General features: G+C 38.0%; 2 protein-coding genes, 1 long non-coding RNA gene and 1 pseudogene across 13 annotated transcripts; 2 read left to right on the top strand and 2 right to left on the bottom strand.

Annotated features, from left to right (window-relative positions):
* Nucleotides 1-2,157: 2,157 nt before the first annotated feature.
* On the bottom strand, nt 2,158-12,722 carry LOC307099373. Of its 2 annotated transcripts, XR_013813521.1 has the most exons (5): nt 12,190-12,722; nt 10,539-10,850; nt 5,817-5,881; nt 5,476-5,674; nt 2,158-4,587 (listed from the first exon to the last, which is right to left on the bottom strand). It is a non-coding gene; the product is annotated as an uncharacterized lncRNA (long non-coding RNA). The 2 variants fall into 2 exon arrangements; XR_013813522.1 differs by lacking the exon at nt 12,190-12,722 and having other exon boundaries at nt 10,539-11,263.
* A 14,018-nt stretch (nt 12,723-26,740) lies between these two features.
* Nucleotides 26,741-70,642, bottom strand: FBXO8 (F-box protein 8). Of its 3 annotated transcripts, XM_079772947.1 has the most exons (7): nt 70,177-70,309; nt 66,708-66,756; nt 55,085-55,421; nt 51,979-52,105; nt 35,059-35,177; nt 30,959-31,155; nt 26,741-29,643 (listed from the first exon to the last, which is right to left on the bottom strand). In XM_079772947.1, the coding sequence occupies exons 3-7, from the start codon at nt 55,411-55,413 to the stop codon at nt 29,456-29,458; spliced, it is 960 nt and encodes a 319-aa protein (XP_079629073.1). In that variant the 5' UTR covers nt 55,414-55,421; nt 66,708-66,756; nt 70,177-70,309; the 3' UTR covers nt 26,741-29,455. The 3 variants fall into 3 exon arrangements, with proteins under 3 accessions (XP_079629073.1, XP_079629072.1, XP_079629071.1); XM_079772946.1 differs by lacking the exon at nt 66,708-66,756; XM_079772945.1 differs by lacking the exons at nt 66,708-66,756; nt 70,177-70,309 and adding an exon at nt 70,395-70,642 and having other exon boundaries at nt 26,742-29,643.
* Nucleotides 70,643-70,787: 145 nt separating this feature from the next.
* On the top strand, nt 70,788-96,918 carry CEP44 (centrosomal protein 44). 7 transcript variants are annotated; one of them, XM_079772940.1, is made up of 12 exons: nt 71,960-72,147; nt 72,418-72,526; nt 77,101-77,239; nt 81,321-81,468; nt 84,648-84,794; nt 85,169-85,291; nt 86,332-86,502; nt 87,842-88,048; nt 88,795-88,870; nt 92,744-92,865; nt 93,124-93,161; nt 93,888-96,918. In XM_079772940.1, exons 3-12 carry the CDS (start codon nt 77,151-77,153, stop codon nt 93,934-93,936), a joined length of 1,170 nt encoding a protein of 389 aa, XP_079629066.1. In that variant the 5' UTR covers nt 71,960-72,147; nt 72,418-72,526; nt 77,101-77,150; the 3' UTR covers nt 93,937-96,918. The 7 variants fall into 7 exon arrangements, with proteins under 7 accessions (XP_079629067.1, XP_079629068.1, XP_079629064.1 ...); XM_079772941.1 differs by lacking the exons at nt 71,960-72,147; nt 72,418-72,526 and adding an exon at nt 70,788-70,923; XM_079772942.1 differs by lacking the exons at nt 71,960-72,147; nt 72,418-72,526 and adding an exon at nt 70,930-71,230 and having other exon boundaries at nt 86,335-86,502.
* Nucleotides 96,919-116,665: 19,747 nt separating this feature from the next.
* LOC307099026 (large ribosomal subunit protein P1-like) lies at nt 116,666-118,289 on the top strand (annotated as a pseudogene). Its single transcript has 2 exons — nt 116,666-116,845; nt 117,860-118,289. The product of its transcript is annotated as a large ribosomal subunit protein P1-like (transcript).
* The last annotated feature ends 25,890 nt before the right edge of the window (nt 118,290-144,179 follow it).

Raw genomic sequence — 144,179 nt, 5'->3', positions numbered from 1 at the left:
AAAGGTCAAACACTGGAATCAAAATAAGTTTCATTCAAAGTTAAACATTGGACCTAGCCATACTAACTTAAATTGTTACTCAATGCATAATGAATTATATATTTGTAATAAAATGGTTTATTTGGTCAATAGAGAATCAAAGCTGATAAGCTAGAACCCCTCAAAATTCATTAAAGTGTCTTCAACTATCAGACTGGCTATTTTCAATAGATCAAAATTATTACATAGGTGCCAGATATTCTCTTAACTTCATACTATACAAAACAGCAACTTAATGTATACTCCATACATGACCCTTGAATTCTTTCTGATTAATCTTATATTTAAGTCAATATCCAGGGTTTAAATATTAATTATAAAGTCCCAATTTTTATTAGGAAAAAAAGTATCTTGAACCAATAAATAAAATTCCATGTTCAAAAAGTTAGTCTAGATTATTTTTATCTATACCAGCACTAATACTTTTAAAAAATTATTTTTTTTTTCTTAGAACACAATAGAAAGTACTAGCATTGTAGGCTTAAGAATTATAGTAACTCATTAAATCACCTGGTTTATGCTATTTTCCTTAATGGCATATTTCCTTTCCAACTAAACACAAACACACACACAAACAATATTTTCAAAAGTTTACTTTTATTCCGAAGGGCACTTCACCTAGAATAGTCTCATAAATACAAAATTCATGGTAAATTATAAAATATGCAGGTGTGAGTGAGATCAAGTGGGCTTCAATAATTCTGATCCATCACAAAGATTGGGTTTCTTTACTGTCCTCCACTTTGATAAACTTTGTTTGGGGTTTTATTTCAAACTTTGGGTCTATATTATCAGCTAATATATTTAAATATTTACCAGCTAAGAAATTAAGTAACAGTTAACAGTTAAACATATTGCTCAAGTGAGATGGTATGACACTGTTAAGGCAGGTTGGAAGCACTTAGTTTTGAAAGGCATGATATATAGCTAGGGAAGTGAGTGTACCCAAATAATTACTCTGTCTTTGAAAGAGTGGCCTATTTATAAGTGAATAGCCAATGAGATTGAGGTAGTAGTTGTCAAATTTACAGGAAGTAATTAAAGGAGCAGAGATTCTCTTCTTTTACTGGTTGTTTCTGGATTCCATAGAGATTATGAAGAGAGACAAGAAAAATGACAGAGCAAGCCTGAACAGCCCATCAAACTTTCTACTAAGAAAATTGTTTTCCTCCATGGATAAACTTTCCAGTTAACAAACACTTGCTGCTTTTATGTTATACTGTATTGATTGTGATTTTGCACACAAAAATGTTTGATTTCTACATCTTAATGAAAACACGGGGATGTTTTTCCCCAAGAGACTCGTTCCCTATTTCACCAGCATTTTGTAATCCTCTCCGTCTTCAGCTCCTTTGGTTTGCTGCCATCTGGCCTTGTGCCTTTGATTTTGTGAATAAGGTCCCCAATTGTTTCTGCAGCTGTTATCAGTGCAGTCTGCCCTGTTGCAAATGGAGGAAACAGAAAGAAAAAAAAAAAATCTCCACAACTTACACAACATTTTATTCCTGTGGCTCTCTTCCCAGGCCCCGATTGTGATTATCTAGTGTACATTCCTCAACACAGATGCTGACATTACTACACCCTTGGTTCAAGGAAGATATAAAAGTGAACCCTTTCCAGTAATCATTATTTATAAGCGTATTCATTAATCTATGAATGTGACATCTAATAATTCTATTCACATTACATACTAGTATATGTATGATTGTTTTCATTCATGGTCATGATAATGCTTCTAATTATACAATTTCTCTCTTGTTCCAACTAGTTGTTTCCTATGTCCACAATGATGTCTATATCTTCATATTGACCTCCTGCAAAATCCTAATGTTCAAATTGTACTCCCAAGAGCCCAGAGGGAAGAAGTAAAGATGTTGAGGGTGGTGAGCTGCTGCTGGCCAGTTCTCCGTTATAGACCCATCACCCTCTTTCAACCAGGGCAATTCTTTCTTCGTTCACTTCGTGATTGGGCTTCCAGGTGAAATTGCATTTGAAATACAAGTTTCACTGTAAATTTTTTAAAATATATTTTTATTGATTTCAGAGAGGAAGGGAGAGGGGGGGAGAGAGAGAGATAGAAACACCAATAATGAGAGAGAATCATTGATCTGCTGCCTCCTGCACGCCCTCCACTTGGAGTCGAGCCCGCAGCCCTAGCATGTGCCTTTGACCAGAATCAAACCCGGGACCCTTCAGTCCGCAGGCTGATGCTCTAACCACTGAGCCAAACCAGTTAGGGTTCACTATAAATTTTGAGGATAACTGAATTCACTCACTATTGTGGAAAGGGGCAGGTTACTTCAGACAATAGATAAGATAGTATTGTAGTTGAAAAGGCCTTTATTAGAAACTTCCCCCGAAATATCTGCCCTTGTGGCAAAGCCACCTAGAATTTCCATTCCCAGTCCCACCTCTTTTTAAGCATTGAAAACATTAATTTCAGGGGAATTATAATAGGTTGGACAGGAGAACACATTAAGCCATCCATCAGCACTTCCATATGAATAAGTTTATGTACTGACTCTTGGGCCTGGAGGAAAAAAACTGGTTAAGTTTTTTTTGCAGGTGGAGTTGGGGATAGAGAAATGTTTTCTAGGTCACCACTTCAGGGAACTGTAAGTTACTCTGTCATTGGGAAGTGAAGGGGACAAAAAGCTATGGAACCCTGAGCAGTAGAGGGCAGTGATAAGAAACCTAGGCTCTGAAAGCTGAGCCATGACAGCCAAGGGCTGATGCCCAGAAAAGGGTGGGGGCAGTTCTCATCTGACCCTCCCCTTGGGCATAGAGCTCCTACCTCCAAATCCAGAGATTTTCTTTTCTGACATGGCTACTTTATTCTTCTGATTGTGTCAACTATAAATACTTTTGTCTTAATTGAATTTTACTCTAAAAGGATTCCGTTGTCACCAATACCAATAACAGTGCCTAACATAGATCCATCCTGAGTTCTGTCTCTTTCATAAAACAGGTCCATTCTTCCCCAATTCAGGCAAGAACGTTCTCAAATCTACGCCCACAATTCGTTATACACATTGACATGCAGCGCCCCTGTGTTTTACGTAGGAAGTTATTCCTCTAGGATACAAAGGTAAAATGTAATACCATAAATTCCCCAAGGTATGCACAGTGTATTTAACTCCCACAATTGGTCAAATGAACGGGCAAATGGCCTTCTGGGTCTAGTTTTTACATTACATCAAGGTGATAAGTAAAATTGAGTTAGAGCAATGACTCGGTATGTGTAAATTATTATTCCACACCCCCAGGCCTGCACTGGAGGAAGTTTCCTTTAAGCATACCTCCGTACACACACAAAATCACTAACTGAGGGTGAGCCCTGGCTCATTCTAAAGCCAAGTCTGCAGGACTTACGAAGGAAGGAGGCAGCAAAGACCGGATTTTAGAAACACTGTATAAAGTTCCAACAGAGGTTACCTTCAGATGAGAGTGACAGCTGAAGGAGAGGTGGCAGGGAGGGTTAATAAAATGCCACCAGAAACTCTCCCAAGAGTGTTCTTACCAGCCGTCCCCACATTTGTCTATGAAATTTGCAAATACACACAGTAGACTTGCTACCATTCTATACATAGTAGAGCTCACATGCATTTTCCCTGTCCTGCGGGCTGTGACCCCTGAACACTCTGGGACCCAACAGAGAGTCAGCCAGGATGCTACTTAAGGCTGGAGAAAAGCCGGCTGGACCCCAATGCTTTTTAGGCTCCTCTGGGAAGGGACCCTGTGAGGTCTCACAACTGTGCCCGTGTTGGCGCGCACTTTGTGTCCGGTTCACAGTTCGCGTAGCCTGGTCCAGACACCGGAGTTGGATGTTCCCGCAGGTGAGAGCTCTCTCTCCTGCATTGACCTTGTGTGCCTTGTTCTGTAGAAGCTAGCCCGAAGCGCAAACACCTTTCTAAAGTCGTGCGCACTAGCCAGGGTGCAGACACGAATGCCTTGCTGATTTAGCCATTCCTTTGATGATCAAATAAAATCAAGCCTGCTCCCCGCTCTTTGATGTGCGGCTTCGTCCAGGTTCTTAGGGCTGCCGGCCTGAGGCATCCCGATGACTTACTGCCCGCGTCCCAGTCCCCGCGCGTCCCCCAAGGTACCTATGGTCGCGGCAGCCTTTGCCTGCGCGTTCCACGTTTCTTTTGTTAAGGCTCCATTTACACAAATTACTTCTTCCTTTCATTAAGTAACCAGGATTTATTTTCTTTACTCTCTGTATCAACCAGGCACACATCCACTGCTGTGGAACCAGTCAACGTTTTGTGTTCTTATTTATTTTTATTTCTGACGGAGGTAGGTTCAAATCAAATGGCAAAGGCAGAGAAAATAATCAAACAGCTCGCGGTGGGCTCCTTGCTTTTGTTTTCATCCCAGTTTTCCTTTGCGGATCTTTTTCATTCTCTTCTTTATCAAGGGCCAATGAAATCCTTGTGAGCAGCGAGTGCAGGCGGTGGCAAGGAGGCTGGGCGAAGTCTCTCAGGCCCTGAGACTTCCTTGCCCGGCTGTGAAATGGGCAACTTCCCTTCCCACTGAGAAGGCTTTCTCGAGAGAGAGAGAGAGAGAGAGAGAGAGAGAGAGAGAGAGAGAGAGAGAGAGAGATTGAGACAGCTTCCAGCAAAGTAAGTCAATGCTTGGAGAAACCCGGCCAGTCCTGATGGCCATTGAAGAGCTGCTAATTCTTCCCCAACCAACACCTGTGTCCCCTGGGCGCAGGCGCAGAGTGCATCCCAGGTGGGTAGAAGATCCAAGCACAGCCCTGGTGGAGACAGAAAACCCTCTCTCACTGAGGAACGTGACCTTGACCTGCTTTTTGTTTTGAAGTTGGCCTGGTGTCACGGAAGATCTATGGAGCCAAGATTCCTTAGAGGCTACTAAACGGACTGAATTGATCACTCCAGGAGTTGAATAACGACCAACACGAGCTGGAGTGGCATGAAGTGCCCTTCTCCCCAAGGCCATCCAGATGAAAATGGGCTTCTAAGGGGAGAGAGGAGGAGGGTGTGGTTACCTGCTATACAGGGCAGCGTGCAGAGCAGCGGGTACACTGTGGGGAGCCTCGGAAAGGAAGGCAGGTGACTTAAACTGCACATAATAAAGAAACCACTGAGGTGACAGAGAGGTTTCAACCAGGTGCCTCTATTAAAACCACATCCGCTCAGTGCCCCGCCCAAGGTGAGTCTGAAACATATCAACCTGATCCTCCCCGCTGGAGCGGAAGCTCTAGGAAAGATTTGGTGTAGGTTTTTTTTTTGTTTGTTTTGTTTTTTAATGCTGTGTCCCCAACCCCTAGACCAGTAGGCATTAAATAAATATTTAATTGAATGGTAGAGCATTAAAAGTCACCCCCTGCCCCTCCCCCCCCTACCATGAAGCAATGGGATTTACAAACCAACACCAGTGACAGAAGACAGAGAGAGGTTCTCTACTCACAGTTCTGGTAAGATCTGGCCACCCAGGAAAATTAATTCTGACTCAACAACATCTTCATCGCCTCTTTACAATAAAGGGAAGCCAAGTCACACGTGGATGGGGGTGGGGTGGGGGGAAGGCCTGGGTGGGGGAGGGGAGGGAGTGCTCCTAAGGACTCTTCCTCGGTTTCCTGGACAGAAGAGATCCAGAGATCCGGGAACTGTGGGCACAGAGAGAAGCAACACAAACATTAGCATTATAAGCGCAAACTACAGAACCTTCACACTATTGTCTAAGTAAAAGAAGTGCATTCATGCAAAATACAAACTGTTAAATGGATTTTTTCGGGGGAAAGGCTCTACCTGGCAAGAGAATGTTGATCTGGGTCCTTAGGGCTGAGACTCAGGAGGCTGCCCTGCTCTGGCTCCTGTGGAAAGAGACTGTGGTTCTCGGGGCGCTCAGAGACTAGCCTAGAGGGTGGACACCCTCAAAGCAACACCTAGGAGTGGCCGCCGTGTTCGGTTCTGGGGCCCCCGCTGGTCCCGGGTGGCCTTCGTCTCACACCCTGCCCGAAGCCCTTTGCCTCTGAGGCCATCGCGAGCAGAAAAGAACCTCCCCCCGACCTGGGTTCCCCGGGCTGGGTTCCCCGGGCTGGGTTTCCCAGCGTGCGGCCTGGCCAAAGGGAAGCTTTTGGCTCTTCCGCAGGCCGGGCCTCTTTCGGAACCAGGACCATTCACACTTCCCCTGGGTTCCGTCCTGCCCCTGAGGGCTGAAGGGGCCGGTCGGGCCGGATTAGGAGCTGTTGCCGACCCCAGCTCCGGCCTGCCACCGGATGCAGGGTCCCTGTGGGTGTGCCCAGCTCCAAGCGCAGGGCGCCCAGGCGCCGGGGTCGCCATCCTCGCTTTTTTTTTTTTTTTTTGATGCCAAGAAAAAAAAGCACCTTTGGAATTCATCCTTCCGCCGGTGGGCAGAGGAGCGTGTGGGGAGAGCCGGAGTCCAGGGTGGGGGGCTGCGGGGGAGAGGACCTGGAAAAGGGGAAACGCGCCGTCTGCTGACCTGGGGTGACTTGGCTTTGATTTTCAAAGGCAGCGAGATGGGGTGGTCTCGGTCCCCCCTAGTCAGTGGCTCAGATTGATCCTGGAGCTAGTTACGGGTGTTAAACTGGTACGCGGGTGGGGCAATTCATTAGGCAAGAAATGGATTAGTTGTTTATTATCTATAAACATTCCGACCACAGCGACCAATCATAAAACCGCGGAAGGGCCTATAAAATAAAGCGGCAGCGAAGCCTCCGTGTGGGCAGTGCGGGCTTAGCAATTGTTCTCGGCGAGAAAGGGTCCATCCGAGCGAGAAAGGGAAAGGGGTGGGAGGCCACAGGAAAGCGACTTGTCGGAAAATAACTTCGATTTCTCTAAGTTGAACGGGGAGGGGGGAAAATTGAGGTGAGTTGGCAAAGGATGAAGAGAGAAAGGAAGAAATGAGGGGCGGGTCATTAGGGAGGTTGGTACCAGCAATAAAAGCTATTGATTAAACGGAAGAGCAATTTAGTCTTCGGTTCTTGATGAAATACCAAGTCACTAAACCCTGAATGCAGCCTAATACTATTTTATGGAGGGAAAACAAGTTTAAAAATGGCCTCTCTCTAGGATTAGAAATTCACTTTGGAGCATGGCTTTAAATTCTTTTTAAAATTCTCATTTGGGATACAACATTTCCTAATAGGAGCTAGTATCAAACAATTAAGTGCTGTTTAAAAGTATAAAGTCTGATGGTTGGGTTTTTTTTTCCCCACTAAAATAGCTATTTTGCTTCGTTAGGTATTACTTAAGACAAGCTTTAAACTCTCATTGCTTATTTGATATTTTAATGTACTAGAAACAGTGGTCAAATACTGATGCTGATTTCCTAATTACTAATTCAAGAATATTGTCAATTTGATTCAGAACCTAATATTTAGAAATCAAGTTTTGGGTAAAATGCTTAAATACAGTTTAACAAATGTATTGGTTTGGAAACGTATGATAAATAAATTTTAGAATCTTGTTACATACACACACATCAGAGATTTTCTGTTTCTTAGATTTTAAAAACTTTTTTATTGAAGTATAACAATCCAAAAAGAGACAAAAATCATAAGTGAATGCTTGATAAAGAATTTAAAATAATACTTCTCATCTAACTACCTAAAGAAAAGAGCATTACAACACCCCGGACTAGCCCCTCATTTAAAAAATATATATACATTTATTAGATTTTTGTTTGGGAGTGTTTTGTTTTCTTAAAAAATAAGTTGCCCATCAAGTGCTCAGATTTCTTTTCAATGCCAGTATGGAGGACTTTTCGCCCCTGAGGATTATCTTCAAGAAAATAAAAATGAAATGCTTTGAGCTCTCCTGTGTTGAGGGGGGAACAAGAACGGGCTCGGGGTCTTTTTCCCCCTCCCTCTGGTAACACGCACCCTCCCCCCAGCTTTCCCTACTCCGCTTGGAGAGACATAACAAACAAACGATTACATGTTGAAAAACACATCTGAAAACAGAAAGGTCACGTTACTACCGAGTCCTGGGAAACATTAATCTGGTGTTTGGAAAACAGTTGACAGTTGAAGGTTGGGGTTTCTTTTCTATTCTTGGAGGGATTGAGAGGGAGGGAGGAAGGGAGGTGGGGGGGAGAGGGAGAGAGAGAGAGAGAGAGAGAGAGAGAGAGAGAGAGATCATTTGAATGAGAATGAAAAGGTAGAGAGCAATAAATACTTTGTGGCCTCTTCTGAAATAAAGGCTTGGGGGGAGGCGGGAGCACTACCAACTCTCTAACAAAAAACAAACAAACAAAAAACAAAAACAAATAAAGGAAACTACAGGGACAAAGAGACTCTGAGGAGGCTCGAGTTCGCCCAAGAGTGGAGGTGTGTGAGTGTCTTTTCCTAAAGCAACGAATGTGAATAGTGAGAAATCATCGCGATAACGTCAAGCCCTGAACGCCCGAGGGGAGAGTCCACTGGACGAAAACCAGTCCCTTTTCTAATAGCAGCCTCTGAGAAGGTGAAAGTTGATTGCCTGACCGCTCGCCTCTCTGTGGCGTTTCGCTAAGCCCGCGCGCACCCCACCCCCTCCTCCCCCAGGTCCCCCAGTCGCCAGCTCCGCGCGCGCGGAATTCCTTTCCCTGCCCTTGGACGGGCGTCTGGAACCCAGCGCCCAGCGGCCTAAGCGCCTGGGAGGTGAGCTGGGTGTCTCGCACCCTGACGTCGGTCTGCGATGCCTCCTCTCTGGATGTGTGGGGTAGAATGGGAAAGAAGACCTGGGGTGCGTTCCTGGGGCCAGTAACTGGAAATACCACCTTGAAACCTAGACCGAAAAACTGCTGTGACAGCAAAGAGTTAACCCTTCTTTACAGGCATCCTCAGATCCGACCTCAGGAACCCAGAACGGATCGGAGAGGCGGGATGGTGGAGGGGGCAGGCAGGGAGAGCGGGGATCCAGAGGCACGGGATCCAGCGGCAGTGTTCCCTGGGGCTTTCTGTGACCGTGAGAATGCCGCTCTGATCGGGACGGGCTCAGGGGTCCCTATCACTAAATGAAATCCGGTGATGCGCGCTCTTACATGCTCTGACTGATGGACACTAATCTGGCCAGGGCGAGCCGAACCTTCTGCCCCAGCCCCCTTGGCGTGACTGTTCCAAGTGCAAATGCGTATTTGGAGCCAAAGGAGACTCTCCTGCAAAGATTCCGAGCGAATCCCTCCGTCCAGGTCGGGAAATTTCGCGCCGAGCCGGGGCAGGTAGGGATCCCGCCTGGGGCCGCGGCGGCCAGGGCGCGCGGGATCGCTCTGCCCCTGCCGGCTCGGCCGACAGTGATTTATGCGCTGGTGACACAAGTCGGCGGTCAACCTGGACGGCTAGCCCGTCTTGGGGAGCTGCGGCGGAGGGAACGCAGGACTGCTCAGCCCAGAGGACGCTTCCGTCCTGCACGCGGAGCCCCAGCCTCCCCACCCGGCGCTCCAGGGCGCGGAGTTTCCAGCTTTCCCTGCTTCGGTGGATGCTACTTGAATTCAAACCCCTTGATGAACGGAACCCCCATGTCCACGCTTGGATCCGTCTGGCCGAGTCTGGTGTGGGTCCTGGCGGCCGCGGGCTGCTCCGGGTGCGAGCTGCTGCGAGGCCACCGCGCGCCGAGGCCCGGCGAGCGGACGGTGGGAACGAGCCGCCCTAGAGTTCAACGCGAACCGCCTAGGAATCGGTGGAGGGAGGAGGGCCAGGCCGTTTGCCTCGGGAATGCATTATCCTTGATCATTTATTTTAAGACGTGAACTCCTCCAGAACCCGGCAGCTGCTGTGGCCGTAGCCCCCACTCCAGGCAAGCGGCCAAACTGTGCTCTCTATGAAAGATCGAGACTGGTTCCATCCGGTTACAAACACACTTATTATTTTTTTTTTCCCCCTAGCCAGCCGGTGAAGCGCGCCTCTCGCCATTCACAATTCTCAGCACCGAAGCGTGCGCACCCTCCCCAGACGTCGCCCAGCGCACGCCTCCTCCCGGCAGGTCTCGGGTGGGACCTTCCAGGTCCTTTCCCAGCTCCTTTCTCCACGCAGCAGATGAATACACTTTATAAGTATTTCCGAACCAAAGCAGACGACTAAGAAAGACTGCAAAGAATTGAACTGGAGTCGTCCGGCAGCAATGGTTTGGAGGAATTGTCCCTGGAGACTGAGAGAGGGAAGGGGCTTATCCCCCCGCCCCGTACAATTCACTCTACTTCTCCCAACTTTGTGGTCCACCTGGTTCCAGAGAGCGAGGCGGACACGGTCTGGAAACGGAATGGGGCGGAACGTGCCGCTCCTCTCCCGCCCTCCAGAGCTAGGTCCCCCAACGCCACCTCCGCCACCGGCCCCGCCGCGGACACCCAGCCCGGGATCTCGGGGCGCCAGGCCCTGCAGAAGAGAGACAGAGATAAAGGATGCGATAGAGGGGCCTGGAGGGCTCCGCGGAGATAAGGTCCGGGAATCTAGCAGGAATTCCGCCCGCTTCCCGGCTTTGCCTCTGTTTATACCACACCGTCCCGCCCCCACACCCCCTCCCAACACACACCTGGAGGCCGAGGAAGCGCCCGCGGGAGACAGTCGGGGCGGACTCTCCATCCCCCCCCCCCCCCCAACTCCCAGGCGATCGGAACCGCTTACAGTCACTCCATTTGCTAAGTTTTGGTGGAAGATGCGGATGAGACCGTCATTAATATTGCGCATCAAAGCTCAGAAGGACGTAACCCTCCCTTATTCATAAATATTACTCCGAATATGTTAAGGACGTTAAGTGACTTTTCTTCCTTTTTGGAATCTCCCGGGGTACACCTACGACGCTGAAGGAGATCGGGGTGGTTGGTGCTAGTCACGTGCCAGAACACTGTTAAAGTGAAAGGGAAAAAAGGAACGAGGAGTTTTTTTTAAAAGAACACAACAAAACGCTCACAGAATTTTATGGGAACAGTTACAATGAAGAAACTGCTTTTCCAATTTAATAAAAATGTAGTTCTTTTCGTCGTTTGCACAGCTTTTCTCAGTTGATGACGTTTGGTTGTAAAACTTAACTTTCCAGAAAAAAAAAGATTGCTCCCCTAATCAAATTATAACGCCAGGGCAACAAATAGTATATTTGGCTTTTAAACACACGCAGTTATTTTTAAACAAAATGTTTTTAACTACCTGGGACATATACAAAACACTGAACATGGTTTTATTTTAGAAATTATCATAATACACCCCCTTCTAAGAAATAGGAATTTACCCCCACTTGAACCAAGAAAGAACAACTAACTCTTTGGGATAAATATTTTTTTCTTAATTCCTAGATGTGGATTGGAAAGTAATAAAATGAATATTTGCAAGAAATCATTAAATGTCAAGATTAAAATGCTGTATAATTTTCCTAGTAAAACATAACTTACATTTCATAACATGTGAAACTCATTTATAAATTTTACACTTAGGAAACATAATTCACTTATGTCATATATATTTTGTAGCAAAATGGAAGTCTTAGTGTTTAAGCACATATTGTAATGTCACTTACTTTGATTTATTTTGTATCTTTTAAAAACCCTTCTTCCAAATGAAAGATCTTTTTCTTTAAATAGCAAATTATATAAAAGTATAAAATCTGGAGGAATTAGCTATTTGAAAATCTTTTGACAACTTTAGAGATTATGTTTGTTGTTTTTTTCTCTTTCTAACTTACATAACTTACATATTTGAATATATATTTGTGTGACCACATAAGTCATGCATATTAGGCAGGAAAAATTAATTTTGAAACTCATTTATTTTAAAAATGTTACACATAGTTTGAGATGAGTAAACTAAATTTAGATTTTTTTTGTCACAATGATAGAACAAATATTAGTACTATATTGTTGATATTAAAAGGCAAAACCTTTTAGCCTGTGAAAATCACCCACCTACTTTCTTTTGATTTAAAAAAAAGTATATTGAATTCTTTGGTCAGGCTCTATAAAACCAGTGTCCTCGGTAGCCTTTTATTATAAATATTAATATTCAGATTATAGAACTAGCTTTATTCCATTTAAGGAGAACTTTTGAGAAACACAAGCATTGAAGTGAAAAGACAGTTTCCCCACATATTCACACTCTAAACTTCCTATCCTCAGGGCAGCAGAAATAATCCTTTTATTCCATTAAAATGGTCACTAACCTTATAAAGATAAAAGAATGTTTTAATCTCTTACCTGAAGGAGTCTTGTCAATGTAGCAGGAACTGAAATTGGGACTGTTCTGTGTTGTCCATTACAGTACAGGGCTCTGTGCTGTTTTGCCTTTGTGAAGGCTGAAGTAACAATGTATGACTATTGCCTCCTGGGACCCTTAGGAAAATGAAATAGATAGCTGGTTCAAATAAATGCTCTAGACCTTCACCCAGGGATATTGTAGAGAAAAACAAATGATTTCACAAACACTAAAAAATAATTGAAAAGTTGTTCTGTAATTTGTTTTTCTTGTGTATGTTATTTTGTATGTACCTATGAATGCTATGTTCAATCAATAGATATATAAGAAATGACTTTTAAAATGTTATTTAAACCTCTATTTTTTTTTCAGAGCAGCAAAAATCACCTTAGAAGCAACTTCTACTTTTGAAGTCATTGGAATGTGTATATTTTAATTCATAATGCAACTTTCTCATCCTAAAAAATTTTAGGCTTCTTAAAAACTGGCATTTTAAATTTTTCTGTTGTTTAGTAAGTTATGTATGTAAGGTTGGATTTCCTATAGATTCTGTCAAAATAAAGTCACTGTTTGGGATTTAATATTTATTTAGATGTGTATGTATATTTGTTTAAAACTATGAACTCTGAAGAGAGTTTTAATTCTATGCAACATAAATGAGTTTTATTAACATATATATATAGTTTCAGCTTAAAAGAACCAAGATTGTATATTAACAATGTATTATCAAAACCTATAAGGATATTGCCAATCTAATATCAGCTTGATTTGCAAACATACCAATTAAGTTCTTTCAATTAACCATAGGTATACTGTTATATGTTGTCTGTATACATATTTTGCTGATTTTAGAATAGAAAATAATCCTCCCAAGAAATTTGAGGTGGATTACCTAATTATTTTTTTCCAGCCCAAATTTTAAGGTGCTAAAACATAAGCATATGTTTTGTTTTTTAAAATATTTCCAAAAGAAAGTCTCAGAAATCAAAAAGACATTAGAGAAATGCTTTATCTAAAAATTATGATCATTATTTTGCTTTATGAAATCACCAATCTATAGGAGAAATATGTTTAGAAGTCATTAACACTGTTGGTTCTCTGAGTAGAATCATGGAATGCTATTTTGAAAAAGAATAATACATATTCATACATATGCACACACACTCCCTTTTTTTTATAAAAAAAAAGGGGGCTTCATAATTTTTGGCAGCAGAAAAAGGGAATAGCAAGCATCAAAGCCTGAAGTAAGAAGAAAGCTAGTCATGGTTTTCAGGCAAAGGAGAAAGGACATTTCCCAGGGTATCTTTAATTTTATTTGGAGCAGTTGGAGTGAGGAGCGTTAGGTTCTCACTAAACTACCTGCATTATCTGTTTACACTGAGCAATAACATGTTCCTAATGAGCTATGTAGACATAGTTCTAACCCCATAATATAGACCCCACCACCACTTACTTTTTTTTTTCACCACTTACTTTTGAAATAATTTGTAACATTCATTTCAGTTAGGAAACACATTTCCTCAACACCATATTTCCAATTACATTCTCCATAGGACAGTCTTTAAATGGAGTATGAACCCATCATTCATTTAACAACTATTTTTATCTACTAAGTGTCAGGCACTATTCTAGGAGCACCGATGAAGAAAAGAAACAATATCCTTGCCCTGGGTTAGAGCAATTCTTTCTGAAAGTATGGAACTACAGGGGTGGAGTGGGCGGGGAGGGGGGGGGGAGGGGGAATAAAATAAAATCCTGTAGTTTTCCAGTTTTCCACCAGGTGGCGAAATGTGCACAACTGATAGCTTAATATGGATCAAAATTTGGTGCAAAGAATAGAGTATTTCTATGAAAATTTCCACCATATTTTGTTTAAAATGTCTCTTTTGTAACACTACAGTTAATAGCTCATGGTTATAATGCATCTTGTGTTCAGTTTCCTAAAGCATTCCTTGCGAGGGACTCACCCCTTCAAGGAGAGAAGAGTCAGCTGCATTTGACAGAGGCCTCTCTGAAAGATCCCAAGCTTATCTTAAGACATTTTGCTTTTACCCTCCCATTTTTCTCTGTCCCCAGATGTGGGGATTATAGAAATCTGCCTAAAGGACTGAACATCTGGCTTTGCATGGGCCTCCATGAAGCCTTGAGTCTACTGTATTCAAATTCATGTAGAGACACTTAGGTATCACACTGCGATTTGCTTGTATTGTCCCAAACATTAACATCTTAGAATAACATCCATGCTGAAAAGTAGCCAAACATATATGACAATGTATACATACATACAATCATATCTATATTTTGTTTCCAGACTCTCCTTAAGTGTGACCTCTCATTTACATTGAAGGAATAAAATTATTTATTCAGATCTCTTTGGAATAGAATATATTCTAAAATAAAATTAGACCTTTCTTCACCTTCAGACTCCCAAAGAGGTAAAAAAACAAAACAAAAAACTTCCATTCTTAGAAAATGGTTTATATAGGATGTAGAAATACTTTTAGAGTGGTTTAAATGTAGAGTTTGAGATTTTTCCTAATTTCTTACTACCACCACCAGGCCCTTCAAGATATGACCTCTGCCTTCTTCTCTAAAACTTACCTTCCATGGGTTTCCTCATTCATTCATTCATGCATTCCTCAAATATTGACTGACTTTTTCTTGTTGCAATGGCTCTTTTAAGGTACTTGGAATAGAGAAGTAAATAAGACAGTGTATTCCTTCATGAAGCTTACACTCTATTGTACATGGACCGACTTTGTTTTTGTCTCACGGCCTTTACATTTGCTGCTTCCCTTGCTTTGAAACACTCTGACCCATATCTTCTCAGTGATGGATACATTTAGATACATGCATATATCAGGACTCACTAGCCTGTGACCCCTAAACAAAGTCACTTTTATCTCCTCCGAGTGTACTTGTGAAGACTAAATGAGTTAAGGAATACAAAGCCTTTAGCAGAGTAAGCTCAATAGCAGAGTAAGATAAATGTTATCTATTATTTTGATGTCATTATTTATTGCCAATGAAATAGTTCCACGATCTTTCCAGAGATTTCTGAGACTCAGTTCCTTGTCATATTGACCAAACTACAAAATGAGAATTCTAACTTACAGAATCTATTTCCAAGATGCTGAAAGATTATTTCCTGCCAGGGCCAGAGCTCTGCTGTGCAGCGTGACACAAATATCCCTGGCTTAACAGTATGGTTTTTATCATGGATGCTAATTGGAAAATAATTTAGAGATGCTTTTGATTGGAACCAAATTTTGACCCTTTGCTGCATTTACATTCCCACTGCAAAGTGTTTAAACTTTTATTATTGCATTTATCACATTGTATTATAGTCATGGGTAGGGCGACCACACTTCCTAGTTTATGCCTGTTGTCTTGAAGTACCATCTGGTTTTGCATTTTAGCACTTTCAGAAGTGTCCTGGTGTAGACAATAAACTCTGTAGTCCCCCAAGTTATGGGGCAGGTGCCTGGCTGGAGAGGCTGAGGAGCACTGGGGTGGTCCTAAGTCCGGTGTGGGCCTTTGTGAGGAATTGGTGAGTCTGGTTACTCCGAGCTGTCTGGCTGATTTGCATGCAGAGAAGGGCTTTGAGGGGAAACTTAGGCCCTGAAAGCTAAAGGCAGAATCAGTGGAGGAAAGTCAGGAGGGCCTCAGAGACGATGGCGAGGCCCCGAAAGAGAGGGTTCCTCTTCCCACTTCTGTTGAGAAAACATGTGCCTGGACAGGGAGACTTACAGAGAACAGCACCACTTTGGCTCATGTAGAGCTTGTAGTTGTAATAAGTATATTAGGGGATAGCATCCTAGTCAAGGCAATGGGATCTAACCCTGAAGATGCTTTGCAACCCTAAACCTCAGTGAGACGTGAAGACAACTAAACTGGAGTGCCTAAGGACTCAGACATATTCAGGTGGGGGCGAGGGCTGATTCACATGTATCTTAATCAGTGCAAGGTTTAATTTGGTTTGGTATAATTTTAGTTTTGGATACTTCGATTATAGAGTCAATTACAGTCTACCCATTTAAAAAATATTGGATAGGTAGGATGCCTCATGTCCTGGCAAGAGGATTCTTTTCTAAACAGAGTTATTATGAAAGATTCTTTAAATTGAAACATGGTATTTTTTTTATATCTAAGGCATGTTACTAAAGGACTTTAAAATTTTTTTGAATATTTGGTTTGAGAACCCTTGTTAATCAATCTGTTAATTCAACAAATACTTAATTTAGACTTCACTATTTGATGTGCACTGTGCTATTTGAAGTGATCATGACATTGTCAATATACATAGCTATTCCTGTGGCTTAGTCTATCATTTTTATACTGAGGACTCTACCAAAATGTTAGCTTTTATCACCAATCTCTGCTCTATACTACATTTTCTAACTGACTAACTAACTGCTGAATATCACATGATTGTCCTATTTGTACTTTAAATTTAACTGACCAGAGGGGAATTCATTCTCTCCCACTCAAATCCTCTTTCTTGTCACGTTATTCCCAACCCAAGCAAACTTGTCTTTCACTGTGTTCCCTCTCTCTGTGATGGCACCCTCTTCAGACTATTTAGAGTAATTTTTAACTCTTTAATCTTTATGTCCAACAGCCAGTACTTTGCCAAGATGGTTTACCTCCAAAATGTCTCTCACATCTTCCTTATATCATTTCCATTCCCAATAACAATGCTAACGTTCAAGATTTCGATCATTTTTCACTTGCATAATCACAGTAGCCTCTTCAGTGATTTCTTTATACTACATTCTGTTGCATTTCTACTTCATATCTTAGATTGGCTTTAGAAAGATCTTCCTAAATCACAGATCAGAAACAATGCCTTTCTCCGTGACAGTCTCCAATTGCCTACAAAATTAAAGTACCAACTCTCCATGTTAGCAGATTCTTGCTCCAACCTATATTTTTCAGTCTTTTTTCCCCACTAAATGATTGCTCAGACCTTACCCTTGAACTCCAGAAGATCAGTCACTATTCTATGACCCTCATCCACTTTTCTGTTTCCTTGCCGTTGATCAGGCTATTCTCCCACCAAGTAATACCCCTATTAAAATAACATTCATCCTTTCACACTCAGCTAGCCAGTATAAATTGCTCATTCTCTTATTTCTAAAACACTTTCTAAAAAGATCTCTTAACACATTTTCTTCTGCTGTTCATTAAGGTTAGTGATATATAAAATGTACTTGGGGCTCTGCCTCTCTTAATCTCTATAAGTGGTCATGTGACCAAGACACATCCCTTCTCCAGACCTTTGCGACGTTGTGGTGATATATAGAGAGCATTATAGAACTGTATGTGATTATGGTTGCCCTCCTCCCACTGAAGCCCTTGACGACAGGGAGCAGTTTGCTTTATTTTTGTCTCTTTCACAGCACCTAGTTAATTCTCTCCTTGCATAAAATGAGACATTTTTTTTTTTTTAATATAGGACACTTCACAAATTTGGGTGTCATCTTGTGCAGGGGCCATGCTAATATCTGTATCGTTCCAATTTTAGTATATGTGCTGCCCAAGCAAGTACAAAATGAGCCATCTTTAAATGTTTGTTTGCATATTTAAAAAAATATATGTTTTTATTGACTTTTTTAATTTTATTTTTTATAGAGGGAGAGGGAGAGGGAGAGAGATAGGAACACCTGTGAGAGAGAAACATCAATTGGCTGCCTCCTGCATGCTTCTTACTGGGGATCAAGCCCCCAACATGGGCAAGTGTCCTGACTGAGAACTGAATCTGTGACCTCTTGGGTGCATAGGTCGATGCTCAAACACTGAGTCAAACCTGAATAGCCAGGCTGAATATTTAAATTAAAACTTCACCATAATGTAAAATACTGCTCTAAATTCAGGTCATGTTATTTGGTGGCTATCATGAACTTGATTATGTAAGAAGTGAGATTTTCCTTAAACGGTGAGAAAAGCACAAAATTCATCAGAATTATTTTAGGAGAGCAGGCCATGCTTGTAATGTGATAGGCTACATAAAGGTTTTAAATTCATCAATGTAATAATAATTGAAAATATTAGAAACATTCTGAGTCAATGAAAATGGGAGGCAACTGGTGAGGGGCAGAGCAAACATTGTTCAACTTAACAGTATAAAATAAAGAGAAACACGGAAGCAAATACTGGCAAAACTTACTAAAAAGTGACGTTAGCTATCACATTTTAAATATGCAAAGTCATCTCTATTGAGACAAAGATGCATTTGGTTCTTTCAGTCTGAGGCAAAGCATAGCATTTGATTCAGGCAACTTCCCTTGCTTTGATTTCAAAATCATTAGTCAACTTTCTGTAGGCTGCTGAAGAGAGTGAATGATCACATTTGTAAATTATTGCTGTAAGATTTCCTTTAGTTCTGGATTTAAAAAAAATCAATGCTATGAAAAATACATTTGCTTGAAGTGTGTTGACAAAACCAGGTTTCTGAGACTAATAAGACCCAGAACCAACACAACTTCAGCATTCAATAAAGGCTCCTCCCCTAGGAGAGCTGTTACAGGGCCTGGGAGTTCACCTAATCCAACAGGAGCTGAGCCTCGTTCAAGAATTTTTTTCTCTTGCTTATTAATGACAATGGCCATAATCTTCGTGAGATGGCATTTTGGAAAATACTATGTATTATTTTCTTTGTTCCCAGGTTAAGGGACAGAAATCTCCAAAGTGAAATAAAATTAACGGTGAATTCCTTCATGAACACAATTTCCTTCATTACATTTTTAGGGTGGGGGGGGTATGTATTGCAGCACCTAAATTGTAATCATGTGAAAATTCATACACATTGAAAACAGTCTACATAATTTCTCAGAATTTTAGAAATACAATATACTATTTGAAGGCTTCAGGATTGAAAAAGACATTCGCTTTGGAAGAAACTCACAACAGGGCTATGTCATGGGGACAGTCGTGCTGGTATATAGACAGCTGCTTTATTTTCCTCCTTTTATTCTCCTCTCAGTAAGAGCAGCAGCTTTGGTCAACTTTTCTAGGCCCCTTCACTTCTCTGTGCTCCTCAGGCTGCTAATCATATCATTGATTATTTTTAAACATAAGTACATGAGTAAGTAAAAAGGGGGTATATTAAATCAGTTCAGAAACTTTAGCTTAATCTGAAAATTGATTATAAAAGTAGGTCATGCTAATGGTTCAAAAAGCCTTTTCAAAAGTGAAAAATGATTTCATTTTTTAAGAAAAGCTTCATCTTAATTCTTTAAGTAAGAAAAAAAAAACAAAACCAGAAAGCAATTTGAGATCCTAACGTTACTTTGTTTAATTTTTAAAATAAATTAGGGAGGAGGGACTTTGTAAAGATTTTGTCTTTAGTTCCCTTTGGAAAAACATCAACAACTTAAATAATCCAAAAGTGGTTAACCACTTGTAAAGAGACCGAACACAATATGCTAGGTATGTGTGTCCCCCAAAACTACATATTTCTGATCCAGACTTTTAAGCTGTCAATATCCCAAAGACAATGCCATTGACATGTACCTGGCACTAGTTCTGCCAGTTAATTTTTTCCCTGGAGAGTGGTTTGGGGCGACAGAGTGGCGTCCGGGTTCCCCAGGTTGCTGCACTGACAAACTGCAGTGGTAGTCAAGTCAAGGAGCCTGACAAAATCTCATTAATCATTCTAAATTAAATCCAACCTTCCTGTCCAACCATGCCAAGAAGAAAGCCATTCTTTTCTTTTTAACAAATGAAAATTTCCTCAGCAAAGATTTGGTATCTTTCTCCTGTGGGCCTTTAATTCGATTAGACAAAAATAAAATAAAGCAATCCACTCTTCTGAGCCTGCAAACAAAACATTTGTCCAGATATGATTTAACAGATCAACCAAGTGTCTTTTAAAAAGAAAACAAATTTTGAATAAAAATACATGGAAACGTTTTGAGGGGAAACTATATTAGTTAAATTAAGGACACCATTTACCTTTCAATGAATTTATTTTATTCTACCTAAAATATATGATCCTTAATAATAGCTGAAAGAAGAAATAAGAAAAAAAATTAATTATCCACAATATTTTGGCACGTTTTATTCCAACCTCTTCTTTCCAGTCATAGGTTTTCACTGTTTTACATAGTAATTGTAATATGTGTCTATGTGTATAATTTACTATCCTTTTAAATATTTACCAGTTTTTATACTGTTTTTCCATATTCTTTATAAACATCAAGGCTTCATAGTAATACATCATGAGGATGTATTTTGCTGTACTTCACCAGTGCTTAGCATAGTGTCTGGTATATAGTATGTTCTCAACTATGTGTTGGTTGTTACAAAAGACCCAAGGTCTGGACTTTCCAGGTGTTTCCACCTTTTCTTCTTTAATTAAAAACAATGATGTAATTAAGGTGTATATCCTACCTTTTCTCTATTTTGGACTATTTCCATAGAATGGCTCCCCAAAGAGGACATACTCACAGATGCTTGAAAAGAAGCTGTAGGCAGTATGTTATTAATAGTGATCTCTAAGACAAAGTTCACTTTAAGCACAGGAAAACAGACTCCAGTTAGAACAGGTTATTATTTTAAATATTAAGGCTTCTGAACAAGTTTACTCTTATTGAACACCATATTAGTAATGTAAAAAATGTAAAATATTAATTTAGAGAAGTAACAAGATCAATGATTTAAATTCTTCAAATTAAAAAAACAAAAACAAAACAGCCCTGGCTGGTGTGGCTCAGTTGGTTGAGTGTTGTCCCATGCACCGAAAGGTCGCTGGCTCAATTCCCGGTCAGGGCAATGTCCAGGCTGCAGATTCGATCCCTGATTGAGGTGCAACCGATCAATGTTTCTCTCTCCCTCTCCCTTCCTCTCTCCCTAAAACCAATAAAAACATATTTAAAAAATAAAACAATATTAAAGCAGTCACTTATCCAAATATTAAAGTTAGAATCCTAGAGATGAATTTACATCTAGAATAATACATAGATTAAATCTGTATTAATATAAAAAAAAAACTAATGTATTCTGATTTGTAACTTCGTACACCTGAAAGATCTGGGTGTATTTTTTTAAAAATGCAAATAGTAAAGCACTTTTCTATATGCTTATGTAGAAACTGAACCAAGGCTGAAATAACTCAATTGCATTTATTGAGAAACTGCTCGTGGCCAAGGTGTGTGTTAGGTACTGGGGGAGAGAGAATGACTCAAAATTTTCACCTGCAAGAATTAGGAAAGTTGCACTGGAGGGAAAAGCATCTGAGAAGACTTGGAAGGACAAATAGGTAAATCTGGGGGAGGGAATACAAGTTGTCCAGATGGGAAAGCAGGACAAATGAGATTAGAGAGTGTTAGTTTTAACAGAATGTAATAGGAAATATCCTGTTGATAAATTTGGAGGACTGAAAATTTTAAAGCATTTTTCCATTTACCTTTTCTTTTCTTAAAAAAAAAAATCTGTATCTTAGAAAATATAGGTGTTGGTTGTGTATAGGATGGATGTACTAGCAGTACCCAGTTGTATGGTGTGTTCTGAGCTTGGAACAGCACAGCCCTTGGTAGGGAAGGAAGGTGTAGACAGGACTGAATTGCAATGCACCATAAATACTCCTGTGGGTTTCAGCAGAGCTCAGATTACACACTGAGTAAGGGAATAGTTGGTCAGAGACAATATAAAAGCCACTAGCATTACCGTGACTTTCTAGCCTCAAAGAACTCAAGTGGAAAAGGTAAATTTCAAAAAAGCCCGAGTGTAGATAGAAAAAAACTAGTTTCTTGGGCTGCATCATATGCAAAGCTCAACATCCTTCCCGAAACCCTCCTTCCCTAGATCTTGGGATACTATTCTTCTCTGGCCTGTCTCGTTTTATTTTATTTATTTACTAGTAGCCCTGCGCATGAATCCATGCGCCAGTAGGTCGCTGCCACTATCCTGTAGCTGTCCCCTTCCCCTCCCCCCATAGCTTGCTGCCCTGCCCCATCCTGTAGCTCTCAGCCGCCTGCTTGTAGTGGGCTGCCCCACCCTCCTGCAGATTCATGATCTGGTCATTATGCCCTGAGGCCTAACGGATAATTAGCATATTCCTCTCTTATTATATAGGATTTAATTAATTTATTTATTTTCTTTATTGATTAAGGTATTACATTTGTGTACTTATCCCCCCATTGCCTCCTCCCCACTCATACCCTCACCCCCCTGGTGTCTGTGTCCATTGGTTAGGCTTATATGCAAGCATACAAGTCCTTTGGTTGATCTCTCCCCCTTACTCCCACCCTCTCCTACCTTCCCTCTGAGGTTTGACAGTCTGATCGATGCTTCTCTGTCTCTGGATCTATTTTTGTTCATCAGTTTATGTTGTTCATTATATTCCACAAATGAGTGACGTCATATGATATTTATCTTTCTCTAACTGGCTTATTTCACTTAGCATAATGCTCTCCAGTTCCATCCATGCTGTTGCAAATGGTAAGAATTCCTTCTTTTTTACCGCAGCATAGTATTCCATTGTGTAGATGTACCACAGTTTTTTAATCCACTCATCTGCTGATGGGCACTTAGGCTGTTTCCAAATCTTAGCTATGGTGAATTGTGCCGCTATGAACATAGGAGTGCATATATCCTTTTTGATTGGTGTTTCTAGTTTCTTGGGATATATCCCTAGAAGTGGGATCACTGGGTCAAATGGGAGTTCCATTTTCAGTTTTTTGAGGAAACTCCATACTGTTCTCCACAGTGGCTGCACCAGTCTGCATTCCCACCAGCAGTGCATGAGGGTTCCTTTTTCTCCGCATCCTCTCCAGCACTTGTCATTTGTTGACTTGTTGATGATAGCCATTCTGACATGTGTGAGATGGTACCACATTGTCATTTTGATTTGCATCTCTTGGATGAGTAGTGACTTTGAGCATGTTTTCATATGTCTCTTGGCCTTCTGTCTTCTTTCAAAAAGTATCTATTTAGGTTTGTTGCCCATTTTTTTGATTGGGTAGTTTATTTTCCTTTTGATAAGTTGTCTGAGTTCCCTGTAAATGTTGGAGATTAAACCTTTATCAGTGATAACATTGGCAAATATGTTCTCCCATGCAGTGGGCTCTCTTGTGGTTTTGTTGATGGCTTCTTTTGCTGTACAGAAGCTTTTTATTTTTATTTAAAAATATATATTTTATTGATTTTTTACAGGGAGGAAGGGAGAGGGATAGAGAGTTAGAAACATCGATGAGAGAGTAACATTGATCAGCTGCCTCCTGCACACCTCCTACTGGGGATGTGCCCGCAACCAAGGTACATGCCCTTGACCGGAATCGAACCCGGGACCTTTCAGTCTGCAGGCCAACGCTCTATCCACTGAGCCAAACAGGTTAAAGCCAGAAGCTTTTTATTTTGATGTAGTCCCATTTGTTTATTTTCTCTTTAGTTTCCATTGCCCAGGAGCTGTATCGGTGAAGATATTGCTTCGGCATATGTCTGAGATTTTGCTGCCTGTGGATTCCTCTATTTTTATGGTTTCCCATCTTATGTTTAAGTCCTTTATCCATTTTGAATTTATTTTTGTGTATGGTGTAAGTTGGTGGTCTAGTTTCATTTTTTTGCATGCATCTGTCCAATTTTCCCAACACCATTTATTGAAGAGACTGTCTTGACTCAATTGTCTGTCTCCAGTTTTAATAAATCCTCCTTTTCTGACTTCTTTTTCTCTATCAAAACTTAAAATGCTGTGTTTCCCAAGTCTCTCTTTTAACTCAACTTGTTCCTTAGAACAGCGGTCGCCAACCTTTCGGACCTCACGGACCATCAGTGGTCCATGGACCACCAGTTGGTGACTGCTGCCCTAGAAGAGTTGTTTTTTCCCATGCTTCACTTCATATAACTTTATAGGATACCCTAATCTTACATGTTCAGCCCCAATTGTTTTTGAACTCTAGTCTCATTCTCCAACTGCAGTCAAGCAATGTTCTATTGATACTTTCAAATTTAAAAATTGGGATCATTACCTTTTCCATTTCTCCATTGGTTGCTTCCTAGTACTTACCTTTGATAATAAGACAGATTATCCTATATAATAAAAGCCTAATATGCAAATTGTCTCCTTGACCGGGGAGTTTGCCTGGGAGTTCAACTGCTCGGTATGATGTGCGCTGACCACCAGGGGGTGGCGTGGAACATTGTGGGCGTCAGCTACATGGTGCTGGCAGCGGGTGGCAGTGGAGGTGCTGCCGGCCCCAATGGGCTCCAATGAGAGCGGACTGCGATGGGATGGTGGAGCAGGTGAGTGGGTGGTGCCAGGTCAAGGCGGGTGCCAGTGGGACCTGATCGCCCCGCTGATCACCCTGCAGACAGCGACCAGCAGCAGCAGGGGGCGGGGCTGCCGCCTGGCTCCCAGGTGCTGAGGGAGCAGGGCGGGGGCTGATGACTCAAGTGGAGGGGGGGGGGGCGGGGGCCTGGGGTTCCAGATGCTGCCCAGGGCCCAGAGGTCAGCTGGGACCTGCCCTTCCATGCCAGACATTGGTGTTTCGATTGCCAGCCAGGCCTAGGCACCACACCTGTGCGGGAATTTCATGTACCAGCCTCTAGTCTTTGATAGTAAGACAATCGGATCCTCATGTTAGAAAACTTTATCTAAAATCCCTAAATCTTACAGATTTTCAGTTATTTAAATTTTGTTTTTCATTTATCCTCTCCAATTCCTCTGCACTTGCCTAGTTTAGTTCTTATAATGAAATCTGACAGGTTGGGAGCAATCCTTGACCTCCTAAGAATACCATATTCTGATAATGGAGTTGGAGATGTAGAAGGTTAGAGTATAATTATAATAATATATTTACAAAGTGCTATGGTTCACAAAGAAAGAAGCAATTAACACAGTGGTAGTATGATAAAGACAGTCTTTGATAGCTCTGAGGAAGAAAATGTACTTGGAGTGCATCTTCGATTATGAGAACTTTAGATACAAAAGGGAGAGAAGGATATCACAGAAAGAACAGCTTATAAAAGGCAAAGATAGACCAGACACTACAGTGAAGGAGATGAGGCTTTAACGAAAAGCTGAGGCTAGATTATGAAGGGTCTTATATGCCATGCTAAGGAGGCTTTACTTAATTTTGTAGAGAGACGGGAGGCATTAAAAGCCTTTAAATAATGGTATCAGAAGTTTGTACTTTAGAAAGACAAGTTTGTTGTATCTGAAGGAAGTTCCAGTAGTCCCCAACTTTAGGGGATATGCCTCCCCAGCAGGTATCTGGAAACTGGGACATTATTTGTATGTCACAATGACAGGGATGCCACTGGCATCTAGTAGGAAAAATCCAAGCATGTCATGGCCTACACTGCATGAAGCAGTCTCCTATAATGAACAGCCTTCCCCAAAAGCCAGGGCAGTGGGACCTCCACTGTGAAACAATGAATTGCTAATTTAGCAAATGTTTAGTAAAAACTTATTAAGGTTTTTCATAGACAGGACATTTTAAAAATTCTACTCACCTAATTTTAAAAATAACTAAGAGCAAATCCTTATTAGTATAGGAAGTAGTAAAAAGAATACTGTCCAATTGGAGAGGGTTCCATTTCAAGTAATGGCCAGATAAAGTTGGTCTTTCTGATCACAAACTCAGTACAAAAAATGTCAACTACCTCAAAGTAATGGAAAGCAAGCTAAAATAGGCTGATGGCCCTAGCCAGTTTGGCTTAGTGGACAGAGCTTGGGCCAGTGGACTGAAGGGTCCCGGGTTCAATTATGGTAAAGGGCACATACCTTGTGCAGGCTTGATCCCCTGCCTGTGGGAGGCAACCAATCAATGTATCTCTCTCACATAGATTACATCGATGTTTCTCTCTCTCTGCTCTCTGTCTCTCCTCCTCCTGTCCACTCTCTCTCTAAAAAAAAAAAAAAAAGGCAATGGAATATTCAGGTGAGGATTAACAACAAAAATAAATTAATTAAAATAGGCTGATGCAACAGAGAACACTTGGAAGAAAATAGCAGTGAGTGACTTTCCCAATACTTACAGCTCTCAGCCTGAGGGCAGTCCCCATTCTGTACCACAGGAGCCTATAGCTTTTCTGACTTGAAGAACCATAGGACAGAGTTGGGGCAATGGCTGCTGCTGAAAAATGAAGGAAGAAATAATGGCAAGGAAAGAACCAGAGAAAAAGCCTAAAGTCCATGTATAAACTCTGCCCCAAACTCTTGGCTGGTCTCTGAAGCATGCATGCACAGGAGAGATTCCAAGTACAGCAGCTAGGTTAAAGAACTAAACTGAGATTTGAGCTGCCACCAACTGCAAGGGAGCAAGAACTTACAACAGAAATTCAGCCAAATTAACTGCCAACATAGTTAAAAAGAAGTCTTTGGAGAAACATATCAGAATCCAGGGTTTCTGCATTTTATTCACCATGTTCAGGACAAAATCTAAAGTACTAACCTATGAAGAAACAGGAAAATATAATCTATTCATAAAAGAAAAGACAATCAAGGAAGACTGTCACTGAGATGATCTCATATTGAAATAAACAGAAAAAGGTGTTAAAGCAGCTATTATAACTATGTTCAAGATTGTAAGAGAAAATGTGCTTGTAATGAATGAAAAGGTAGGAATTAGCACAGAAGTATAAATTATAAAAACCAAATGAAATTTCTAGAACTAAATAATATAGTAATTGAAAGAATAAAAGCTCATTGAATGGGCTTAAAATAATGATTACCAGAGAGTAAGTGAACTGGAATATAGATCAAGAGAAACAATCCAATTGGGGGGGAAAAAGGGGAAAAAGTCTACAGAACACCACAAATATATGAGACATCAAAAGGTCTAGCATATGTATAAAGAAGGAAAGAGAAATTAGGCTGAAAAACTATTTTACAAAATAAAGCAATTAGAGGAAAATGACATTATTATGCACAGGGGGAGAACAATTTAAGTACTACTGACTTCTTATTAGAAACAAAGGGGGGTGGGCAGGACAATGAACCAGTCTTTAAAGTGCCAAAGAGTGTGGGGGAGGGGAAGTGTTGACACAGAAATATATTCAGCAAAAGTATTCTTCAAAAAGAAAAACAAAATAAAGACATTTTTATATATAAAAGAAAATGATGACACTTAACTGCCAGAAGACCTGAAATATAACAGACATTAAAGTTTTTCAGGTTGAAATGACTGATACTACTGAAGAGAAAGGAATAAGAGCATTAGAAATGATGATGTGGGTAAAAATAAGAGTATTTTTTCTTAATTTATTTAAAATATATATGACTGTACAAAGCAAACTATAAACTCCACAATAAAATGATATAACATGCTATTTGTAAGACATGACAACTATAAAATAACAGGGTAATGAGGTAAACACACACCTATGTGGTTACAAAGGTTTTATGTGTAGTGGTACAATAGTAATTGTAAATAGGCTTTGTAGAGTTACATCTTACCATGGGTTTGTTTTACATAGGTGTGTGCATTTGTGAAGACTCATTAATTAGTATATTTAAGATTTATGCATTTTATTAAATGTCAATTTTACCTAAAAAGAAAAAAAAAAGCCTAAAAAATTGATCTTTAGCATATGATATTCAAGTCGAAATCTTCAGGAATGAAGTGTACTGATGTCTGAAACTTATGATGACCTGCATCCAAAACATTAAGACAGGCTGGCGGATGGAAGAGATGGATAACTATGTGGTGAAGTGAATGCAGTAAAATCTAAATTGCAGAATCTAGATAGGAGTACACAGAAAGACAGAAGGAGATAAATAGAGAGGGCAAAGTGCCATGCACTGGAAAATAGAAACGATAATAAATGTTAGCACTACTCATTATTTGAAAATTTCATATGATAGTTTTGAAGTTAACTAATTAGTTCTGAAGTTAAAGATTAGTATTATTTTGTCATGGAATTCAAAATTATGTACCTGTGAAACTTATTAAGGTATTTGCTTCACAATCTTAGAAAGTGCTTACTTATTACCAGTCGAAAACTCCCTTTGACTTTCAAAAGTTGATTACCTTATGATTTGTCCTTGAAAATTCTTAGTACATCATTCAGTTGTAATATTGACTTAGGGCCAGATCTGGAAGAAAACTCAGATTCCACACCTCTAGTTATGAGTTTCTACTCCTCCAGTTCTCTCCCCATAAACTAGCGGCTCTATCCATCACATGTATCATTCCAAAGCTGATGCTTTTTACTTAGAGGTATTTCCACGGAACTTTTGACTTACTATATAAATATACTGTTCTTTATCATTCCAATGTTAAGTGTTTTAATTACTAAATAATTGTTAATTAAGATGTACTTCATACATTTGCTCTCCATTAAGCAGTATTTTTCTTCTCATTACCCAACCAGGTAACATTTGTGAAGGCAGAGCCCATGTCTAGGTTTCACGAGTACCTACCACAGTGCTTAGCATGTGGAAGACCCTTAGTACATATTTACTGAATGAAAGAATAAAGAATATTTACTATCATTCACAATATCCCTTTCTCAACGGATACTGAATAGAAATCATCAACATTAGGACAATAGTAAAGTTTGACTAATTACTTCAAATATAAGTTATAATAATATTTTGTTCTTATATATGTAAATCTTCTTTTTTAAAAAAACATATTTTGCTATCCTAAATGGTTTAAAGGTTATTGTGACTTGACTAACCCAGAAGTTTCAAAAATTAAAAGTCAAGTGATAAATTTATATTATAAAAATAAGTGCCTATTTTGCATACTAACAAATCAATACTCTTTTCAAAGTTCAAAGGGAAGAGAAGCTGGTACTGATTTGTATCAAAGTAAGATTCAATTTTTATAAAGACTAATAATCTCATATCAGAATCAAATAAATTTCAGAACTCAGTTTGAGAGAAAAAGAAAAGGTTTTAGTTAAAATCTTTACAATAAAATAATTATGATTATAAATCTCTAGTTAAATATGTACACATTACATGGTATTTTAAAAAAGAATGGAAGTGAATAAAGTTTTTCAGGCAAATCTAATACACAAATATATCATCTTTTAGAGTATAATGTCAGTTTAACATTCTTAAACAGCTGTGTCAGACAATGGCTCTGCTTTGTGCAAAACATGATAAGCAAAATTAAGAAAAATTCTGCAAAATTCTTTAGTTCCTCAAGAAAATGACTAAAAAAGAAAACAGAAAAGAAAACAAGATTGTACACTCAAGCTTGATTGTATACAGAGGCTAGAAAGACTGGCACTAATGTAACCCCCATATCTGCTAAATAGTCCTTGGGTAGCTTTAGTTTGAAGTTAAAAGTTAAAGTCCTAGCAACTGTGCTTTTATGCAGCCACATGGCCAATAAGGTAGATGTTGTCATAAAGGTGCCCTACAAAATCTTCACTAATATTTTGAGCAGCCCGACGAGTATTTCGAATAAATTCTCGTTTTGACATTTTATTCTTCACGTGAGGGCTAGTGAGGTCAATGGAAAGTAGAATCAAAGAGTAGCACAGTACATAGACAGCATCTGGAAGGAAAAAGAAGCATTTCAAAATGTGGTTCCAAAGGCATTATATCATGCAAAAATGTTCATAATTTCAAGAGATCAAGATTAGATTCTAACGATAGGATTACCAATTATCCCAGTTTGCCTGGGCCTTTTCCAATTTTAGTATTGAAAATTCTGTGTTCTGGGAAACTCCCCAGTTCTGGACAAACAGGGATGGTTGCTTATCCTAACTGAATACCAATTCAGCACTTTCTTCAATTCAAAAGAACTTCAGAATAGTTTAAGATTTAATCGTGAAAACTCTAAATTTTAAAATTTCATGATTGGCTTTATTTTCATCTTGCTTTCAAATGTGATATTACCATTCAACTCACCATAAAATATTTGTACTGTCAGTATATTTATCTTCCCATTAAAAAGAAGTCACATATTTATTTACATATACTTTTATAAAACTGTAATTGGAAAGCATCTTTAATGACAAAAAATGTATTAACTTAGTACTAGAAAATAAAATTTAAACAACTCATAAGATTAGTAAAATAATATTATTCGAGATAGGCATTTTAAGGGTCTATAGAATTTTCATATTAATCTCAAAAGTAAATATTTAGGGAAGATTTGCTAAATCTGAGCACCATGCAACAAAAAACTTTTCTTCTTTATATATATATATATATACACACACACACACACTTAGGGCAATAGTTGATGTTTACTATTAAAATAGTAAGTAACAAAGTTCATGATACTTGCTACTACTACTTGCTACTACTGTGGTGTTTATATTTCAGAATCCTGCAGTCTTAACAAAGCTAATTAAATATTATGTCTTATAAGAGAATGTTCAAAAATTTCATATGACAGGTATTTTGTGATCTCTTCTTAGTAAGGTAAGCACAATAAAACTTTTGATATGAAGAGATAAGTAAAGCTATATCGCATGAAAAAATATGTAAGTGATTCAGGCTATATTATGCACACACAAAAATAATGAACACTAGTTGTATGAAAAACATTTTATTAGAAAAATCCTAGGTTTTACCTATGTAATATGTAAATTATTAAAAGTGTTACAAATAATTTCTCAAGGTTTTAATTAGACTAGTAAAAATACCAATTAAACAAGAATAATAGCTAAGTGTAACTTTCCTCTTAAGACAGCATATTAACTATATGTAAATGATAGCTATGGCAAACTAAAGTAGTCACTGCTATAATCAGTAAAATAAGTATTTGTAATTTTTCCCTATAGTGAGAAAAATGTCGCATAAACTACAGTTTTTACCTGAAAGAGGGAGTGGGAGAAGGAATTCACTATATATATTCTTACCAGGACTAAGGCCAAGTTCTCTCATTAAATCAGGGTTACAAGCACAGAATCTATGTGAGAACTTTGTTATAAGAGTTTCAAGATATTCCCCACGCTCTTCAGGGGCATGGATGTGACGAAAAAATTCTCTCAGTGCATTGGGCAAGAATTGATTTCTAAAATTATGCAGTGTTACAAGGTCATCCAAGACATCTCTCCTAAAAGAAAAAGACAGAGCTTTAGTAAACTTTTCTCTATTAATCATAATTTTTTAATAAAAATACTTTATTTATTGAGTACCAGATCAGCTAATCCTATAAAGTATATATAATTCTTAAAATTAAAAAAACTGCAATTATTTAAGGAATTAAAAATATATTAAGAATTTAAAAATATATTTATTTACATATAAATATATGTAAATATATTTACATGTAAATAGAATAACAAAACAAGGTAAAACTAGTATTTCTAATTATAAAATGAAAAACTAAAATTTTCAATATTATAAAGGACAGTTACTTTTCAAGTGTCTTCTTGGCTAAGTCCAAATGAGCAACATAATTCTTTAATTTTTAATTATGAAAATAAGGAGTATTCACCTTCCATATCAATCTACATCACCGGAGCTAACAACTGTTTATGCACACTTTTTTAAATGTCTACATATACTATCTATTGTTCTAGAATTTTATTTTGCTTATTTTACATAGTATATTGTGAACAGCTTTCTGTCTTAAAATTTTATTTGTTGCTTTTAGAGAGAAAGGAGAGAGAGAGAGAGAGAGAGAGAGAGAGAGAGAGAGAGAGAGAAACATTGAGTTGTTGCTCCATTTATTTATGCATTCACTGGTTGATTATTGTATGTACCCTGACCAGGATCAAACTCACAACCTTGGTGTATCGGGACAATGTTCTAACCAACTGATCTACCTAGCCAGGGCTCTGTCTTTATACATAAATCTAACTCTCCTTTTTAATGGCTTCACAGTATCCCATCTTATGAATGTAACAATTCTAATGATATACATTTAGGGCACTTACAATTATATAAATATATATACACTGAGTGGCCAGATTATTATGATCTCTGAATGCATAATAATCTGGCCACTCAGTATATATCCTATATAATAAGAAGCTAATATGCAAATTGTCCCCTCGACCAGGAGCTCGACGACCAGGCAGGCTGGCCAACAGCCAATGTCCCATCCCCCTGGCCAGGCTGGCAGGACCCCACCCATGCACGAATTCTTGCACCAGGCCTCTAATATATATATATATATATATATATATATACACACACACACACACACACACACACACACACATACATACACTGAGTGGCCAGATTATTATGCGTTCAGAGATCATAATAATCTGGCCACTCAGTGTATGTGTGTATATATATAATTACTAGAGGCCTGGTGCACGAATTCATGCACGGATGGGGTCCCTCGGCCTGGCCGGTGATCGAGGCCTACTGGGGGTCCAGCAAGCCGGGGGGAGGGACCCTGGGAGGTTGGCCGGCTGGCCCCCCAATCAGGGCCTATCAGGGGGGCTAGCTGGCCAGGGGGAGGGACCATGGGAGGTTAGTCAGACAGGGGGAGGAGCCGCGGGAGGTTGGCTGGCTGGGGGGGTGGGGGGGAAGGGGCCGTGGAAGGTTGGCTGTGGGAGCGCACTGACCACCAGGGGGCAGCTCCTGCATTGAGTGTCTGCCCCCTGGTGGTCAGTGCGCGTCATAGTGACTGGTTGACCAGTCGTTCCGGTTGTTCAGTTGTAATGGTCGCTTAGGCTTTTATATATATACACACATATATAGATTTTTTATCAATACTATTCTAATAAATAGACAAAAAATGCTTCAATCCTTACTCAACTAAACCATGATTATATGATCACTAGTGGCCTGGTACATGAAATTCATGCATGGGGGGGGTGTTCCTCAGCCCGGCCTGCACCCTCTCCAATCTGGGACCACTCAGGGATGTCCGACTGCTGGTTTAGGCCCGATCAGAGAGCGGGCCTAAACCAGCAGTCGGACATCCCTCTCGCAATCCAGGACCACTGGCTCCTAACCGCTCACCTGCCTGCTGGCCTGTTCGCCCCCAACTGCCCCCGCTGGCCTTCTCGCCCCCAACTGCTCCCCCCCCCCCTCCGCTGGCCTTCTCGCTCCCAACTGGCCCCCCTGCCAGCCTGCTTGCCCCCACCTAGCCCACCCTGCCAGCCTGATCGCTCCCAACTGCCGGCCTGCTCACCCTTAACTGCCCTCCCCTCCTGGCCTGATCGCCCCTAACCGCCTCTGCCTCAGCCCCGCCACTATGGCTTTGTCTGGAAGGACGTCCGGAAGGTGTCCCAGTCTAATTAGCATATTATCTTTTATTAGTATAGATAATCTTTAATATCTACCAGTTGCTTATGGCAGGGATAGGCAAATATGGCCACTGCCTGGTTTTATAAATAAAGTTTTATTAGAACACAGCTACACTCATTTGTTTGTGTACTTTTTATATCTACTTTCTTGACACAATGGTGGAGTTATAAGTAGCTGTGACAGAGATCATATGGTTTGTCAAACCTAAAATATTTACAAAAAGATCAGGTTCTTTAGAGAAAAGCTGCTGATCCATAGGTTCCTAGCATTTAAAGTTGAAAAGAGTTAATGACACTTGCTTTATGTAAGATATTTCTTTCAATGACCAGTACTTTTATGCTGGACTATAAACTCTTCAAAGACAGAGATTATATTTTAATCAACTGCATAACCCTACTTTCTTGCAAAGTTTCTAGAATATGATGAATGCAAATTGCTGTTAAAAAATCCTGAGAAATAAAAAACTCTGAAAATTACAATAAAAAGGTAAATACATTTTGAACCATTCATTAGATTAGTATGAGACCTTTAATTTAAAAAATGGTAGTGCAGTGATATTACATTAAATGTCAACCCAGTATTTTTTTTTCAAATAGCATAAGTTCTTTTTCTTACTTTATTTTTATTGATTTTTTACAGAGAGGAAGGGAGAGGGATAGTTAGAAACATCGATGAGAGAGAATCATCAATCAGCTGCCTCCTGCACACCCCCTACTGCGGATGTGCCCACAACCAAGACTGGAATCGAACCTGGGACCCTTTAGTCTGCAGGCTGACCCTCTATCCACTGAGCCAAATTGGTCAGGGCTCATCTCAGTATTTTTTACGTCCACTGATAACCATAATTTAGAGCAGCGGTCGCCAACCTTTCGGACCTCCCGGACCACCAGTGGTTGACGACCACTGCTCCAAAGGTTTCCTTAAACCTGCGGTCGACAACCTTTCAGACCTCACGGACCACAAGTGGTCCACGGACCACCAGTTGGCGACCGCTGATTTAGAGCACAAATTAATGACTATCAAGTCGACCAGCTATTCAGCATCATTTCTATCTGTGTGTAACATACTGTTAAATGACACATTTTCAGGATTTTCAAGTTGTCCATGACACTTCTGTGCAGTATTGATCTGAAAACATACATATATTTCCATCACTAGGATTTGTGAGTTTATGATTACAATGTCTATTTGATTTTTATATTGGCAATTTTAGAATTCAGAACTTTTAGTTACCTAAACACTTAGGTTTTATGGCTAGTTATTAAAAAAATAAAAAAGAACTACAGCAATTCAAAAATACTTGGTTTTGGTTTACTATTACAAAGATGATGGGCTACCATTTTGCATGTATGAGTGGGATTTTTTTTTTTTTTGCTTTCTTTATAGGCAAGTTAAAGCTCACAAATGACTTGTAAATTATAAAAATCTTTTCCCTATCTTTACTCTATTATTTTTAAATATTTTTATTGATTTCAGAGAGTAAGGAAGAGGGAGAAAGATAAGAAACATCAATGATGAGAATCATTGATGGGCTGCCTCCTGCACACCCCACACTGGGGATCGAGCCCACAACCTTGGCATGTACCTTGACCCGGGAATTGAATCGTGACCTCCTGATTCATAGGTCAATGCTTAAATCACTAAGCCATGTTGGCCAGGCTTGTCGTATAGTTTTTAAAGTAAAACAACTCATAAAAAATATTACTGAACTCATTTCTGATGAAAACTTTATTATTATTTTTTTTACCTTTCATCAAGATAGATTCTCAGCTTTTTCCAATTTAGTGTTCTTGTACAGAAGATAAACTTTGCTATTTCCTTTGGTGAATCATCTAGGATACCCTTGGACATAAAGTAGTTCACTCCCTAAGGCAGAAATACAAATCTCATAAATAAAATCAGTCTTTATTTATAAATTTAACAATTAGACAATAGCAGAACAATAGCTATAAATTCCTTCTAGCATTAATAGACTTTGTATAGCTTTAACATGCAAAATACAAGCTAGAACTTGAACTGAAACTATTACTTGTGGCTGACAGTTTACATGCAATGAAAAGTAGGAAATTCAAAGTTAAGACTCCTAAAGAAATCCTAATTAAATTTTCTGGCTCATGTCAGTTAAAACTAACTATATAGAAATACAGCCTAAATTAGAGGAGGGTGTTGAAGAGGGGAGGGAAAAACTACTATATAGACTTCAAAAAAAGCCTTATCACAAACACTTTTGCTGTCTAGTAAAAAAAACAACGATTTCTTGAAACTTAGATACATGTTCTAATACACTTTTCAAGGAAATAGGTTCTTGAGAAGATTCTCCAAATGAAAGACTAACAACTTGATTCTGGAAAGAAAAATAATTAAATTATTTAACTTAAAGCAAAGTGGGCACAATTCCCGGGCAGTTTATGGGTTGTTCACTTTGGCTTTAAGCATTGCTATATTCTTCAAGAATTTAGCTCCAATACACACTGATGCAAAACATAAAACAAAGCAATTTATGTTTTCATAGGATTTATCTTTGAATTTCCTTTTCTCTGCATGCAAAGTTTTCCAGAGAAGCATTACCCATAATTTTGTACCTACTTTAGGTTTAAAACAATGACAAAACATCAACATAAAATCAAATGGTAAAACCAATCAATGTTCTCTCATGTATATGGAAGTCACATTCAAATAATTGCCTTATGTGGATTTGAATGTGCAATTATTGAAATAAAAGGCAGGTGTGTTTATTTCAACTCACAGTTATTCAGATACTTGCATTACCACGAATGCTTATGTCTGGATAATAGCACATTATGTGTTGTTAATTGACAGAGAAAATGACATAGTATATACACCCAACATATTGTTTTCACACATAAATTCCTTCAGCATTTCTTTCCTTTATAAACACATATTACTCAGCAATATTAGACACATTAAGAAATCAAAAGTTGTAAGATTTTTATAAAAGACTCTTAAAACCCTCTCATAAAAATTTTTGTAACTTGGTACCATGAGGTAATGCTTTTGAAAGGTTATAATTATCTATAAATTATAATTCAAAGATAAGGTTTTTATATAAAACTAATTGTATGAGGCATCAGATAACACCCTAATGAGTATTTTAATAGTATAAAAACAATCTTAAAGCACTGATTTAAAAAATGTATATAAAAAACAATGTGATATCATGAAACTTTGTCAACTCGATGGTAAGCTGTATTTCAGACTGCATCCTAGATACAAGGCTAGAGAATGTCACATGATCAAGATGGAAAGCCAAATAATTTGAATAATTTGTTTGAAATGAGGCTTTCAGAAATTGTCTGAGGGGGCAGGACTAGAGAAACAGTAATGCTTGTTCCATCCTTTCCTCCATTAGTTTGAATAATAGAGAGTTGACTGTATATTTAATTGATCCACCCAGCAAAAATTGTGAGCATTTTAAATAAAATTCCTACATTTAAAAGAATAACAATATATCAGAAATTCTTAATTTTAACCCAAGTGATTCAAAGATGAAGTGTCAATTAAATATTATATAATAGGTTATTTATTCATACCTACTTATAAATCAATATTTAAGACATATAAAACTAATTCTAATCTACTTTAAAAATTTACATAAAATATAAAAAACACTAATATGATTCATTAAATAGTACATAAATCTCTAATTACATGATAAATACCATTTTAATATCATTTGATGCTCCTTAGTTATAAATTAACATTGGTATCTACCTCAAGTATGTATTATAAAAGTACACTGCTGGTCATTTCCTTTTTTATGGATTACATGTTTTGAGACTTTAATATCTAACCTAACTTGTCCAGGCTTGAACATGTGCAAAAACAATAGAAATGCAAAGGAAATCTTTTAAAAAACATGAAAAAGAAACTCATATTCTTCCAATCCAGAGGATAAGCGAATGTTAAAGACAAAGATAACTGATGTTTCTGGCTTAGTTGCAGAGAGAAATGACTGACAGAAAAAAATAACTGATAGCAAAAATCCCATAGGTTTTAGAGGGCATTGAGTTTACGGAAACAGTGATGTTTGGTCTTAGAAATATTGACAGATACAACTAGAAAGGTACAGTAGGCAGTTGGCAATTTAATAAGATACAAAGAATAAAAATGAGAGTTGAAGGTACAGACTAAGGATCTTCAATAAGAAAACTCAGTAAGAGAACAGGTAATGAAGAGAGCAGGGATAGAATAATGCCACAGAGGGTAAGGGTCTTGGAAATGAAAAGTATATAATGCAATGACATAGTATAGTTAAAGGACCATAGTATTCAGAAGAGGGAACAAATTTTGGCTCTTCCACTTAATGATTATGTTAACACTAGAGGCCCGATGCACGAAGATTCGTGCAAGAATGGGCCTTCTTTCCCCTGGCTGCCGGCAACACTTTTGCTCCAGCTAGAGCCGCCTTTCTGCCTTCCCATGCTGCCCAGAGGCCCGGAGCGGCCAGGGGCGAGGCGGAATGCCTCCGTTGTCGCCATGGTGACGACACAAGGGTCCTGCCCCACCCCGGGTCACTCGGCACCTGTGTATGCAAACTAACCTGCCATCTTCGTTGGGTTAATTTGCATACTCACTCCTGATTGGCTGGTGGGCATAGTGAAGGTATGGTCAATTTGCATCTTACTCATTAGTGTGGATAAATAGTTTACCCAGGAGCCTCGGTTTCCTAATCAATAAAAATTAAAAGGCTATTGTGAGAATATGAAAGTGCCTAGCATAGAACATGGCTAGTTTCTTTTGCCTTTTATTTTATTTTATTTATTTTTAAAAATATATTTTATTGATTTTTTACAGAGAGGAAGAGAGAGGGATAGAGAGTTAGAAACATCGATGGTAGAGAGACATCGATCAGCTGCCTCTTGCACAACCCCTACTGGGGATGTGCCCGCAACCAAGGTACATGCCCCTGACCGGAACCGAACCTGGGACCCTTCAGTCCGCAGGCCGACGCTCTATCCACTGAGCCAAACCGGTTTCGGCTCTTTTGCCTTTTAGATAGCCCAAGGAGACAAAAATGGGAAAGAGGGCATGGATTTGGTGACTGAGAGAAAATAAAGTAGTGACTTTCAAGATCTCTTTCTAAAAAGTAATGGGGACTCTCAAGTCCAAGTAGAAAGCTTAGATGCAGAGAGAGTATAGTATTCCACTAAAATTTGTTATGCAAATGTAGCACCAAGACTTACACAATAAAATTAGGGTGGTGAGCTGTTTTGAAGTCATTTGTTAGGTGGCAAAAACCAAATAATTCAAGAAAACATAAACAAGTCACTAAAACCAATATTAAGAAGTAATTTAGAATGAAGAAAAGATGTGTTGGAGCTAGTCACCTACATAGTGCATCTCTCCATTTTCTTCTTACTGTGAGAATGGCTCTCCATATAATAATTCATGTTTTAAGATATAGCTACTTTTTTTTCTTCTATTACATAAATACTCTTATGTTCTCTCACCTTTTAAAAAAGCCAATTAAAAAAATCAAATGACTATATCCACAGTTGTGCTTCACAATCAAAATCTACCATATATATGTTTAGAACTAAAAATATATATTTAGGAACAGAGAGAATTCTAAAAAACTAGGCATGCAAAGCCAAATAGGAAAGTACTGGCTTTTGTTGTAAACTTATAACTACTCTTAAAAATAAAAATCTTAATTTAAAAAAAGTACTGTTGGAATTCAAAATACTGGCTATCGGCACAAGCACTTGGCAGAAACACTGTGTAACAGTTGGTCAATAAAGGAAACCATTAATAAAATAACACTGTAGCATACCAGGGAGTACCCTTAATTTATTTTCCTAAAAGACAGCTTAGGATATACAATTAGATTTAGCTAGTTTTGTTCAAATCTGCCATTGTATACAATGTGAAAAACCAGTACCTTGGCTACTACATTTTAGGCAATAAACCTGTACTTAGAGCATTACATAATAAAAAAAAAGCAAACTGGACAGTGTATTTAATTTTCTTTAAAAAAAACCTGAAGACTAAAAATAACAATCCTAAAATTTTAACAATATTTATAAAATAAAAACAGTTCAATCTAGATTTCTAATGTTTTTTTTTCAATATGACACTAATATATTAATATTCAAGTATACATTTTAACCATGGTGAAATAAAAATATTGAAATGCAGTATTTTCACATCAAACGCAATGATATGAAAATTAGGAGATACAATATATGTTATGAAAACTTTTATTTTCTTAATTACTTCTAAAAAATAATTAGCACATCAGAGGACAGCCCTCTATTGGTCAAATAGTATTCCCATTGTCTTGTTTGAAAATAACAGCATCAATAATTAAGATGACTTCTAATACCATTTCTTCTTTTTCATAGTGCTTTCAGAATTACTAAGAAAAATGTTAAATCTATTAATTTTTATTCGGTCCAGCAGTTCTCATTTTCCCTATTTAATCATATAACACGTTCTATCGTTAAGGGGGGAAAACCCACACACAGAATTTGCATAGGTAAAATTCACCTAGGGCAGTGGTTGGCAAACTCATTAGTCAACAGAGCCAAATATCAACAGTACAGCGATTGAAATTTATTTTGAGAGCCAAATTTTTTAAACTTAAACTTCTTCTAACACCACTTCTTCAAAATAGACTTGCCCAGGCCGTGGTATTTTGTGGAAGAGCCACACTCAAGGGGCCAAAGAGCCGCATGTGGCTCGCGAGCCGCAGTTTGCCGACCACAAACCTAGGGATATGTAGTCTGCAAATAAATATCAACATCTTGCTTTAGAGTTGAAGTAAAATAAATGCAGAAGATTACAATATGGGCAAGTTTAAGACTAGTTATCTGTTTTTTGTCCTGTCATTCCAGTTCATTCTACCCACTAATTTTTGCCTTGTTTTCTCCCTTCTGTAAGTTTCCATGACATCTCCTATGTGTAACACTGACCTTAGTACATACTTTAGAAATGTCACACAATGCTTTTACTCATGGTAATCCAACCTTCTCCTACATGTAATGATTGCTATTCTCAATCCAGTCACTAGATTCAAAGGTAACAGAAAAAACTATGCCCAAGTTTTTAAAGTGGTCTTATGTAGAAAGATTGCTTTATAAGAGTAATGTTTTCCTCTTACTGAGGTACCCATAATTAGGCTACTCACCACAAGGCTCTGTGTGATTTATAACTCAAAGGAAAGGAGGCACTGGAAATTGGAAAATAAATGTAAAGATAATTTTGATGTTAGTTTGAAATCTGAGCTGCAGATTAAGTTTTGTCTCTTCCCTAGGAAGAAGAGAGAGCACACACTGTCCATACTCCCCCAATCTTAATAGAGAAGTGACAGTGTGGAGAGAAAAGAGAGTGCCAATATCCTGTAGCCAATTCCTGAAATTGGTCAGAACTTCACATTTTATCTGGAGGATAAGGAAGGTCATACTGTTCAGTTTTCAGTACGGAATATGGAATGAAATCAGTTTATTTATGTACTTGATTGAAATGACAAGGATTTCATCTTCCAAGAACAACTTATGAATGACTTTTCAGTACATTAAAATGCACAATGCTCAGGAATTGCCTAGAATAGTCACACATACACCCTAAATTATTTGTAGCCAGAAGAAGTTATTAGGAAATCTCATATTAAGGAGGAATAGTTCAAAGAAAATTAAAAGAAAAATGGGAAATCCCCTCTAAGGGAGTCCAGGGAAGATGGAAGAAAGGTGGATCGATCTTTCTAATTCTGTTTCACAGAGAGAAAGCAATGGTATTAGACATAATAACATGAACCTCAGTATCTAAGGTTTTAGATAACAACAAAAAAGTCCATATTAATTAGTCCTAGTAGCCTCAAACAGAAAAAGAGCCACATGTGTGAGTTCTAATAGTCTTCAAAAGAGTCACACCCATGACTGGGATAGAGCAATAAGATGATAAGTATGAAATTACTTCCTAATTGATAAATTACTACTAACAAATATAGCAATCATTATATTGACAAAGTTGTTGGTAGTTGAGATAAGCTTCTTGAAAATGTCCCTTTTATCTCTAATATGTCTGAAAATTAGCAAAAGAAAACATTTTTATAAAACTCGAGATAAAACTCTATTAGGTGAAGGCATGATTAATAACAATTCAAACTAATGAGAAAATGACACAATTGAACACCAATGTTAACAAATTTAAAAATTGCATTTGCAATGTGCATGTGTATTGATTTAAATGACTAACTCTACAATTTTATCATATTACCCACATTCTAAGATGTACATTCATAGAAATATTTTAACAGCTCTTAAACAATTTCAAAATAGCATTAAAAAACAACAAATATTAATAGTAGAAAAGAATGGAAGCAAGTTGGGATTTAAGTGGTAGTTCACTGCCAGCAAATGTATGTACTTATTCATGTAATTAAAGTATCTGTCCATCCAAGACACATGTTTACTTTGAACATAATTTTGGATGCCCAATTACTGCTTAAAATGTCCTCAAAGAGACTAAACTAAGTAGCACCACTGAAACAAACAGTTACTATGTAATATTTGCAAAAAACTGCTTATCAGATGTCAGGAAATGAAAAGAAAGGCAAAGAGTATCACCATCGAAAGCTAGGAGATGTTGCTGTGACCAATGCATACTTCAAGGACCAGCATCAGGTGTCAATATTTATCTACTAGATAAAAAAGCTCCAAAAGAGGAAAAAACCCACAGCCTTGAGCTGTGCCTGCCTCTTGGTAGTGTAAGTTGTAGTTGGACCTGTAGTATAAATTTAAAGCTACATTCTGGTGAGCACTCAGAAGTACTAAGCTCTTAGTAGCACTAAACATACATTACTTCATTTAATCTTCAGAACACCATAATGATATAGGAACTATTGTTTCCCCATTTTACAGATGGTGAAACTGAAGCACAGAGTTTAAATAATTTGCCCCAGGTGCAAGTCATATAACTAGTAAGTGGAGAGATACTTAATAAATATTTGTTGAATGAACATGAGTATATCTGTAAAAGATTCCAGGTGACTTTTAAGAAAAGCTGTAAATTTAAGGACTATCTCATTCAACTAAGGGGAAAAAAAGAAAAACAATTAACAACAACAAAAACATATAAATTATACCAAAACTCCAGTATGCTATGAAATTATAAACTCTCAAAGTTCTGAATCACCAGTCCAAATAATAAAAACCAATATGTCATTTTGACAATACAGTTAACTGCTAATGGCCAAAATTGGTTCACGAGGATCTAAAACTTTGATTACTCGGAAGGAATCTCTAAACATTATAATAACATATAGGAAAATCATATATCTTATGTATAGGTGTACACTACAATTAGCGAACTAAAAAGTCACATTTAATGTAGTGTTTCCTTCAAACCCCCATATTTCAAAAGCTACAATTAAACTGAAGGATGCTGTATAATTGGTGACATCCAAGAATTGAGAAAATAATTTTCTTTTTTTTAAAACACTTATATTTTTGTGACATCTGTGATATTGGTAGTGGCAATTGCCAGATTCAGGAAGTCATAGGAGAGACAACTACCTTGGACACTAAAGCTGAGAACAAAAATCTAGAAACTGATGTCAATGAGATATTTTGATGTCAAGTTTCATTAAAACAGTGGTCACATGAGATAATAAAGAACATTTCAGAGGTCTCACGGTGGTCAGATAGGGTATGAAAGGAAATAAAAGACAAATAAATTTTTATTTGAAACTAGCTGTACCCAGCCATGCATTGCTGTGGCTCAGTCTGGTTAAATAGAAAAGAAAGAAAAGAGAAAGTGCATGTTTCTAATATGTTTAATTTCACAATGCTTGTGGGTATACAGTATTTTTTGTTGTTCCATTGTCTGTGCAGATATAGAGATTGCCTGGTTTGCCGACTCTAGAACAGGCAAAATATAATTGTCCATGTGAGAAGCAATCCGTGTCTAGATCTAAACTGCACAATTCTAAACATTGGCCCTGAGCTTTGTTGATGGTGATTGCAAACGCCAATCGAATTGGGAATTGCAATCTCTTAAATTGAAATGGCATATCCATTGGAATCATAGGAATGCGAGAAATGAGGACATCTTCACCTTTGAAAGGTCCTGTCAAGATTGTTGCTTCTACGACGTTGCTCATTAATTTTTTTACTGCAAGCCGCGTGCCGTTGCAAAGCTTTGGCTGGTTGATATTTCACAACATGATAATTGGCACGCCAATTTTCAATTGCAGTACGTGCGGTGGCATCCCTGGCAGATCGAATGAATTCAAAAATTCTGTTGGATAATTAACCACTTCATCTACTTCCACAACAGTGTCGACGGACTTGTATGTGACTGCCTCGCTTTGAATGTTAGACTGAATAATATTGTTAAGTTTGTAGACGTCTTTGTTCTTGGCCGCAAGAATAGCTCATTCATTCAGCCAATCGTGATTCTTATAATTGGTTTGAATATTGGGAAATACTTTTTCAACCAATTCTTCTTTTGATGTCACTAAACTGCAGAAGTTATGAGGCAATGAAATTCGTCCTGAGGTCAGATCAACCGGCACCTTTCCATTCCCAATTTCCAGCAAATGATGTGAGAATATCTCAGCTGATCGATCATTTTGCAGCTGGACACGCATATTTGTAGTTAATTTTAACATCTTTACATGTTGCCACAAAGTAGAGTATTTCAGGCAAGCATTTATTTCGTCCGCTGGTGTCGATCGAGGAATTACAGGTAATGTTTGCCTGAATCTCCTGCAAGCAATATTAATGCGTTCCCAAATGGTCTGATGTTTCCACGCAAATCTTGCAATAATCGATCAAGAGCCTAGAGCGATTTTTTGTGCACCATTGTGCATTCATCCCAAACAATAATATTGCATTTCTGCAATACTTTTGCCATGACGGATGCTTTGGAAATGTACGTGGGAGTTTCAATGAATTGCATGTTCAATGGCAATTTTAAAGTGGAATGAGCAGTTCTTCCAGCTGGTAGCAATGTCGCAGCTATTCCGGATGACGCAAGAGCTAAGGCTATGTCATTTTGGGATCGAATTGCTGCCAGAATCAATCTAATTAGGAACGTTTTACCAGTTCCTCCTGGCACATCTAAGAAGAAGATTTCTCCAACCCCGTTATTGACAGTTTGCATTATTTGATCGTAAATTCCATTTTTCTCAAGCGTTAGCTTAGGAATATTTGATTGCACATACGACAAAAGATCACCCGTGTTGTAATTTTGTTCACGACGCAATTCTACATCGAATGAAGCAGCAGCAGATCGATTTGGTGATGGCATTCCCAATTGATTGAGAACTTTGTTCACGATTTCTAAGCACAAATCTTCAATCATTATCAACATTGCAATGGAATCATAAAATATTTAGTATAGCGTGTGTTGCTTTTACGTCCAATAGATGGCGCTGTTTTTCAAAAAAGCATGTTTTTACCTGTCACAGGTGTGACATCTATATAATAGTAGGTATAAGGTATATAAAAACATGTGCGTATTCGAATGCAACACTGTGTCAAAATTTCAAAGCAATCGGTGAAGAACTTTTGGAGATTATGATTTTGAACAAACGAACATTTACATTTTTATTTATATAAGATGTACTTAAAATATTAATACAATATTGCAAATGTCTAGGTATATCTATCTAAATTGGTAACAAAATTCAAACAAAGTAAAAAATATTGCTCATTTTAGCACTTCACACTTTAAAATTTGTAATATAGGTCCTGTGGTGTTAAAATATTCTAATTTGATTCTCTCCTGTAGTTCAAAGTCGTGGATTAATATATTGTCTCCTAATGTCAGTTTACTTTTACCCCACACAGTCCACACTAAATGAGGTAAGAAGTTAGTATCTCCCAAAGCATACTGAAAAAAACAAAAGAAAAATTCATCAAGTGGTTCAACTGAAGAATAAACTATGGAGAACTATAGGCTTAAATCTCTTTTTCAATTAGAATACGGCTATAAAACAGCCTGGAAAATCTGATTCCCATTTAAGCTTCTAAAAAGATGAGTCTACAAACATCCTTCAGTGAACTGATCCTAAACCACATGCTAGAATGACTCTTAGAGACGAGAGAGGGCGAGAGAGGGTGGCCATGATATATCATGGTCAGGGCAGAGCGTAGAATAAAGTTAAATAAAGAATGAAATAAATCTTTATACTAAATAGACATAGGATAAAGTTGCCTTCTTAACCATAAAATCAACACATACAAGTTAGATTAAAAAGAAGTAGACAGATATATACCCATACACACATCACGTTGCCCTTGAAAGAGTAAATGGCCTGCAGTTTAGTATGACTTGACTAGTTGTAACCAGATTGAAAGTATTAATGTATCTAGATAGAGGATAATATTTAGTGCCTGAGAGGCACAGTTTTTCACTTTGACTCTCATGCCAATCCAAGGGAAGGGACATTGCCAATGATCTTGAGCATTTTGGCTCTTCTGGGTAAGCAATTCTTAGAGAGCAGAAGCTATATTTGGTGAAAGACTCTTTTCACTGTCAACTAGCTCCTTTTGCTCTGGTTAAATTCTCATCAGCAAATCTGGGGATAAAATTAATTTGCTAATGAGAAACAGCAATGCTTATTTTTATAAAAATGTGTTTGGTATTACATATCAGACTCCTGTAAGTTTAGGTAATAGCAGTAATAGTGATGAGGATGATGATTAGGCAGTACTCGGATGTGCTTGACTACAAACAACAGGAATCTAAATTCAAAAAAAGTAAAGGAATTTATTGCCTTGCATAACAAGAATTTGCAAACTAATATGTTTCCAGGGTTGTGAGGCTCACACATAGTATCAAGGACCTCCATTCTTTCTTTCTAATGTGCCATTCTCAGTATGTTGTTAACACTTTCATGCTGGTGTTCCTATCATTACATCCTCATATACTAATGTCCAGATTGTGCATGTACATACGTGTACACACACACACACTTCTCTTTGTCTCTTTTTAAAACATAAAAAATCTTTCTCCATACCATCTTCTTCAATCTCACAGGTCAGAATGGATTAAATGGATGTCATGGAAGCTAAGGGGAATAGAATGAACATAATTAGCTTGGAATAACCTATATTTGACGCTTAAGGCTGGGGCTGGTTTATAGTGAGAGGTCTAAATAATGGGATTTCACTGCTGCCTATATAAGGCTACTGTGATTTTTTAGAAGAAATTACTTTTACCATAGGATATAGTGGTATTAGAAGGAACTCTAAGATATCTCCTGGTTTCTGCCTCTTGTTTTCCCCCCAGTGTGCCAGTAACTATTCCTTGTGGTAATTAGGCCTCATCACCTCAACCACAGCATCATTACCTACCCTCACAGCCTTTTTGTTTGTTTGGTTTTGTTTTGGCTTGTTTGCTCAGTGGCAGAAGGACCTAATATGGCCAGAAGGTAGTTTCAGCAACCAATTGGAATTGTACCTCTGTTGCAATATTTCCCCCTTTGGGTATTAAGGCCTCTAAACCAGCAGAGTCCAGAAATAAGGGAAGCAGAATTACGAATTTTCCAAGTGGCTCACTAGTAAAAAATAGTGCTGCAGATGCCTGGATGCCTGCCCAAAGGCCATTTCACTCTTTTCATTGCTTCTAGCATCTCAGTCGCAGTTACTAAATCATGTTAAGTTTAGTCAGTCATGTAATCCTTTCTATTCTGTTCTCTGTTGTTCTAGGGGTGTACATTTGATTCAGTTGTATTCATAAGAAATGAGCACAAGTACAGTGGAGGCTCCTGAAAAAGACCCCCTTTCGCCAATAAGCAGAAGGAATTTGAGAAGTTCTTTGACTGCCTTCTTTGTGCTGAGGGTATTTTCACATGAGAATGAAATATTTTGAGCAGCAGTAGCCATCTTGTTACCAAGAAAGGGCAAAAGTCAACACACTGAGAGTCCCGAAATAACTCTGGGATACCCATCTCTGGGTGTCAATGAAGTAAATAAATGTATATGGCTTAAGCCATTATTAGTTAGGTACTCTGGTCCTTCAAGCCCCAAACACCCTAGCTCAGTGGTTCTCAACCTTTTTAATGCCGCGACCCTTTAATACAGTTCCTCATGTTGTGGTGACCCCCAACCATAAAATTATTTTCGTTGCTACTTCATAACTGTAATTTTTGCTACTGTTAATGAATCATTATGTAAATATCTGTGTTTTCCGATGGTCTTAGGCGACCCTGCTAGTGGTTCTCATGATTCATTAACAGTAGCAAAATTACAGTTATGAAGTAGCAACGAAAATAATTTTATGGTTGGGGGTCACCACAACATGAGGAACTGTATTAAAGGGTCACGGCATTAAAAAGGTTGAGAACCACTGCCCTAGCTGGTACATACAGTGAAAAGTGGGTACTGTAGGTAGCAGATCATAAAATGTGACATAGGCTGAGTAGAGCAACAAAGTGAAGAGCACTGGGGATAAATTATTCCTAAATATATTTCCATTTATAACATAAGCTAAGAATTTAGGAAGTTTAGTTTACATTTCTTTCTTTATGCTACCAGACATTGTGCAAAGTATACCTTAACTTACGGCCAAAGAATACATGCTTATCTGTAAATTCTGATACCAAATCAAGATTTTCTATCTCTAGCAATAAAAATAAAAGTCTTTTTCATCACTGTTGCTATCCTATGCAGTAGTGATAATGAAAAAAATCAGTAAGATTTAATTTCTGAGATATCATTCATAAGAACTGAGTATAAACGCTTGTTTTCCTTCCTTTAGTGGAGAACTCCTACAATTTCCTAATTATATTTTAGCTGTTCCAACAACAAAAAGAATATGTTATCTTAAAAATAATTATCTTATGCATTTCCATCTAAAACACATGCACAGGTCAAATTTAAAATATTTCTCATAACAGGTTCTACCCCAGATCAATTTAACAAAATGCATAAAACTGTATGCATGTGGGTCTTTTTGAATGAACACAGAAAAAAAAAAGTGCTTATATAGTTAAAAATAAAGACTTCTCTTAGCTGACCACAATGAGGATATTATGTTTAAAAACTTTTAAAGAACATATTTAGACAAAAATAAACCTATAATAAAGTTTAAAAAACCATGTTCACTATCAATTTTTCAGACTAAATTTAAAAATAACTAGGTCAAGAAAATGTTCAATACTAAATGGAGCACAAAGAATATAGCTGACTGGATGATAAGTAAAATTACAATATTTCTAGTGGGATAAAATCAACACACGGAACTGGTACATGCAGGGGAAATACAGCCTAATGTAACAGATGGTTTTTAGCACATTCCTTTATTAGAATGTGGTCACCTGCCACAAAGTACACAAGCTCATGCACAAGATCAAGACTTTACATACAGCTGAGATCACAATGGCATGCATACAACAATAGCGTGCTAGATAAATCGTACCACAGACTGTGCAGATCTTCTCCCCCACCCCAGTTGCTGTGGAGTTTGGTTACCCATATCCGTGACATGAACGATGTCCTTTGGAGAATCTTGTTCCCTGTGGCTGTAAGTATTCTTATTTTGATAATATTTTAATGATGCTTGCTATCAAATGTTAAGTAGAGAACTAGAAATTATGGAAAAGTAGACTATTTTTTTTTTTTTACAATACTGAACAATTATATACATCTTATCTCAAGTACTTACAATAAACACCACTTACATTTAAACATATCATCAAAACTAATTTACTTCTTAGGCTTAAATTAAGCCAAAATAACACATCTGATGACAGTGTTCCAGTGAGGAGGTGAAAAAAAATCACCCTCCAAAAAGCGCTAATTTTTAGCTCTCAAAACACGTGGCAGAAGTCTTTTAAGTATGACTAATGTATGACTCATATAGAGAAATTCTACATAAAAACATCCATTCGGATATCCCTTTCAGTTACGTGATTTCAATTCTGAAGGCCTGACTTGGAAAAACAAGCAAATTGACATTGATTATTTATATTGATCAATGAAAGAAAATATGGAATATAGTGATTAAAATACTTCCCCTCATTTCTCTGCACCTAAAAGTGCATTTCAATATCCTTCTTTGCCTATTAATATCCTAAGTACATTCAGGTAAAGGCAGAATTCTATTTTGCTATTAGGCAACACCTGCTAAGTTACTAATGTTCATAAAAGCACAGAATCAGAATTCTGGGACCACAGGTCACTGTGAATGGTTCAGCTCTATGCCTCTTGGCAGCACTACGTGCCCCTTTGGGAACAGGGAGTTCAATACTTCTGGAATGCTCCAGGATATCTTTAAATCAGGCCAGGGAGTGGAAAAAAAAATAATAAAAGAAAATACAGCCAACTCTCAATAACAAAGGGAGGTAGGATGGATAAGTAATTCGGAAGACCTAAGAATCTTATTTTAATTAATAACTTCAATCCCTCTCTTAGCAAACATTTGACTTAAAACTTTAAAACTTTTTGTCAGATTAAAAAAATAAGACTTAATTTTGCCTCTTTTCTCTGCCCCTTCCCACTTCCAAACACTTTGGGGAGGTATAACTAAAACTCTATAATCTAACATGTAGCTGCAAAGATAGGATTATATTTTGACATCTAGCTTTTCCAAGTTAGATATTTAAAAATATCCATCACATTCTAGTATATAAGGGCCTATCTATATTTTCATCTCTGCATAAAAAGAATGGCTTTATAATTTGTTTAAAAAATTGGTACTCCTTCAGCAAGAAATAACTATTTACCACAATCAGTATCAATAGCTACATCCAACTTTTTTGACTTTTGTAAATCTACAACTCAGTACTTACCAAGTTACATTTTCTTATAAGGTAACATTTGCAAGTGATATTAATTGAAGATGTCAGTTTTACCCAACATCAGCATAAGTCATGACAGGAGCCATTACGCCTTAAGAAACTGGGCATATTAAGATTGGGGCTTGTAATAGCCTCCTTTCCTGATTCTTATGTATATAGAGTGAAACACTACATTATTCTGCTTCAGTTCTTCTCCAGTACTCATCATTCAATTAACTCAAGAGACTGATGTGAAATATATCTTACTATAAAGTTCATCATATGAACTGTTTTAGTTAGCATCAAGTAATGCCTAATTCTAATAAACAAAAATAATGAAGTCCTGAAACCATGCCATTCTTCAAAAACATAATGTGGTTAGTTAAATCTCTTGTACAGAGTAGGTATTCATAGTGCAAGATCAAAAAGGCGACATGCTTACTGTTGCTATATATTTAGATAGAACTTGAATTTGATAAAAAACAAAGTAAAATAAGTGTATTTTATGATAATAGCATCAGAAAATAATTGCAATAAAATGACAAGTTACAAAACCTAAATTTATAATAGTTTATCTACTCATTTGCCTTCTAAAATTGATTAATTTATAAAAACCAATACTGGTTTCAAACTTGTATAATAACTTATTATAAATCATCCTACTTTCATACAAAGTATCAGTTTGCCATTCATTAAAAATAAAAACTCTTTACACAGTGGTGAAAAGAGAGAATAAGTATTGTAATTTAAATATTTATACCAGGCTTTGTTATATTTGTGGGGATAAGACAACTTATAATGTGTAAGTATCGGCAAACCTTTGTAGTGGTGTTAAGTTTTATTTTTCATTCATGTACAAAAAAATTAACAAAGAAAGAAATCATATGTAACAAGCAAAAATTAATTTAACTTTAAAAATATGGTATCATTTGCATTATATGCATATTTATAAAATTAGGATTTCTGTTTAATATTTAAATATTTTGCATGGGAGAAGCATTTCTCTAATTATAACAGAGCAAAAGTTAAGATATTTAAAAAATATTTGCGTGATTTAAATAGCCTTTAATACCTTTACAACAAATAAAAGAAAAAGTTGGGTTTTAAAAATTAGGTAAATTAAAATAACTGCCAGTTAAGTTTTTCCACAAAAAATAATACACCTAGAACTAGTAGTTCTGAGTGCTCTATAATTGCTATTAGATTTCTAAGATAAATCTAGTATATATTTAAACATCTATCTAAAAATGTGAACCTTTCCAGGACATATTAAAATGAGAATTGGGGGGTGGGAGAGGGGAACCAGTGAAAGAACTGTCTTTTGATCATTCCTATGTATGATGTTAAGAAAAAATTAATTAATTAATTATTAAGCAGTTATTCTTGCTTCTCCCACTCTCCATTTTTCCTGTATGTGTATAATTGTCTTTTAAAAAAATTAAGTTATGAATACAAAATTATTCAATTTTATAACAGAATCTAAAAGCAGTTTCTATGTCAAATGAAATTAGATTGTTAAAGGCATTATTTAAAGAAAACATTTTGATGTATTGAAAACTAGAACAATGTATTTTATGATTATCTTTGGTAAAAGTAGTAGCATTGTTATTAACTATAAACAAAGCAAGAAGAAAATGTTGCAAATAAACTTCGATGAACATATTTTATGTGCTCCAATATCTCAATCAGGTCCAGTAGAGGACTGCATGTGTCATGGAAGTTGCCATATAAAGTGAGCAGGCAGAGATTAGAACGTGACATGGTAAGGTAAAAATAGCAATAAGTCAAATACTGGGCTTTGCAGTGATTGAAAAGGCACATGCAGTGACTTGTGATTTTACTTGTAAGTTCATTGGAAAATTGCAACAAGAAAGTAATAAAGTTCAACTATTACAAATATTCAAGTTCTTCACTTACCTCATCTGGATTGGCATTAAAGGTGAGGCTGCCTTCATCCAGCTGCATATATAATTTTCTAAAAGAAAATCCTATAGGTGGGTTCTTATTGTATATGGAACAGTGACCCCAAGTGGATTTACACAACCTATAAGAGATAAAATAAAAAAGAAAACATTACCATATTTAATTTCCCAAGTTAAATGTGTATAAACATGATAAAATAGTAACATGAAATGATATAAAAATAGATTTTATAGCTCTAAAGTTTAAAATTTTTAATTTTATGCTTTTAAAATTTGTTTCCTAGAGTATAATAGACAAATGCCTTCAATTTAGCAATTCTGACAGCACATAATAAATGTGGGTTACAAAGATCAATAATATTCCTAAGCACTATCTGAAGCTAAATATAAACTAATAATAATGATAGCTAACACTCAAGTGCTTACTAAATACCAAGCACTATTTAAAGCATTGTAACAGTATTAACTTGCTTATTAATCTTTACAGGATTCCTATGATGTTGGTGCTACAGGTAAGAAACACACACAATAAAAAAGTTGTCCAAGGTTGCACAGCAAATTTGTGTAGAGACAGGATCTGAACCCAAGGAGTGTTATTCCAGAGCTTGCAATCTTAACCAAGAGCTAAACAGGATTAAGTAAAATATGTGCTGTATTGGGACATAAAACTGAATGGGGCGGGGGGAGGGGGAAGATTGCTGGGCAGAGGGACAACATTTTTTAACTATATATAATAACAGGCAAACTACACACTGAAATTGTTTGTAATTTCAATACATACATCAAAAGCTGTGACATTAAGCATCACTATTTTTAAGATACTGCTTCAAAACACTGGCTCTTTACTATCACAAAGATAAATGAATGTTTAAATATTCATTAAAACCCAAAATCCTAACAGCTCATATTTCAACACACTATTTCTGCAGATTGGGATAGTTGTGTCCAACTCTGTACAGAGCCATTAAATACTGGTTATTTGAAAGCTAAGGTTTTATCTTACTACATTGCCAGAAATTCTGACTATATACCACAGATCATAAAATATAAACACATTATTCCAGAGACATGGAGAATATTGAAATTACATTTTGATATATTTTTTAATAACTATCTCAAAATGATCTGATTTTTGTGTGTTCAAAAACACCTACTTGTATACAACAAACAGATGATGCATTTTAGAATTATATAACTGTAACATATATAGTTTTATTAACCAATGTTGCCCCAATAAATTCAATTAAAAAATCATCATCATCAACAACAAAATCTACTTGCAGAGATAAACATTAAAGTAGTTTCACTTTCTAATATTCATTATCGATTTTGGGCTCAAACGTCCTTCTTTTCACACACATACACAATGTACAGGAAAACAAGAAAAAGCTACTATCTCAGCCTATAACACCAAAAATTGTGAAGATAGTGGGTAAAATACCTAATTTAATATTTAATATGAGACTATCTTCTTAATAGTTAATTATATCCTTGCATTATTTTTATAAAATAAATGATTTTAAAATAGTTTAAATAAGTTTAGTAACTTGCTTAGGAAATTATCAATATTTTAGTAGCCTCTTTAATCTATTCCCATAGATTTTGACATTTATTACTAAACTACAGAACCTCCCAATATTAGTAAGTATTCAGCACATCCAAAGTTAAAATAAAAACTAAGCCAGCCTTTAATTTAAAACAGAAGCAATTTATCACTAAGAAAAAAAATTCATGCATCATAAAAATAGGCATAATTATGTGGTAAAAAAAAAAAGGAAGCATTTCTTTAAAAAATGAACAATCCAGATTTAAATCACAAATGAAAACTACTTTCTGGTTGAGTTCATTCAGATGCGCTTAGTTATAAACTTTTTTTCAAAGATAAGAACATAAGTTTGCTGGGAGTACTAAAATGTAGAAAAGAGATTATAAATAAAATGATCAAGTTTTAAAGTACTTTTATTTCCTCTTATAACAAATCATTAAAATTAATGAACATAATTTATTTTAAACATTACTAATCAATATAATTTTTACTCACTTCCATAGTACCTTCACTATGATAAGACAATGAGAGAATGACAAGATGATACTGATGATTTATATCTATTTAGAGGTTAAGAAATTATCTATATAATTAGTACTGTAATTCTGTTGCATCTGGAAGCCTGTGTGAGAAATGTCATTGTTGGTAATACATTCTGACTAAAGATGAGCTATTTAGATAATTTATTAATTCTCTCAATTAGATTTTCATTTAGAAATTCAAGTCTCATAAAGACTTGTTTTTAGATATGTTTTATATCATTATGAAGTCCCTTTTAAAAATAATGAAACAAATTTTGGTAAAGAATGCTAGAAAAACCAATGATTTTCCTATGTTTGATAAATATTTTCACAACTCTAGTATATGTACTTTTTAAGGATTAATGTAACTTCCATAGAGTAGATTCTATTCCACCAAACATTCTTAGATTTATAGCTTAAATTTAAACTGGTATAATAGCTGTTAAAATTTCTATAATCTACATTCAGTTCAGCAGGTAGATGATCTCTTTGCTTTCTAATATTTGCCTACTTCATTGATTACATGGTGGTTAGAAAAAAATTAAAAGTAGATGAAATATTCATTCGTTAAAGTTTATGCTAACAAGCACCTCTGACAAAAATAAATATATGAGTAAACAAACACAGCCATACTAATGGAAACAATAAGATTTGAAGAATATTTATTGATTTTTAAGTATACTTGTTCTTTATAAGGGAAGCACAAACTACACCAGGGGTGTGAACACTTAATTTTGGATTATCAATTCTCACTTAACAACCTGTATTTTTAGAATAAACTGACAATTTTTGACTTAAAATAAACTGATGCATCTTGATTGGTAACCTCTCTTCTGTATCTGTAACTCATTTTCTTTTATACTGCCCTTCTTTTCCTAATATCAAATTTGACTGTGATGATAACTCTATCTTGATTTTCCAGGTTTTAATAAAGAACAACTCCGGTTGAAAGAAACATTTCATAATACAAATATAACTAGCATAAGAAGAACAGTTAAGGTGATTATGTTTGGAGATATCTGAGTTGAACTTACCCTTGCCACAGAAGTTCATCATTAGCGAGGTCCTGCCAAACACATGAAGCTAAGCAGAGGTCGGTTGCATTCAGGTAGGACAAGATGGTAAAGCTTAGCTCAGGAGGCAACATTTCCAAATTAATGAATCCTTCCTGTTCTTTAGATTTCCTTGCCTTCAAGAGATGATATATATCAATGCCTCCTTGGACTTGTTTACGATGGCTGCTGTTAGAAATGCTGCTGGCAGCCATCCTCCTGGTCTGCTCTCTGCTGAGGTAGCCTTGTTCACTGTAGCCTTCCTGCTGTAGCTGCTGGTTTCTGGCCACTCTCCACAGCCCCTGACCCATCTGCAAGCCTGGGAGAAAGCCAAAATGTAAAAAGGTTACATTAAAAAGGGAACCTGCGTTTCCCAATGGTACAACAACTCTGACATGAAGCATTCGTTTATCAGAATTAACATTCCTCATGAAAGCATATTAAGAAGTAATATATTACAAAGAATAGCTGGTACATCATACGTAGAAAACTTGGACAGAGAAAGTTTCAGAAATATTTGGTTTGATTATCACCTTTATCCCAGTTTGCTAACTACTTTTAAAGTCCACAGGTGACATAATAATTTTTCACATGGTGAGATTTAAAAGTTACTGGTATCCTAAAGACTCTTACAAATTATAATTATGTGGACTTATGGGCCAGTATTAAATAGAGCTCTGATCAGAGCACAGGACTTGAGTTAAAAGGCCTCTAGACCCTGCTTTTTATCACAACTCAGGCAAAGCTAAGCTAGCCCCTTTTAACCAAACTCCCAGATGCATAACAGCTGTGAAACAGGCTTTTAGTTTAATTCTTGCCAGTCTACATTTATGTTGTAGACTGTAATAAAATGTAACATAGGCCCTGAAGTCTAATTCAGAAACCTTATAAATTAGACACCTAGAACTCCATGATAAATAGCTCAATAATGACTATTTGGTTTTGTTGTTGCTTTAAGAAAAATAATAATGTAGACTAATTTTCCAGTTCTTCTCCATATAGGCCTATGGATTCCTCAGAGATAACTGGGAAAAGGCAGACAAGCGTGTGCTCGTCTCCTCCACTCCACCCACTGACCTCCAACCAGAGCAGTTCCACATTTATCTGTTGCAAATACTGGACTTCATCATATATAAACACTTAGAAAATTAATGACCCGGACTTTACATTTGATCTTAGCTTTAAAAATAAGTAACTTTTCCTAGGCAAATAAATTCATTAAGAAAAATCAAATCAGAAAAAGCTCTTAACTAATATAAGTAATTATTTTCATGATCTCTTTTCCTAACAAAATATTCTTGTTTTACAAACCCAAGTTGATTACTAATATGTGTGCATATTTCAAAGTTTGAAAATTGATTTAAACAAACAAACAAACATTTTATTGATTTTTTACAGAGAGGAAGAGAGAGGGATAGAGAGCTAGAAACATTGATGAGAGAGAAACATCGATCAGCTGCTTCCTGCACACCCCCTACTGGGGATGTGCCACAATCAAGGTACATGCCCTTGACCTTGACCGGAATCAACCCTGGGACCCTTCAGTCCGCAGGCAGACACTCCATCCACTGAGCCAAACCTATTAGGGCAAAAATTGATTTTTGTATAAAATCATTAAACTAAATTTCATAGCATAACCAGACCTTAAAATACGGGTTTGTTTTAATTAGCTGTTTACAATAAGGACTAACAAAGGTAACAAAAACAAAACCAAGAAACAAAATCCATGGGTGGCCAGAACTTCTAAAAATTATCAGGAACAATTTGAAAAATGAGAGGATTTCAAAATATGTCAAATATATTATTTTTTTCAATATCTATAAAGACATGATCCACATGTACATTTACTGAATTACTGGCTATTATTTAGATAACAGCCATTATAACAGATCACTTAATGATGAAAACAAAAAAAGAGTCCAGCATAATTTTTCACTCTTCCTCCTTACAGTGAACTGCTTAGACTTACAGGAGCTTAAGTTATTAAGAGATGGGGGTAGACAGAGAAGAAACATATTAATGATTTTAAAATGTGGGGAAATTTGTTTTTGCAAAGAAACCACAAAAATAATCTTTCCTCCTACAACACAAAGCACAGGAATTGTAGTAGTTCCTCTATTCATGATTAAGCTCTAGTAATTGCATTCTTATTTTTATTGTAGAATCTTAAGATAAAAAAGACAAGCCACAGACTTGGAGAAAATCTTTGCAAAAACACTTATCTGATAAAGGATTGGTATCCAAAATATACAAAGAACTCTTAAAAGTCAACAATAAAAAAAAAACAACCCACTTAAAATGCGCAAAATATCTCAAGAGACACCTTATCAAAAAAAGATATACAGATAGCAAATACACATATGAAAAGAGGCTCAACATCACATGTTATTAGGCAATCACAAATCAAAACAACAATGAGATAACTACTACTACACATCTACTAGAATGAAATCCAAAATACTGACAACACCAAATGCTGGCAAGTATGTGGGAATGCAAAATGGCACAGTCACTGTAGAAAATAATATGGTTGTTTCTTAGAAAACTAAACATGCTTTTACCATATAATCCAGCATTCATGCTCCTTGGTATTTAACCAAATAAGCTGAAAGCTTATATCCACACAAAAACCTGCACATGAATGTTTATAGCAGCTCTAGTCATAATTACCAAAACTTGTAAGGAACCAAGATGTCCTTCAGTAGGTGAGTGGATAAACTATGGTACATCCAATGGAATATTTAGTACAAAAAAAGAAATGAGCTATCAAGCCATAAAATGACATGCATGAAACTTAAATGCATATAACTAAGTGAAAGAAACTGATCTGAAGAGTCATATGTAATATGACTTTAATTATGACATCCTGGAAAAGACAAAACAAAAATAAAGTAACACAGAAAAATACAGAATATCAACATAAATTTGTAAGGAATTTTAAGTTTGCCCAATGGATAATTTAATTTTGATACATATTTAACATTTCGAGAACATTATAAAGAAAGGTATTCTTTTCATCATGGCTATTTCTGCGTTAACCTCAGCAAGAAAATATATAGAAATCACATTGATTGCTAAAGCTCAAGTAGCCTGTAATAAAATGTAAATTTTAGATACTTAAACTTATTTGTCTCTTTACGTTGGCACAACGAAAGGTAAAAAATCAAACACGGTAACTATGGTTATTTGGAGTCTCAAGGTTTAAGGCATTTAGTATCAATTTCTGTGTATTTCCCCTACAGCATCTTTCCAGTGGCATATGGTTAAGCAGCTGTTGTTACTCTCAGGGATGTTGCTAGGAAACACAGACTCAGGGAGATTTCCCTAGGCTCTGGACTTTAATGGGAATCACTAAAATTGAGCGCTGGATGTGATTCAGAAAGCATCCGGCAGGTAGAAAGAGGTAAAGCCAGCAGCTGGTCCTTAAATAAAAAGTAAAACAAAAAACAAAAAAAACAACTCGATGGGGAGAGGGGAAGTTTTAGGCTCATGTACACATAATTCAGACAAAGAAAACGGCATTTTCTATTCTCCTACTGTTAAATAATACTGCAAATTGCCCTTTTGGGACTCCATTTTTTCTTTTAAAGCAGTTGTTGATACTGGGCAAGAACACAGTACAATAAACCATTTGAGGAAGATTAATATAAGTTTATCCGATAGAGAAAGGAAAGGGTGTTTATAGTGTTCTACCCCACTCCCAATCTTCCTCAGGGTGACAGGGATGTGCAATGTGAATGGAACTGTCAGAAAAGTCATAAAACTCTCAAAAAGACATGATATCCTTTGCAGACGTTGTGAAGCAAGTCATGGAGGGAGCGGTGTTGTGGACTCTGAAGTCCAACAGAGGAGTTTAAATCCTCACTCCACTGGTTATTACTTACAGGACTTTGGGAAATTTACTTGATTATTCTAAACTTTAGTTTCTTCATATATAATGTGGAAAATAACACTTATAGCCTAAAAGGCTGTTGTATTAGATGAGATAATGCATGTAAAGTTTCATTCCACAGCTAATAACCACTAAGATGTTATCACTTTGTTTTGACAAAATAATATTTTCACAAAGTAAAAATGATTAGTACTTTGGTAAAATATATTTAATGATGCTTAATTGCCCTCATGTTCTGTACACCAAATAAGCTCATTTGTTCATGTCGACACTTGCATAGCATGGTAAGGTTTATTTACATAATTCTTCATCCCCTATCTGATATTTTAGACATGGTTATTTGTTCCCTTCATAAAAGCAATTCTTTTACATCAATGACTACATTTTAAAAAACAACATCCAAAACCTAAAAAAACAAAATCCTGCCTTATGTTTCACAAAATGTTTTTAAACTTCAGCATGCCTTATGGTGGTGTCAATAGAAATGGCATGAAACAGGTCCTATGTTATCATGAGTAAGCTTCAACATTTGGCTCTAAAAGAGAGAGAAAATATGATAGTTTCATGCTGAGTTCTTGCATGATTTCAAACTCTTAAAATTTGTCATTTGTGTCAATTACGTGATCAAAAAATTAAGCTGCATAGTGGAATCACTGAGTAGGCTAAGAGTTTCAAACTAAATAAAAATTAAACACAAAAAGAAGTTTTTGTATTTGAAATAAATACTTTGGTATAAATATGGATTTTGTGATGAAATCACTACTGATTATTTGTTCATTCAAAACAGAGATATTTATTTTTTGAAAACAATACTTACTCTTATAAGAACACTAGAGGCCCAGTGCATGAAATTTCATGCACTGGGGGATGGGGGTCCCTCAGCCCGGCTTGCGCTCTCTCACAGTCTGGGACCCCTCGGGGAATGTCTGACTGCTGGCTTAGGCCCGCTCCCAGGCCCCCTCGCTCCCGCCACTGCGGCTGTGCTCGCCAGCTGTGAGTCCGGCCTGTGGGAGCACACTGACCACCAGGGGACAGCTCCTGCTTTGAGCGTCTGCCCCCTGGGGTCAGTGTGCGTCACAGCTACCCGTGGTTCAGCTGTTTGGTCGATTTGCATATTAGGGTTTTATTATATAGGATAATTAGTCTATTCCAGTGGTCGGCAAACTCATTAGTCCACAGAGCCAAATATCAACAGTACAACGATTGAAATTTCTTTTGAGAGCCAAATTTTTTAAACTTAAACTTCTCCTAACGCCACTTCTTCAAAATAGACTTGCCCAGGCCGTGGTATTTTGTGGAAGAGCCACACTCAAGGGGCCAAAGAGCCGCATGTGGCTCGCGAGCCGAGGTTTGCCGACCACTGGTCTATTCCATGTTAAGATAAAAAAAACCAGTCAATTCTTATAGTTCTGTAAAATCACTGCAAACATGGAATTAGCAAATAATAAACCACTGCTCCTAGAAGAAAAACAGGGTTAGATTCCTGCGAGCCTTTGGACATGACGTTTTTGCCAGCTGATCAATACATAATTTTGTTTTGTGTCTTTCTACTGTTCACTACCACAGAACTCACCAATTCTGAAAGAAGTTTATTTAACTGGTATTTTCTCTGTAAAGCACAATCACAGCCTTCTTAAACTTAGGAACACTAGACAGCTCTTCAGCGTTATACTTGGGGGCCATTTTAAATCACAAAATCATCAACAAACGGCACAAATGGGAAAACTGTGGCACTATATTAACCACAAAAATGATTTGTTTACAACATGAGAACTAAAAAAGGCAGAGCATTCGTTGCCTTATTCAAACTTAGCTGGAAATGTGTGTCTCCATGGATGCAAATTTTTGCAGCTCTGCAAATGTCCAAGAATGATTGGAAAAGTGTCAAGAAAATTGACTTGGGGATAAAAATATTTAATGAGTAGACAAATTCACTAATACAAAATCTACAAATAATGAGAACTGTAAATTTATACTATTCTAGATGGCCCATGCATTTTTCTTCCAGATGTGAATATATTTTGTTAAAGTTTATCATCTTCAGATCTATGCAATTATAAGGATCTTCAAAATGAAATCAAAGGTATTTCTAAATGTGGAAATAGTATTTCATTATTTATTATCTGATAGAAATAAGCAAAAAAATTCATAATTACTTAGGTTACAGAGGAGAAATTATGTTAACAAAAATCCTCTAGAAGTTATCAAATTTTGAAATTTTTCTTTTCAGAGGACAAATTAAGCTATGTGGTGAGGAAAAGAAACCAAGGTAATTAGGACACTTATATATTTTCTTATTTTTCAAACTGACAATAAAACCGATACTAATAAACTAAGATTTAGATATTCTTTAGTAAGTTTAAATTCTTCATTGAGCATGGTTAACCCAAATATAATAAACCTGGAACTCCCTTTTAAATCGGATGAAGTATCAAATGAAGCAATGGCCAAAGAGGCAAATAAATATTATTAAGGAATTTATATTTTCCTGGAATTATGCAAACATGGCTATCAATTTAACTAATCTTGAGTGCTTTAATACAGTGGTCAAACAATGCTCCCTCTGTCTCAGAGCTATTTTATATTGCTTGGTTTAAAGGTCAAATATTCGTGCTCAATTCTGTACTACTCACAAATGCACTCCATGAGTGGACAGGAGATTCAAAAACCTGGCACTAAAGGCTATTGAACAGAGATTGGTAACCAAATTAAGTGACCTTGAATACTCAGTGGTGCTATGGATAAATGTGTCATATCAGCTAAATGACAGAGGGGTATTTTATTTTCATTTATTTAAATTTTATATTTTGGTACTATCATATCTTACACTTCAAATTTAACTTTCAATTCCTAAAATCCTATGTGCCATGGCCCAGTAGCTAGGATAACATAAATGGATATTAACATGATTTTAGGACTGATTCCAGCATTTTTCTTTGGAAAATATTTACCAAGAAGAGTGCATACAGCTTCTTACTTAAAGATCCATTATGGAGAGAATAGCCGCTATCACCTCTAAAGGATCTGTGGTACCTGTCAATATTTTAGGCATGTTACATGTAGGGTTATTATACATCATTGATAATTTTCCTTCTAAAACAGCTCTTTTGGTATTATATAACTTAATTTTAATATTCTGAGCTCTAAAATTATTTCAATTCATTCACAGTTTTAGAAATAGGTTTTAAACCAGAATTAAGATAAATATAAATGGTAGGGTACCATCTCATGATCATGATTTATGACATAAGGCAGTGATTTTCAACTGGTGTGCCACAAGAATTTTTAAAACATGCAACACCTGACTATTCAGTCAGGGGTGCTGACCTTTTTTCCCTTAGATTGTCAAATTTAAATAATGACAACAGCCAATACAACAGTAGTTGTCTGGTGTGAATGAATGAAAATCATACCTTTTTCTTTTTTTATCAGATCGGCAAAAATATATTTTTTGGTATGCTGCAGAATTTTAGTAGTTTATGTGTGCCATGAGATGAAAACAGTTGAAAGTGGCTGACATAAAATATCAATTGGACAGCAGATAGAAGAAAGAATGTTCTCACTTTTGAAAAAATCTTTTATGGTCAACTTTTGTCTTGATAGAAATATAGGATTGATTCCCCAGCTGGTTTGGCTCAGTGGATACAGCATCAGTCTGTGGACTAAAGGTTCCTGGGTTTGATTCTGGTCAAGGACACATGCCCGAGTTGTGGGCTCAATCCCCAGTAGGGGACGTGCAGGAGGCAGCTGATCAATGATTCTCTCTCATCATTGATGTTTCTATCTCTCTCTGCCTCTCCCTTTATCTCTGAAATCAATAAAAATACATGTATTTAAAAAGATATAAGATTGAGCACAGCTCTAACCGGTTTGGTTCAGTGGATAGAGCGTTGGCCTGCAGACTGAAGGGTCCCAGGTTCGATTCCGTTCAAGAGCATGTACCTTGGTTGCAGACACATCCCCAGTAGGGGGTGTGCAGGAGGCAGGTGATCAATGTTTCTCTCTCATTGACGTTTCTAACTCTCTCTCCCTCTCCCTTTCTCTCTGTAAAAAAATCAATAAAATATATATTTTTAAAAAGATTGAGCACATATAATTATCACCTTTCCCTTCTATTAAAATGAGAGAAAAGGAATAAAAATTGTAAAAACTAAACCTATGAAAGGAAAACAGGATGTTAATTGGACATGAAATTTCAACAGATTTCTGTAACATGAGAGTGGAAGGGGATTGCTTACTAATGAACCCATGAAGAGAAGGAGGAGAAAAGTCTGGAAGAGCAGGGAGAGAAGTACATTACAGAACCCTCAAGAGGCTTTTAGGGGTCCAAAATACAGAATAAAGATGGAAGTAATTCAGAGCAAAATGGGGAACAAAAAAAAAAAGGATTAACATCTCTGGGTCACTGTTTCTTTACTTACACAATAATGAAAAAAAAAATCCCCTTTACAATTTTTTGTGAGAATTAAATGTGTGCACATGGAACAACAGACCACAATTTAGCCACCAACACACATACATCGTGTGTCTAGAATGCTTATGCATCTATTTCAACCCCTCTCCTTACCTAGGTAAAATGAAGAGGCAGGCGGTTTCACTAAAGAAAGTGAATGACCTTAGAGAAAAGACTCCCCTCCTCTCCTACTCGCATTTACAAGTGGCCCAACATAATGGCTATCAAACCAGAGCAAGGGCAACCCTATGCAGATGCATACACCTACAGATCAACTTTTTATTGTCTTATTAAAGTGCAGCAGAGATACTTACACAACAATCACCTGGTTTATTTTTCCTGATTTCACCCAGTGACTCTTCAATAAGGTAAATTTAATCTTAATCTAATAGACATAGTTATAAAATCATATACTTTACATATGACATATTGTGAGAGTTTGAGTAGAGTAGGAATCCACTGAAACTCTGCTATATAGGAATATGATAGAAAGGTACATCTTTCTCCCAACTTTCCCCTTTCCAATCCACTTGGGATCCCCCACCCCTTCACCCTCTAAGGGCTACCAAGAAACTCTTTCTTAAATATGGATTATGAATGTCCAAAGCTTTTATTCTTAACCACCAAACCACATGCCCAGAGTTGTTAGAGCCCACAGATGGCAAAGGCAATCTACCATCTGTTTCTTCATCACTGGCTCGCATCTTTTACCTCTGTCACTGCTTGTTAGCTCCATTCTCTTTCCCAGCAGTGCTTCTCTTTCAGACTACTGTTCTTGTGGAAAGCACATAGGCTTTGATGTGAAAACAAGTCTGGTTCAAACTCCAACATGGAATCTGATGAGCCTGTAGTCTGTGGTCCTCATTTGCCTCATCAGTAAAATAATGGATAATTCTTACCCAATGGATTCTTAGAGAACCTACCCACAGTAGATAGTTTACAATAAGAGATAGTTTTGTAGCCACCCCTCACGCCCTTTTAAATGATAACACTTATTTTGTGTTTTTTCCATTTCAGAGTACACTTGATTATTTTGTACTTAATTACCCGAGTAGTCATATCCTGGTTCTAAATTTCATTAATTTAGGATTTGTGAAATTTGGAGAGATTCCATTCACCTTTGATAGGAGAAGAAAATAACAACTAGTGAATATATAAAGTAGAAGCTAACTTTGCTTAGATTGATATATAAACACAAAGTTTAGCAAATAAGGCCAGTGATAACAAAGATACTGTTTTGGTGTTAAGTACTAACATAATATTTAATCGCTATTGATATGTTAATGTCTGACAGAGAAATGGGTAGAAATTTTCTTGATACTGTTATTCTGAAGGGTGAATTTAAAATTGGAGCTCCAATTATGCCATATAATGTGTGACTGTAAATACTTCAAACAAGCTTTCTGAGCTTCTATTTCTCATAAAAGAGGGGAATTCACTCCTATCTATTTTATAGGGTTGCTAATGAGCCTTAACTAACATAACATATATAAAAGCCTCTTTTAATTGGTAAAGCTGTATGTAGGTCCTACCTCACTTTCTTTTTTTCTAATGTAAACATCTGAGAAACAGCTATACCTACATTTTTTTTTAACACAATTTTGGATGTAGTTTTCTCTTTTTAAAAAAAGTTTTAGTCTAAATGAATTTTTTGCAAACAGCATAAAGGAACTTCCACCTAGAAGGCAGTTTACATTAGATTAATTACCAACAACTATATCAGTTAGTTTTTAAGAACAATAATACTTTTCTATTGACTTTCAGAAGATGGCTGTATTTCTAAAAGGGATGGTGCTTTGGACTGACTGCATTTGTAATGTCTTGCCTTTTTTCAAAAAGGCAGAGTATTTCTACAAAAGAATAAGACAGAAATTATTTATTAATAGTGGTTGGAATATCTAATAGAAAGCCTATATTTAAAATATTAAGCAGCTTTAGTCAAAACATGTCCTTGTGACAGTTAGACATCAAATAAAGCATCTTCTATAAGAAAAGGCTAACAGAACTAAGGCTTTTAGTAATTCCATGACACTAAGCATTCAAATGGACATGCTGTGGAGACAACTATAAGTAATAAAGAATAGTTTATACCCTATGCAGGTAGAGAATACACAATGGCAGATGGGAAAAATATAAAGGAGGCTGGAGGTCTTAAAAAAAGCATTCTGCTTTAAATAATTTTGTTTGAAGCAAAACCATTCCCTACTTCTCTTCCTGAGCAAACAATGTTAAATTACTGGTTTGCAATTGACATGAAAAATCTCATTTAAATACTCATTATAAATAGTTAGTTTTCTTTGATATTTCTTAAGTGTCTACATGGTGGAATTTATAAATAAGAAATTGCCTACTTCAGAGATAGAGATCTAAAGTATGTACCAAAAGAGTTATCTCTCAAATGCAATGTATATTAAGATTTAAAGATCAGGAACGTTCACTTATTTGTACCCTTTTGACAATTTTCTTTTTTTTCTAGCAGAAAGAAGTAACAACTATATTTTTGTTTTAAAAAATCTGTGATATTTTGATATTACTCAATGGCATAGGAACACAGGAGATTCTGTGAGAAAATATTTTCTATGAGACATTTAGAATCAATTTGGCAGCCCAGCATTTACTTCTCTACTTCCAAAAGAACAGACCACCAAGGTAGTTTAGAAAAGTCTGAGTAGAGAATTAAAAAAAAAAAAAAAGGAAAGGAAAGAAAAAACCTGATAACCAATCACACCTCTAAAGCTGAAAGGCAACAACTGTAAAGAAATGAAGGAAGGGTCCGTCCACAAGGAGGTCTTTCTAAGGAGAAAAGGGAAATAGCTAAGGACTAAGAGGTCACAGGGTACATTAAACACATAAAAAACCCACTCATTAAATTTAAAGATCTGGTCCTGCAAGAGCAGTTTTTGTTCCTAAAAGGCATACCAGTTGTACTTGTTTTAATTCACAAAGATTTACAATATTACTTTGTTTTCTGGAGGTTTTTTCCTGTTCTTTAATTTGATTCTATAATGAGTGTTACCAAATGGCATCTAAACAAATGTAAAAATTAAGACGCGTCATTTAAATGTAACCCAAAAGCTGAGAACTGTGTGCCTATTTAATTTCTTCAGCTTCTTTTTCAAAAAATGTTCCACTGTCTGTTTTAACTTTTAAATAAATTTATCATATTTCTCACCAGCATTATTTTTAATTACACTGGTTCTTACTTAACTGCACTATTTACTCAACCCAATTATAATCAGCAGCTGCATATCCCAACTCACCTCCTCAGGACATACCACACTCCATGCCCACCAACCACAATGGCCATTCCTATGAGAGTTGTGGAATTAAAAACAAAACAAAGACTGTAACTCTTACTGAATTACTTTTACACAAACCAAACAATGTATTAAAATAAAATAAATATCAAAGGAAGCCCCAAATAGGGGGAAAATCAGAAATGAGCTGAGAAACATCTAATAATAAAGATTCCGACACAAAACATGGTTCTGATTCAGGCTTCTTCTTTACCTAGTTGTGGGTACTGAGCAAGTCACTTAAATTTCAGTCTCAGTTTCCTCACCTGTGATACAAGGGTTTTGAACTTGATGATCCCTAAGGTCTCTTTTAGCTATAAAATTCTATGATTCTATAAAAGTAAAATGAGAAAACATTCTTTTAGAAAGTAAAATGAAGAGGTGATGGAGACAGATGTATGTATGTGTGTTTGAGTGTATTTAGCATCTGCCCTTCCCATCTCTCTTTTCCATGTTCATGACTTCTACAAATCACTATTCAGCATGAGCCAATAGGGGTTCGTTCTCCAAGCATGATTCACTTGCTAAAATCTCGCTCCTTCTTTCAATCAGTTTATGAAATCCTGTACAACCTATTCTTGAAGAATATGCAAATTGCTGATTACAGAGCTAAACTCCCTAAATCTGCTGCATAAATTTGAAACCACAAATATCTTTTCTCATCTCTATATCACAAAAGTATTTGCCCCAAATATGATGTAATCTTACTCAAGTCAGGACATTTTAGTTTTAGTGTAGAATCTATGTCAATAAATTTGTCAGAATAACAAAATGATGAGAAAAAATAAGGAAATGGGGAACATAAGTTTTTAGAAGTAGATGTATGATATTAAAGTTGTTTTAAAATTTTAAGTAAAATACTTCAATGAAAAAGTATCATGGGTTAGATGTATGTTTCACAGACTTTCAATATTAATTATTTTGATGCATTATCACAGGCCAACCATTAGTCTGTTTCCAAATTTGAATCAAGATATAGAAAAAAATAGTGTACACAGCAGTTGGCTAATCAATGAACTATAAAATCATAAATCTGAATGACTAATTTCAATGTACTACGATTAAAAAAGGTCATCTCTTGGTAATTCAATGTTGTAGTTTACACAAAACACAACAAACACACAAAACATCCCCTATTAAACTGATCATACATAATAAATTACAATTCATGTTTTAGCTTATCTAGAAGTTATTACCTTAAGATATTTTATGGGTGAAAGTACATCAACTGTGTTACTTTTGTAAGCATCTGTTTAAAATTTTGCAGCCATCTAAGGGCCCCAAACTACTATAAATGAAGTATGTTAACCTGATAGGGAGCCCCAATTTAAAAGCCAAATTTACAATCTGAGAATTGACACAATCAGGCTGGTATTAAGCCCCTGAGGGATAAGAGATAAACTTGAGTAATACTTTACTTACAGATAAGGATTTACAACATCTTTCAAACTTGGAAGAAGCATAGACATTTTTACAGTGGGTCACAGCCAAAACAGTGTCACAAGAAAACCTGAAGTCTATACCTTTAATTTCTGATAAACTTATATGGTTCACTGACAAAAGCTGTGCTGGTCATGTACATCCAGGTAATGCTGGAAAAGGTGGTACCTGCCACCGAATAGTGCTTAAAAACAGACATGCAAGATACAGTTAGTTCCACTCTAGGACATGCCTCTCCCCCATCCCTTTTTGTTCTCATACCACATAAAGACTGCCACTGATCTGCCTTCTTTCCACAACAGAAGGCTTTCCTCTACCCTTTCCTAACTTCTTTCCTCCTTAAAAGCTAACGGTTGCTCATGTTTGCTTTGATACAATTTCAACCATATAAAAAGGCAATGAGTAAGGAATACACAATCTCCAGCTGTGATATGCTCTGCTCACAGAGACCTTAAAAAACAAGCATTCCTCAGATACACATCATCCCTCAGGCAGTTTCCCAAGCAAAATAATAAGCCTCTCTTCAAATAATTAGTGGGGGGGGGGGGGGAAGAGAAAAAATTTTTTTCCAAGAGAGATAAGGCTTGTATAAGTTTGTTTATTTCTTTACAGTCTGACCGCATTTCTACTCAGTTATTCCTATCTATTAACTCCTAAAATTTATCAGGCAGGGTATCTGTTAGGCAGCCTCTAAGACGGCCCCCAAAGATCCTGGCATCCTGGGATAAGCCCTTGTGTAATCCTCTCCAGATAGATTTTGGGTTGGATTATTTACTCACTTCCAACAAACAACATGGCAGTGGTGATGGGAAAAAACTTCGGAGATTAGGTTATAAAAGACTATAGAGAGTCTTTAGGACTCTCGGTTAGATGGACTAGCCAGCTGCTATACTGTGAGGCAGCCCTATGGGGAAACCCATGTGGCAGAAAAGTAGGCCTGCCAATAACAAGGTGAATGCACTAGGAAGTGGATCCTTGTAACCCTCAGAGGAATCTTCAGGTGACATCTCAGCCCCCATTTACAGCTTGACCACAACTGCATGAAAGACCATGAGTCAGAGGTGCTCTGCTAAGCTTTTCATGAGTTTCTGACTCACAGAAACTTTGCTATAATAAATCCTTGTTATTTTAAGCAGCTAAATTTGGGGGCAATTTGTTACTCAGCAATGGATAACTAATGAAGTATCTAATCAGACAAACTGTCAAGTTAACTGGATAAAAATGGGAAGTTTCTTACTCAACCTGAAAAAATAGGAAAAAAAAAGTATTCTTCATTCTGCTCAATTTTGCAAACCATTTTCTTAGGCGGGGGGGAGGGGGGGCTTCTACCTCAGAAATAAGGTTACCAAATGCCAAACATTAAAAGAGGGAGAAGAAAAACTGAAATGGAAAACATAAATTAGCTCCACCTTGCAGTAGTAAACATCATGATATACTGATTTAGACAGAAACACCTGGGATCCTTTAAAATCTAAATTCCACTTGTTAAAACAAGCACACTCAATTACTAAATTACCAAACCTCAACAAAACATAAACAGAGCCTAAAAATAAAACAACGAAAACCTTAAGTGGCTGAGGATTAGGAATCATTTATGTGATGTCATCCAATGAATAATATTTAATTGAGCATCCACCATATAAGAAACTAAAGCCCAGTTACAGAGAAACGAACAAAAGAGGACAAACGAAGAATCTTTCAACTTTATAACCAAAGTCTGATAACTGAAGCAACTGGCAATCTATCGTGACTTTAACTGTGTTTGCATTCATATTACTGAGAAGTATGTAAAGAACCTAAAACTGTGCACCAAAAAAAAAAAAAAAGCCACAAAAGTAACAACGGACACAAAACCTACTTTGCTTGAAAAGCAACACTTGGGTTAGAAGATAATCATTGCCCCTTCTCGGCTTTATTTCAGAATGAAGTTGGGTCACTACGTAGGGTCCCAAGCTGACCTTAATGGCCTAGAAAACCCAAGGAACACACCTACCTATTCCCGCCTGCTGACACCGCCTTATTCCTCACTTTAATTAGCCGTCACCGCTGTCACTCAAGAAGCTTTGCACTGTCATTGGTCCCAAAGTCTTGCTGGTTGGCAAGTTTCTACTAACTAGCGAGCACCAGTTATCTTCATTTCCGAGGAGAGAAGTGGGGGGTGTAGGAGGGGAAAGAAGCAAGAGCTCTGAAATACTAGGCTGACGCTTGTACCTGAGCGACCTGCGATCCCCACCGCCGCCGCGACGAATCGGCCTCTGGACGGGGGCTTTTAGCCAAAAAAGAAAAGAGCTCAGCCGGGAACTGGTGCCCAGGCCATGGAGAAGCCGGCTCAGACGTTCCTGGCTCACGCCGGTGGGGGTGAGGGCGGCGAGAACCCCAGAGACAGCACCGGCTTCCTCCAAAGGGAGCGCACCTCCAGCTGCAGCAGCGAGGGCTGCCGACAGCCTGAGGTTTGACGTTTCCTATTGTTGCCGGAAGTGACGTGTGAGGTCTGAGGCTGAAAGCAAAAGCATTTTTATCTCCGTCGTTTACGATTCGTTACAGTTTCCCCGTTTCTCGCTTCGCCCCCCCGAGCCACTCTGGGCATCAAAACTGGGGCCAATTTCTCCTCTGCAGTTTGGGGTCGGACTGGCTGTGGAGAAGGCTCTCAGCAGAGTCAGCGTCCTCGGGGGTCTGGCCCAACGTGGTGTGGAATCTGCAGCGAGGAATCGTGGAGCGTGGGAAGCCTGCAGCTCTGAAGGTCCGGCCGCGCTGCGTGGCGGGCTTTGACCCGCTGTTGCAGATACAAACGGTCGGCGCGAGAAGCGCGCCCGGGCGCGGGTGTGCGGCCGCCGGGATTTGTTGCTGGAGGCTGGGCTCCAGGGCTGTCTCTGGTTGCATAGGACCCCCCCACCCCACCTCCCACCCCCCTCCCTTTCGGAGTCCGCTTCTTTGCTCCGTGGCTGCTGGGTGAGCACCGAGGAGCTGGCGAGGCTGCACCTTAGATTGGGCTGAGGTCTCCTCTCTTGATGCCTTTACCGAAGCCCCGGGTGGGAGCGAATGACCAGGTCTGTCCTTTCGTGTTTTCATACTTTTAAATCTAGTGGAGCGGGGAGAGCCCCTAGACGTGTCTTGCCTATATACCCAACTGCTTAGGTCCCTTCGTGACAACGCAGAACCGTGGCAGCCCATCCTCTGAGACGTGGCTGTGATTTACGGTAGGGAAGTGATAGACTGATTCCTCCTATCGGAGCCTCAGAGCCGAGGGGCGTCCCAGCTCCTCGGAAATATTGACTGGAAGGGAGAGATGAAAGGAGTGGGTGAGTGCCTTGCTTGCATCTCCCTGGTGTTTCAGTATTTTTCTATTTTCCTAGGGGACTATTGATTTTTCCCTCACTATGAAAAAAAAAAATCAATCTTGACGTCTTGATTCCGGAATTAGGTCTGTATTAACCTGTTTTTCTAAAGTTGTCCAAACCTTTCAACAGTTTTATATGGGAGCACGACAGTCCTACTCAACTCTGCCTATACTTGTCCCTTACTTCCTTTGTTCCACCCCCACCCCCATTTTCTCAGTGTTTTCTTTCCCAGCCCTTTCTTCCCTATCTCTTAGGACAGCATTTCCCCAATATCTTTTGTGAAAAGTTTTATAAACGTAACTTTTCCTCATTCTCCTCCTCTGTTTTTGATACACGGTTTTTAGATAATATCTAGCATTATGAGCAATGTCATCAACTTAAGTCATCAAGCACAATGGCTATAGTCAGTGTAGTTACTTCATGTTGATTTAAAAAAAAAATCACTCTGAGTTTAATGGCATTCCATTGGGAGGCATCCTTGCATGACCTCCAACAGCCATGATCTCTAGCTAGATTGAAAATTGGGTTCAGTTGGGCAGATCTGACTTGTGGAGAGAGCTCTCTGGAGGAAGCTAAGGAAGCAATATTGAGACCATCTTAATGGTTGAATCTATGCTACAAGCTGAGTAATATCTTCTTCTTTTACTTTTCTTTGATACGGATTATAAAGTGTAAATGTTATTTTTTTAAGTTATGTTATTTTTCACCTCTGAAAGTATTATGTTAAAATGTGCATAAGTTAGAGATCGACTTCTTTTAATATCTTAATTTTTAATTTTGTAGTAAAGACTTTCATGAAAATATAGAGCAGTAACTATAATTTTTTCTATAATTTCACATTTTGTATTCCTTTATTTTTTTATTTTGTTTTTATCACTTATCTCCTTCACCTACAGATCCAAGCTGTACTTGTATCTTACTCTTCTTCAGAATATTTATTCTGCTGGTACTGAAGAGGATGTGTTCCAGGGACATACTTTATGGTCAGAAATTCCATTACCAGAGGTAGAAATAATGAGACATTGATAATAATGAGACATCGATGTATGTTCCAGAACTACAGAGAAAAGAAAGATGGAATAGATACTATAAAGTGTTAAATGAAATTACATGTACTAGAAAGATGGAATATACAGGATTAAAGGAAGTCTGTGGGGAGAAATGCAATTTATATTAAAGTTGTAGAATGTCTGAGGGGAAAAGGTGCTCCAAGAAGAATTGTGTTAAAATAGATATGTCTGGAACTTAACCTCAGACCTTCTATAATGGCCAATGACAATTACAGCCAGCTTAGTTCCCACATCATCTTTTCCTGGAAAGTAAAGGCTGGTCATGTTCTCGAGAAGTCATCTCTCTTCTTCCGTATATCTGTTGATCCCCAATCATCCTAAACGGTGTTAAAAAAGATTTGCCTTTTCGGCCAGTATTTTGTATAATGTGATTTGAGGATTACTTCCTTTCTTTTCTAGTTATCTCCCATTTGAAAGGACCTGAAATTCCTCCTGCCTAAAAATGTAAATGCTTAGTTGAAGTAATTGATTGGCTGAAAAATAGTGATAAAACACATGCATGAGTGTATAAAAATATAGTCAATAACCTGTTCTTTACCATATTGATAAAGGAGAGGAGACTTGGGTCAGGAAGATACTGTGTTCCTAAAATAGAGAAAAGGTTCAGAATGGGATGCCTAGGAGCTTAAACTAGAAAGTTTACTAAATTTAGGATTTTGCACATTGTTAGCCTTATTGCCTCTAGTTAGAGAGAAGGTATGTAGAGAGATGATTTGTATCCTGGGCAACTGCTGGGAGGTTGACTGGGGGAAAGATCATGCTAACTCTACTTCACCTGATTTGTGAATTGTTCTGTTTTGTTTTTAATATCAGTGGCTTCACTTTAAAGAAGCTTCATTCCCAGAGGATTCATTGCTCAAGGTGTTGTTATCTATTATTTTCCTTCTATGAAGTGTCCATGGACAGTTACAAGTAGATATTTTTAAGTGTGTTATTGTGCTTTGCCTTAGTGGTTGACTAGACTTATAGTTTAGGTAAACTATCTCTCTTTCATCTCTTTTTAGCAAAGGTTCTTAACTATTTATAAAAATATATTTATTTATTTTATGACCTCCTTAGGGAATAACCTTTTCTTTGGAGAATCTAACAAAAGCCCTACCACGTGAGTCATTTAAAAATATAATCCCATGGTATTATTTTCTTTGGGATTTTAAAAAAGTGAACCATTTTATTTAAAATGTCAAATATTTTTCATGTGTTTTGCTGCACACACATATATAAATACATATTCTGTTATGTATATTTTTTGAAGTATACCACCTTTACTAGTAGCCAATATTGCCAAGTTAACACTAATACACCCCTTCACAGAATTCTGTAGATTTCAGATTTTTAAATTTACTTTGTAATTTCCTAATAATTCGATTGAGTGTCTTTTCACATGTTTACCCTTCTGTCAAATTCCTGTTCAGGTCTCTTTCCCGTTTTTCTATTGAGTTATCTTTCTTTTCTTATTATTTTGTAGGAATTTCTTTACATACTCTAGACATGAATCTTTTTGTTGGTTACATATATGACATCATCATCTCCCACTCAATGGCTTATCTTTCTACTCTCTTAAAGGTGTCTTTTGATGAACAGAAGTTACTAATTTTAATGTGTTTCATTTTATCAATCATAAGATAAGAAATTCTTCTGTACCCGAAGTTCATAAAGATTATTCTCTTATGTGATCTCCAGAAAATCTGGTTGTCTTATATTTTATATTTAGATCTTCAACAAACCTGAAATTAATTTGTGAAGGATGTGAGGTACCCTTTACATCAGGGGTTCAAGTTTTATTTATTCCATCTGGATATTCAATTGACAAAGTATCATTTATGGATAAAGACCATCCTTTCTCCAGGGCTACTCAGCATCAAGTTTGTCATAAATTTAGTGTCAGTGGTCTGTTTCTGGACTGTATTCTGTTCCATTGTTCTATTTGTACAACTTTTCACTTATTCCAAATTTAACTTTAGACTGAATCTTGATATCTAGTCGTTAAGTCCTCCTATTTTTATCTTGATAGTTGTCCTTTATCTTTTGCATTTCTATATATATTTTAGACTCAGCATGTGAATTTCTACCTATGAAAAACTGCAGGGATTTTTTTTGGGGGGAGGGGGAGGGAATGCATTGAATCTATGGATCAATATACAGTATATTGAGTCTTCCAATCCTTGATCAAGGTGTATATCTCTTCTATTGAGGGCTACTTTAATATATCTCACTAGAGTTTTATGAGTTTTTCATTGGTTTTGATGTCTTTCTTACATATATTCTCCAGATTTATTCACATGTTTATGATTATTTATTGATGCTATAATGAGTTATTTATAGATATATAATTTTTAAACACCTCTTAATTATTTGGGAAATACAATTGGCCTTCTATCCAGCAACCTTGTTAAATTCACTTATTTCTTTTTATTTTTTTTTCATATACAGTTATGTTGTCTGTAAATAGTGACATTTTACTTATTTCTCTTGCATGTTTGTACTGTCTACCACCTCTAGTACAATGTTGAATAGAAATGAGGAGACTAGATAAGCTTGCCTCATTCCCAATCTCAGGAAGAAAGTTTTCAGTATTTCACTATTATGATGTATGATGTTTACAAGAGATTTCTGTAGATGATCTTTATCAAATGCAGTCAGTTCTCTTCTATTTCTAATGTCATAAGAATTATGTAATAAATGGGTGTTGAATTTTAGCAAATGCCTGTTTTGCATGTCTTAAAATTATTATAAGATTTTTCCTTTATTTGTTAATGTATTGAATTATACTGATTGATTTTTTTATTTTGTTTTATACCTTGGATAATAATTTCATACTAATTTATTCATTTTATTGTTCTAATTGTGTTAACTTTGACCAAATGGGTGTTGAAATTTAGTACATGCCTGTTTTGCATGTCTTAAAATTATTATAAGATTTTTCCTTTATTTGTTAATGTATTGAATTATACTGATTGATTTTTTTGTTTTGTTTTATACCTTGGCTAATAATTTCATACTAATTTATTAATTTTATTGTTCTAATTGTGTTAACTTTGACCAATTAACTTTGACCAAAGTTAATTGTGTTAACTTTGACCATTATTTCATTTGGCTCCTGTGCCCTTTTGAGGTACTCCTATCAATGTTGGATTGGTTTGTTTGTTTTGTGTGTAGTTTTTACTTTCTGGAACTACATAATGCTGCAGGTTCATTTTGCATATTTCCTGCCCCAGTTCTACAATTGGTCTTTTCTCCGGGGAGCCCTGGTTCCTTTTATTGGAGAAGAGCATTACACACCAAGATCTGGATGCCATGTGTGCTCTTTGCTACTGGGGTGTCGTTGCTTTTAGTCACTTTCAGCTGGCAGAGAGCGGAAATCAATGTGTATATACTAAGCTGTCTATATCTACATATCTATAAATATTTCAATATGCAACTATCTGTATCTATATTAAGCTAAACATAAATTCATACTGATGTCTCTAATTAATCCATTAGGCATGGCTTATTCTTGTCTCCTCCCCTTGCTTATCTATAAATTCTCACTCCAGCATTGAGAGAACGTAGCTGCTACTATTCACTCATCCACTTACTTAATTGTTCAATTCGAGTATCAGAATTAACATATATATATATATATTATATATATATAATATATATATATGAAAAAACTAGAGGACAGTTAAAGCCAGGGGAACAGACAGCTAGTTGCCCATTTGAGCAAGTTATGTGTCAGAGACAGGAGGGGAAGTAAAAAGCTAGGACTTAGCAGCTCCTTATATAAACTTTCATATAATCATCCTTATTTCAACACCCCTTGGCCTTACCCTTGCGGAACTGTAAGGGGCCCCTCATTTCTGAACCTATGTTGCTGCTGTTGGTTTTCTCCTAAATAGACAGATGTGATTGGCCGGTCTGTGCTCTAGGTTGGCTGTTACTCATCCATCTGCTTTCCATCTTCCAAACTTTTGTTGATACCTCTTCTGTCATGGAATCCCTGTAGTTCTATTTGCCCTGGTGAGGATATATGGTTTTTAATCTCACTTGTTTTTTAACCAAAGCATCTTATTAGCAACTGGGTGAGGTCAGAGCTCTAGGAATTATGACTAAATCTGTGCTAATTCTGTCTCCTTTTTTGACTGATTTTTAAAAATGTATCCTTCATAATTATCCAAAATAGTCCTTGATGGAGACTATTTCAGATTGATGTGTCTTCTCAAATGGTACTTTGTTGTTCAAAATAAAGAATCTGGGAGAATATCATATATGAGACACGTTTCAAGAACGTGAATATAAAGCAAACTTTTTTTATAAGGAAAAATATTGGGGGGGAAAACACACCTTATATTCAGGAATATGAGGTAAATACTAGGCAATACTAGACCACTAGGGAAGATAAGTTAGGGGAGAAATAGCTAAGCAAAGGTAAGTATGGAGATGTGAACAAAATAGGATATGTGAACAAAATAAATTAGAGAAGCTTCAAAAACACGCAGTCTTAATTGTTTTATAAATTTTTACTTTTAGGTGAAATATTAGATTATTTCAAAAGCTGGAACTGAATGTAATGTTAAATAATGGCAACAGGCGACTTGAAGAGAAGCTTACGGAACCTAGAACAAGTGCTTCGCTCGGTAAATTATCCTCAAGAAGTGGATTGTGTAGGGTAAGCTAGGATATAAAGCATATTTGTAGTCTTTTTGGTAATGATTTGATATAATATTTGACATGGGGGAGTATCTAAATAAAGACACCGATTTTATCTGGGCACTTAGAAAAATTTCCTTGAAATGATTAAAATATTTTAGAAAGCAGGGAATTACAGGAGTTTATTTCTAAGTATGAATTTTAAGAAGTCCAACTCGAGATTTAAATCACCTTTTAGAAGTAGTAGCAAAGCTCTAGCCGGCTTGGCTCAGTGGATAGAGCGTTGGCCTGTGGACTGAAGGGTCGTGGGTTTGATTCCGGTCAAGGGCGTATGCCTGGGTTGCGGGCTCAATCCCCAGTGGGGGGTGTGCAGGGGCAGCTGATCAATGATTCTCTCTCATCATTGATGTTCTATCTCTCCCTCTCCTTTCCTCTCTGAAATCAATAAAAATATATTTTGAGCCCCAGCTGGTTTGGCTCGGTGGGCTCGATCCCCAGTCGGGGGTGTGCGGGAGGCAGCCAGTCAATGGTTCTCTCTCATCATTGATGTTTCTATCTCTCCCTTTTCCTTCCTCTCTGAAATCAATAAAAAGATATTTTATATATATATATATATATATATGTATATATATATATATATATATATATATATATATATAGACATACATATATATTTTTTTGGGGGGGGAAAGCAGCAAAATATACATCCATATTTGGTTCCTCTCTGAAATCAATAAAAAAATATTTAAAAAAATATATATATATTTCTTTTTTGAAAATAAAATAAGAAGTAGCAAAATATACGTCCATATATGGTATGGTCTCTGTACAACTTTTAAACTCGTAGAAATGTAATGAATTCATTAGTTATATGACTTACCACCCTCTCACATCCAATTGGATAGTATTTCTTTATGATTTGGAAGATTCTACTTAATAGATTTCTTATGACCACTTATACCTTGCCTGAAGATTATTAAGCTAACTCATATAACAGACCCCACATTGGACATTTTGTGTTAATTTCCACTTTCCCAATATGACTGACTTGCTTTTGTAGGTTGTAGCAAAGCAACATACATTTCTTCTACTAGAGGCACGATGCACAAAGAATGGGCCTTCCTTCCCCTGGCTGCAGGCAGCCCTTCGCTCTGGCCGAAGCTGCCTTTCCACCTTCCCACGCTGCCCAGAGGCCCAGAGTGGCTGGAACAGTGCAGAACGCCTGCGTCGTCGCCATGGCGACGACTCAAGCATCCTGCTCGGTGCCTGCGTATGCAAATTAACCCACCATCTCTGTTGGGTTAACTCACTCCTGATTGGCTGGTGGGCGTCGCGAAGGCAAGGTCAATTTGCATCTTATTTTTTTTATTAATGTAGATATTCATGCCAATCTAATATGGTATTCCTGTCACCTTCTAGCCCCTAATACATCTATTCTTACCTGGGATATTCGTTGATATTTACCCCTCTGGGATGTAAGTTGATATCAAGTACTTAGTTGTTGTTGTTTTTTTGGAAAAGATTTTTTGTTGAAATTTAGAGAGAACATCAAGGTGAGAGTGAAACATTGAGAATGTGCTTCCTGCACACTCCCTACTGGGAATTGAACCTGCATTGTGGGCATGTGCCCTGTCTGTTAATTGAACAGGCAGCCTTTGGGTGCATGGGACAATGCCCTACCCACTGAGCTATTCCAGGCAGGGCTAATCCTTAGTTTTGTTCAGTGTAGTATCCCCTTATCTAGAATGATGCCTGGCACATATTAGAAGCTATTTAAACATTTATTCAATGAGTGTCAAGGGACAAATCCAGATTAGGTACATTGTCAAGTAGTAGAGTGAGTCTTGGCTAAACCAACTACTAAGTAGAATTCTGGAGTAATGGGCTTTACATATAAAAATAGAAGTTCTGAATGTATACTAGGGAGAGTTAACATTAAGAGATGGCTGCAAATGAAAGGATAGTAAGGAGAGCAAGGAGAAAGTTGAGCTCTGATGACTGTTGTCACAGGTATTATATATGAGAAACGGAAAGTATTCCATAGTATGCTTCCATAGCATATACCAGTGATGGGCAACCTTTTGAGCTTGGTGTGTCAACTTCGCCAAAAAACTGAGCATAACTCAGGTAGTGTGTCACTTTGAGGAAAAAACATTATTTCGCGACATTTATAGTTTAAATAATATAAATATATAATTGTTATATATAATTGTATTTAATAAACCAAAAACTAAATACTTAGTGCTGACACGCGTGTCATAGGTTCGCCATCACTGGCATATACCAATAGGTTAGTTATTCAAAAGAGGGAAATCTCTACTGTCTAGTCTTGCCAGGGCTTAATCAGTTTGAATAGCTGTTTTCTTTTTACCACCTTAACCATAAACATTTTTTAAATTTTATTTTAATATATTTTTATTGATTTCAGAGAGGAAGGGAAAGAAACATCAATGATGAGAGAGAATCATTGATTGGCTGCCTCCTGCACACCCCCTACTGGGGATCAAGCTCCCAACCCAGGCATGTGCCCTTGACAGGAATTGAACCTGGGACCCTTCAGTCCACAGGCCAACGCTCCATCCATTGAGCCAAACCAGCTAGGGCTACCATCAACATTTTAAAAGATATTTTGTATAGGAATAATTTAAAAAGATACCGATTATGTTCCTTTCTTCTGCGTACACTGCTTAAACATTTGATTTTCTTATTGACCCAAGAATGTCATTAAAAACAATCATTTTTAGATTATTTCATAATATAGTAGTATCTGCAGGGTCTATTGAGATAGGTAATGCTACTCGCTGCTGTTTCAGATTACCACCCTCACATACACACACAGCCACAGATATACATATTTTGATTCTTTCCACTTTTTTCCCATTTTAAAATTTTTTCTTGTGATTTGCTGTTTTTTGTTTTGGTGTGCCAGTTTATAATACCTGTTCTTCTTACTGTTTCTAATCAAAGTTCTTAGACCATAGATAACCAAGATTTTTGAGGTTGTTTTATATGAGATGTTAAATGAAGATCTGGCTGTCTTCTATTCATAACATGCATAAAATGGGACAGATTTTGCTGTTCAAAAGCATTTTTTGTGTGTGTCTTTTTTAAACTGTTGTATAGGTAAAAAAGGTTGCCAGAGCAGTTTTCTCATGGGTAAAATATTATATCCATAAACATAAAAGAGAAACAATTTATATTTATCCTGAAAAACAAATTGTAATGCTATCATCATATACTTGCTCTCTGCCTTATTAAAAATATTGGCTTGGGAATAGGGAGATTTATGTACATCTTGAATTTTGTGGAAAACAAATGTTTTACATAAGTGCATTATTACTTCAATTGAACATATATAACTGGGTAATTGAACTGGCTTCTCCTGTGCTTTGTTGTGGGAAAATCTGTGAAACTACTTCACATGTAGAAAATGAGATTCATATGTGTAGACAATTAGACAAGAGTACAAGACAGGCATGAGGCATCAGATACTGAATAGCCAGGGAATCATTCTGGGAAAGAGAAATATGGATCAGAACGTTGAGGATGGCTTCATGGAAAGCTTGGTATCTGACAAATGATTTATGGAGAATGAATAAGAGGCAGAGAAAAGTGGGATACCTTTCTGGAGGAATTAGCATAAACTAATAAGGTACAGATTTCAAAGGGGCCTAATACAAGGGAAGATACTGATCAGACTAGTTACAGTTTCCCAACCCTGTTTTCCTCATCTATAACTTAGAATTCATAATATTTTACCTTTGCAGTTTGTGATAAAAAGCATAAGAGGTAAGGTAACAAGTGCTTGCAAGAGCATATAGTGTACTTGAGCTCTGTAAGATGGTACATTTGTTTTATTAAGACCAAATGTACTAGATTTTCTATCGGTATTAAAGAGCTATTGTAATTGTTTGAGCAAATGAGTAATATAATTTGGCTAGACTAATTTAGTGTTGGAGATAGAATATGAAGGGTCTTGTGCATCACTTTATTATGGCTATAGTGTTATAAATTATTGACAATAATTCTTATATTGCCCCAATTTTCCAATTTTGTGGATTTATGCTCATTAAAAACCTTTTTCTTTTTCCCCCCAACAGTTTGGTTAAGGGAGATTTAGCAGCATCTTTGCCCATCATCAGCTATTCTCTTACCTCATATTCCCCTTATGTAGCAGAACTTCTGATGGAATCCAATGTAGAACTCATAGCAAAGAATGACTTGCGGTTTATAGATACCGTCTATAAGGTATGTTTGAGTTTATGAAATAACTAGAGGCCCAGTGCACGAAATTCATGCACGGGGGGGGGGGGGGGGGTGGGGGGGCGGGAACGGGGTGTCCCTCAACCCGGCCTGCACCCTCTCCAATCTGGGACCCCTTGGGGGATGTCCAACTGCCGGTTTAGGCCCAATTCCACAGGACATCCCTCTCACAATCCGGGACCGCTGGCTCCTAACTGCTCGCCTGCCTGCCTGCCTGCCTGATTGCCCCTAACCGCTTCTGCCTGCCAGCCTGATCGCCCCCTAACTGTTCCCCTGCCAGCCTGATTAATGCCTAACTGCTCCCCTGCCGGCCTAATTGCCCACAACTGCCCCCCCCCCCGCCAGCCTGGTCGCCCACAACTGCCCCCCCCCTGCCGGCCTGATTGCCCACAACTGTCCCCCCCTGCTGGCCTGATCGCCCACAACTGCCCCCCGCCCCCGCCGGCCTGATTGTCCACAACTGCCCTCCCCTGCTGGCCTGATTGCCCACAACTGCCCCCCTTGCCAGTCTGATCTCCCCCAACTGCCCTCTCCTGCTGGCCTGATCACCCACAACTGTCCTCCCCTGCCATGACCCGCCTCCTCTGCTCGAGGTGGCAGAGACAATGGGACCGGCCTCCTCCGCGCTGCGCAGAGCCACGGGACCCCCAGGCCTCACAGCGCCGAGCAGCTATGGGGCCCACCTCCACTGTGCGCGCAGCCATCTTGTGACAATGTTGCACGAGGGTGTGATGCCACCTAGGCTTTTATTATATAGGATTGTTTTAGAAATCATCGGTGGTTTTTTTCAGATTAATGTTTTTATAATTTCTTAATATATATGCAGCATGTATAGTTGACAGTATTTTCATATGCATTTACCTCATTTAAATGAAATCCCTATTGCAATGAAGATGTAATTGAAGTTTGCTTTATGTTTCATACTCTATTAAATATGACAACTGGTAAACATTTGTCATTGGTATCATTTGCCATTTTTTACAACAAATTTTAGTAAAATTTGGTATGCTGGCAGAAGCTAGAGAGAAATGTGGTTTTATTGAGTAAAGTTTGTGGTGTATAGAATTATAAGTTAATCTAGTTATTTGTAGAGCTTTGACTGAGTTTTTATGTTCCTTGAGGTCTAGGACCATGTCTTATATCTACCCTAGTATTTACACTTGTATTATGCACTTAATCTCATACTTGGTTCTTTAAAAACCCTACTTATAATCATTAGTTCTTGCTCAAGTACTCTAGTTTTTTAAACTTTTTTAGAAAAGGTAAAACCCATTTATCAAATCAAATTTTTCTTTTTTAAGTAGTAAGTTGCACTTGATGAAATAGGAGCTTTCATATGTAGAGTCTCTGTTTAATCTTTCCTTTATTTGTCTTTCACCCAGAAAACTTCTGTGGAAGCCTAAGAGGCACTTCCAAGAAATCTTAGGGTTCAAGAGTAGGTTTTGGAAATTACTGGTCTGGCCTATTGCTCTCATTTTACAAATGAGAAATTGAAACTCAGAGGCCTACTGACTTGTCTAAAAAATCATATACTGGAAGAAGTATAAACACATAAAACTATGGTTTCCTGACTTATCTGGTATGGAGTGAGCTAAGGAGTATTTCTAGTACCTATTAGGATCATCCTATACAATAAAGAGGTAATATGCAAATTGACCCTCACACCATCACAAGATGGCTGTGCCCACAGCAGAGGCGGGGTTCCTGTAACACAAGATGGCTGCGCCCACAGCAGAGGCAGGGTTCCTGTAACACAAGATGGCTGTGCCCACAGCTGAGACAGAGTTCCGTAACACCAGATGGCTGCGCCCACAGCAGAGGCAAGGTTCCTGTAACACAAGATGGCTGCGCCCACAGTGGAGGCAGGGTTCCTGTAATGAGCCGTAACGAGCAATCAGCAGGGACCTGAGGCTGCATGGTGCCGGGCCGGGGCGGGGACCTCAGGCCGCCCCCGCTGCCTGGAGGGGCTTGATGGGGGCCTCAGGCCGTGCCCTCTGCCTGGCAGGGCTTGATGGGGGACCTCAAAGCGCACCCCTTGCCCCGGTGCCAGGCCAGGGGACCTCAGGCTGCGCCCCCCGCCCAGTGGGGCTTGACGGGGTACCTCAGGCCACGCCCCTGACCCAGCCGGGCGTGAAGAGGGACCTCAAGGCGCACCCCCCACCCTGGTGCTGGGCTGGGGGACCTCAGGCCACACTCCCCACCCCATTTGCCTGGCCAGGGGACCTAAGGTTGTGCCGGGGAACCTGAGTCTGCACCCCTCGCCTGTTAGGGCTTGACCTGGGACCTTTGGCTGCGCCCCCCCCCCACCTGGTGGGGCTTGATGGGGGACCTGAGGCTGTACCCCACTCCCGGCACTGGGCTGGGGGACCTGAGGCTTAGCCCCCCACCTGGCACCAGGCCGGGGAACCTCAGGCCATGCCCCCCGCCCCAGCGCTGGACCGGGGGACCTGAGGTTGCACCGGGGAACCTGAGGCTGTGCCCCTCACCCTGCGGGGCTTGACCAGGGACCTGTGGCTGAGCCCACCCCCCACCCCCCACGACCCAGTGGGGCTTGACGGGCAACCTGAGGCTACACCCTCCACCCGGCACTGGGCTGGGGGACCTGAGGCTGCGTCCCCCCCTGGTGCCAGGCCAGGGGACCTGAGGTTGCGCCCCCCTGCCCGGTGGGGCTTGATAGGGCTGGGGCCCGCCAGGTCTGGATCTTGCCCATTGGGGGTTGGGCCTGTCTAGGTCTTGCGTGATTTTAAGGCATGCATGGGTGGGCGGGGACTTGATTCTGGGTCCCATGGTGCGCCCCATACTCTGACAGGAGGAAGATTTTCATATACATTTTACTAAAATTTTCATCTCTGACACTTCTATTTTAGAGAAAGGGTAAATAGCAATATTAAAATATTTCCTCTAATTAATTCCCTTTTAATGTCCATGAATTTCGTGCACCAGGCAGGCCACTAGTTGGGTATATTTTTCCATCTCTCTGGACAGCCATCTATTTTTGGTACATCCCTAGCTTCCTGTTTCTACCTAGATACCTCTGCTGCCTGGTCATAAATCTCTTTCTACCTTTTAAATAAAAGGCCACCCTAACCAGGTGACCATTTATTATTTTAGATTTTTTAAATAGATTGTTCCCAATATTTTGTTGATCTATTCCCTCTTCATAGCTTCTTCGTGATCAATTTAATTATAAACCAATCCTGACGAAAAAGCAGTTTCTCCAATGTGGATTTGCAGAATGGAAAATTCAAATTATCTGTGATATTTTGAATTGTGTGATGAAAAAGCACAAGGAGTTGAGTGGTCTTGATAAGGTAATTTTCTTACAGATTTTAACTTACGCTGAGTGGCCAGTATTTTAATGTATAAAATCAATACTCTAGATAGCAAATTAATACATAGCATAATTACTGCATTATTCACAGATTTGTGTAACCTTATAATACCTGGTGTTTGCTTTAAATACTAGTCACTTGTATTTGCACATTTGCAACTTGGAGGTACTGGTCCTAAACTAACAGTTTAAACAGTACATCTTCATCACTTCTTAGTTTTCAAAATATATGGAATTTAGACTTATTTGACAGTCATATTTTATATATAAAATTTAAATGATACTAGAATTTAAATATACTAGTACATCATGTTTTTACACAGAACTTTTTACATCTTAATACTTTTTTTTTAGACTCCATCACTACAAAGAAAGAAAGTCAATTCTGTTAAGTCAGAACCTGGTTCAAGCAGCGAGAAGTCATCTGCAGAACCTGTTGGCATTGATATCACTGGCAGGTTCATGACTTCAGGAAAGGTCAGAAAATACAGCTACCTACCTAATCCAGTGTACAAGGCTCACTTTTTTTTTCTAGCTAGCAGCTGGTTAAAACATTCTAGTTAGGTATTATACCATAAGGATTTTTTAGCAATGCATATCATGTGATCTGGAGAATATTCCAAAAGTTAAGAGGGTAGAAGTGTAGAATGGAACAAACTTTCTCTTTATATTTCTAATTCCTATTTCTGACTTGTTTCCTAGATAGAATAGCAATGATTTAAAAAGGTTATATTATGTGCTCATGAATAGTTACTCCTAATTATGTATTTAGTCTTCCTACAACATGGGAACCTAAATAGAGCATGCCATTAGTTATAAGTTACGTGCTTTCATTTAACTGTGCTCATATTTCTCTGTCAGGAATGTGAAGTATCCAGTGATTGATAGTTCCTAAACTTATACTCTGGTTTTGGGTTAGTGTTCTGAATATCTTCTCTTTGTTGATAGATATCTTCCCTGCCCTTATCTGCTCAGCACCTGTGGCTGAATAAGTCTTACTCTCAGGACTTTCCCTTTGTCATTATTTAGTTTGAATCATTAGCTAAACGTCTGATATTTTGTGGTTTGTTTAATTTAAAAAAAATGTGACAAGTCTTATTCACAGAGTCCGTTCTTGATTATTTACGTAAATTATGTGGTAAACTATTTTATGATGAAATTGTTTTTAAAGTAACTTTCAAATACTTACAAAAGTACTCATTCTCAGTTTCAGCAATTTACCAACTCTTTGCTCATCTTGTTTCATCTTTATTATAACCAGTTTTCCCATCTTTCCCCAAAACCTGAAACAGTTTGAAACAAATGCTTTAAAGTATCATAACCACAATTTCATCACCACTCATAAAATATTAATAGCTTAATTAATGTTTTATGTCCACATTATATGTGGTAATTTAAACTTTTATAAATCTTAAAGGGAAGATAAGATGTTCTTTTGCAAAGTGACTGTGTGTGTGTGTAAAATAATTGTGTGAGGGAAACATTGAAGCAGCTCTGACATAGCTTTCTCTGGGCAGAAGAAAGCTGTGGTGATCCGTCACCTCTACAATGAAGATGGTGTGAGCAATTCTGACAGTACGTTAAGTGCAATGACAGATGTGAATGAAGCATTTGCTGTGAGTGACTTAAAGGATACTGAAATAAAGATTCCTGAAGAAAAGGTCCCTGAAATCGAGTCTGAGCAACAAGTAAGAATTTGGGATGTTTTTAGCAGATGCCAGTATTTCTTATTCCGATGTACATGATTACTTCAGCATCTAAACTTTGGAATATCTCTGGCCTTTTGAATTATTAATTACGGCACATTATCCTTGTTACCATTACTTAAGAATCAGTAAGCCTTACTGAATATAACTTGGCATATTATTTACTGCTTATTTTTAGGTGTTATGGGTAATGCAGAGATGATAAAGACATGGTATGTCTCTTCAAGGAATTTAGTTTAATGAGATATAGAGATATACTGCTTTGTACAATGAAGATTCTCTATCGCCTATTCCCTATATTGATGAATGGAAAAAACTGGTGCACTACTGCCTTTTCATTTTCCGTTTTGTGCCCTTCGTGTCTTTTTCTCTTTTCTCTAAGAGTACCTTTTCTATTACAGTATTGCCACAGATCCTAGTATAGTGTCTAATCTCTACTGCTTCTGCTAAAACTCTTTTTTCTGTCTTCTGTGTCTTGTGATGTCTCTACATCTGTATACAGTTGGCATTTATAAAACTACCAGATGGCCATTAGGCTTATTTCCCATTTATAGCAAACTAAATAGTTTCAATGCACTGCCATTTCTTGGTCATTTCCTCTTAGCTTTGTGCTGGGTGCTAAGTGTTGTTACAAGAAGCTTGTTAGTGACAGTTATAATGTACTACCCACTGTTGTTCAAAAGAGTCTTACGAAAAGTAACTTATTTAATCCTCACAAGAACCATATGAAGTGGGAATTTTTTAAAAATAAGTAAATTGAAGCATCAAGGTCATACATGTTAGACTGTCCAAGTAGTCTGCCTCCAAAGGTAGCAGTCTTAACTCTCAAGCTCTATTGCCTATTGTAACTATTGAAATAACACAATGGGTCCAGCCAGCATGACTCAGTGGTTGAGCATCAGCCTATGAACCAGGAGGTCAAGGTTTGAGTCTTAGTCAGGGCATATGCCTGGGTTGTGGGCTCGATCTCCAGTAGGAGGCAGCCAGTCATTGATTCTCTCTCATCATTGATGTTTCTCTCTCCCTCTCCTCCCTTTCTGAAATCAATATATATATATATATATATATATATATATATATATATACACACACACACACACACATATATATATATATACACATATATATATATGTGTATATATATATATATATATATACACACATATATATATGTATATATATATATATATATATATATATATATATATATATATATATATACATGCATACACACACACACACGTATCACAATGGAAATGGGAATATGATGTTGACTTTTCAAGGAATTTCAATTTGTGTAATATTATTTTTAATATTTTAGGATATAAAAGTTAATCCTGAGCTTACTGCACTAAAGACTCTGCTTGCTGAATGCCAAGAAAAGCTTAAGAAACTGACTCAGATAGAGAGCAAATTAGATTCTTTGGAAGAAAAAATGAAAGGAAAAGTGATGGTAGATGAAAAAACCTGGACCAATCTAATAAGTCGTGTCACTCTTCTTGAAACAGAATTGCTTTTGTCCAAAAAGGTATTTTCTTTCCTTAGTATTTATAGGATATCTCAGATACAGTGAAGTTTTTATTTATTATTGTGTTTATTCCTTTGGAAATGCTAAATAAGAGGATATTTGGGTAATGGGAAAATGTTTGGTGGGAATGAAGTCCTATTTAGACATGCCTGTTTTATTGCTATTGTCATGGCTATTGTTTTTCTCTACATCAAATAAGATAATCTGACAAATCTAACATTTGAGCTTTTAGAGCTATTAATACTTGAAGTATTTAAAATAAGGTAAAATAATGTTTGCTTTTGTTTTTAAAAAGCTTGAAATTATTTCATATCCTATCATAGTACAAATGGCCTATTTTACATGGTGGACAAAATTGGCAGGAGAGGAACAATTAAAATTAGAACTCCCTTTTCTTACTCATTTACTTCAATCAAATTGTAAATTTTATAGACAGTCACCAAATTTGCCATTGCCTCATCTAATCTGAGAAATTGTTTCTTAGTTTACTCAGGATCTTAATTTCTGGTCCTAGTCTATCCTTCCTAAAAAGTAAAGTTAGTAGATTCAAGAAGGTTACTATCTGATTCCAACATTTAAAATATTTCTTATTCTTAGGAATATTTATATATTGCTTTATAAATAAAATACTTAAATATTTAAACATTTATCATGTCATCTTTATATTTTATACTTAGCAGTAATAATGTAAAATAAGAACGTTTTTCTTTTCATTTCATTCTAAATACTAAACTATATTATTCCAGAATGATGACTATGTCTACTATGATGAAATGAATGAAGACTATGCTTCTGGTAGTAGCAGGAATATTCTGAAACTTGGTAAGTTCTTATGGTAGTAGTATTGGTAGTATAGCATTGTATTGGATTACAGTATATATATAGAATGTGCATATGTGTTTCAAAACTTAAAGGTCTCTTGATTAACAGTTTAGAAAAATAATCTTCATAGGTATCTGGTAATTTTAATATTCCCAAGCCTTATATTTTAAAAACTGCAAAGCTCTTAGGAACAAAGAAAATATAACTTACAAACTTCTGAAGCCAAGGATTGATAAAGAAGCCAGCTTACATATCTTTTGTGACATAGTGGTTGAATAAATTCTAGTGTACAGAATTGCAAACTTTTAGAGATTTTTTACCCCTTTAATTGCTAAGTGCTATCTATAATAATAAAAGCATAATAGGCAAATTGACTGAACGACTGAACAGCAGAACGACCGTCCGGATGACCTTTCAGACAACAACACTATGACAACCACTGGTGCCAGGCCACCCAAGGTGGGTGCGCTTGGTCAGGGGCCTGGCCATCGACCCATGATCGCCCTGCAGAGGGAGGCCCAGGCCATCGGCTGGCAGGGTGATCAATCAGTTGGGGGTCTCCATGATTGCCCCAAAGAAGGAGGCCCAGACTACCATGTGACAGTGCTGCGGCAGATGGCGGGGCCTCTCTCTGAGGCAGTGAGCTATTGCAGAGCCCAGGCCGGGTGGGCAGGGCCTACCTCTTTGGGGCAATCAATGGTGGGGCTCCTGGACTGTGAGAGGGCACAGGCTGGGCTGAGGGACCCCCCCCACCCAAGCGCATAAATTTCGTGCATCAGGCCTCTAGTAGAATAATAAAAATGTATCTCCAAGTTTCAATTTACACTTAAGTAGCAGCTATGCATATGTGATAATATGTGAGAATAAAATGCATTTGTCAGTAACCTGTAAACAGCATACAGCCTGCTAAAAGTGGGATGTAGCTAGTCTTCAAAGTTGTGCCATGTGACCTTGACCTTTGAGTTCAAATAACTGGATCAAGAATAGATACCTGATCAAAAGGAATATCAATACAAAAGGTGTTGAGCCAAATCATTTTGTCTCCCTTGGAAATTTGGAATTAGAACACGAGGGGTAATATCTATCTAATAATAGAGTAATATGAAAATTAGGCATCACTCCGCGACAAAAATGGCGGCCCCCATACCCACAAGATGGCAGCGCCCAGTCCCCTCAGCCCCACTGCTGGAGTGTCTGGCCTGTCCCACCAGCAAACAGAGCACTGAGAGCAGGGCATGGTTGCTTCCTTAGTGCTGCAGCAGCGGGAAGCCACCAGGCCCCGCGCACACGGAGCCGGCGGAGGAGGGGGGCCTGGCGCCTTCCCGTTGGTCTCCACGGCGATCAGGAAGCTGCTGGGCCCGCGCACACGGAGCCGGCGGAGGAGCGGGGCCTGGCGCCTTCCCATTGGTCGCAGAGGCTATCTGGAAGACTCCAGTGCCACCAGAGCAGGGCATGGTGGCTTCCTGATCTCGGCAGCCGGGAAGCCGCTAGGCCCTGCAAAGCCGGGCATAGCGGCTTGCTTAGTGGGGCAGTGGCAGGGAAGTCCCCAGACATGGCAGACAGAGCCCAGACAGCAGGGCTTGGGGGCTTCCTTAGTGGGCAGTGGCGGTGGAAACACCCCCAGGCCCGGCAGACAGGGCCCGGACTACAGGGCATGGGGCTTCCTTAGTGTGTCCGTGTCTGGGAAGCCCCCAGGCCCGGCAGACAGAGCACACTGCAGGGCATTGGGGCTTCCTTCACATGGCACATGGCGGCAGCAGGCAGAGAGCGACAGCAGGGCATGGGGGCTTCATCTCCATGGCTGCAGGGAAACCTCCAGGCCCCAAAGAGAGCAGAGAACCATGGGGAGTGGGCCTAAGCCATCAGTAGGATATCCTCTGAGAGCTCCTGGATTGTAGAGGGTGCAGGTTGGGCTGAGGGACCCCCGTGCATGAATTTCGTGCACCGGGCCTCTAGTCTATATCATAAAAGGCCTGTGGTCATAATGGCGTCACGACCACAACCGGTCACCAGGAGGTGCATGGAACACCTCTCACAGGCTGGTACTCACAGCTCGCATGACGAGGTGGGGCCCGCGGCTCGCACAGGGCAGGTCTAGGTCTCGCGTGATTTCACGCGCTGGGCCTCTAGTATCAAATAATGTTGATCCTGTGCTGGGCATTTTGTCCAAATTCATGCTGATGAGTAAGCAGAGGAATGGAGCAAATTGGCAAGAGAAGTAGTCAGAAGACACTGGCTCTGTGAGAGACGAAAGTAAACGTCTTTTTAGTTGTTTCAGTCCTCTGTGTAGGCTTATAATAAAACTATTTAATTTTTTTTCTGGCCTTGTTTTTGTAGCAAAATGGTCCTTAAGCCTGTTGATCGATTTGACAGGAACATGTCTTATCTGTGGTGATCTGTAATTTATTCAGTTGTAGGGAGGATTTTCAGTTGCCATGAGTTAGTAGCTTATATTTAAAAATAAATTAACTTGCCTATTATTCAAGGATTTGTTATCATGACAATGGTAATATTGCCTTTTGTAATTATTATTGGCCAATTTTTAACACCTAGGTCTTTATATGTAGGTCATTATCTTAGACGAATATTAAAAGCTCATCTGCATACCAGTAACCATTTTATATTAAAACTAGAGGTCTGGTGCATGAAATGCATGCACGGGTAGGGTCTCTAGGCCTGGCCAGTGATCAAGGCCGATCAGGTTCCCCGCCTCCCTACCTCCACTCCTCCTTCCCTCACCACCTGCACACTGCCACCACGCGGTTCTGCCCACCTCCCTGCCTTCTACTTCCCTTGCTCCCTCAGTGCCCCTCTGCTGCGGGTTGCCCTCCATGTTCTGAGCTTCCCCATGGTGGTCAGTGCACGTTTTAGCAAACAATTGAACTCCTAAGGGGACACTTTGCATATCAGCCTTTTATGTATATACTAGAAGCCCAGTGCACGAAATTCGTGCACAGGGGGGGGGGAGGGGTGTCCCTCAGCCCAGCCTGCACCCTCTCCAATCTAGGACTGCTCGAGATATGTCCGACTGCCCATTTAGACCCGAGCCCAAATAAACAGGCAGTCAGACATCCCTCTCAAAATCCAGGACTGTTGGCTCCCAACCACTCGCCACCTGATTCCCTTAACCGCTTCTGTCTGCCAGCCTGATCACCCCTAACCACGCCCCTGCCAGCCTGATTGACGCCTAACTGCTCTCCCCTGTCTGCTTGGTCACCCCTAATTGCCCTCCCTTGCCGGCCTGGTCGCCCCCAACTGTCCTCCCCTGCAGGCCTGGTCACCCCCAACTGCCCTCCCATGCAGGTCTGGTCCCCCCCGACTGCATTCCCCTGCAGGCCTGGTTGCCGCCAACTACCCTCCCCTGCAGGCCTGCCCCCCCGCCCCCAACTGTACTCCTATGCAGGCATGGTCCCCCCCAACTGCCCTCCCATGCAGGTCTGGTCCCCCCCAACTGCCCTCCCCTGCAGGCCTGGTTGCCGCCAACTACCCTCCCCTGCAGGCCTGTCCCCCCGCCCCCCTCCCAACTGCACTCCTATGCAGGCATGGTCCCCCCCAACTGCCCTCCCCTGCAGGCCTGGGTCCCCCCCCCCCCCACTGTCCTCCTCTGCAGGCCTGGTTGCCCTCAACTGCCCTCCCCTGCAGGCCTGGTCCCCCCCCCCCCAACTGCTCTCCCCTGCCGGCCATATTATGGTGGCCATCTTGTGTCCACATGGGAGTGGCCATCTTGTGTCTTGGAGTGATGGTCAATTTGCATATTGCCTCTTTATTATATAAGATAGATATTTATTTTTCTTTCACGTATAAATAAAATTTTTAGATATTTGACTCCACTTTTAAAGGAAAAGATAACCTGAAAATTTGATTTCTCCACAGATAGCAAAAGCAAAGAGAAGAAAATAGGTATTCCTCTGTCTTCCTGTTATAGAACATTATCTAGAGACTCAACTCCCAGAACCTCAACTCTTAATTACTGTGGTCTGAAAGATATTTCAGAGGTAAGAAAAACTGGCAACTGCTTAGATGATTTCCTTTCGAGGGTCAGGAGAACAAGCAAGCATTAGATTTAGTTGTAGATGCCATTGGCAAGAAAAATAGTGAGACTGTGCAAATCTTAATCTCTCATAAAAATTCTTTGTGATAAGTAAACAGTACTTAATGCAATGTTTTAGTCTATGTTTTATATGTTCATGGTCCATCTTTGATGATGGTTTATTTTGAGAAATTGCCTAAATTTGTTGCTTTTTAAATTAAAGGAAACAACAATCCAGAAAATGGAAAGGATGAAAAAAATGTAAGTAACAGAAAGGGGCAACAGAAATTCATTTCTCTATAGGGAATTGTATTGGATTACAGTATATGTAGAATGTGCATATGTGTTTCAAACCTTAAAGGTCTCTCGATCAGGTGTGGAATTTCCTTCAGGACTCAAGTGGATAATAAATCCTCCTACAGTTATGTGTTTGTGAGATGAGTCACTGTTTTGGTTTCTAACAAGTGATATAAAACATTGTTAATGGAATTAATTGTAGATTAAAGAGTTCGGGAATATTTTTGGTTGATAGTTAATCAAGAGGATTATCTATTTTTAATAACTGATTTATCAAAATATTAAATGATATGTGTAGATGGGTGGTTTGGAGATATTTTAAGCATTAAGTATTACTAGTGTTTTTCAGAAAGTTATTATTAAGGTAATATTAAAAATGATACTGGTATCTAAAGTGCAGTTGAAAGGAAATATGAAATTGTATTTAAGTTATTAGGTAGCCTACTATTTTAAAAACTATTTCTTGAAATTTGAGAAGTACTGAAATAACTTATGCTCCCAGAAATAATTGACTCCAATTGTTATTCCTCCCTTCTGGCCATAGTATACTTAACTTATTAACAGTGACTATATTTGTAAAAAAGAGAAATGTTGAAATTTATTTTAGCTTAAACACATAATTTTAGCAACTTAAAACCTATGCCTCATTATGTTATTTATTTACTTAATGTATTACTTATTGTTTTTCAGGTTTGAAGAAACTGCAGAGTTACTGAAAGGTTCAAATCATTCACTATGAATTTTTCCACATGAACTTTTCCAGGACTTTGGCTACTGTATATGTTGTATATTTTAAGAATTCCCTATAAATTTTAATATACTGCAGTATTTTTGTTAAGAATTTTAATTCCATTTGGTATATGAACTTTTTCATGCAATATTGAATAAATACTTAAATATTTTTGTGCTATGATTATATGCTTTTACTCTGTTTTACTTTTCCTAGGAAAACTTAGGTGCCAGTACACTTCTTTTACAGAGTGAACTCATTACAGCACTGTATTTTTGTGTTGACATTTGTTGGCAGTGTGCTAAGTAATATGTTTTTAAAAGTACAGGCTCAGGACCATAGCTTACATCCTGTTGGAAACACTCCAACTGGAACTTGCATATTGTACCCAAGAGGCTGTCGTACATACCATTTTGCCATCTGTACTGATGAATATGTTGTAATGAAAAGTTAAAAATGCTCATTGAAAATGAAATAAAACAAAACTACAACAATTTCATGCTCAGTGAAAAAACAGCAACACATTTTCAGTTACCATTGAGAAAGTAAGGGCATGATTCTCTTTCGGATTTAGAAGCAGGTCGGAAAATTAACTGTGAAAAATGTGTTGAGGACTTTAGTGCTCTATTCTGTAACACGTTTTAAGACCAGCAGCACAGACACAGATGGTGGCCATCCAGTATTACAAGATACACAGTGAGGTATTTTTGTTTTTTTTAAGTGATGGGAAGTAATATATTTTTCTGGAGAGAGAAAAAGTTTGAGATAAAGTTAAGAGAAAAAATAAATTTACTCTAGGTTACTAAATAAAATATTATTATTTTTTAACTTTATAAATAAAAATGCAAAAATAATCCCGGGTATTCTTCAAGAAAATTGATTCTATTTGAGAGGAAAAAGAGAGTACTTTTTTATTACTATTTAGTTCATCTGATTGTATATTATTTACCCATCTGTTTATATTATGTGTGTAATTTGAAATTTGTCACATATTTAACATTAACATAAAGTTAAAATTCTAAGTAGAAATAACTTTTAAGAAAGCATTTTTAATATTCTAATATATGCATAGTCATTAGACTTTAAAATTAGGAGCTTTTGAAGTTAGCATAAAACCTTGCAATTAGAAGAGTTTCAATAAATATTTCTAGGGCAAATCCAATTAGCTTTATATTTTCAATTACAGGAAAATTATAAAAATCAAGTTTAGCCTGGCCAGTGTTGCTCAGTGGTTGAGCGTCAACCTGTGAACCAGGAGGTCATGGTTCAGTTCCCAGTCAGGACACATGCGGGCGTTCCGGGCTCCATCCCCAGTGTGGGGTGTGCAGGAGGCAGCAGATCAATGATTCTCTCTCATCATTGATGTTTTTATCTCTCCCTCTCCCTTCCTCTCTGAAAGCAATAAAAAAAAATATTTTTTTAAAAAATCAAGAGTTTAAAAGAAAAATTATCAATTAACTTCTAAAATATTAGTACCGGCATGGAATTATAGCACCACCTTGTGGTTCATATGCCACATAAAATATCTTTTCTTAAAACAAGTAATTTTGCATAAAATACTTTTTTTATTGATTGATTTGAGAGAGAGAGAGAGAAATGGGGAGAGAAACATTGATTTGTTGTTCCACTTGTTTATACATTCATTGATTGATTCTGGTATGTGCCCTGACTAAAGATTGAACGCACAACCTTGGTGTATGGGGAGGATACGCTAACCAACTGAGCTATCCTGCCAGGGTAATTTCTCATAAAACACAGGGTCATATTTTTCCTTTTGAAAATCCCAATTAAAAATTCAGCTCAATATCTTTTAAAAAGAAACATTTTTGAAGTTTTCTTGTGCAAAGACAGAAGAAAAAGTCTTTGTTTCTTTCTTCCCTCTTCTTTTTTTACCATTTAAAAATTTTTTTTCAATTATAGTTGACATTCTTTTTTTTTTATATAGTGTACATTTCCATACAGATGATTTGAAACTTTTTTCTCTAATCATCACCCTAGGATATGTTTTTATTGGTTTTGGAGAGAGAGAGGAAGGGAAAGAGAAACATCGATGTGAGAGAAACAGTGATTAGTTGCCTCCCATACCCCCACCATGGCCTGGGATTAAACCTACAACCTAGGCATGTGCTCTGACAGGGAACTGAATCCGCAACCTTTTGGTTTCTAGTATGGTGCTCTAACTGAGCCACCCATCCAGGTCTTAAAATGTGTTTAATCTCCCAACTTATATATAGTGTGCAAATTATAAGTATCAGTTGAAAACATAATAAAAGATGTCTTATATCATCAGGTGGAAATTTGAAATCCAAATTTTGTTACACTTTTATCTAACAATTTAAATAGGAACTAATAAAATCAGCTTATATTAACACCATACATTTACACTTACAAAGAATCTCACTCTCCTGCTTTGACACCATAATCTTCCAGGGAAAAAGAAAGCCAATTTGACATAGTTGAAGTTATTGAAGAGATAGCCAAACTATTTTTTATTCTAACTTTTAGAAATTATAGAAAAAGTTGTTTTGTTCCAGGCAGTTTGGGAAGTAGCTTGTAACTCTAAATCAGCCCCTTTTGATTAACTTGAAGATCTCGAGGAAATGAGGGAGGGGAATTCTGGGTACATTATTTGGAAGTACATAATTAAACCCTTAGTTAACTGGAATTTTCACTAATCCATCCCCTTAATTCTCTCATAAGTGGGATGAAAGGTATTTCTACTAACCACAAAGGCATCAGCAGCTTGTGCTTCCCTCTCCTATACTCTAAGTAGATGTGGATAGAAATCATACAGGAACACTCTAGTGAATGCATACGGTAAGATACTAGTAAGAACATTAAAAAGAGCTAACATCGGCTGTACAAAAATTCTAGGCAAAGCTAAGGACTTTTTATTTTTATAAGGGTTAATTTGAGCCAAACTGACGACATGCTAGGGAGCAAGATCTCAAATGTTCCCGCTAAGGACTAGTAAGTGGGAAAAAGTAGTTCTATATTTTTTGTTTGTTTTACTCTAGTATGTAATGTTTTAACATGTAATATAGTCCCTAAAAAATAAAAATTAAAGACTTTGGAACTGCGTTTTATGCCATTCATTACTCACAACTTTATATAATTGACAAGCACTTGGGGAAGCATTAAAAAGTAAAAGAACCTTGTCAACTTTACAAACTACAACACTTTTTGAGTTCAAACAACATTATAGATTTAATTTTTACTTTTTAACAATCCCCAGGTTTGTGCTCTTTCAAGGTGAAGGATGTAGAGAAGTGATGAGGTGGGGGTAGTGTGAAACTTTAAAGTTGAACTACAAAATCAAAACTTTAATTGTTGTGTTACTTGAGCTTTAATGTTCCTAGTGAAAATGGCAGGTTTCTTATACTAAAAGTGTGAAGAGAGCTGGGAAGCCGGTACTGACAGCAGTTGCAACACTAAGAATATGCAACTTTAAGTCCAAGTTCATTTTATGATTATTTTTATTTATATCTAATATTTGTAGGAATGGAGAGGCTATATAGTGTATACATCTTATTTTTCTCTCTGAAATTCACTAACTCATTTATAGAAAAATTTAACTTGATTAAAAAAATTGTAATGCAAAATGTTCAACTCAACATTTTTCAAATTAAGAACAGAGTGTTTTCCCTGGCTGGGTAGCTGGGTTGGAGCGTTGTCCTAATGCCCCGAGGTTGCCAGTTCAATGCCCGGTCCAGGCACATACAAGGGTCAAGGGTCAACTAATAAATACATGAGTGGGTGGGGCAACAAATGTTGCTTTCTCTCAAATCAATAAAGATTAAAATAAAAAGAACAGACTGCTTATTATTAAGTATCCCAAATATTTAAATTATTTGAAAGTTACATTATGGATGGGAGTTAAGAAAAAGGAAAGCTCACAATATTAATTACCCAGGAAAGTTGAACAGTGGGAATTAAAGCAATGGGAAAACAATATTTTGGAATAAATCCTAACTAGTAGATCCAATTCTTCAGTTCACTTAAGTTGATATGCACTTGGAGTACAATCAACTTATTACATCATTGGGTGTAGCTCTTCAATGTGATTGGTGTTGAAAACCTGAAAGATACTTGTGGAATACCTACCAGAATTATTCTATATCTGTTTCTTAAATGCCTTTTGATTGTCCCTGTGAATCCAGCCATGTTCCCTTACTAATTCCCACCACTTACTTTTCACTTTTGTAATTTACCAATAAAATTTACCCTGAGTAGATTTTCTTTCTGGGCCTCAGTAGACAGTGTTTCTACTTTTTTTTTTTTCTGTCACTGAAACTTATGAGTTTCTCTAAGAGTGTATCTCTGTTAGGATATTTGTGAGAAGTTTTAAAGTAAGCTATGGACTATGTAAAATATAAAATTATTCATTTGAATTAGAATGCGGCCAGGACTAATCATTTTAAGACTCATTGCTTGACCATTTTTCTCGTCCCCCACTTGGATAAGTATTACTTTCTATCAGTCCTAGTTTAGATGACTTGTTTTTGTTTTAGTGACCTTCCCAATCAAGAATCTCACTCAGCCAGAGATGACTACTACTATTGCCCCCCAAGTCCTACCCTTGACACTGTTTTATCATTTTCCTCCTTTCCCATTGCACTGCTTTCCCTCTTATTCTTTGCTTGCACTATTCACTGATCTCCCTGCTTACGGTCTTTCATGTTCCTTTGATTATGCCGTTCTGCTGCTTACAATGTCTTTTACATGTTCTTATTTCTACTGAGCTGTGTATACCCTGGACAACAGGCCCTTACTCTGAAGTCTCATCTACCTTCCCAGCATCAGCTTCTACAATTATATAACATCTGTGTACATAGTTCTCTCTCAAGCGTGCTTTTGCTCACTATTTCTTTTGCTGAAAACGACTTCCCATCTGGCAAATTTTTACTTATCCTCTATGACACTAGCTTCCTTGGAAAAACTTTTCTCAACTACAGAAGCTAGATCATATGTGTCTCTTTCCTGCTTTAGTGCCTTGTTTATACTTTTTTATTTTTATACCGATTTCATGGCTATTATTTGTTTATGTGACTTTAATCTCCATTATTTGTTCAGTCTTCAATCTTTCTTCCAATATTTATTTCCCCTCGAACCTAGCATTTATTTATTCATTCATTACAAAATAGTACTTAATTATTTATTGGCTGAATGAATATCAAATTATAATTAAGTTATAACTTATATCAAGGTTTCCAGGTAAAATATTACCAAGTTGAAAGCTGTGGTCTGGCCAATCATGCTATATACCTTTTTTTTTATTTCTTTATTGATTAAGGTATTACATATGTGTCCTTATCCTCCCATTACCCCCTGAATCCCCCCACTCATGCCCTCACCCCCCTGTTGTCTGTGTCCATTGGTTAGGCTTATATGCATGCATACAAGTCCTTTGGTTGATCTCTCCCCCATATACTTTTAATGGAAGGAATCTATTGACAAAAGAAAGATAGAATCAGCATGTGTTCTAGAAAAGAGACATCATACTTCGTATGTTAATGATGAATTTAGAACGAAAGTTGATTGAAGTGTCTACTAGGTGCCAGCCAATGTGCCAAGCACTGGCCACAGGCAAAGAGAAAGATAAACGGCTCCTGTTCTCACCAAGCTAACAGCTGAGCACGAAAGACAGTTAAGTAACAATGAGTAGTAAATACTAAAAGGGAATATGATGCATCTGACTAATCCGGGGTTGAGGGAAGTCTAAGAGGAAGTAATGTAAATCTAAATCCTAAAGGATGAATGGGGAGAGCCCGGGGGGGGGGGGGGGGGGGGGAGGGGGGGAAGGTTTAAGCAAAAGGACTAGCATGAACAAAGGCTTGAAAGGAAGGCCATTTGAAAGGAATTCACTAGGTCTAGCTACTGAGTGTGTGTGGGTGTGGGAGGAGGTCACAGAGGCTAGGTCAGTTTATACTGGCCCCAGAGACAATTTGTATTTTATTTACTGAAAAATTTAAGCAGCTGATAGTAGTTTTTGAAGGATTTATTTTAGTGCTTAAGTGTGGAGGATGAATAAGAAGTAGCAAGGCAAGAGGCAAAACAAACAAAAACATTTTGGAGGCTATTATTACAACAATCTAAAAAAGATAGTAAGAGTGACTCAGATTAAGAGTGGAGATGAAGGGAAATGGATTTTGAAAGAATATTTCTTCCAATTTAAGACTATCTTAAATAAGATCAAATTAAAGATTATCATTGATATGGTATCTCTATTGAGTTAGGAGACATACCACCCTATCTTTGGTCTAATACCTTGCCTAATTGGTCTCGGTCTGGAATTGTATTAGAAATACAAGATCTGGAGCCCTTCTCCTGACCTAGTGAGTCAGATTCTGCATTGCACCAAGAAGCCAAAGTAATTTGTAGGTACCTTAAAGTAGAGAAGCACTAGTTTAAATGTACATACCTCTTGCTTTATTATCACAATCAACAATAGTCTAAGCCTTCAAATTTGGATTCTTTTGAATTGCTTTCATCTAAACAGAGATACCCACTAGATTTATAAAATGTAAAAAGTCAAACAATGGTAAATTTTGTTAAGGTTGTAGTCAACAGGAGGTCTTAAATAATACTTCTGGCAGGAGTACAGTCAGTACAACCACTTTATATACAATTGGGAAAAATCTCATAAAGGTGAAGATGTGCATATCCTAATAACTAGGAATACACACTGTGACATATACCTTAAATTAATGAATACTAAAATAATATATTAGAATATTCATGGTATGCACAATAGCATTGCATGAAATCGCCAAAAAAGTGACAGTAAGCATTGGTGAGAAATGAGCCTGGAGAGATTGTATATCATCCTAAAGAGCTTCACCTTGCAAAACAATAGAAAGTCTTGGGGACACGAATATCATTTTACAAAGAGGACTCTGGTGGTGTTTTAGAAGGGAAATTAGAAGAGGTCAAAGATAGGGCCAGGAGGACTGGTCAGGAAACCATTACAGTGTACATAAGAGAAATGGGGTTCAGGGTAAAGAAATAGCATTGGAGATAAAGGGGAGGCAGAAAAGAGAAATCTACAGACAGAATCAATTGTTGACTGACTAAGGAAAGGAAAAGTAAGGATGTTTCTGTCTTGAATGGATGATAGTCACCAAAGAATATTTGATGATAGTCACCAAAGAATATTGACAGTGATCCTGTGGAAAGTCAATAGGTCCAATAAAATAAGTAATCTCCAACAAATAAATAAATAAATATATTGATTTGTTGGATAGGCTGTTTATATGTGATTGATATGAATTTAGTACAATGTCTACCCCAAACAACGATTTAGTTTCTGCACAGTTTAATTTTCTAGCAGGATTTTCACAAAGTTCTCCTAAAGGGCTCAAATACAACCTTTGTTCTTAATACTACCTAAGATGGTCTCTGATATGTCCTGGGACCATCCCTGCCTTCTCTGTTCTCCCAATGATATTAAAAGGCAGGGGGTGTGGATTCATCAACCTGGAACCCGGGACTTACATTATTCAAGTCAAAAGCACGTTACATTGTTCCTTTTGCTCATTGAATTGAAGACTACAGAATTGTCTTTTCATCTTGGTTGTTTTCTCTGAAAAGTGAGGAAGCATAACGATTGTTAATATGAAATAATCTATATAGCTGTGATTGATATAGTAGACACTTAATTTGCTGTTCACTCTTGCACTTCCCTTTGTTTGTGAAATTTACCCAAGTTTCTTAATGGGCAACAGTGCCTTCCTGTTCTGAGCCATGTAGTTTTAAATGAAGTGAATTCAGGTGTGGACCCACTCATTCTACCTATTCGCAGACACTGATTGAGAGATGACCAGGCAACTGTACTGAGCTTGGTCTCCTGAGAAAGAGAAACTTCTTTCCTTGTCCACACTAGCTCACCAGAAGAAATCTCTCTTACTCTGTGCAGTGTAGTGTGAGGATGTGAATCTGGAGGTGATATAGTTATTTGTGCCTGAGTGCAAAGCTGCCACATGGAACTCAAAGAAGAAGTCAGTATCTCAAGAGGCAAGACAGTGTTTGAAATGCCAGTAGAAGCTTCTTCCAAAGCCAAGATTACCTAAGGACTTTTCATTTGCATGAGTCAATATACTGCTGTTATTATTAGAGGTCTTACGGGTATAATGATGCATCCAGAAAATTGTATGTACTTTTTAGGGGGGAAAAATATCAAACATTTAAATTCTTTTATCATGGCAAATAATTATTTAAAATGATTTTTAACCATCATACTTTGATACATGTAAAATATATTGTTGTTATACAACTCAAACTAATTAAATTCTACATAGAAGGTATATTAACTTTCTAGGCCCAAACTATCATTTAACAATATAAATTAAAAAGGCTTTTAAAATCTGTTACATAAAGTTACATAGAAAAATTTACTACACACCATTAGCATCTAAGGCTAGGATATAAAAAAGTAATGACAATTATACTTTCCCATTTTATTAAGGAAGAGGAGTCAGGATAAGTAGGAAAATACACAGACAAGCACTTTGCTCAAACACACAAAAATTACACATTTTTAACAAGAGTTAGTCATAAGAATTTTTGAAAAGTTGTTAGCTTTCCCCCTCTTAGTGCAGTTTTAGTTGATTTCAAGTTGTAAAAGCCAAAGGAGATAGACTTTAGAATTGTTTTGATATATTGTCGAAGTCATAAATGTTATAAAGTAGTCAATGTTAAAATATATTTGGTAGTTTAACAATAACATTTTGCTTCCAGGATAATGTTCTCACTCTTTATAGCTTTAAGAATGTATTTTACTCATGGGAACTAAACATTTTATGCTATGTGAAACTGAAGGGAAATAGTTCAAAAGGTAGTCTAAGACTCTTTTGTGGGGGGAGGTAGGCGGTGGGATTTAGAAAATGGATAAAACTGTTTGGATTATGTTGTTCTCTGACTTAGTAAAAAAAATGCTAATGAGTATAAGTTAACCTCAGGTTATCAACATTCTTGCTCAAGATAGATTTATGGCAAAAATAGACTACTGAACTGTCTTGTTAAAACTTTAAACATGAGTTTGGATGAGTTACAAATAACATCCTCTACCCTTAGGTCAAAAGGAATATGTAAACTCACATATTTTAGATAAGAATACTTATTATAGTTTCAGCTTTTATACTTCCTATTAAAAGAACTATGTAAGTATATACGATCGTGTTTTTATTCTGAACATATAACACATGTTCATTTTATTTTCATTTTGAAGCTTTTTAGAAGAGCAAATTGCACCCAGATATAACTTTTGTTAATATTTTGGTATATCTAATTTTTTACTTTTTTAATGCGTGTATTTATACGGATTGTGTGGGTTATTTAAAAATGAAGATTCTAGCCCTAGCCGGTTTGGCTCAGTGGATAGAGTGTCAGTCTGCAGACTGAAGGGTCCCAGGTTCGATTCTGGTCAAGGGCACATGCTCTGATTGCAGGCTCGATACCCAGTAGGGGGTGTGCAGGAGGCAATCAATGATTCTCTCTCATCATTGATGTTTCTATTTCTCTCTCCCTCTCCCTTCCTCTCTGAAATCATTAAAAATATATTAAAAAAATAAAAATAGAGATTCTATTTTAGGTATAACTTTTTTATGGAATTCATGAGCATTTTCCATGTCATTAAATAGTTTTTAAATGCAAAATCTGGATTTCAATAGCTACAAACTATTCTCATTTAGAAGTTTAATAAACAATTAACCTTCAGTGTGTCTGGCACACATACTCCATATTCTTTCAAATAATTTCTCTATTGTGTATTTAAAAAGTTCCAAAATATAAAAAGTGCCATGATTAATGTTTTTACATGTAAATCTTTGATAATGTTATTCCTATTTCCTTAGGATATGTGTCTAGGGTATGCAGTGATTAAGGTAGTTGATATCTATTTGTGACTTTATGTCCTTAAAACTTATACTCTTCTACAGAAGCCTTTGTTTAAATAACACTCTCTGCAATTGATTATTTTTATTTTTTAAATCTCTGCTTGTTAGTATATAAATTATATTATTTCATCATTATATTTATTCCTAATTTTTTTAAATTAAAGTAAAACCATAGCAGAGGTTTCTGATCCCCATAGATCTTTACCTGAGCCTCACTCCCCAGAAGAAAAAAAAACTGATTATTTTAACTGTTCCTTAGGCTAACTATCTAGTCCTAAATAATGTGGTTACAGTTTTTGTTTGTTTTGTCCACTTAAGGAATTATTTTTGGACTACCTATTAGAGGAAGAAATAGCATGCTAATTTCTGTCTACTCATCCTACCCCTCTTGGGTCATAGGTGGGTGCTCAACCACTAAGACATGCCTGCTGGGCCCTACCAAGATGTTTATACATATTTGAGTCTGTCATTTGTGTTTTCTTCCTAGAATCTTCCCACATGGAGGACTCCATCGTCTTGTTCCAACCTAGGCTGGCTGCTCTCTTGGTCTACTTCATACCATTTATCATGGAATTTTCCTGGGCTTCTCTCCTATGTTTAATATTTATTTCTTGGATATCTTGTCTTCCTTTTCTTGCTCTATTCTGATGTTTTAATGGCACTTATTCACTTAGTCCAGAGGCTCTTCAGCATTCTGTCCAGAAAGCTAGTTGCCTCCTCTGCTCCAGCTCTTTCAATGGATATATCCTAACCTGTGTCTTTTTCCTTCCTGCTGTTTAGGCAACACTTATTGATCGGATTTCCATATTTGAGAAATTTGTTAAAACCTCGATGAGAGCCCCTGATTCATACTTTTCATGTGAGTTTAAAGCTTTCATATGCCTTTATTGTCATGATAAATGGGAGCTATGTAGGTGAGAAAATACATGCTTTCTTGAAATAGAAAGCCTGCTTCATTACTTAAATATTTTTATTGACTCCCCCCCCCCTCAACTGTATGAGTCTCTTTTTATTCTTTTAGTAATGTCTTCCTGTTAACTACTTCCATTTGTAGGTGATGAAATGCCTAAGGAATCCCGTTCAAATGTTGGCTCTGCTGTGAGCATGGTATTTCCCTTTACTTCAACTCAGAATTAAGACTTTTGATTCTTTTTCTTTTTCTTTTTTTTTTTTTTTATAGTTCAGTCCCAGAAGTAGTTCTCACTGAAGTTATCTAAAAACAGTCTTATATTTATCACAGTGGTCTACCAGCAGGCGATAGCTTTTGGAGGGACACTATACTGGATGAATTTAAATATGTTTTAAACTAGGAGGCATTCTCTCAAGTGAGTTTAAATATATTTTATGTTCTTCTACATGACATGTTCTTCTTAAAAACAGTGTGCTCCAAATAAAGTAAGTCAAAATAAATGAAGAGAGCTCAAGAGATAAGGTCAGTCCTATTTGTCCTAGTCCTGGTGTGCGGATGAAAAGCAGCAGGCACTGAGGACGTCAGGTGATGCCAAATTAGTTACCAAAATGCCAAATTAGTTACCATTTTCCCATTTCTACACCATCCTTAAAGAGAATCACATATGGGGTCACACCATCCAACAGGGCAACCATGCCATCTGGACTCATGTTTCTACCCAGAAAGAACTGGTAGTTTTTGAAATGAGAAAGGATGTGCTTGATTTGTTCTACAGCCCCCGTTTTAAAGTATTTTACTTTTTCTGGCCTCTGTTCTTCAAGTTCCCCCTTCAGCGATTCCATGTAATCTTTGGTATACCTCCTGTAGGCTTCCTTTGTGAAGCTGGTTTCCTACAAATGATGATTCCTGACAGTATCAATAGCAACAATTACTGTGCTTTTAGTACCTGCGCCCCCAGGGCCTTTGATACCATTGTAATTAGCTAGTTATTGATAACAAAAAAAGAGCAAAGGAAAGGCCAGACATTGTAAGCATGCCATTTGTGTAGCTTCACCAGGAAGCTGCAATTTCATACTCCCCAGGGAACCACCGGCCCATTTCCCGCAGACCACTGGGGCAAGGGGTCCAACAAAAGGGAGATGGGTGCATGAGCAGTAAATTCAGGGTGATGCAGAGAGGGTGCCTCTCAGTCACACCTGGGAACAGAGATCATTGGCCAGAATGGGCGTTGCCACTGCAAGCCCCTGAGAATTTGGGAATATATAATCCCTTAAACCCGTGGTCGGCAAACTGCGGCTCAAAAGCCACTTGCGGCTCTTTGGCCCCTTGAGTGTGGCTCTTCCACAAAATACCACGGCCTGGGCGAGTCTATTTTGAAGAAGTGGCGTTAGAAGAAGTTTAAGTTTAAAAAATTTGGCTCTCAAGAGAAATTTCAATCATTGTACTGTTGATATTTGGCTCTGTTGACTAACGAGTTTGCCGACCACTGCCTTAAGCTAAGGAATTTTATCTTTTGGCTTTTGACTCCCTCTTGGCACTTTGGTGCCCTTGGCTTTGCACCCACCCAAATTCCCTCCATAGCTGAATAGCCCGTGGCCATGAGGACCCCACACTTAATGGACTGATGGACTGCAGCTGGGAACACAAACTAAACTAGCCTGATGTGGGACTGGAGACTACTCCAATATGGAACACAAACCCTGGACACCGACTGTGACTTTAGCCCTATTAAAGCCCCAGCTACTTCTTCCTTGGGAAAATGGGACCTTGGAAAGTCAGGGATTTAATTCCATGCAAATAAAAATCACTCATTCTCCCATGGGAGTCTCAGAAAATTCTTTTTCTTGGGATATTGCCAGAATTCCACTCCCACTAGCAACAGGGGGGATGAGGACCTCATCCCATGGGTAGCACCTTTAGGACAGGCATTTCCACCAATAAGGAAGTCATGAATGTTACTGTTTCCCCTCTACCTCCAGACACAGACATGGCTGATGAGGTCTTGGTAGATGATCATGATAGGAGGTGGAGGAGATGATCCCAAGCTGGTTTAGCAGGAGCTGGGAGCTCAGAGTGAGCGGTGCTTTGGGATGCAGAGGGAGTGGGCATGAAAGTTTTTTATTGACTTTTTAGAAAAAAAGAAAAGTTAGTCAAAATCACTAGAGGAAAATTCAAGTGTTATAGAAGTACCAAAGTTGCCCATGCTTGCCTTCCTCCCACTGTCCATTAAGTCCAAACACAGGGGAAGTGTTGCATAACCAGCATCGTGAAAGGGACAAACATTGGCAAAGAGAGGTGGGAGTTATGACAAAGTTCAACAGTGAAATCAGCAGGGAAAGAGGTAGGCAGGGCAAATAAGATAGTTTTCTTATGAGCTGGGTCAATAAGGAGAAAATAAAGTCCCTTGTATCTAAGATCCCTATTCCTGCGTTGATTATAGATTCTCTGCCAAACCATGTCGTTCATTTCAGTGGAGTAGGGGAAAGCAGTGGCAATGGAAAAAAAAAGGAAAATAACGAGATAGTATTTGCTTAGTCTTTGAACACGCGACATTGGGAACACGCTAGATTCATTCTATTAATTGCATCAACCACATCTTATGAACACATTTCCACAGGCCGTATGTAATAGGCGTTGGCTTCCTTCACTGCCTTTATTGACTCCTCAAATTGCTAACATATAATTTTTTTCACATCATTTTCATAAAATAAAATTCACTTTAATTTTTATGAGCATCTTTAAAACAGAAACTATCTCCCCAAATGGTCTGGGTCTCCAAGTGGCAGGGATTTTATGTGCTTCACATGTGAACTGACAGCAAAGATCTCAGGCGATGTATGCATTTATCAGGACCACTTACTGTTTTGGTTCAGATGTTTGCTCAAGTATATGGGGCCTAAATAAATATATAAGTCCAGTTGAGCATATCCACACATTGTGGCTCAAGCAATGTATTTCTGGAGTAATAAACACAATTTTGTTCCTAATTGGAGGAAAACGATGCTTAGAATGGAACCTGTTGCCTTCCTGAAATTGAAGTCTAACACACATGGAGTCATTCCTCACTAACAAATGTGTTTACTAATAGAAACAGTTCACTAGGATGTTGAATCCTTCTTGTGAGGGTGGAATTCTTTGGAATTTACCGAAAATTGAAAATGCACAGAGGACATTTATATTTACAAGAAACACAGAGGACATTTATATTTACAAGAAACACTTCTTTAGCAAGACGAGACTTTTAAAAGCCAGAAAAAATAATCACTTTTGGGGTGATTTCAGGAAAATATAATCTTTTTCATTTTTAATAGGCATAAAAAGGATTGTTGTATTGATATTGACAGAGATTAGATGCTTAATTGGTTATTTTAAGTTAAAATAATGAATCGCTCTAATATGGGTTTAGAATTTTTCTTTATATACAGTTCAATTTTGTGGTCTGGCAAATGCCCAATAGCCATTTATCTAGTATGCATACCTTTCCACAGCTGGATTTTCAAATATGATTATAAAGTTCATATGACAGAACTATCCTGAAAATAAATATGTCAGCAGGCTTTGCTTTATTTTATGCATTTATTCTGAATGTAACATAACTCGATACAAATATAGTCGACACTCTAAGACATTTTGCCAGAGCTATTCAAGTGTAGCTTCATTTGAGATTGCGGAAGGTGATTTAGAAACACCTGGGTTGAATATTTATATCCATGCCTTAAATCCTAAAAGCCTTGCAGTTTTATAGTTCTTTTGGGGAAAGACAGGAACTACATTAACACTTGTTAGTGTAACAGTGAATACACTGCTGAGAAAAACTTTGTAAAAAATTTGAAAATTATGCAAAAAAAATAAAGGGACGATTTAAAAAACTAGCATTTGATCAGCCTTTATAGGTTTAGGAATATATTTTTTAGAATATTTTTAGAAATATATATTTTGGGTTTTGGATTGCAGGAACATGAAGAGAAGATGTACTGGAATAAAATTTGAAATGCCATATTAAAATGAGCATCACCATCTGTAGTAGCATTTAATTGAAAGGTAATTGAGACCCAGCTAATGTCAAAAACAATAATCAACAAGGTATTTTGCTCAAGCTTGCTTTATGTGGTCCTCTTAGAACCTCTGTCTCCTTAATATTATTTCCACACTCTCCTCCTCCCCTACTTCCCTCCCATCTATTTGGTCCAACTTGGTACCACACAAGACAAAAACTTACTTAATTTGATAAAAAATATGAGCTGATCGATGGCTAGGGAGAAGAACAATAAAGTTTCTTCCTCTCTTTATCAGCAACATATTTACATTTAACACCCAGCATCCGGAGAAGCACCTCCACCTTTCTTGTCAGGAGCAGTACTTTTTGGCCAGTGTAGTAGGGATGTAGCAGTGTAGCTGTTGATGTCAACATTTTTTCCAAGTGGGAAGTTTTATAGGCCACGAGATAATACATTAGCCACACGAAGGGCCAGGCATTGGAAACACTTCCTCCCTCCCCCCGAAGGTAATCTTTAAAATAATAACAACAATAATAATCATCGCTAACGTATTTGAGTACTAACTCTAACTGGGCACAGAGTGGAATACATACATTATCTCATTTAAATCTAACAGTCCCATTAGGTAGATATTCTGTTATCCCATGATACTAATGAGATTCCTATATCCATGATCTGTTATGATTTACAAACAGGTACCTCTAAAATTAGTAGCTTAACATATCAACCCTGAATTGAACTCATGATTCTGTGGATAGTGACGTGGAGGAGGGGCCTCATTTGGCTAGTCGTTAGTCTTGACCAGGTGTAGGTGACATGGCTGAGCTCTACCAACTTGCGACGAGCTGGTGAGTCAGTTGGAGCCTTACTGGTCTGTCAAGGCCAGAGCTGAGACAACAGGGCCTCTGCACAAAGTGTCTCATCCTCCACCGCATTAGCCCAGGCTTGTTCGTCTCGTTCCAAAAGCTCCAGAGTGGAACCCACAAGACCTCTTGAGGCCCAGGCTTGGAACTAGCACAACCATCTCCTTTCCAGTGCATTCTGTTGGTCAAGAAGGTCACAAGGTCTGTCAGTTTTCAAAGGGTAGGGAGATTGCTTCTTTTTTTGGTTGTTTGTTTTTCAAGTCTCCTTCCTGGATTTATTCTTTTTTTTTTTAATTTCTTTATTGATTAAGGTGTTACATATGTGTCCTTATCCCCCCCCCATCCCCCCTACTCATGCCCTCACCCCCATGTTGTCTGTGTCCATTGGTTAGGCTTATATGCATGCATAGAAGTCCTTTGGTTGAGAGATCAATCAAAGGGAGATTGCTTCTTGGAAAGACTTTCATTGTGACTATTTTTGCATTCTACTGCTTTTTTCTGAATCGGAAAGCGATATTCTGATTTGCCAGATATCACACAGTTAATAAGTAGACTCTCATAAGCTGCTGGTAGGAATTGTACAGCCACCTTGGGAAACAGTTTGGCATTTTTTGAGTTGTTTGTCTTCTCATTATTAAATTTTAAGAGTTCTTTATATATTCTGGATACAAGTTTTTCATCTGACATATGTGTTGTGCAGATTTTCGCACAGTTCTTGGCTTGCATTTCCATTTTCTTGATGGCGTTTTTTTAAAGAACAAACGTTTTTCATTTAAATGAAGTCCAATTTACCAAATATTTTCTTTCATGTCTTGTGCCTTTGGTGTTCTGTTTAAGACGGAATGAGCAAATGAGACGTGGTTGAGAAGAGTCAAAGGGTAGCTCCAGCAGTCTAGCAGCCTGAAGTGGTGCAAATATTTTATTTAAAAACAAATTTTGCATTCCACTTGATAAAATAAACTTACTTGCCTTAACATAAAAAACAATGCTTTACACATGAGCAAGGTTATCTGATGCTCCAAGGTAAGAGCCCACGTTTATTCCATGGCACAGGACATAAGAACTCTAGGTTGAGAATCATAGAACTGAATGGCCTCTTCCCTCAGAAACTAACATTATTATTCACAATGAGTTTCAATATAAATAAAAGTAATAAGGCTACAATTAAAGGGGAGATTGCTATTGAAGTGTGTGTGTGTGTGTGTGTGTGTGTGTGTGTGTGTGTGTAGTAAAGTCTGCCTTAATCTTTCCTTACCATTGACTATATTAACTTTTAATGTAGATTCAACTATTCAACTGCTTAAATATGTCTAGGCTACTAATAAACCTTTCCAGAATGAATAGCAGATGAACAACTGAATATAAATGAAAACAGATGCCTCAAAGAAGAGGATCCAGAATTGTCATCAACTCTTCACGATCACTACATGTTTTCTCTAACAAGCTCATATGCCCACAGCACATTGCCAAAGTTTATTGCCTTCTTCCAAAATTTCTGTATGAAATTATGATTATGATCTCATAGAGTTCAGGATTACTGACTAAAAAGCACGCCTCCCCAGGATGTTTTTTTCAAAGGAGCTGGTACCCCCAGGAGTGCTGGGGGAGGGAGGCACACATGCATTTGAGGACATTACTAGCCTAACCCCTGCTGTATGAGCTCAGAATCTTCCAAAGTTTGACTCCTTTCAAGTCTGAGAATCTGGAGTCTCTCCATGATCCAAAGACACAAGGCAAGCAGAAAAGGATACCCACTGACCCTGTCTTTGGTCTCTGCATTCTTGTGCCTTTAAGATATATATATTTTAAATTGGCCTATTGAAATATCAATATTACTATGGATGCATGTACATACTTGCACAATAAAGGTATTCATGATATATGAGGAAATATGGATTCTCATACAACATAAAAGAATATAAAGCAATGCTTTCTGCTCAGAAGTATTTGCTTTCAATTTAATGTCTGTTTAAATGTCTGTACAAAATATGTTTAAGAAGTGATAATATGGTGATGGTAGCACAACAATGTGAATGAACTTAATGCCATTGAACTGTACACTTAAAATGGTATGTTTTGTGTTATTTGTATTTTACCAATATTAAAAAAATTGAATAAAAAAATAAATGATAGTAGGTTAGATGGTAAATGTGGCAGTGAGGACTGAGTTTTTATCCTTATTGGGAAAACCCTAGAAGACAAAGTTCATTTCATACCTTGCTTCTACACACACACATGAGATTGATTTAACTACTTAAATAATCTCATGGGTTTACAGCCCTGATCCCATCTACTCCTTTTCTGACAAAAACGATTGATTTTCAAAGACAGCTTAAGAGTGGGAAGATATGTTCAGATACATATGCATAGAGCTTCCAGAACACATACAGATGGTGGATTGTGAGTGGTGATAGTGAAAGAGGCACGGGGCTGTGAGAAACATCAGTTAATTGTTATTATTATTATTATTTGCATAGAAGCAAGTAATATGTTAAAATATATGCTTATTACAACAACTGCTAAAATTACAGGTCATTTTGATAGAAAAATGTCAATTTCAAAATCTAATTTCAGGCAACAGTTCACCAAACAGTATCACAACAATTATCTGTGTTTTTTTTATGTCCTTATTTTTCTGATTGATTGTGGTAGTTACATGAAACATTTGCTAGCGCTCTATGTAATGTGTCAAACATGTGACTGGAATAAAGGCAAGTTGGTAGGGTTTAGTACCAAAAGCATTTGAAAATGGTGAGTGCTCATTTGTTCCTTTACAATGATGTCTGACTCCATGGCATTTTGCTATTGGTTCTAGAGTCACTAGTTTTGCAAAATAGTTATTCAAGTGTATGTATTATGTAGGAATGATTGCATAAAATATGAAAGCACACGATTTCTTTGAAAAATCACTAATGAATTTAAAAGTAGTAGATTTTAAATTATGTCTCTTTGAAAATGTTCTTAATTCTGAAGGAATATTCAGCATTAACATAAATAGCTATATTTTTTAAAAGATTAAAATGTATTTTTTTTTTTTAGTTTAAAATATAATAGGAGGAACCAAGATAGCAGAGTAGGTAAACGCCTACACTCACCACCTCCTACAACCACATCAAAATTACAGCTAAAATACAGAACCACCTGAAAGCTAGCTGAATAGAAGTTCTACAACTAGAGAAGTAAAGAAGAAAGCACATTAAGATTGGTAGGAAGGGCGGAGGCGCAGAACGAGCTGGACCGGCATCCACATGTGTCACTTCTTTAATCGGGAGGGAGATCGTCTCTGTGGAGGCTGTCTGTGAGGAACAAGGGGTCCCTGCCCCACACCAGACCCCAGCCCTGGGTTTCAGAGCTTGGAAGAGAAGTCCCCATAACTACAGGCTATAAAAACCAGCGGGGATTGTAGCTAAGAGAGAAGGAGGCTGCTGGAGATCCAGTTGTTCCTTTTAAAGGGCCGGCACACAAAAACACTCAGACTCAATACCTCTGAGTTCCAGGAAGCTCTGGGGAACCAGACACATAGAAGGAGGGACTGGAATATCTGGCATTGGGGCAGGAACCCAGGGGTGGCTTTCTCCCAGACAGGGGTGCTTATAAGGGTCATTGTTCCTGTGTTGGGACCTCTCCTGTCACAGGGCTGACTGCCAGCTATAAATGAGTCTCAATCAACCTGGAACACACTGTTAGCTCCACCCTGGGGATTCCCTGAGACCCTGCCCCTTCCAATTTGCAGCCCCTCCCAAGCTGTTTGCAGCAGGTTTTCCATATGAATGGCCTGTCCTGGCTCAGGCTTTAGACATTGCTAAAATTTCTCAAACAAGCTGCAGCTGGTGACAGCATGCCCCAAACCCATCAATAAAAGGCCCAAGACCAGGCACTGCCTTGCTTCACAGTGGGGCCTCCCTTCCTGCGCAGCAGCTCTCCCATTGTAGTTGCACCTGGTCCTTACAGCCAATTGGCCTGGAGGTCAACTCCTCCTAGAGATGCCAATAGCAATCAAGGCTAAGCTTCAAGACTGGGTGCACAGCCCACAAATGGGTGCACCTAGAGTGCCCAGCTCGGGTGACCAGGGCGGTTGAGTCTCTGGGCCCTACAGGACACCTACTATACAAGGCCACTCTACCAATTCCAGGAGACATAGTAGCTCTATTTAATATATAAAAATAAACACAGGGGAGCAGCCAAAATGTGGAGACAAAGAAGCATGTCACAAATGAAAGAAATGGAAGCAAGCAAACTACTGGATAGAGAGTTCAAAACCATGGTTATAAGGTTACTCAAGGATCTTCATGAGAGCCTCAAGGTACTTAATGAGACTTTCAAGGATCTTAGTGAGAATTTCAATGACACAAAAAAGAACCAGTCAGAAATTAAGCATATACTAACTGAAATAAAGTACAATTTACAGGAATTCAACAGTAGGGTAGAGTATTCTAAGGACCAAGTCAATGATTTGGAATATGAGGAAGCAGAAAAACACACAATCAAAAGAGCAAAAAGAAAAACGTGTGAAGTTTAAGGAGCCTCTGGGACAACTTCAAGCATACCAACATTCACATTATGGGGGTGCCAGAAGGAGATGAGAGAGAGAGAGCAAGAAATCAAAAACCTATTTGAAGGAATAATGACAGAAATCTTCCCTGACCTGGTGAAAGAAATAGACTTACAAGTTCAGGAAACACAGAGGGTCCCAAACAAGAGGAATCCAAAGAGGCCCACAACAAAACACATCATAATTAAAATGCCAAGGGTTAAAGACAAAGAGAGAATCTTAAAAGCAGCAAGAGAAAAGCAGTTAGTTACCTATAAGGGAGCACCCATATGACTGTCAGCTTATTTCTCAACAAAAGTTTTGCAGACCAGAAGGCAGTGGCAAAAAATATTCCAAGTGATGAATAGTAAGGGCCTACAACCAAGATTATTCTACCCAGAAAAGCTCTCATTTAGAATTGAGGGTCAGATAAAGAACTTCACAAACAAGAAAAAGCTAAAAGAGTTCATCACCACCAAACCAGTATTATATGAAATGTTGAAGGGTATTATTGAAGAAGAAGAGGAAGAAGAAGAGAAAGAAGAAGAAGAGAAAGAAGAAGAAGAGAAAGAAGAAGAAGAAGAAGAAGAAGAAGAAGAAGAAGAAGAAGAAGAAGAAGAAGAAATAAAAAATATGAACAATAAAATGGCAACAAATACCTATCTATCAACATTGAATCTAAAAATAAAAATAAATGAACAAACTATCTAATGAACAATATAAACTGGTGAATAAAACAGAATCAGAGGCATGGTTATATGGAACAGATTGATGAATCTCAGAGGGAAGGGTGAACGGAGGGTGGGAAGAGATTAACCAAAGATCTTACTTATGGACACTGACACTAGGGTGGTGAAGACATAGGGTGGGGCTGGAACCTGGAGGAGGAGGGCAATTGGGGGGAAAAGAGGGGACATCTGTAATACTCTCAACAATAAAATTAAAAATATATATATAATAAATACTTCTACCTCTCAAAGATGACCTCTTTTACTACCAGTTCTCTTCTAGGCTTTTTAAAATGCATTTTGACATAACTGTAACCATACACTATATAGTTTATAGCCTGTATTTTGAACTTAAAATCAACATATGTTTTTACTGTAATATTACCAAAATTTCATGCATGTAATTTAAAAATCCAAGTGACTGTCCCATTTTAACTTTAGTTAATGCTGTATTATTGCATATTTAAGTTTGCTGTTATAAAAATGCCTCTCATGGATACCTCACTACATGAAATTTTTATACATTTCAGATTGTTTCTTTGACTTAGAATATCAGTCAGGGTTCAACCAGAGAAGCAGAACTAGAAGGAGACATATAGTAAGAGATTCCCTGCAAGGAACTGACTCACCTTATTCTGGAGGCCAGCTGGGCACGTGTGGAATCTGGTGGGAAGGCTGCCAGGAAGAGCAGTCCAGGCCGTTCTGGAACAGGCTGAAGCTGCTCTTCCACCAGAGGCATTTCCTCTTCTGGGAAGGCCCAGCTGCATTTCAGGCCTGGTTGAAGAAAGCCCACTCAGAGTATCTAAGAAAACCTCTTTTACTTACAGTCACTTGATTATGGACTTTAATCACACCTAAAAAATACCTTCCCAGTAACACCTAAATAAGTGCTTGTGAGTAACAGGGAACTGTAGCTTAGCCAGGTTGACCCATCAAAAAACCATCAGGGCTACATGTTCAGAAGTAGAGTTATTGAGTCAAAGAAAAAAAATTTTGCTTAAATCTGATACATATTTTCAAATTCCTTTTCTAAAGGGTAATCGCAATCTTCTATGCTTTCCCACTTTCTCCCTGCCTTTATTTGGGGTGGATACCAGACTGCCTACCCTACTAGACTATGGGTCAATAACAGCTGAGAGTGCCCCTAAAATAAGCAAGTGCTAGTGTCTCAAGATAAGCACATTTCCTGGCTGTGAGGATTTAAGGACCCTCTTTCCCAGGACACTTGGTCTGCTTTCTCCGTGTAAACATCTGGTCCCCTGAGCGCTGTATGAGCTTCATGGAGTGACCGCCCTAATCTATTTATAGGTGGGATATAAATTTCTATTTATTACTTACGCTTTATAGGAAAGGTGTTAGGCATTTTGGGAGGAGACAGAAGTACTAACCTTGTCCTCAAAAAGTCTAGAGTTAATATAGTAATTTTAAAATGAATATTTGATGTTATATTCATGTTAAAGTTCATTTTTATATATTTCTGTAGCAAACAAGTCTACACCATGTCTTTGAAATCCATATAACTATACATACATGGCAGCCCTTTGTGAAGCTCCTTGTTGTTCAATAGATCTAGGGAGTGTCCTTATTATTTTACCTTTAGAAATCTTATCATTAGGCAGAGGTTCGTGGATGGATTTGCTGATAAGATTATTTTTTTCAGTTGCATTCTTAGTTCTACTGTGTACTATCTTTTAAAACTTGGACAAATAACTTAATCTCCCTAAGCCTCTGTTTTCTTACTTATAAAAAAGGAGATAATACTGTCTCTCTTGTGTGGTTATATGATAAGTAAATGAGCCAATACATATGAAAACTATGGTATCCATGCTGACACATGACGTATTTGTAAGCCTGAGTATTCCCCCTCCACACAGAACAGAAACTGGAACTGGCTTGAAAATTGTTCTTTTATTTCTTCAAAGCCTCAAACCTTTGGAGGATTTAAGTTTTGAAGGAAGCAGGAAAAAGGAGGTGGGGGACGGGCGGCGGGGGGGTGTAAGTTGAAGACAGAGATAGAGTGCCTTGGAAAAACATAAAGGAACAAATGCTTCCCCAGAGCACACAGAGGGTCCCCAAAGTCCAGGGAGAGGAGGAACTGGCAGATCCTGTGAACAGAGGTATTTGCATGCTTAGGGCAGTGCCTGAAAAGCTGGGACTCCCAAGGGGATAGTCATTGCTGAGCCTCAGCAGGGGCACCTTAGGAAGTGTCACAGTAGATTCCCAAGGAGGTGTGAGCACCCCAAAGATCCACCAAATCTGAAGGAGCCATACGTAGGGTCCAGGGATAACGCTGGTAACTGCGAGGGTGATTACAGATGCCAGAAGCCCTGTCATTTCATGTGACCCCGAATCAAAGCATAACTCTGTTGGTCAGGGGCAGACTTTCACCGCACTGACAAGTTTCACTGTAGCCCAGTGGGATAGAGCTTAAAAATTGAAGTTAGTTTGATTAAAAAATAAAATAAAATGAAGCAGTGAAGTGCACTTAACTTATAAACCAAGAATCACATCCCACACATTCAAAAAGTGTCCGTATTATTGATATGGAAGAGAGTAGAAAAGGGAGCATTCTCTGGCTGGTATCTTTTAATACTTTCTGCCATCTTATGGGCCTTCCTTTGTCAGTTAGTTATATCCAATTTCAAGAATTTTGGATATTTCCTTTCTACAGGCATCCCTCCAAACATGCTAAAAATCCTTCTTGTCCTCAAACAACCATCACCAAGTTATCTTGACCCAACCATCCATCGAATTCCTATACCCTTCCTTTCCTTCATTGTCACATTTCTTAAGAGCAGTCACACTTGGTGTGCCCACTTTCTTAACTCCCATGCACTGCCCAACTGATTACAGTTTGGCTTTTTTTCTCTTCACTGAGTAAGTGGTAAAAGCAGGCCAAATCCAAACAACTTTTTGTTCTGCATCCTCTATAACCTCTGAGTACCATTTGACACTATATGCCACTCCTTTGTCAAAAACATGTGTTTTAAGACTTCATCCCATGACTAGCACTGTACCTGGCAGACCCACACCACGGCTTTCATCTGGGAGCTAGTCTGCATCTACTCAGCCCTCATCCTGCATGACAACGAGGTGCCTGGTGATGGAGGATAAGATCAATGCCCTCATTAAAGCAGCCTGTGTAAATGATGAACCTTTCTGGCCAGGCTTGTTGCAAAGGCTCTAGCCAATGTCAGCATCTGGAGCCTCATCTGTAATGTAGGGGCTGGTAGACCTGCATCAGGAGGAAGTCCTGCCCTCCCCGCCCCCTTTCATCCCTGCTGCTGCCCCAGCTGAGAAGAAAGTAGAAGCAAAAGAAGGAGAATCTGAGGAGTCTGATGATGATATGGGCTTTGGGCTTTTTGACCAAAACCTTTTTTGTAACACATTCAGTAAAAAGCTGAGCTCTGAAATGAAAGATTTTGTGTTAAGACTTTAATATTATTTTTTGAGCAGTTTTAGGTTTACAAAAACAATTAGAGGGAAGTACAGAGAGTTCCCATTGCCCCCTGCCCTCACATAAGCATAGCCTCTCTTACTATCAACATCCTCACCAGAATAGCATTACTTTTTAAACCAAGGATTAATCTACATTGGCTCATCACAATCACCCAGAATTCATAGTTTACCTGAGGGTTTACTCATGGTTTGGACAAATGTATAGTGACATATATCTATCATTATCATTCACACAGAGTATTTGCATTATAATTCACACAGAGTATTTGCAGTGCCCTAAAAAGGATTTATTTTTTAATTCAACAGTGTATAAGGATGTTTTTAAAACTATCTATAAAACAATATTGCTGGAAATAGAAGCCATACTATCCTCCTTCTTGAGACCTGCTCCAATATTTTATCTTCTATTTAGTAAACACCCTGTGCTTTTACTCTCCTGGGCTAAGACTCTTATTTCTTACTTGTTTTTTTTTTCCCCCTCAACTCTCAAATCCAAGAAGATGCCAAATTCTTCTGCTTATACCTAATAAATATTTTGTAGCCATTCCTCTTCCTTTCACTTTCTACTAGGATAGGAAGCTCTCATTTCTATCACAATTAGAATATTTAATAAACCCTAATTGATTTTCCTGTTGTTACCAGGTGTCTATACTCTAGTGACATCTCACACTGTAAGCCAAAGCCAATGATATGCACATCTCTCCCATAAAGTTCTCTATTGTCTCTCATTATGATCTCTTAGTACCCTCAGGATGAAATCAGAACACCTTTTATCAGGGTATCTCACAGGGTGATCCCTGCATCAGCAGAGTTAGCACTCCTGGGAACTTGGTGGCAAAGCCAAGTCTTGGACCCCACCCTAGACCTACTCAAAGCAAACTCATTGGTCCAGTGATCTTGATTTTAACAAGCCCTCCTCCAGATGACTTAATTACCGTAGACAGCCACAGAACACTGGGGAGTCACCCTCATTGGCCGAGACGATGCAGGGGGAGATTCTCACACTGAGCATGCCAAAGACTAGAAAGGTGAATGGATAGGGCACGAACATGCCCAAAGTTAGCAGGGTGATTGGATAGAGGAAGAAAGCCCTCCCCTCCCTAAATCTATAAGAACTATGGGCTTGTGCTGGAAGGTGAAATGGTCTTTGGGATGGGAGTCCACCATTCACCCAGGTTGGCACCTTAATAAACTTATTTCCTAATAAGTTTATCTAATAAGTTTGGCTTTCATCCCCTGGCACCAGAACCTATCTGACAAGTTTGGCTTTCATTCCTGCAAGGAGCCGAATGCACTTGTTTAGTTAAAATTATGATTCAGATTAAAGCTGGAGAACCACTGCCTCACTGGCTAGAAGAACCTTTTTGTTCTGGCTGCTTCCAGGCCTTGCAGTGTCTCCTGCATTTGTGTTCCTCATGAATCTGATGATCCTTTTTCAGTGAGCTTCTCCTCCTGCAAATAAATGCCACTTTTGGACTGTTCTTTCCCATGGTATGGAATACCACATTTGCATTTTTCTTTCTTTTTTGGCAAATTGCTGTTATTTTTTCAATATCCATCTTAAGTGCTGTGAGAACTCTGACTTCCCTCAAGAAACACTTGCCCTGTCCTTATCAGCACTATGTTCATATCTCCGTAGTAGCTTTTACCATGTTATATTTTATTTATTTATTTATTTATTTGTTTATTTATTTATTTATTTATTTATTTATTATTTTTTAATCCTCACCTGAGGATATTTTTCCATTGATTTTCAGAGAGAGTGGAAGAGAGAGAGGGAAAGACAGAGAGAAATATTGATGTGAGAGAAACACATCGATTGATTGCCTCCTGCAGGAGCCCTTACCAGGGCCCAGACTGGGAGGAGCCTGCAACTGAGGTACGTGCCCTGGACCAAAATCAAACCCAGGACCCTTCAGTCCACAGGCTGACGCTCTGTCCACTGAGCCAAACCAGCTAGGACCCATTATATTTTAGTTTCTCTTTCTGTATATTTTCCTCTGAAGACAATAAATTTCCTAAGTATATAAACTATGTTTTGTTAATCTATGTCCCCCTAGTGGCCTAGTTTGCTATTTCCTGATTTTTTTTTCTTCTTCTTCTTTTTTTTCTCTCTCTACACACAGGATTTAAAACAGTTGAAAAATATTTTTGAAATAAAATATTTCTACTCAGCACCATAGAGGTAATAAAAAAGCTTGGCATCCATGACAACTTTGTCAAGGTTTTAGCACATAGTAGAGTAATCAGTTTCTTACTGCTCTTTCATCCACATGTGTCCATAAAATAATAGTAATTATTTGAGAGGGAGGCCTATTCCTCTCAAGTTCTGACCATATGTTTTTCTGCTCATACTTTATCTATGTGCCCCACCAGTCCCCTTTATACAACTTCCTATGTGACCCCAAGATTCTGACAATAAGCATATATTTCCCAGGTGATTTCTATCTACTGTTCAAAAATTCCAATGCTTATAGGAGCAGATATTTCAATTCTTTCTCTCTCTCAAATCTGATTTCTATTCTCAGATGAAGGAAGACTGTGTGGGTGAAGGGAAGGAACTGAGCAAAGGAGACTCCACTGTCACCACCTCAGGGTTTGGACTCTGTTTTATGGCCTATTTTACTAAACTATAACCTTCTCCCCTTTCTTGGATTTGAATTATTAAGATGAACATTAAAAAGAAAAAGAAAAAAAGGAGAAGAAGCAACTTTACTCCAGAGAGCTTCTTGTGATCTTATTTGCAAGAAATGCCATGGTCATCTGAATGGCCGAGGTGTTGTTAGGTGGTCTGCAAAGTGATGGAGAAGGTGTGGGTTCTCCTCTCAAGAATCTTAATATGGTAATAACCACAATCTCTGCATGAGGGAGACTTATTAGCAAGTGTTCACTGATAAGAAGCCTGGATTTAGTTTACTCCATGTGAAAGTACATATATACGTTTACCCAAAATGGGAGCTGCTGTTTGCTATTTGTAGATGAGTTGGGGGTAGCTTTGTTGTTGCTAATGATTCACTACAGGTGTCTTCTTATTCCTGTGGCTTAGGGTTAAACTGTTGAGTAAATAATTGCACCAAAGCACCAAATTTGATTCAATACCTGAAAAGCTTAATACATTTTCAACTGGTAATTGTGCTTTCACAGAGAGAATCATGTGCCTTTTTTTCTTTCAAGGAAATGAAATAAAGAATAAAGTAAAAATAGATCATTTTAATTACCAATAAAGCAGGTTGAAACCTTTTTATATCTAACAAAAAAAATCAACTAATAATTTTTAGATGGCCTTTTTATTTCATCACCAAGTATTTGATACCCCTTGATTACTTCCACAGATTTATTTTATATGTAAAAACCACATCTGCAAAACCAGAAGCAGAGTGACTTCTTAAATGTTATTTTCATTGTCATTGAAAGTGACAGAGTTTTGACAAAACTCAGTGTTTGCTCGGAACTATATTATAGCCCTTTACTTTTCAATAGCGTGTCATTCCAACTTGACACAATGGTTAATGTGGACATTTAGTTCATGAGCTAAATCTCCAAAACCCATAACTGTTCAACTTACTTCATGTAGGGAAAAATCAGGGTCAACCTGTAGCAGTTTCTTATGGAAAAGAACCAGAACTGTTATAATACTTTGAACTCTAGATAAGTGAAAGGCATAAAATTGATGTGTTTCTGATGTTCTGTTTCAAGATAATAACAATGGATCTATTCTTAAAGAAGTACTTAAAACTAAAGCATTGTGAGCCACGGCATCTACGAAGAGGATACATTTGGAGACCAGTTGCTTGAGGTGCTGATGTGTTGCCCATATGTCTCAATTTGCTGTAATGGGCCACTGAGGTCATATAATACAACACTTTTCTCTCTGCAGGCTTTGAAGAATCCTCTTCCCTTCTGTGTCAAAGGCAGCCAGAACCTCATCCTGCAACACTTGAACTCCGTAGCCTCTCCCAATGGCCAGAAGTTGTTAACCAGATATCATAAATTTGTCTTCTCTGAGCTATCCAAATGTTTGCCCATTATGTCGCTATAGCTATGGTTATTCTAAAGTAGGAGAATTATCAGCCTCATTCTGTACTTCAAAATAGAGGTTGAGGCTTTGGCCAGGTAGCTCATTTGGTTGGAGTGTCCTCCCAGGGTGCCAGGGTTGTGGGTTTGATCCCTGGTAGGGCATGTGCAGGAATCAACCAATAAATGCATAAAGAAATGGAACAACAAATTGATGTTTCTTTCCCCACCACTCCTTCTCTCCCCCCTCTCACTCTCTTCCTCTATCTCTTGAGTACATACATTCATGCATGCATACATAAATACATAAATAAATAGAGGTAGAATTTGGCTCACAATAAAATTGACTGTGGTGGGAAGGAAAGAGTATATCAGTTTGTCTCCTGCTGGAGTCACCCTGGAAAGGAGAAAAGAGTTAATCAAATCCAATGATACACAAAAATCAACAACAGAATCTTGCTCTCATTTGTTTCTGCCCAGTTGTCCTCTCAGAAGGGTGCATCCCCTGAACACTCCTGGGAGTGATGGCTGAGCCTTTTAGAAAGGCAGTGATATCTGGAGGGTGCGTCTGCCTCCGGTGCTGTAAGAAGGTGTGTGTGAATGTCCTACTCAACAGCCTTTCCGTTTTCATTGCTTGCCCTGCGACCTTTGTAACTGAGCCCAGAAAACCAGGTGGAGAATAAGAGAGCTCCTTGTGATCTTGTTTGCAAGACATGCCAGGGTGCATCTGAATGGCCCAGGTGTTGTTAGGTGGCCTGCGGAATGATGGAGAAAGTACATTCCTCAGAGAAGTACCTGTTTCTCTACTGCATAACTGGTCAAAGATTTTGGGTTGATTCTGACTGACTACTGACTAATTCTTATCCCTGTTTCAGGGCTGATAAGGCTGATGGATTAAATGAATGAAAAGTATGGGTATTTTTTGCACTCACACCAGTTGTGGCTTTAACTTGTTCATTTATTCTTTTTCTTTTCTTTTCTTTTCTTTTCTTTTCTTTTCTTTTCTTTTCTTTTCTTTTCTTTTCTTTTCTTTTCTTTCCTTTTCTTTTCTCTTCTCTTCTCTTCTCTTCTCTTCTCTTCTCTTCTCTTCTCTTCTCTTCTCTTCTTTTCTTTTCTTAATTTCTTCACTTATACATTCAACACATCTTTATTAGTCATCAGCTATGTTCTGGGTACCCTAGCTGGCACCAGGGATATTCTTTCTAGAAAACCTGAGCATTATTTTCATCAACATAATGATGGACTAGACAACTCACTTTATTTCTGTGGGCTACATATTAAGGAATTATTATAAAAACTAGAGGCCCGGTGTACAAAATTCATGCACAGGGACGGTGTGTCCCTCAGCCCTGCCTGCACCCTCTCCAATCTGGGACATCCCTCTCACAATCCAGGACTGCTGGCTCCCAACTGCTCGCCTGCCTGCCTTCTTGATTGCCCCTAACCGCCTCTGCCTGCCAGCCTGATCACCCCCTAACTACTCCCCTGCCAGCCTGATTGATGCCTAACTGCTCCCCTGCCAGCCTGATTGCCCCTAACTGCCCACCCTTGCAGGCCTGGTCACCCCTAACTGCCCTCCCCTGTAGGCCTGGTCACCCATAACTGCCCTCCCCTGCAGGCCTGGTCTCCCCTAACTGCTCTCCCCTGCAGGCCTGGGTCCCCCGCAACTGCTCTTCCCTGCATGCCTGGTCGCCTCCAACTTCCCTCCTCTGCCAGCCTGGTCACCCCTAACTGCCCTTCCCTGCAGGCTTGATCACCCCCAACTGCCCTCCCTTGCAGGCCTGGTCCCTCCCTTGCTGGCTATCTTGTGGTGGTCATCTTGTGTCCACATGGGGACAGCCATCTTGTGTGTTGGAGTGATGGTCAATTTGCATATTACTCTTTTATTAGATAGTATATAGGCCTGGTGCATGGGTGGTAGCCGGCTGGTTTGCCCTGAAGGGTGTCCCGGATCAGGGTGGGGGTTCCCTTGGGGTGTGGGGTGGCCTGGGCGAGGGGCCTGAGGTGGTTTGCAGGCCGGTAACACCCCCCAGCGACCCAAGCGGAGGTCCTGGTATCTGGGATTTATTTATCTTCTATAATTGAAACTTTGTAGACTTGAGCGGAGGCCAGGGCAGGCCAGGGCAGGCAGAAAGCTTGGCTTCCTCCATTGCCGGGGAAACCCAAGCCTCCTGCTCACTCCAGGACCGCAGCCATCTTGGTTGGGTTAATTTGCATATTTGCTCCTGATTGGCTGGTGGCATGGTTTGTGGGTGTAGTGGAGGTACAGTCAATTTGCATATTACTCTTTTATTAGATAGGATAATAATACAACCAACACAGACAATTTTTGTGGCTATGAAAGCATATACCAGAATATTAGAGAGAAGCTATTACTAAATAATGGGAGTCACATTTTTGGGGGATAAGTTGATAACATGTAATGTGTTAACATAAAGAAACATCCGAACTTGTAGAGAACTTTTATGGCTTTATCTGAGCCAAACTGACAACATAAGTCAGGGAGCCAGATCTCAACTGCTCTGGAATATAACAGTCTTGCCGCTGCTTTTATGCATTTGAAGTTAAGCAGGGAACCCAAAAAGATTACATGGCGGTGAGGGGAAGGAATTGGGTTACAGGATAGTTAACAAGATTATGGTCTCCCTTGAGGGTGGTTACTTCAAAGGTGAGTTAATGTAGATACACAGTAACAATGAACAAAGTTTGCTTACGGCAAATATAAACCTTTTTATATTTTTACTAAAAAATTATATGCCAGGGGCATGACTACCCACCATGACCTGTCTAGTTAGGAATTCATGATCAGATCATCCTGTAAAATTACTTTCCATGGAACTCCCTTTTCTACCCACAATGAATGTAAGATTGTCAGACAGACATCCTTCATTTGGAGATAGATGCTAAAAACCATGATTCAATATCACCTCATTCAAATTTTTCAACCAACTACTTTGGTTGAATATTAGAATAAGTTATAAAGGAGAAATGAGGAACTGCTTTCAGTAATTTCAATTAAAATAGGGTTGAGACTTATTCATTCATTATTCCACAATTTAAAAAAACAACAATTATACTAGGACATTATAGTCTAGTAGAGGAAAATGTTTAAACCGATAAGTATACAGTAATATATAAACTCTGAAATAGAAGGTTTTAAGATTATATGGGGGCATAAATGCATGATAAAAGCCAAAGAATGTTCTAGTTAACTGGTGATATAACATTTTTACCATTCTTTTAAACACTACCCCTTCCTTCTTTTCCTTTACCCAGACCAAAAGAGAGAGAGAGGAGAGAGAGAGAGAGAGAGAGAGAGAGAGAGAGAGAGAGAGAGAGAGAGAGAGAGAGAAACATTGTGAATGCTTTCTTGGTGGCTTTACAAATTGGTGTAACTCATGTGCCATATGAGAGTTCATCTGACCCTTGGTGATCTACATAGACCTGGATTGAACCCCATATTTCCATTTGCTGCAGAAGTCCAAAGGTATTCCATGACTGTTGGCTAATTTCTGCACAGTTTACTATCTCATGACTTCTTCTGCTCCTTGGGTTCTTATTCCACACATGCTATTAGGTGCTGCCTCATGTTGATATGGATATAAAACAGCTCCTTTAGCGTGTTCCTCAAAATTTAAACCGAAGCATTTATAGCATATGTGATTTAACTGATGATTGGAGAGGTGAGGAGGCAAAAACACACCACTTATTATAGTGTCCTGTTCCCCAGGTTCATTTTTACCACTCACCTCCAGGAATTTCTCTCTTGGCTCTTTCTCTGTAGCACCTGCTTTTCTGTTTTGCTGGCTTGTCTCTCCTCTTCTGCTCCCCCCGTTTTACTCCACTCTTCTCCACCCAGTCCTTCTCAGTAGCAAAACAACACATTCCTCTTCTTACCTCATGCATAGCATCTTCCCCTTCCTCTAAAGTCCCTAGCTGATGGATTCCCAGCACTTATTAACATGTTTTCTGAACAGAAATAGCTCACACAGAAGAACTCTAGACCAAATGTTGGGATAATATTTTCTAGCTCTATTACATTATGTCTGTATTTGAATGAGATAAATCTTGTGTGGTCATGTTGGAAATCATTAAAATGGAACAAATAACTTATCACAAGTTTATATCATGTAATCTTTAGCAAGTGTAAGGGAGGAAAACTTTACTCTCTTAGCCTCAGTGACTGGGAACCTGTTAAACAAGTAAAAGGCAGATTAAGAAAAAAGGCATACAATTTTTATTGACCTTAGTGTTTTTACATGCATGGGGAGCTTTACAGAGAAGTGAAAACCCCAAAGAAGCGGTCAGACTCAGGGGCTTACATATCTTTTTAAAAATATATTTTTATTGATTTCAGAGAAGAAGGGAGAGGGAGAGAGAGAAAGAAACATCAATGATGAGAGAGAATAATTGATTGGTTGCCTTCTGCATGCCCCCTACTGGGGATTGAGCCCACAACCTGGGCCTGGGCCTGGGCCTTGACCGGGAATCAAACCGTGACCACACCAGCTGGGCGAGTTCAAAATGTTTTAAAGTAGGCTCCATTAGTGAGGAAAGGAGAGGGAGAGAGAGATGGAAACATCAATGATGAGAGAGAATCATTGATCGGCTGCCTCCTGCATGCCCCGCTACTGGGGATCAAGCCCGCATGTGACCTTGACCAGAATCGAACCAGAAGAAGAAAGAGAAGGGAAGAAACCAAGTTTAAGATAACAACTATAAACAACCACTCTTGGTGGAATCTGATGCTGGGGGGGCTTGGAGGTTGTGGGGTATTTTTGTTTTATTTTTGTTCTAAAATAGGCCATAAAACAGAGTCCAAACCCTGAGGTGGTGACAGTGGAGTCTCCTTTGCTCGGTTCCTTCCCTTCACCCACACAGTCTTCCTTCATCTGAGAATAGAAATTAGATTTGAGAGAGAGAGAGAATTGAAATATCTGCTCCTATAAAGCAATGGGATTTTTGAACAGTAGATAGAAATCACCTGGGAAATATATCCTTGTTGTCAGAATCTTGGGGTCACATAGGAAGTTGTATAAAGGGGACTGGTGGGGCACATAGATAAAGTATGAGCAGAAAATCACATGGTAAGAACTTGAGAGGAATAGGCCTCCCTCTCAAATAATTACTGTTATTTTATGGATGCATGTGGACGAAAGAGCAATAAGAAACTGATTACTATGTGCTAAAACCTTGACAGAGTTATTTCTTACATCTAATGAAATTCTTCAGTTTAAAGCCCTCAGTTTAAACTAGTAATATCCCAGATATTCTTTGTTCATCTGTACTAACTCAGCCTTGACTTTTCCTAAACTAAGTACATCCCTGTGAATCTATTACTCTCACCTACATGGTCTTCAGAATAGAAAGATTAAGTTACTCTGCCAGCGATCATGGTTACACTATATTCTGTATGAGATACCTCATAAAACTATGTTTTGTACCATTCTTCTCACACAGGTATTTTTGAAGTTATTATCTACACTTATGTTCTTGGCAACTTTAACTATGGAGTCAAGTGTTGTCTTTTATTTATTTATTTATTTTTTTGAGCATACATAGCCGAGATGACAATTTTTTTCAAATCGCTATCACCTGCTAGCTTGACCTGGGATAGTCTGCTTGCAGTCCGAAGGCTTCACTCTCTCCTTAGGAATAGAGACAAATCATAAAAGCCTGTGTACATCGAGTGTGAATAATCTGAGAGCCAAGGTCTGATTACTGAAATGTAAGGCCACCTAGAAATTCCTATGGACATTCTTCTCTCAATATATTTACAGTGAGATGCTCACTATGATTTTTATTTTTAAAAATTCTAAGAAGCATTTCTTTGAGTAATTCAGAGAAGGGAACAGCCTCAACAGAGGGAGTGTGAGCAGCATAGTTTCCCCAGAAATCCAAGTTTCTTCTGGAATTTGCTTCAAGGCCAGGACAAATATGGTAAAAAAAACCCAAAAAACAACAACCTATGTCTTTTCTCCTTGGTCTTTCTTTCATGCTTCTTTGGTAGAAGGAATTGTACAGTGGCCAGGACGTTGAAAGTGCTCAATAGGTGATAGTCATGATCAGCGTGTTACCTTTGTCCTTCATGCCCACGGCTGAAGGTCAGTTGCTGTCCTCTACAGGAGAGGCTATAGCCTCTTAACTAGTCTTTCTGTTTCCAGTTTAGCCCCTTCCTAAGTTAGCCTATCAGTGTTAGGTTAATTTTCCAAAAGTATACCTTTAATTATGTCACTTTCTTATTAAAAGCCACCAATGATTTCCCATTTTCAAAAGGATAAATAAAATGTAAAATCCTTGCCCGGCCAGCATGGTTCAGTGGTTTAGTGTCAACCTATGAACCAAGAGGTCACAGTTGGATTCCTGGTCCAGGCACAGGCCTGGGTTACTAGCATGTTCCATACATGCTTTCTCCTTTACTTGAACCATGTTGCTTATTCCTCTCCATTGAACTATCCAAATTATACCCATTCTCAATACAGAGTTCAAGTACTATATTATCCTGAATCTTCTTGACATTACCAAACCCCCTTGCTCTTTCTCTTCTTAAGATATCTAATACTCTATTTCCCATTGAGTTGACACCATTTATTACTATATTTTATCACAGAGATATGTGATATTATTCTTTGCCTACAGAAAAGAGTTATGAATTATAGCTAAGTTCTTCAGGCACTGTAATCACTTTCAGGAAGGTTGAACTATTTATTCTAGCAGATCAAGAATATAGATTTCTATATTGTTTGCCTAACATTTCAGTGCTGACTGTGAGTTGTAAGATTGTAGAACAAACTTTACTTTGTTCTGCAGGTTGCTATTTGCTTGAGTGGATCTGTTCAATTAACTTTGATATAATTCTCCTCCTTTTTTGGGGTTTTGTTTCCTGCATACATAAAATCATTTCATGTGTTACCTGAGAGAATGACAATTCAAAGATTATCCAGAACTTTCTAGAAAACAAAACAAACCCAAACGTTGTAGTATATATCTAATTTTCTGGTGCATATATGCTTTTGTCTTTTGTTTTTAGGTTGTGAGAGTTAACTTAAATACTGTACATGAGAATACTTTGTTCACTGTAAAGCTTTGCATTAACGCTTTTGTGAGCTTTTTTTTTCAAAATACCAAGAATGAACAATACCCCTTCATTTCTACAGGGTAACAGCAATCCAGGGCCCAGTTCCTGCATCCTTCCTCCCTTCAAATAGGTTATGATCACATTTCCTAACGTTCGACTATATTTAGGTGTGAAGGAAAAAAGAGAAACACTCAGATGCTCAGGCATTTTAGGTCATCCCCAGAAAGTTTCAGAAGGGGTCAGAGTTTGCACTGTGCAGTGAGGAAATTCCCTTTCCCGCTCCCACGCCAGGAATGTTTCAGCTTCAGTGAGCCATTCAGGTCTTGGTTATGTTATTAGGACTCTCTCTTTCGAAAAAACAGGGATATGCTCCAAAAATAAATAAATAAATAAATAAATAAATAAATAAATAAATAAATTTCATAATTCTAAGATTTATTGTTATAAAAATATTATACAGCAAAGTAATCCATGGAAAAATGAGTACACTACTGTTATTATTTTAAAAAATTAATAGAATAGAATGGAGAGAGTGATATCATGAAGTCAAGAGGAGACTTGGATTTTCAAGTTGAATCTATTTACTAATTGCACAAATACGAACAGGATTTATAAAAAAATCTTAAGCTTGCTCAGCCACCTATGGTTTTGCTCCAGTGACTACTTCCTTGTGCGGCCTTTGGCTTTGCTTATAATGGGTTCACTTGGCTTCCCTGAGTCATCTTGCTTCTCTGGACAAGGGAGATATTTGCTGTGGGTGAAATGGGCTGAATCAGCAGGTGCCATTACTTACACGCTGAAAATTGGTGAGTTGTCAAGAGGAGCAGTGGTGTGGGGGCCAGTGATTTGGCTCACCCTGGGATGTTAAGAGAGACTACGGGAACTTAGTCGGCAAGCAATCTGTTCTACTTTTCTTTCAAAATACTGATATATTAAACAAATGATATTATAAATTTGATCATTGTTTTCATAAGAGACAAGCGACCACAGTGCCTTAATGCACCACATGGAATTTTCTTCGTCAACAATCAGTGCTTCTGTATGATAATTAAGTTGATCAAACTCTGCTGTTCTGTAGCAAAAGATTTCCTTAATCTGTGATTTTTTCCCCTCTTAGAATATCAGAAAAAAACTTAATTTTCATGTGTTGCTCAATGTTGTTCCTCTCTTTAAAAACTGGGTCAATAGAACTGTTGGTGTTGAAAGCCTCTGTGAGCAATAGCTTCCCTCCTTTTCTGTTTTGAATGGCCTAATTTAGCTTGTAGACGCTAAGATCCAATCTGGCTTAAGGACTGCCTTAATTGCTTTTTAACCCTGGTAGCTAACACAATACTTTATATATACTTTAGGGCTCCTGAAACATTTGCTATTGTTGATAATGGTAAATTATGATATATAGTATTTTAAATTTCAGAAAAGTATTATTTATTAAAGGAGTATTTACTATGTAACTGAGCACTGTCCATAAGACTTTAGCTCATTTGCGCCTCATGACAAACTTATTTTACAGTAAGAATGACATAGAATAGGGAACTTGCTCAAGATTTAGAATAAATGTATTTTACCTTAAAAGACAGATTTTGGGGGAAAGAAGATAGATTTGACTCAACCGGTCACTGGAATTATCAGACTTTTAAAATCAGATTTTATTAATGATAGCTGACATCGATTGTATTCTTAATATGTCAAACACTGTTCTCAGTGTTTTAAATTTATCACCTGAGCCTCACAGTGAAATAAGGTAATAAGTGGATTACTACTTCTATTTTGGAGATAAAAAATGCAGAAATTGAAATGTTTAGTAGCTAGTGCCCCAAGTTCCTATCCTACCTAATAATAGAGAAATATGCAAATTGACCGTACCTTCGCTATGCCCGCGATTGGCCAGGAGGCGCGGGGGGGTGGGACTCGGGGTGGCCGGGGTGGCCGATTGGGCCGGCGGGACGCTGAGCTCGCGTCGCCAGCAGCGGCTCGAGCTCAGCGTCTGCGCCATGGCTGTGCTGCGGCACAGAAGGGGCCTCTGGGACAGCGAGCTCACGTCCTGCCGCGGACCATCAAAAGTGTGGGAGCTGGGTGCCTGTCCGCTCAGGCACCAGGCCTTTCAGAAGCATCCGCCGTGCCAGAGGCTTCTGAAAGGCCTGGTGCACCAGGGGACAGGCACCCAGCTCCCCCGTGATCAAAAGCGAAAGCGTGTAGGGGACCCTACACATGCATGATTCAATCATGCACTGGGCCTCTAGTAGCCAATAAAGGGCCTATCCAGAATTTAAACCATGGAGATCACCCTTGCTGGTTTGGCTCAGTGGATAAAGCGTCGGCCCGTGGACTAAAGGGCCCCAGGTTTGATTCCAGTCGAGGGCACTTACCTTGATTGCATTCCAGAGGCAACCAATTGATGTGTCTCTCTCACATCGATATTTCTCCCTCTCTTTCCCTCCCTTCCACTTTCTCTAAAAATCAATGGAATAATATCCTTGGATTAACAAAACAAACAAAAAAGACATATTTAGTTGAAAAAAACACACACATGGAAGTAATTTTAAAGACCCTGTTGATTTGTTATATACAGCTCTAGGATACATAAAGAACTCTCAAGACTCAATAATATAAAAAAAATTAGAAAATGGGCAAAAGATATAAACAGCTATTTCCCACAAGAGAAGATGTGGATAGCAAATAATTGCATGGGGAAAAAAGGGCAGAATTATTAGCCATTAGGGAAATGCATGCTAAAATAGTGAGATGTCACTTGTCAGAATGGCTAACATAAAAACCAGTGATAAGACCAAATGCTGGTAAGATTGTTGAGGAACTGAATTTCTCATACATTCCTGGTGGGAAACTAAAATGGCACACAACCACGCTGAAAACAGTTTGGCAGTTTCTTCGTGGGAATAGATTTTTTTAAACCTCGTGTGAATCTCTACTTCATAATAAAAAGTGAACATAGTCACGTCAAACACCATAAGATGGGAATAGGCTGTTATTGCTTTCATTGTTTTGTTGCTATGCTAAAAATGACATTATTGATAAGGTACATATAATAGAAATGTATAGTTTATTTTTTTTAAAGTTTTTATCTCTAGTTGTTTCAGATGAAAATATTTAAAACTTTTTAGCAATTTAAGAAAAAAAATCCTTTGAAAATGCTACTGAGAAACTCCTGCAGCAGAGATGTTTTATCTGAAAAAAATTCAGAGCAACCACTGGATGGCAGCAGAGGCTTTTGTTTTTGTTCACTTGGCATTCTGGGGTAAAGCTGAGAAAATAAAGGGACACATTTGGTTCTGGTCTTAGCAAATAAAAATCTGTAATGATAGACACTGGTGATTAGCAAGGTTTAAGCTGCAAATGCAATCACTAAAAAAAAAAATTGGTGTTGGTGTTAAGTCAAATAAAACCTACTTAATAGCACATACTGTGAAAGACCAGCATAGAGTAACACTTTGTAAAATAAACCGGGGTTAACTGGGACGAAAAGGAACAATTTTAGAGAAAAACAAATTGGCATTTAGAATTTTCTGGTTCAAAATCTTAATGACTTTCAGAAATTTCAAGCAACTCCTTTATTTCTGCCTCCTTCTACTAATAATTACACAACATTCAGCTGTTCCTCACTTTTTGTCTGGGGGAAAAAAAAAAAAGCCTTCCTCTTAGATTTATAGATTACAGCAAACCACTGTATGAAGCAGAGGAACGACATTCTGCTGTTTTTCTGATACTGAATTTCAAAATACTCGGTATCTTTTCATCTTGGTAAAGCCTTGAGAAAATTTCTATATCACTTGCTGGATTTTCTGTAAAATGTAGTTGCTAGGGGTAAATTGAAACATTTACTTTAGTGTGAAGTTTCAGGAGATCCTATGCTTTTCTTCACAGAGGTTAATTCGTGAGGTTAACTCATTCATGCATCTCATTCTAACTATACATTGTCGTCAAGAATATTTCTGAGGTATTTTTTGCATATTACTGTTCTTTTGTGTCATCCTAATGTCAGACAGAATAAAACAATGACTATTAGGTCTGGAACTTTTTTATGTAGGAGAGACGCATTCAAAATCTCAGCTGAATATTCAAAATAGTGTTAAAGCAAATTTCCATACGAGTCAGGCATCATAACTTACAAAGAATTGGTCCAATTTTTTGTCTGACGGCTACAATGTCATCTAAACCTAATGGATGCTAGACAATGAAGGAGGAGTGAATTATCTATAATGAGACATCCACAGTGAGATTGCAATGGTAATAAAATTTAGATGCTCTTCAATTTACTGGCAATCAAAAAAGCTTAGGCTGTCAAAAAGAACAAAAAGCACCTTTTTGAGTAAAAGAGTTGCAACCCAGGAATTGCAGATTCAGGTAGCCACCCAAATTACACTGGAGAGAACAAAGGAAAGCAGGGTTTATACAGACAAAAACCATAAGTGTAATTTTATGCAAATGAAGTTTTACTGGCTAGGTTAATAAGGATTGGTTACTTCCAATATGCAAATGAGGAAGGCAAATGCTACAAGGTCAAATCCTTAAGTGCCCACACAGCAGCTGCTGTTCCAGGATGTTTATGGCTCAATCTTGGACTGAGTTTAGCAATAGGTTTAGCCACTTAAAAGCAACTCTAGGAACTGAGGTACCAGCTGTGCACAGGCCCCACTTGCCTAATAGCTTCCCGACTCTATTTTAAGTGACTCTCTTAGCAATACTTATTCCATTTTATTTTTCTTTCATTATCATTAGGGTGAGGTCACATTCCAATCATAAGTTGAAAATATTAGAAGTCAAAGATGCGTTAAGTATACCTAGCCTATTGAACCTCATAACTTAGCCTAGCCCACCTCAAATGCGCTCAGAATATTTACCTTATCCTACAGCTGGACAAAATCCTTAACACAATCAAAACACTGTTGAGTCATGATTTCGTGAATGACGGTTTATCAATTTGATCAAACATGATCTTGGATTTCGAAGTTGAAAAGTTTGCTGAAGAAAACTCTCTGGGGCTACCGAGGCTAATGAAGAGAGATCAATAATTAAGTGATTCTTAGAAAGCCACGAGAATATATACATTTTATCAAGTCTCCCCTTAGTTTATTTTTTCTTAAAAACTTGACATATGTTGAGGCACTTAATAATCTTGCATAAAATGTATTTTTCATTCCTCCTCACTTTACTGCCTCTAAAACCTACCCTTCCAACCCCTGCATTTTTATGATTTTTTTCCTGGCTTGTGACTTCTCCACTTAAAAACTCTATTCTTGATTCAAGTAAATCTTTTGGAAGGTATATATAATACAGATAACTACAGACAGGCACTGAGAGAATTTTGCCCAGGGGCTCAGAATCTAGGTGTTACTTTTTATGAAGATGAATAGATACTAAACCTTTCAGGGCTGAATATCATCATATTTAAATAAAACTTTGACATTACCCAGATGATTAGAAGTTGAGTTTTGTTTCTTAGAGTTGGTCTCCAGAATCTCCTAGCAACAATTCTTAAGTGACTTCTTTTTTAATACTTTTAGGAAAAGCACCAGGGGAATAGATTAATGTTTTACTATGGGAGTTAATTTGATTCATGTGCTCAGCATCTGTAGCCCAAAGCAGCACATTCCTGAAAAATTGCCTGAATCTTTGCACGAACTAAATTGTCTACTGCATCATAAAGAAGAGGCCCTTTGGAACTAGCCTCACTGCAAATTTCAGTACTTTATGCTTTAGAGTAAGAATAGATGTCAGAGCATTCTCCTTTGAGCAGCAGTGACTTGATCGCCATGACTGGCTGTTTACATGGAAACTGTCTTTAAATGCTCAGATTGGGTCTTAAACAGCAACACATTCAACCTCATCTTGGCCCTCTCAACAAAGTAGCAAGAGGTGATTGTGATTACTCCATTTTTATCAGTGACAACATTAAAGCAGAGAGTTAGAATATGGTGGAGTACATTGCTCCCACACCCTTTTATTTATTTTTTATTTTTTTATATATTTTATTGATTTTTTTTACAGAGAGGAAGGGAGAGGGATAGAGAGCTAGAAACATCGATCAGCTGCCTCCTGCACACTCCCTTCTGGGTATGTGCCCGCAACCAAGGTACATACCCTTGACCGGAATCGAACCTGGGACCCTTGAGTCTGCAGGCCGACGCTCTATCCACTGAGCCAAACTGGTCAGGGTGCTCCCAACCCTTTTAGAAGCATTGGGCTTCACATACCAAAGTACTAGTTACTTTTTTCCACCCAGCACCAGCAGAGCCAAACACTTAACAAACATTGCAGTAGAGAGAGATTGGCTGTTTTATTTATTTTTATTTGTTGTTTAAGTGAGTTTATTAGGGAAGCAGTGAGACAGGGTGGGCTAGTCCACAGACAGCAGCCCGAAAGATTGGCTTTTTTATTATGAGACCGGGAAGCTAATGCTCAAAGGCCCCAACTCCCTGACTCAGGGTTCAGAGTGGGTTTTTAAGGGTATATGGAGGGAACAGGTTTTTAAGGGTATATGGAGGGAACAGGTATGTGGAAGTGCTGGCGGAACAGGTTTAATGGGAGGCCCCTGAAGCTTGGCCATTGATGGTAAGGGGCTTCGAAACAGGATCTTACTTCCGAAAAGGCTCCAGTGTTCAACTTCTGCTTACGTCCCAGGCCTTCGGCTCCATGGAGTGGGAGGTGGATGAGACTTTGGTTCTGGGTGCAGCTGGAGGTCAAAGGTCTCTCCTCAGCGCAAGCTTGGCTGCATGACTTGCAGTTTTGGTCTGTCGTTTCTGAAAAGCAACTTAGTATCTCGTCAAACAAGATAGGATCGTTTTGAGCTGGTTCTGCAGTTACACACACACGGAAACTAAAATGCAGAAAGGTGAAATGACTTAGTTCACACAGCCGGGAGCAGGTAGGTGCCAGGGTTAAGCCCTGATTTGTCTGCCTCACGACCTAGTCCTTGTTGGAACCCTTGTACACTGTTGGTGGGAATATAAATTGGTACAGCTATCATGGGGAACAGTACAGAGGTTCCTCAAAAAACTAAAAATGCAACTACCATATGATTCAGCAATCCCTGTTCTGGGTATTTTTTGAAAGGAAATTAAATCAGTACCTCAAAGAGATATATATCAGCACTCCCATGTTATTGCAGCATTAATCACAATACCAAGATACAAAAACAACCTGAGTGTCTGTTGATGGATGAAGGAATAAAGACATTGCTATATACATATAACCTTAACAAAGAAAGAGATCTTGCCATTTGTAACAACATGGATAGATGAACCTGAAGAATATTATGCTAAGTAAAATAAGCCAGACACACACAGACAAAAAAAAATTCATGATCTCACTTATATGTGGAATTCCACTTACAGAAGCAGAGAGTAGAATGGTGCTTGCCAGGGGTGTGGAGGTGAGAGAAATGGGGAGGTCTTGGTTAAAGGGTACAAAGTTGCAGTTATGGAGGGTGAATAAATCTTAGAGTTAGGCAGATCTACTAGCTGTGGGACCTTGTGCAAACTACATAGCTTTTCTAAGTCTCAATTTCCTCATCTTCACATTACTAAATTTATGAAATAATATTTACTAGGTTGTGGAGAGGATTAAATAAGAAAAGCTCCCTGATGTACTTAGTATAGTATTTGTCACAAAGTAAAAATTACTGTCTTGTACATAGTGCACTGGTTTTGAGGTATTTGTTGCTAGGTTACTCATTTGTAGGTAGCATCCAGGACTTCACTATTCAGTGTGGCTAGGGGACCAGCAGCACTGGCCTCACCAAGGAGCTAGTTAGTGTAGTGGAGGGACAACCAGTTTCCCTCTACTGTCCCAGGTTCAATGACTGGGGCCCTCAATCAAACTGATAAAGACAGATTAATAAGAAAAACAAAACAGTTTTTAAATATATATATATATATATATATATATATATATATATATATATATATTGACTTCAGAGAGGAAAGGAGAGGGAGAGAGATAGCAACATCAATTATGAGAGAGAATCATTGATCGGCTGACTCCTGCACGTCCCTCCCTGGGGATCAAGCTGGAAACCTGGGCATGTGTCCTGATTGGGAATTGAACCTTGGCCTACTGGTTCATAGGTCAACGCTCAACCACTGAGCCACGCCAGCCAGGCGAGCATTTTGTTTTTTAGAAGTACTTTCGCAGGTTGATGTGGAGTGTGCTATAAGGTTTATAGTACTTCCTCTCTAGGCTGTAATTCTCCAACCCGAGTACCAGTTACTCAATGGCAGGGTTGGGAGAGCATATCTTTAATCCTTAGAACACTATGGAGAATCTGCCAGAAAGTTGGTGTCTATAAAATGTTGGTTGAATCAATAGGCATTTAAAGTATTATTTTTTGGGGTAATTTTCCTGGAATTCCTAGCTTGGTCAACCCCTTCCAGACATTCCTAGTTAGTACAGAACCCTATGAGTGTGAGTGTGGCTAATGGACCAAAACGTTACTGTGGTGGGTGAATTCTGCCATAAATAGGCAGAGGTTGATAACACAGAGGCAGAGGTTGATGACGTCCAGAAACCTCACCACTAAGTTCATCATCTTCTGGTTAAATACTTTTGAAATAAGTTTTGAAAATAAGGCCATGGGTTCAATATCCTTCTGTTTGTATCATCATGAAAAAGCACATAAAGTACCTCATGTGAAAAATTCCTGTAATTTTAAATGATTTTGTCTGATGAGTAGAATAGTTTTTTGTTTTCTTTTTAAAATATCTCTAGGGAAATTCAATACCTTATGAAATTGTTTAGCAAATGCCTATTGGACAATCAGGAAAATAAAATAATTTCTTGTCAGCATTCAAGCCATTTTCTGGAAGTTGTAGATATGTATTTTAAAAATATGGGAACATTGTTTTAAAAATATGTTTCGATGTTTTGGAGTCTTAGGAATACAAAGTACTAAGCATATGAGTTTCTTTTTTTAAAAATTGATTTTAGAGAGAGAGGAAGGAAGAGCGAGAAAGAAACATCAATTTGATGTTCCACTTACTTATAAATTCATTGGTTGATTCTTGTATATGCCCTAACTGGGGATCAAACCTACAACCTTGGTGTATCAGGACGATGTTCTAATCAACTGAGCTACCCAGCCAAGACCAGTGAGTTTTGATTATTATCATCATCATTATTGATACTGACACTTTTAATACGTTCTATTCCTCACCCCTTTCAATTCCCACCATTATCCACTTCCTTCTTGATCTAATCCAATCTTTCTTGGCTTAAGGACTCATGCTGTTCTTACTTCTCTAAATCCAGCAAAAGTTATAGTGTTGAAATTTGCTGTCAGAAACCGAGCCCTAAATCTTCATTTCATTCTTGACCCACTAGAAATCTAGTAGCTTAATGGGAACAGCAAAATGAACTCCACATTCACTTCTGCACACACTTTGCCTCCATTGTAGTTAATGACAGGCATGTTTGCAACACTGGGGAGAGATTAGTTCAAAAGTGTATGAGAGAGTAATGAGGGAAGAATGAAGGGAGTTTGAGAAGAAAGTATATAGAAGGCTGGTGAAAATATGAAATGAATGACAGCAGAGTGGATGGATGAAGAGGTAGGAGAAAGGCTTTGTCTGGATTAAGGAGTCAATGATAGAGGAAAATGTATGGGAGAGTGAAAGTATAGTGAAGTAACCATGGAGACAGACTCTTTTCTCTTAATACTATTTCACCTTTTCTTTCCTTACGCATTTTTCATTTTAATAATATCATCTCAGAAAGTTGCCTTGTTTTAACCTGCAAGAATTCCAGAAATCTGTTTTTCTTCACCACATTTTCTTATGTCTCTAGAATGTGTTGCAGCTAGAGGTAGGCACATTTCAGTAAGATAGCTTACAAAATTAAAGAAACCCAGTGGGCTATGTTTCCTATGTTTTGCTGTTAGCATCTGTGGTTGTGCTCTGTGACGGAGATTGTCTTGTGGATAACAGAGGATAAAAGCAGCCAAACAACGTGATTGTTCTCAGTGCCTGCATTAGTCCACAAGAGTTGCCATAACAAAATACCACAGACTGGGTGACTTAAACAACAGAAATGTATTGTCTCACGGTTCTGGAGGCTGGAAGGTCAAGATCAAGGTGTCAGCGGAGTTGGTTCTTTCTGAGGGCTGCGAGAATCTGTCTCATGCCTCTCTCCCAGCTTTAGTGGTTTGCTGGCAAGCGCTGGCATTCCTTGGCTTATAAAGGCATCACCCAAATCTCTGCCATTATCTTTCTTTGCATGCAGTTCCTCCTGCATGTTTGTCTGTGTCCAGACTGCCCCCTTTTATAAAGATACCACACCAGGAATATTGGATAAGGGGCTCATCCTTCCCTAGTACGACCTCATCCTACCTAATTACATCTGCAATGATTCTGTTTTCAAATAGGACACATTCTGAGGCACTTGGAGTAATGACTTCAATATGTGAATTTGGTGGGTTACACAAGTTAATGCATAACAGGGCCAGTTTGAGAAAATTTAACTTAATTTACTGTTATTGGAGATTTATCATTTGGGTTGGGTGTTATTTCTTGGATAGTTCCTTTTAGTGAATAAAACCCATGAACTTAAAGACCTCTAATTTAAAAGTACACTGTCCAGGCTATCCAAATAGAACGTCTCTTGTATATCTCACATGGAAAAGCCTACCTGTATGAAGGGAGAGCTGAGCACCGAGATAAGCTGGTCATGGGTAAGGAAGGGTGCAGCTGAACATAGCGGTCTAGGTTGTCTCTCCCAGTGATCCATCTCCCAATCACAAAGCCCCAAGATACTGGAGGAATCCTAATGATATGTTTTTAATAAGCTATTTCTATACTGACTGTAATGAATTCTCTTCAAGTCCATCTTCACCACTCATATTGGTTAAAGGAAGCCCTTCATGAGATTTATCTCTAATCACTAGATATTGGGTCTAGTAATGAAGAACCTATCCATACCTTTTCGATATTACTTAGTCTTTTAGGAGCAAGGGAGGCTGGGAAGAGGTAATTTCGCTTCTGGTTTGCTTCTAGAATATATTTACAAACCCTGTGAAAACATTTAGTCCTAACTAAATTTATTGCACACATACCCCACTCCCTCTGCCCCTCACATGTTAGTTTGTTTCATTTTTATCTCTCTCTATCTCTTTCCCTCCCTGTGCTGTGGGAAGGTCCTAGAGGCAGCTGCTCATGAAATCTTTCTCAAAGTCCCTGAGCAGTTGTTGTTGTTGTTTTTGGTGTGTGTTTTTTTTTTTTGCCATACATAAAATTGACTCCAATTATTTATCAGTATGGAAAACAGAAAAAGGCTCCCCTATTCCCAGTACCCCAGAAGAGGTAGAATATATATAATAGAGTAGGGATACCAAAGAGGAAAAGGTAGAATATATATAATGGACTAGGAATATAAAAGAGTTCCACAAGGTCACTAGAAAAATCCAAATACCAAACTATCTTTTTTTCAATAGCCTCTTAACACAGAACAAATAAAACATTATAAAGAGATATTTAACCTAATTGCATATAACAATACACTTCCATTCGCCTATAAATCTAACAGGCTTCAAATGGAGAGAAAATATCATTAAATATTTTAAGGGAAAAGAACTACCTATTTTATGTACTATTGTTGAAAGACAACTCTTGGAATTATCTCACATGAGCATTCACTTCTTTTTATTTTTTATTATTATTTTATTGAATTTATTGGGGACTATTAATAAAACCATACCAGCTTCAAGTATACAATTCAATGAAGCATCACCTGTATACTGCATCGTGCACTCACCACCCAAAGTCCAGTCTCTTTCCCCACTTATCCCCCCTTTTCCCACTTCCACCTCCCTCCCAAACCCCTTTCCCTCTTGCTATCACCATACTGTTGTCTGTGTCTATGTGTCTATATATATATATATATATATATATATATATATATATATATATATATATTCTGAAATTAGTGGAGATTTACTTATTAACAAAGGTTCAATAAACACAATATATTTACAACATCAATAAGATCTCTTTCATGTTGAAAGTTTTCTGGCATATTATGCATGGATTAATTTCTATCAAGCTTTCTCCTGTTACTTACATTTCTATTTCTTTTCTATGGGAGTCTTTACATGTAATGGTGTGGGACAATTCAAGTCTTCCTCAGACCGTTTACATTCAAGAGGTTTTATCCAGTGAGCCCTTTCATGTGTTGGAAAGAAACTGGGATAACTAAAGAAATTCTATGTGGTTTCTCTCCAATGGACATTGTCTTAAAAATTTCTGTGACAAATGAAGGCTTTTCCACATTCCTTACATTTACACAGTTTCTCTCCAGTATGAATTCCTTCAGTGTTTGTAAGAAACTGGGATCTCAGTAGGCTTTACCGCATTGTTTATATTCAAACAGTTTCTCTCCAGTGATATTTCTTTCATGGTTTTGAAGATCTCTGGGACACTGAAATGCTTTGCTACATTGTTTACGTACATACGGTTTCTCTCTACAGTATGAATTATTTTGTGGGGTTTTTTAAAAAAAATTGATTTTAGAGAAAGGGGAAGGGAGAAGGGGAGAGAGAGAGAGAGAGAGAGAGAGAGAGAGAGAGAGAGAGAGAGAGAGAGAGAGATATGAAAGAGAAACATTGATTAGTTGCCTCCTGCACACCTCCTACTGGGGATCAAACCCCAAAACTGGGCATGTGCGTGCCCTGACTGGGAATTGAACCAGCAACTTTTTGGTGCACAGGATGATGCCCAACCAACCAAGCCACACAGGCCAGGGTTTATTTTGTGTTTTTAAGGAACTGTGATCTCTGTAGGCTTCACCACATCCCTTACATTCATAGGGTTTCTCTCTCATATGAGTCCTCCTGTGTCTTTGTAAGATACTATCATATCTGTAGGCTGTTCCACATTCTTCACATTCACAGGGTTTTTGCCCAGTGGGATTTCTTTCATGTGTTCAAACACTTTAGTAACATTATGAAGGCTTCTCCACATTCCTTATCTGCATAGGGCTTCTGTCCAGTGCAAGTTTTTTTTAGGTGTTTGGAAATCTAGATGAGAACTCAAAGTTTCACCACAAAAGCATCCAGAGGGTTTCTTGCCTGCGTGAGTTCTTTCATGTGTTTGAAGAGTGTGATGATATCTATAGACTTTTCCATATTGTTTACATCGATATAGTTTCTTTCCAGTGTGGATTCTTTCATGTATTTGAAGTGAAGTTGAAGAACTAAAGGTTTTCCCATGTTCCTTACATTTATAGGTTTTCTCTCTAGTGTGATTTCTTCATGTTCTTCCAAACCCTGGAGATAACTGAAAGCTCTCCCACATACATTGTAGATATATGGCTTCTCTCCATAATTCTGATGCTGATGGCTTGTATCCAGTTTGACATCTGAGGTGCATACTATGAGATGAATAATGAATAAAGACTTTTCCACACACACACACTGTGTTCCACGGTTTTACTCCAGGAAGAGTTTTCTTGTTCAGAGAGATTTAGAGGCTGACGTTTTCTTCCCATTGCCTACCCTCTCCCCACCACACATTCTCTCGGCCATATGACTTCATTTCTAGATTTCCCGGGTCTCCCGGAGTCCTTCCTATGCAGATCACAAGGAGAGAGAAGCTGTGACACATCCACCAGGGTGAGGAAGAGCGGGCAACTCTCCATCCTCCTGCGCCTTCTCAGCGCATCTTCTGTGCAGGGCCACACCCGCACAGGCTGTGAGAGAGGTCTTTGCTGCAGGACAGGCCGCCCAGCCCAGATCGATGGAGAAAAGCTTCCCTGGCCCCAGCCTTGCCCCGCCCCGTCCCAGAGCACTTTAAAGCTATTGGTTTATACTTGAAAATGGAGATCATATTTTTAACCCTGTACTACTAGGACATGCAGGGAATCAGAAAGAAATGTGAGTGCGACTAAAAGAGGATGATAAAGGAAAAGACATAGAGCCAATTCGAGCTAAGAACAGCAAGAGGATCACAAAAAGTAGATTCCAATAAAATAAAGATTAAAAAAAATATTTCACAGTGTATTTACAAATCTGGAAGTTTTATACTGTCCTAAATGTCTAGATGACTGTGCTACTAATAAATTAATGCTAGAAAAAAGGCGGACCTAATTTTTTACAAATGCTAAGGTATTTTGACATCAAACCACTATTTAAAAAAAATATCTCTTTTCTTTTTAGTGAGGAATTATCTATTTGAAGAAATTGAAAAAAAAATCCTAATAATAAATATTTTACCACATGCCTTAGGCCATGTACTCCTAAGGAGGTGAAAAATCCATCAAAATAACTCTACAGAAAGACATATATCACCATTCTTTCTCAAACCCAAGTCTCAATCCTTATTTCAGGCATTCCCAATTGTCCAATCCCACTGTTAACAATGGAAGCAATTTATGAAGTTCCTTGGCTGTTTCTTTCCTGGATGGTTGGCAATTTGCACTGATAAGATTGAATACTTTCATTAATTAGTACTGCTTGATTTGACTAATTCCTCCTAGTCCTCCCTTTGCTGGCTCTATCTTGTAAATCTTACTTTTTAAAAAGTTTGACAACATGTTCTTTTAATTTTGCTTTTAGTTACTAGTAATTTTTTAAAATGTATTTGATGCAGAAGGAGAATTGAGAGCTCACATTTTTGAAGTGTTTGTTTTTCTGTCTTTAACACCTACACTGTGATTTCTGCTTGAATCGTCAATCGTATTTAAGTGGATTTAAATCCAGTGGATTTCTTTTTTATTAAACAAGTGATATAGGATTGTTATGAAATAATTAGAAGATCCAGATACACAAAGGGTCTAAAA

The sequence above is a fragment of the Cnephaeus nilssonii genome, assembly GCF_951640355.1.
Source record: "Cnephaeus nilssonii genome assembly, chromosome: 5".
Taxonomy (NCBI): Eukaryota; Metazoa; Chordata; class Mammalia; order Chiroptera; family Vespertilionidae; genus Cnephaeus; species Cnephaeus nilssonii.
The sequence above is the reverse complement of the archived record's forward strand: the minus strand, read 5'-3'. Positions and strand labels throughout refer to the sequence as shown.

Bases quoted from the DNA above. Each gene is read 5' to 3' on its own strand.
- CEP44 (XM_079772941.1), top strand. From the start codon at position 77,151: ATGGCAACAGGCGACTTGAAGAGAAGCTTACGGAACCTAGAACAAGTG. The intron at 92,866-93,123 runs GTAAGAAAAACT...TTTAAATTAAAG, and splicing joins GTCTGAAAGATATTTCAGAG to GAAACAACAATCCAGAAAAT. The intron at 93,162-93,887 runs GTAAGTAACAGA...ATTGTTTTTCAG, and splicing joins ATGGAAAGGATGAAAAAAAT to GTTTGAAGAAACTGCAGAGT.
- FBXO8 (XM_079772945.1), bottom strand. From the start codon at position 55,413: ATGGGTCAGGGGCTGTGGAGAGTGGCCAGAAACCAGCAGCTACAGCAG. The intron at 35,178-51,978 runs GTAAGTGAAGAA...TTTCTGCCTTAG, and splicing joins TTAATGCCAATCCAGATGAG to GGAGTGAACTACTTTATGTC. The intron at 31,156-35,058 runs GTAAAAAAAATA...TTTTTCTTTTAG, and splicing joins AGAATCTATCTTGATGAAAG to GAGAGATGTCTTGGATGACC.